Source organism: Emys orbicularis, chromosome 2 (assembly GCF_028017835.1).
Source record: "Emys orbicularis isolate rEmyOrb1 chromosome 2, rEmyOrb1.hap1, whole genome shotgun sequence".
Taxonomy (NCBI): domain Eukaryota; kingdom Metazoa; phylum Chordata; order Testudines; family Emydidae; genus Emys; species Emys orbicularis.
The window spans coordinates 58,398,035-58,542,213 of NC_088684.1; the positions used below are offsets into that span (position 1 = coordinate 58,398,035).

The 144,179-nt window shown below is 42.1% G+C and overlaps 1 protein-coding gene across 1 annotated transcript; it reads left to right on the forward strand.

Annotated features, from left to right (window-relative positions):
- Positions 1-15,487: 15,487 nt before the first annotated feature.
- Positions 15,488-85,172, forward strand: TRPA1 (transient receptor potential cation channel subfamily A member 1). The gene is made up of 27 exons (XM_065397827.1): positions 15,488-15,730; positions 17,490-17,652; positions 18,828-19,003; positions 20,848-20,955; positions 22,940-23,048; positions 24,568-24,713; positions 28,745-28,881; positions 30,979-31,027; positions 51,519-51,618; positions 52,714-52,814; positions 54,586-54,755; positions 54,843-55,007; positions 55,880-55,994; positions 57,413-57,579; positions 61,924-62,017; positions 62,397-62,456; positions 68,845-68,943; positions 69,795-69,865; positions 70,471-70,618; positions 73,001-73,090; positions 73,322-73,491; positions 76,096-76,225; positions 77,360-77,542; positions 78,836-78,904; positions 82,763-82,873; positions 83,471-83,568; positions 84,974-85,172. The coding sequence occupies exons 1-27, from the start codon at positions 15,488-15,490 to the stop codon at positions 85,170-85,172; spliced, it is 3,471 nt and encodes a 1,156-aa protein (XP_065253899.1).
- Positions 85,173-144,179: the final 59,007 nt, after the last annotated feature.

Sequence of the window (144,179 nt, forward strand, 5' to 3'; positions counted from 1 at the left end):
CCTTATGCCTGCCCTAGTCCCTTTTCATCCTCACTAAGCAATTTCTATTGCACCATCTCAAATTGGCCTGCTAGTAGCATATTATCTAGCTTCTCCCTTTCCCTATTAGCCAGCACACTGCTACTCCTTCTCCTAGTTAGTCAACACTCCTCTAGCTCATCTACCTGACTTACAGCCAGTTTGTCCCTCACTGCTTACCAGTCTCCCCCTCCTCAAAACTTCCTTTGTCCCTTTGCTCTGGCTCCTCTCTTCATGTGGCAATCTCTGTCCTTCTGCTCCTGGTCCCCCATCCCTCCCTCCAGCTATTTATTCCTCCTCCTCCCATCCTCTGAATCCTTGCTCTTCTGGCTTCCAAACCCCGGGTGCTCCTCTTCCTTCAGTACTGAGGCATATTGTGAATACTGCACACTGATAAAGAAATAAAAAGAAATATAAACTGTTTACAAAGAAAGAATCAGCCTTTAATATACCTGGAAATAGGAATCATGTCACTCAGCAATACTAATCTACCTAGCTCAATGCTATCATTTATATGTAAAACCTCCAACTCTATTGTCGCTCTGGGAGCATCAGTGGTGCACCTTTTTAATATGAGCCCACCTTCTCTGCAGCTGCTCTACTGGCACAACAATGATACAAAACATTCCTCCTTTGATTGTCTCGTTCATCTGAGGTCTCCTGGCAAAAGCCACCTTCACAGTATTCCCTCCCCCGCCAACTCCCACACACATATTCCAGGCTGCTGCAAAGGCCTGTGCCCTGACGTAACATTCTCCATTGTTTTCTCAAAGGTTGGGGAGAACACACTAGTCATTTTGCAGATATATTTAAGATCATTAGTCATAGAAATGTGGGGCTAGAAGGGACCTCGAGAGATCATTTAGTCCCTCCCCTTGCATTGAGACAGGACCAAGTATACCTAACGCTGCACATCAGTAGACATCTCCATTTCCCCTTTAGTCTGTCGGAAGCATATTTCACCAGCATCCTTCTCCTGATAAGAGGAAGGATGATCCAGTGTTCAGGGCTTGGGCGACCTGGGTACGATTCCCTGCTCCACAACAGATTTCCTGTGTGACCTTGGGCAAATCTCTAAGCTCAGTTCTACTGTTAAAACGTAGTTAACCTAGTTAGGTCGCTCAGGCGTGTGAAAAATTCACACTTCTGAGAGATGTAGTTAAGCTTTTAATTTAATAAATGGAGATATCCTATCTCCTAGAACTGGAAGGGACTAGGAAAAGTCATTGAGTCTAGCCCCCTGCCTTCACTAGCAGGACCAAGTACTGATTTTGCCCCAGACCCCTAGGTGGCCCCCTCAAGGATTGAACTCACAACCCTAGGTTTAGCAGGCTAATGCTCAAACCACTGAGCTATCCCTCCCCCTAAGCTGACATAAGCCCTGTTGTAGACACTACTAGGTCAACAGAAGAATTCTTCCATCAACCTAGTTACCACCTCTCGAGGGGTGGATTTACTACTGTGTCACTATTGTAAGGGCTGGTCTATATTGGTGACTTACATTGGCATAACTATGTCTCTTAGGGGTGTGACAAATTCACACCACAGAGACAGGGGTGGCTCTATGTTTTTTGCCATCCCAAGCATGGCAGTCAGGCGGCTTTCAGCGGCGCGCCTGTGGGCCGTCCACTTGTCATGCGGATTCGGCGGCATGCCTGCGGGAGGTCCGCCGGTGCCCCGCCTTTGGCGTCCCCGCCGCTGAATTGCTGCCGAAACCGCGGCACCGTCAGACCTCCCGCAGGCATGCCACCGAAGGCCGCCTGACTGCCACCCTCCCAGCGACTGGCAGGTCGCCCCCCGTGGCTTGCCGCCCCAGGCACGTGCTTGCTGCGCTGGTGCCTGGAGCCGCCCCAGCACAGAAAGACATAGCTACTCTGTCCTCACTCCCGGTTTAGACAGCTTCCGTTAACCTAGCTACCGCCTCTTGAGGAGGTGGATTACCTACCTAGTGGGAGAACCCCTCCTGTTGGAAGAGGTATTGTCTACACTGAAGTGTTACAGCACTGCAGCTGTGCTGCTGTAGCAGTTTAAGTGTGGAAGTACCTAAGGTCTTCTCTACACTACAAAGTTTTATCCACTTAAGTTATGCCGACATACAGCCACCACTGTAATTAAACTGCTGTTGCATGTTCACAGTATGCTCCTTGTGTCGGCAGACCACATCCACAACATCAGCTCTTGCATCAACACAGAGCAGTGCACCGTGAGCAGCTATCCCATGCTTAGGGGGGGGCACGCAGGGTCAAGTGCCCCCCCAGATTGGCCTGCCAGGGGCGGGAGGGAGAGGGGCTCTGTCCTTCTCTCCCTGCGCCTTTTTCTTCCAATACATTTGGTAGCTCTCCCTGGCAGTTGGCCAGGGAGTGGAACGGAGACGCTTCTGCTTGAGAAAGCCAGGCTGGGAGGCAGTGGTGGCCTGCTCCCTGACTGGGCTTGGCTGCTGGGGACAAGGGCTGAGCATGCCAGGAATGAGGGGGGACTCCTGCAGACCAGTTATGGCAACATAATGAATGCAGTGTCTACAGTAACGCTTTGTCAATCTAATCTTGCCGCAAAAAGCTCTATGCCTCTCAACGAGGTGGTTTTATTTTGCTGGCAAAGCAGGAGAGTTTTGTTGGTGGAAGGAGCATTGTAGTGAGTACACCTCCACTGTTTTGTCTACAAAAGCTGCCTAAGTGTTTACAGTACAGCAGCATAGATATTGCACTGCAGCTGTGCCACTGTAGTGCTTGTGGTGTAGACATACCCTTTTTTAGTCTCTCAATGCCTCAGTTCCTCATCTGTAAATTGGGGATAATACTTCCCTACCTCACAGAGGTGTTTTGAGGATAAACACAATGAAGATTGTGAGGTACTCAGGTAATGGGGAACATGTGCCTTAGATAAATGAGGTGACAGATGAAGATCACTTGTCCATATTGGAGTAGTTGTGGTTTGACTTTAATACCAGAGCAACATCAGGTAGGCTGGATTCCCCAATTTTTTCTGTCCTATGAGAAATTCTGAAATTTTGTCTTTTCATTCAAGTTTGAAATAAAATCAAATTTTGAAATGTCAGAATTCCCATGGAATGGAAATTCCATTTTCTAAGCAGCTCTAATTGACATCAGCTGCCCACACAAATACCAACATTTTCAAGAATTTCAGTGTGTTATGATGGAGGTGAATGAGATTCTTGTCCCACATTACATCAGAACATTTAATAATTTCTGACATTTCAAAATTTGATTTTGTTCCAAATTGGAATGAAAAGACAAAATTTCAGAATTTCTTCCAGAACAGAAATTCTGAAAATTTTTGATTTGGAAACACTGAAAGGAGATTCAATTAATAACCTTACTACAACTGTGAGCCCCACTCCCTCTCAAATCCCTTAATTTGTAATGTTAACCACTTTTGGTGTAAGATATTTGTGTATCACTTAGGCATCGGTTCTCAAACTGTGGGTGTGGTCCCCAAAGTGGGTCATGACCCTGTTTTAATGGGGTTGCCAGGGCTGGCATTAGACTTGTGGGACCTGCAGCTGAAGTCAAAGTCTGAGCCCCACCGCCCAGGGCTGCTTCGGCTTCAGCCCTGGGCAAACTCGAACAGCTTAATGGGACTAAATCGGGGGGCCCAGATAATCTTCATCCAAGAATATTAAAGGAACTGGCACACAAAATTGCAAGCCCATTAGCAAGAATTTGTAATGAATCTGTAAACTCGGGGTTGTACTGTATGACTGGAGAATTGCTAATGTAGTTCCTATTTTTAAGAAAGGAAAAAAAAGTGATCCGGGTAACTACAGGCCTGTTAGTTTGACATCTGTAGTATGTAAGGCCTTGGAAAAAAAATTGAAGGTGAAAGTAGTTAAGGACATTGAGGTCAATGGTAATTGGGACAAAATACAACATGGTTTTACAAAAGGTAGATCATGCCAAACCAACGTGATCTCCTTCTTTGAGAAGGTAACAGATTTTTTAGACAAAGGAAACACAGTGGATCTAATTTGCCTCGATTTCAGCAAGGCATTTGATACGGTTCCACATGGGGAATTATTAGTTAAATTGGAAAAGATGGGGATCAATATGAAAATTGAAAGGCGGATAAGGAATTGGTTAAAGGGGAGACTACAACGGGTCATACTGAAAGGTGAACTGTCAGTCTGGAGGGAGGTTACTAGTGGAGTTCCTCAGGGATCGGTTTTGGGACCAATCTTATTTAATCTTTTTATTACTGACCTTGGCACAAAAAGGGGGAGTGTGCTAATAAAGTTTGCAGATGACACAAAGCTGGGAGGTATTGCCAATACAGAGAAGGACCAGGATATCATACAGGAAGACCTTGTAAACTGGAGTAATAGTAATAGGATGAAATTTAATAATGAAAAGTCCAAGGTCATGCATTTAGGAATTAATAACAAGAATTTTTGTTATAAGCTGGGGACGCATCAGTTGGAAGTAACAGAGGTGGAGAAGGACCTTGGAGTATTGGTTGATCACAGGATGACTATGAGCTGCCAATGTGATATGGCTGTGAAAAAAGCTAATGCTGTCTTGGGATGCATCAGGCGAGATATTTCCAGTAGAGATAAGGAGGTGTTAGTACCATTATACAAGGCACTGGTGAGACCTCATCTGGAATACTGTGTGCAGTTCTGGTCTCCCATGTTTAAGAAGGATGAATTCAAACTGGAACAGGTACAGAGAAGGGCTACTAGGATGATCCGAGGAATGGAAAACCTGTCTTATGAAAGGAGACTCAAAGAGCTTGGCTTGTTTAGCTTACTCAAAAGAAGGCTGAGGGGAGATATGATTGCTCTCTATAAATATATCTGAGGTATAAATACCAGGGAGGGAGAGGAATTATTTAAGCTCAGTACCAATGTGGACACAAGAACAAATGGATATAAACTGGCCATCAGGAAGTTTAAACTTGAAATTAGACGAAGGTTTCTAACCATCAGAGGAGTGAAGTTCTGGAACAGCCTTCCAAGGAGAGCAGTGGGGGCAAAAGACATATCTGGCTTCAAGACTAAGCTTGATAAGTTTATGGAGGGGATAGCCTAATTTTGGCAATTAATTGATCTTTGACTATTAGCGGTAAATATGCCCAATGGCCTGTGATGGGATGATAGATGGGGTGGGATCTGAGTTACTACAGAGAATTCTTTCCTGGGTGTCTGGCTGGTGAGTCTTGCCCACATGCTCAGGGTTTAGCTGATTGCCATATTTGGGGTCAGGAAGGAATTTTCCTCCAGGGAAGATTGGCAGAGACCCTGGGGGTTTTTCGCCTTCCTCTGCAGCGTGAGGGGGGTGTCACTTGCTGGAGGATTCTCTGCACCTTGAAGTCTTTAAACCATGATTTGAGGACTTTGATAGCTCAGACATAGGTTAGGGGTTTATCACAGGAGTGGGTGGGTGAGATTCTGTGGCCTGCATTGTGCAGGATGTCAGGCTAGACGATCATAATGGTCCCTTCTGACGTTAAAGTCTATGAGCTAGGCTCAGGTTACAGCCCTGACTTGGGACTGAAAGCCTCAAGCTTCAGCTTCGGCCCCCACCACAGGGCGGGGGGGCTCGGGCTTCAGCTTTGATCCCCCCGCCTGGGGCAGTGAGGCTCAGGCTTTTAGTCCCCCTTCCCAGGATTATGTATTAATTTTTGTTGTCAGAAAGGGATTGCAGTGCAATGAAGTTTGAGAAACCTTGACTTAGTATATTCCATAACTATATCAATTCTCATCTCCACAGCGATGGATATTTGCCTATGGATAGAATAGTGCTATAATGTTAGGGCAAGATCCAGACACAGAAATTTTATAGTTGTTTTGATCATTTCAAAGGGGGCCAGCTATTCATTCTCAGTTCGCTTTAGTCACAACCTTATCCCACTAGTGAGTAGAGCTGGACTTGATCAACAGATCAAACACCATTTGGCACAAATCAACAGGCTCAAGAGATGAACTTTTGCATCAGGAGTTGCTTTCTTTTTAGATATTATTTTAGATTACTATGTTTTTAGATTAGATTACTGTGTTTTATACATTTCTGTTTTGTCCTCTTTCTATACAATCAAGCGTGAAAACAGCAAAGCTAGAGAATGCACTACTCTGAACCACCAAACACCCTGGTTTGAAAATGCCCTCTGGAACTGATGGACTCTGAAACCAGAAGATGAGTTAGGAGAAGGAATATTTTGAAAAACTCTCATAATCATTTGATCATTGCACCCAGTAAATTAGGCAGTATAATATACTGTTGCTAGCCAAATTTCTCCAGACTACACAAATACAAATACAGTTGTGCTGTTTGGTATGTGTGACTAGACAACTTGGTTGAAATATGATTGTGCTAGGAAATATTGTTGTGTATAGATGTGCTAAACCACACAAACTGTTCCCATATCAAAAAAGCATATCAGACAGTGGTTATGTGTAGCATGATTCTTTCTGTAGAGCAGATGAGGCCTAAGATGCATTAGAGAATTAGTTCAAATAAACCAAGCAATTTTGTGCAGTTTCAAAGTAAAATAGGGAAAATAAAGAGCAATTTATATTACAGAAAGGAAGTACATGCAATTCTTTCTACTATTCCATATTGCATTAGGTATTGATCACATTCTGCTACTTTTTATACACTAATTCTGGTTTTTTGAAACATTTATTAGTACAATGGATCTCAATAAGTAGACTACATTCTTGTCCACTGATGTTTGGATTATCCATTAAAAGCAATTAGTTCATTGCAAATAGGTAAACAAATACCCTCTAGTGACCACCTAACAAATCTAAAACTGTTCTGTGATATTGCATTAGAAAAAATTTCTGAAATGACAGGTACATTTATAGGTACATTTGCAGCCCATAATGAAAATGGATGGGTTTAGTCAGATGTTAAAAAAATGTCTTTAAGAGTCACTTCATGAATATTGATACTCCTCCCACTTTGTCCATTACAGGGACACTTTTAGTAAATAAAAGAATTCTTGCAAACAGTGCAAACCACCCTGTGACATAACTGCAGGATGCATGCCCCACTGGAACTACTGTATAAAAGTATCAGCAAATCAAGATTCAGAGAGTCTTATTTTTGATATCTTTATGTAGGTGTTACCATCATCAGCTTCTGCAAATCTCTCTGAAGGGTAAGTATAATATTGTTTTTCTGTAGATCAAATAAAATTGCAGCCTAGGCATGTTGCTCTTTTTGTTTGTTTGTTTTAAAATATGCTTCTTTATACTGTAAAATACAAGATGAATTATCTTGCAATTTATTTTAGATGTAAATTTAGCATAATTTTGAACTAAGGAAGAATCTGTACCCTAAGGGTCATAATGAACTTTAATAAAATCCACTTTCTCCTAATAGAAAAATGAGATTAATATGAAATGTCAGTTCTTTAATACATCTTTTCATCATGTAAACTTGTTCACCGAGTAGCTTTTTATTTTTACCATAAGAAATATATTGTTTCTTTCCTTAAATAGATCCTAGTAAGCATTGCTGCCATAGGAAAAAAAGTATATCTAAACAAGGCACTTCAGTTACTAGTAGATGTTACATTAATTATATTTATACTAAGTATTGTTTGAAACATAGAATTAATTATATTTGCTTCTGGAGAGATTATGCAGTTATTAGTCATTTCTACTAAACACACTATGCAGCATATATATTTCAAATAGGTCCCCAATTCAGTGTTGTTGTACTCTACTAAGCATGCAGGACTTTCCCCTGTAAGGTTTTAAGTGCTTAGGCCCTGAACTGGTGAAGCACTTATTGAACTTCAAGCAAATGAGTAGTCCCATTGACTTCAGTGAGACTCCTCATCTGCTTAGGTTGGGGGGAAAGTGCTTCAGTGCCTTGCTGCACTGAGCCCACAGGACATATTTTACAAACTGCCCCACTGCCAGAGTGCTGGATTAAATCCATTTTATGCAAATGAAGGATTTGTTTGTTTTTTAAAATGTGTTTAATTACTGATTACCTTCTTGGTTCAACTGACATGTCAGAATGAAAGCTGACACATCACTTGCAGTTTCCTGAATTCTGCTGGTTTAAACAGCATAACTAATTTTAAAAGGAAATATATATAATTTCCATTTTATATTTCCAGATTAAATCCATAGTAGAATTTCAACCATATATAATTAGGCAAGTCTAAAGCAAAACTATAACCCAATTTTAAATGTATTTTTCTTTGTATTTTTTTTTAAGAAAGCAGAGATTTCATTTGATAGATTTGCAATATTTTGCAAGAATCCTTTTGACTACATATTATACATTTTTAGCAAGTTTCTCCCATCCCACCCAGAAGAATCACTTAATGGACCAAGTTCAGCTCAGTGGGGTATCAGTGGAGTTGCATGAACATAACTGAAAGCAGAATTATTATGATTATTTGTTATTTATATTACAATAGCACCTAGGAGCCCTAGTCATGGCTTAGGACCCCATTGTGCTAAGATCAATATATACATTTTTACTGACATCTTGAATGCCAAATGATCAGATATTCTTGGGAAGTAGGTTCCGGCAGCGTAACCTGCCATAGCCAGTGTGTCCCATAATTGTACTCTGAAAAATGTATGTCCTATTTGAGCTATTCCCACCTGTGGTTTACAGACTTCTGGTGACTTATGGGTGACCTGCAGAGAGCTAGCTTCTGCTAGGATGCTGGTTCTGTTCTTTGCTTTCAGCTGCTTCTACAAGTGCCCAGGTTAATTACTGTAAAAGGACACAGAGACCTATAAAAGCTGTTAGAAACAAAGAGGAGCAGCCATTCCACCTGATGGCCATTGATACACTGGAAAGTTGAAGAAATTGGTATCTGAGGGTGGGAGTGGGTATTGTGGGGCAGAATGGGAGTGGGATTAAAAAAATAGTCCCACGCAGGGCTCTTTCTAACTCATTATACTGCTAGATAGAGTAAGATCTACTTAACCAAGGTATCTCTGTAGATGGCCTTTTCTCCAGAGCAAACAGAATTCCTGGTTAATGAAAAATATTATTGCAGTAGTGATGTTGTTGTCTGGGAAGCTAGTGAGGTTGTCACACATACAGCGTGGCTGTTGCTTCCCACAGCTCCCATTGGCTGGAAATGGTGAACCGCGGTCACTGGAAGCTGCGGGCGGCCATGCAAATATAAACAAACAGTCTGGCGCCTTGCCAGCAGCTTACCCTGATGGGCCACTGGTCTAGCATATGTAGTTGATGTGGAAGGGTCAAGCTAAGAACAGGCAGTAGCACTCAAAAAATCTGAACAGAATTGTCAGAGGAGTAAACATACAGACCCACCAGGAGACAAAACATAGCCAGAATTAAGCATCAATTTGTCACAAGAACACATATCCATTAAGCAGAATCTGTCTCCTTTAAGCAGCAACCACTGCAATTGGCTTAATTATTTGTCAGGCTTCAATTGACTCCCTGTGAGAGATCCTGATTAGGGATATATTTATTAGGTGGAGGGGCCTATATTCAATGTTAATACCTATTAACTTCAGGCACTCATGTTTCATATTTCCACCTCATCAGCTTTGGACAGTGCAAACAAAATCTCACTGTCTATTCCTATTTTTTTTCATTTCTCCACATTCATGTTACAATATTCTAGGGCAGTACTACAGTTCAAGATCTTGTTTTGTATTCCTACTGTACATTTAAAAAAGATTTTCAGGATGTAGTGGTAATATCCATTCTTGTTTTCCAGTCCCCATTTTGATTTTATGAGGCACATTACACATTTGTTACAGCAAGTTAAGCCACTTTCTTGAAAGCGATCAGTGTAGTCCTTAGTAAAATCCCATTAAGAGATAATGCAGTAAAATGATTCATGAGATTTGTGTAAAGTTTTAAATTAAATTCATAGTTAAAAGAAACAGGATTATACAAAGGAAAAGACAAGTATATAAAGACAATATTGTTGTTCTTTACGGTCAAGGAGTACCAGTGTGCTTATTAAAAACTACTATGGGACCATAATTTTGTAAATCTAGACAGTGGATCAAATTAATCTCTGGGTAACTCCATTGACTTCAGTAGAGTTATACCAGGGATTAATATGGCTTATTCAATTAAGTTAAACAATGTAAAACTCTAAATAAGATTATTTTACATATCAATATTTTACAATATTCCTATCTGACAATGCTGCCAAACGGGATCACCTTCACAGTAAAAATGATAGTGTAATCTTTCCATTTATTTATGCAGGGCTGATTTTGCAGTGACTATGCCTATGAAACTTGACTTCATTTGAAGTTTTGCCTGCCTTGGGCCCTTGTATATTTACTGTACATGCAATTCAGTTACTAAACAGTCATATTTTCAATGAAAATTCTCTCTGTGGAATTTTGCTGTACTAATGTAGCCATTGTTTTACCATTAGTGAGCTCATATCTAAAAGAAAATAGTATAAATGTGTTTTCAGTCCACTCTAGGGAAAACGATTCTAAGAAGAGTTACATTTTGACTGCTTATTTGAATTAGTTTCTTATGTCAAGTCATTATGTAGAAATCTGAATCTGTGGTCAGTAGGCTTATGATTCCATTTGATTCCTCTTGGGAACTAAAAATGTGCATATTATTTTTTCGCACTCTCAACATTTCCTCTACTCATCACTGTAAAGACTTCTGACAGTGATTGAAAAAGAAAACAGAAGCACAATCAGTCTCAAGACTATCACTAAAACCAGTGTAACAGCCTAATTATGGCACTTTATTTGGGGGCATAGCCTGCCATTGTTCCACACATTGTTCTGGCTGAAGTCCATGGGAATTGTATGTAAAAGGGGATGGCTGATATGATCCTAACAAATATTAGTTAAATACAAACTACAGATTAGTTCTTTGGTATATTATGCTCTTCATAACAAAGTAAACATCCCTGCAGAAAATGGCATTTATTTTTTTCTTAGTGTAGTTAGAATGTCAGATGTTATGTTGTATTTCTAATAAAAAATAGGAGTACATATTAAAACAAAGGGCCCCCATTGCCAAAGCCACTCTAGGTATTGAAAAGTGGTTCATAGTGGATAGATGCACCTGTGAGCGTTATTGCCTGCTCTTGATGGAATTACTGGGGAAGTGCTCAGAGATGTGGATGCAAGTATGCTGTGGGGATCATTCATCAATGGCTGTTTCTACACCTTTGCAGAATAGATCTCATGTATGGAACAAGGCCACCCCTTCAAGCTATCTGAACATGCCTATTTTGAGTTAGAGTGCTGCCAGCAGTGCTAATATCCACCCATGTCCTCTTGTCCCCTGTGCTCAGGAAAGCTAGACAGCCTTTTAGGTGGCTCCTAAACATGCAGTAAGCTCTGGTGGAAAGAGGCACCTGTTCTCCCTTATTACTCTCATCTGGGGAAGCCATTATTTGACTTAACGTGTGTATTTACATGGTATAGATCTTCTGACACTTTATTGTGAGCACTATAACAATTTTCCTATGCTCTGCTTGTCAGTTCGGTGACCCAGCTATTGAACTATTTTGTTTTTAGCAGTATATAGTTGTGCTACTGGGTACATGATTAGATGACAATGGGAAATTGTGGGTTATATACTATCCTTTATCCATACATAGAACTTCCAGTGATGTCACTTGGAGATCCATACATGAATTGAAAGCAAAATGTAACACTGTATTTCCCTTTAGTATTACATTTTTGCACTTATTTATAGTTGCTGAAGTCTCAGTGACCTCTGCGCATGCTAAAAACTGCATAAATTCTTCCATAATTCATTTCAGTATTCCACTCTTGGTATACTTAAATCCAAAGTTTAAACGTTTTAACGTAAATCCACTGGGCTAAATCCTGCTCTCGGTTATAATGCTGGAATATCAGGGTAACTCAGCTGACTCCCATTAGATTCACATTGGTGTAAATAGGAATGGAATTTGGTCCATCTATTACAAGAACTACTGTACAGTATAAGCCAAAGGTTTTCCAACCTGGATGACTTCAGTGAGGGGCTGCTGGGCTGCCAGCACATTTGAATATCACTCTACTTATTCAGGTGCCTACATATAGATTAGGAACCTAACTTTTTTTATTTTTGAAAATCCTGGCCATGTTTTCCACACTAACCCCTTTTACTAGTTGACCATAATTTTCTTAAAAAACAAACAAACCCCAAAATCCAAATTTTAGTCTGAAACGTTCCATGATTGATTTCAGCCTGAATGTGATTTTTGTGTAATGTTTAACCAAATATGATTGAAAGAAGGCTAAATCAAGTCAGTATGAAAATAAAATCACTTTTTTTCTAGTGCTGTCAAGCGATTAAAAAAACTTAATTGCAATTAATCCTGTGATATAATAATTGAAATAATAGAATACCATTTATTTAAATATTAATTTTTAAAATCACGATTTTTTTAGTTAATCGCGTGAGTTAACTGCGATTAATCAAAAGCCCTACTTTTTTCACATTCCAATAAAAATTGTGGAGTTGCATAACTTGAAGGAAGCTTAAGCAAGACACTTCTAAATTAGCATGATTATATTAGTCTTCACTGAGGAAAGAAAAACAATCCAAATCTGAAGAAGATCAGCAGTGTCACTGTGAATTCTAAGTTACCTAAGAGAACAATCAAACAAGAAAGAGTAAGGCTATGTCTACACTCCAAACTTAAATTGACCTATGTTAGGTCGATTTACAGCCACCACATTAATTACTGTGGTGGCTGATATCTACACTGAGACACTGCACCCCGTAGTCTTCATAGAGATATTATTATGATATGATTATGGCATAACTATGATGTATTTTATGCAAGGTAGGTCATAGAATCATAGAATATCAGGATTGGAAGGGACCTCAGGAGGTCATCTAGTCCAACCCCCTGCTCAAAGCAAGACCAATCCCCAACTAAATCATCACAGCCAGGGCTTTGTCAAGCTTGTCATTGATCACGTCCCTCGATCTGCTGGCAATGCTCTTACTTATACAGCCCAAAATGCCGTTATCCTAAGCACCAAAGCAATTTTAACTGAGATACTCTTAACCTTGGGGTCCTTACTGAGTTATCCTGAATTTAGGAGACCTTAACAGAGGGGTTCTTAACTCAAGTAGCCTTATCTAAGGTGGTCTTAAGAAGTATGAGAGCCTTAATGTTAAAATGGTTTAGAGCTTTATTCATGTTAACTTTCAGGCAACCTAAAAAATGGGGAGGGGGAAAGTTCTACTGCACATGCTCTAATATGTACTATATAAATCTTCAAAAATGTCATAAAGGTCACTATAAATTATTTAACTACCTGCTTATCATTACAATTAATTGTGACTGAAGCAAATAGGGTGGTCACTCATACACTGCAGTAGCTCAGAGGGAAAGTCACTAATGCTTAGAAGTATGAATTACTGGAATAGTTAATTAATTATGAAGAAGCCCTTCTCCGAAATGGTGAGTTGTAAATAATTTGTAGGTTACACTGTTTCTCAGAGCTCAGTATAGACTGCTTAGGTGCTTAGTATTTTAAAATGCTTTGTAGTACTTTTTTAATTCCCTCCCTCCCTCCCCCAAACTCTCTCCAACTCCCTGGTTAAATAAATTGCAAAAAATAATATTAATGCAATGTAAATGTTGAGAAATCAAGCATACAAAACTCAGGAAATTAATAAATTAAAGTTAAAGCAACATTTGGGGCATGGCTACCCTTGCAGAGTGCTTTGAGTTAAACCAGCCTTTGTAGAGTGCAGTAGGGAAAGCGCTGCAATGTGTCCCCACTGACAGCTGCAAGCGCACTGGTGTGGCCACATTAGTAGCTCTTGCAACAGCCACAGAGAGCAGTGCATTGTGGTAGCTATCCCAGCGTACAAATGGCTGCAACGTTAGGGTTACCATATGTCCGGTTTTTCCCAGACATGTCCGGCTTTTCGGCAATCAAACCCCTATCCGGGGGGAATTGCCAAAAAGCCGAACATGTCCGGGAAAATGCCGGCCGGGCACTTCCCCTCCCGCGGCTGCTCTGCTCCTCCCCTGACTTTTCGGCTCTGTTTAAGAGCCGAGCGCTATGGGCTTCAGGCAGCCCCCTTGCCTCCGGACCCCAGCCGCCGGCCGGGCACTTCCCCTCCTGGGCTCCGGCGGCGCAGGGTCCGGAGGCATGGGGGCTGCCCGAAGCCGGTAGCGCTCAGGCAGCTTGGCTCTTAAACAGAGCCGAAGAGTCAGGGGAGGAGCAGAGCCTCCAGCCGCGGCGGCTCTGCTCCTCCCCTGACTCTTCGGCTCTGTTTAAGAGCCGAGCGCTACGGGCTTCGGGCAGCCCCCATGCCTCCGGACCCTGTGCCGCCGGAGCCCGGGAGGGGAAGTGCCCGGCCGGGGGCGCAGGGTCCGGAGGCATGGGGGCTGCCCGAAGCCTGAGCGCTACCGGCTTCACGGTTTGCCGGGCAGCCTCCAGACCCTGCGCCCCCGGCTGGGCGCTTCCCCTCCCGGGCACCAGCTGCGCTGGGGAAGCGCCGGCCGGGGGCGCAGGGTCTGGGGGCTGCCCGGCAAACCGTGAAGCCGGTAGCGCTCGGGCAGCCCTTTTCGCGTGGCTGGGAGTGGGAGGGAGGAGGGGGCGGAGTTAGGGCGGGGTTGGGGCGGGGAAGGGGCGGAGTTGGGGCGGGGCTGGGGGTGGGAAATGGGCGGGGCCAGGGCCCCGTGGAGGGTCCTCTTTTTTTATTTGTTAAATATGGTAACCCTATGCAACGTGCTTTTCAAATGGGGGTGGAGTGTGACAGGGAGTGTGTTGTGTGTAGGTGCGGGGAGAGAGAGTGGGTTTTTGGGGGGCTGAGAGCATGTCAGCATGCTGTCTTGTAAGTTCAGACAGCAGCAGACCTCCCCTCCCCCCGCCTCTCTCTCTCACACACAGCATTTCACAGTAATGGTTGCTTTGTCTCGGAGCAGATGAGCATGCCGGATGTCAGAAACGGAGCTTTCAAAGGGCATATCCACATTCCTGCAGCGATTACAAAATAATGAGAAGAGTGGCCACTTGATTTAAGGGGATTATGGGATGTTTCCGGAGGCTAATCCGAGCACAGTAATGCAACACCTCGTTCATGCTGACGCCGGGCGTTTCAGCCAATGCGCAGCAAGCATTAAGCTTCTCGCCGAGCTGGAGTACCAGGAACCCTCTAGCCCTGGAGTTAGAGTGCTCTATGTGCCTTGCCAGTGTGGACAGGTAGTGAGTTAGGGCGACTGGGGCTGCTTTAATGTACTGTAACTCGCAAGTGTAGCCAAGCCCCTAAATCAGCCACATTCAACAAATTAATCATTTCTATTTTTGATTTTTTAAAAATGTATACCACAATATATAGGATTATAGTTTATGATGTTAAATGTATATAGAATTATAACTATTTATACAGTGCTGCAGATATGCATGTATAGCATAAAAATGCAAGACTAAATACTGACCCCAGCTGCGGGTCCCCCAGCCTCGCCGGGCTGCGGGGCTGCAGGCGGGGGCCGCCCGTGGGGAAGCGGAGGGGGAGCTGAGGTGCGTGGCATGAGGCGTGTCCCTGGCTGGCTGGCCGCGCTCCGCGCCCTGCCACAGGAGCTCCCCCGGCGCGGGACTCACTCGCTGCTCTCGCTGCCTTCCAGGTGGCTGGAGCGGGCGGCGGACAGAGCCATGAAGCGCGCCCTGCTGAAGATGTTCCAGCCGCGGGAGAAGGCGGCGTGCGGCGGCTCCTACCAGGGGGTCGTGTGCGAAGCCGATGCCGCCTCCCTCGCCTCGCAGGACGTGTTTAAGGTCGGTGGGGAGAGAAGCGGGGCAGGGAGGGCAGACGGGCTGGCGAATGGGGCAGGGGCAGGCGCTGAGGGCGCGGGGAAGGTTCTGCGGGGGGAGGTGAGTTGTCTAAGGTGGGTGCATGGGAGAGGCTGGAGACAGCAGGGGGCACAGAGGGCGTGGGGCAGGAGGAGGCTTGGAAGGGTTGGGTTTTTATTGGTCAATATCAGCAACCCTCCATTTCCCCCTACACCCACTAACATCCCTCCTCCTTCCCCCCCCCCCCACTGTATTTCCATGGATAACAGTCCAAATGTACAGCCCGGGGAAGGAAGAAAAATGCCGCTTGAGAACTTGCCTGTAGTGATGGTGCAGCCCTGTTGGTCCCCAGAAATTAGCTACTATGATACTGGATATCCCTAGATTAGTATTAGCTATTATGACATGAAGAAGAGTTCTGTGTGGCTTGAAGCCTTGTCTCTCTCACCCACAGAAGTTGGCCCAATACAAGATGTTGCCTCACCTACCTTGTGTCCCTTGAGAACTTACCAGAGTTTGATCTAAGATTACTTGGTATATTTGGGGATGGGATATTGACAAGTTAGATTTTAATGGTACTAAAGCTTGAACGGTTTGAATCTCAGTGTCTACTCTCATTAAATGATGATTGTCTGACCCCTTCTATTGTCTGACATGCAGCCGCATAATTTCCTGCAACTGTGAACATTTTAATGGATTTTTTTCTCCAGAGCAGCCCAGAATCCTGAGGGCACAAGCCCCCTATCTTTGAAGTGTGACTTGAAGGCACAGCCCAGAATCATTCTCAATCTCACTGTAAAGTTCTCTTCAGGGAAATGGACAAGATTATTTATTTTCCTTCATGGTTAAACTCTTTCCCCTGGACACAGGGGAACAGAATAGAGGCTGGTGGGTAGGAAGATCTCTGACCTTATGCAGAAGGGAAAACAGTTGAGTCTAGATTACTTTCATTTTTGTTAATTTCATTTTGCTGCTTGTTTTGGGCTTTATTCTGCACTCATTGAAGTCAATGGGAGTTTTGCCATTGGCTTCAATGGAGCAGGATTTGATTCCTTCGGCATGGAGCTGTGCAGTTGATGAGCTATAGAGGTTTCTGATTGTACCAACTGCAAAGAGCACATACTCATTTCAGTATTTGAATACAGCTACTTATATGCATTATCAGGCTGTAAGACAGGAGCAATAATATGCAAATTATACAGCAATTCATGTGGTATTTTCTGATTCTTATTCTTTGCCATTCTTTTTAGCAAAAGGGAAAATTAGAAGCTGGAGTAAGGATGTTGAATTACACTTATACTTTTAAATATTGTATTTCACGTTTGGATTGGTGTGAAAGTGCCTGTTTTTTAATTTTCTGTTACCAGCTGGTTTATATATTAGTTGGTTGATCCATTTAGTTTGTCTTTGATATATTGAAAGCTCAAATCAATTATAAGATTTATTATGATAAATCAATGAAAAAGTTGAACATTTTCAGAAATAACGTCTTTTACTTTTAGAAACTAATTGAATGGTAAGGCCAGGAACAAATCACACCTTTATATTTCACATAATGAAAAACGTGTGCAAGGTCCTTAGCAAAAGTAAAAGTAATATATGTAGTCCAACTGTTTCTGAAACTGATAGGCAAAGAAGACAGAGAGAAATTTTATTCTGATCTACTTTTTAGCATATGGTGTTACTAAAGTCTAGTTTACTAGAAAAAAAGAAAGAAATTTACAATATTTGCACCCAAAATTAGGTGATTTCAGATGGAAGTGCTTGCAGATTACGGAGTTTCATTAAGAAAAATCGTTCCGGGCTTAGCAAATTGGATGAACTGAATGCCACACCATTGCATCATGCTGCAGGAGGAGGTCAAATAGAATTAATGGAGATGATTTTAGATGATTCTTCCAATGAAGGTAATACATTATTAAATTATCTTCTGTATCATTAAATAAAAATAGTTAAATAAAAGCATTTGTTACTTCAATGGTGTAGACTGGTGTTTGGATTTATTACTGCCATTTTCACAGAGGAATCATGATTTTCTTAACATTGTTTTAGTACCTTTGCTACATGTTCATCCTTACTCTCCTCTGTTGTAGTATGTAGACATTTTTAATTAATAAATTATGTATCATTTCCTCTCAATAATAATATTGTGGATTCAGCATAGGATGTAATTAATTACCTGAAATTCATTTATAATGTAACTGGCAGCTTAGTAATAGCAGCAAGAGTCTTTCACAGTTGATGATTTATTTAAACAAACCTACAAACAAACAAACAAACAAACCCAATGACAGAGAGCCTCTACTGAAAATATGATATTTCACAGGAAAATCAGTTGTCTATTAACTACATCAGAACATTTGCCAGCTACATGTTTATTGTAGAGTATCAGAGGGGTAGCCGTGTTAGTCTGAATCTGTAAAAAGCAACAGAGGGTCCTGTGGCACCTTTAAGACTAACAGAAGTATTGGGAGCATAAGCTTTCGTGGGTAAGAACCTCACTTCTTCAGATGCAAGTCTGAAGAAGTGATGATCAGGGCCGGCTCTAACTTTTTTGCTGCCCCAAGCAGCAAAAAAAAAGCGCCGCCCCCCCGAGCCCCCCCGCCGAGCGCCGCGCCACGCCACCCCCCCCGAGCGCCACGCCCCGTGCCGCCCCCCCCGCCGAGCGCTGCGCCGCCGGAGCCCGCCCCCCGCCGCCGAGCGCCGCCGGAACACCCCCCCCCCCCGAGCGCCGCGCCCCGCGCCGCCCCCCCCGCCGAGCGCCGCGCCGCCGGAGCCTGCCCCCCCCCGCCGAGCGCCGCGCCAACGGAGCGCCCCCCCGTGCAATGCCGCGCCGCGCTCCCCCCCGCCGCCCCTTACCAGGTGCCGCCCCAAGCATGTACTTGGGTGCCTGGTGCCTGGAGCCGGCCCTGGTGATGATGATGATGATGATACATCTTCTTGCATCTGAAGAAGTGAGGTTCTTACCCACGAAAGCTTATGCTCCCAATACTTCTGTTAGTCTTAAAGGTGCCACAGGACCCTCTGTTGCTTTTTATGTTTATTGTAGTATTTACTTTGTTTTTTTTACCTTTTGACCTAGTGCTAAATGTGATGGACTCCTCTGGAAACACCCCACTGCACTGGGCCACAAAAAAAAACCAGGTTGAAAGTGTTAAATTACTTCTCAGCAGAGGCGCTAACCCAAACATTCTAAACTCCAGTATGATGGCACCTCTTCATCTAGCTGTGCAGTGCCTTCACAATGAAATAGTTAAGGTAAGATTATAGTCCAAGTAAATATACATGCATAAAGGGCTCAAGAGCCACCTGGGCACACAATTTCACTAGTTGTATGCAAAATTCCAAGTGTAGAAATTCACACACAAGAGGCTTATATCCACTGAAAATATATCCCTTTAAGTTCTTCAGATGGCAGGAATGCTGTTCAGCATGTGGCACTCACAAACGAGATAATCTGTACTCAGAAGTTGCTAAGAAAAAGTGACTTATCAACAAAGTTTTCCATTAAGATTTGTTCTGACAATGATTTTTAGTAAGAAAATTTGGTTTTTAGTAAACAAAACATTTTATAACCATGTTGAAAACAATTTCAATATACATATTGATAAAGCTGAAATTAAAATGTTGATAAAATATTATGAAAAATTTAGCAGCAAATGGGACTATTCCAAATCCTGTGAAACAGAAACAACTTTGAAATTTTTAGCAAAACTATTTCCCCATTTTTTACTAGGCATATGTTGTATGGGTAGAATTCTGGAAGTTACTAGCTTGTGCATTTGTTATAACATCAGCAGAAAAGCACTTTTCTAAATTGAATCCAAACTCTTCTAATAGTTTTCTCAAACACAAAATGGAAGAAAACACCACTGTGTTCCATAGTTTAAATAAAGTTCTGTAAGCTGTTTGGTAAACAGCTACCAAAACCTCCAGCTTCCCCCTCACAGCTTTTGCAATGCACATATGCACTGTCTGTTAAAAACAAATCTGGAACACGTTGGAATTTGAAAATTGAATTCTGGATTTAGGCCTAAATTCACCTTCAAGACTCTGCACAAGTCTGCTCATGCTTACGTATATGCTCTCATGTCTTCCCCCTCACTTTCCTCTATTCAACCTAACTCTCCCTTTGTTTCACTTTCCAAAAGCTAGTTAATATGCCAAATTCTCCAGTGCAGACAAGGCATATGGGAGCTATTAGAAAGGGAAATAAAGTAAAGTTTATTTAGCAAGAGAAAACACAGAAAGAGAAATATAGATAATATCTAGAGACATTTAATTTTTCTCAGATCTCCCAGAATCCATTGCTTCTTAGACCTGTGCTGGTAACTTTGATAGATATCCAGACAGCAGTAGAAATTCAGTGTTATATAGTTCAGTGCCAGTGTAAATACAGGGCGAAACTGAATCAGAACTTGACCCAAAACAGTATAGCTAGTGTGGAGTCACTTTACTATTGGTGCTTACAGCAGTCTTGACCCACTAGTTCAGTTACTAGTGATTCTCTACTGCAGGGCTGGTTCTAGGTTTTTTGCTGCCCCAAGCAAAAAAAAAAACAACACACTCCGAGAGCGCAACTGCCGAAGCAAAAAAAAAAAAAAAAAAAAACACCCGGAATGCCATCCCCTGGAATTGTGCCACCCCAAGCACATGCTTGGTTTGCTGGTGCCTAGAGACGGTCCTGCTCTACTGTAAACATAAGCTTTGTTTCCCTGATCTACTCTCACCTGCACCTTCTTGCACTGTGGTACATACATCTGGAACTCCTTTCCTCTCCTTCCATTACTCCTTTATTCTGCGTGCTGTTGCTCCTCAAATAGAACACTAATAATAAGAAAAGATTCATGATAAGCAATTAAATTAGTGGAAAATTTTAAAGGTTCTCTTTTGTGGCTATTAGCCAGGATGGGCAAGAATGGTGTCCCTAGCCTCTGTTTGCCAGAAGCTGGGAATGGGTGACGGGAGGATCACTTGATGATTACCTATTCTGTTCCTTCCCTCTGAAGCACCTGGTTTTGGCCACTGGCGGAAGACAGGGTAATGGGCTAGATGGGCCATTGGTCTGACCCAGTATGGCCGTTCTTATGTTTACTGTCTAGGTGTTGGTCCAACACAGCAGTACAGATGTTAATCTGGAAGGAGAAACTGGCAACACACCTATAATACTAGCATGTTACAAAGAAAACCCTGAGGCACTGACACTTCTGGTACGTAGAATTATTTGATTTTCCCTAATGTTCTTCCGCTTATCTTAATACAATGTGTTGTCTGTTTTTCTACGTTGTATATCTCTGCTTAACCAAAGAAGCGTAAACATAAATTAAAGCCCCAGTACAGGGCTGTCCCTAGACATTTTGGTGCCCTACGCAGCCCCCCCGTGGGCGGGGTGGCCCCAGGCCTCTGCGGGGGAATGGGGGGTCCCAGACCTCCATGGGGGGCAGGCAGGAGCAGCCTTGGGGGGCAAGGGGGAAACCGCCCCCCAGCATGAGCCGGTGGAGCGGGTTGGGGCTGTGTTGCTCCACTTCCTGCTGTCCGGTGATTTTAGCGAGGGCACAACCCCGCACTCATGGGGCGGCGGGAAGTGGAGTGACACGGCCCCAGCCCGCTCCGCTCTGCTCCCCTGGCTCCCAGCCCTGGGACTTGGAGGGCAGGGGGGAACTGCCCCACAGCATTCACCGGCGCTGCGGAGTGGGCTGGGGCTGGGTCGCTCCACTTCCTACCGCCTGGTGAGTGCAGGGTGCGCCCAACCCCTGTTGCAGTCCCCCAGGACGTTGCTCAGAGGAAGGGGTGTAGTGGGGGCGGGGCTGGAGCGGAGCAGAGACGGGAAGAGGCGGGGTGGGGGTGCAGCAGGGGCAGGGGCCATGGGGAAAAGGCGGAGCTGGGCAGAGGCAGCTTTCCTGGGCAGCTCAGCCAGCCAGGGGATTGGGCTGGCTGCTGGAGCAGCACGCAGCTGCATAGGGCACCAGGAAATTTGGGGCAATTTGGTGCCCCAAATTTCCTGGTGCCCTACGCAGCTGCTTACTTTGCGTATGGGTAAGGACAGCCCTACCCCAGTACTGCAAGTTGCATGTGCCTGAGTGGAGCCCCGTTCACTTCAATGGATCCCTATAATACTGCAAATAAGTGTGTCACATCCTTGTGCTCTCATATAGTTCCATTACATGTAAGGATGCATCTATTTGCAAAATTGGTGTCTTAAGCTAGAAAAAAGACATTTTAGCATCTTGCAGGAGGTACATTTTTTCCCTTTTTTCTGAAAAGCAGTGTGTTTTATCTGCCAGCATGTGCCTGGCTTTCCTTGGGAATCTTTTAAATCTGTTTGTACCTACAGCAACACTATGAAAAAAAGTGTTAACAGGATTCTTGAGTGCATTAGGTGAAAACAATGCCCATTCCTGAGAAAAATAGCTTGTCTTGGCCAAGCTGGAGGAAAGAAAAGAGGCTATGGATGTAGTTTAATTAGGCTGCAACTTTATTCTCTTAAAATATCTGGGAATACCCAGCAATAAATCATACAGTGTGGGTCATCATTATTTCCTTAATTGTTTTCTCCTATTTGGGAGAACTGCTGTCTGCCCTCCCCCTTCCCAACCTGGTCCCAGTCTGTCACTGGGACCCCAGCACTGTTGAATGAGGGTTATGGGGGGCTGAAAAAAGGGGATCAGGGGTTGTCTCCCCACTGCACTAGACATTAGGAGCCCCAGCCCCATTTCCCCAGTGTCTTCCCCTAAATTCTTTTCCAAATTGAGTTTATCAGGGAACTGTATTCCCTCTGTACCGTGTGCCTGCACTGGACAGCTGCTACACCTACTATCTACTAAGCTCCCGCACTGGGTCCGCGATCTGCTGTGAGGAAGGTGAAAAAACTCACCCCACTTTGGTCAAGTATATTTAAAAAAACCCAGAAAACCCCAAATGAAATGTGATTTTGGAAATGTGAATTTTAGAAAACGGAGGGGTAAACTTCAAGCATGCTCCTTGAGGAATGACACTTCACTGTTTATTGAATTTATATGTATAAGTCTAGCCTGCTATTCTATTTTTTTTTCCAAATAAATCATGTACTTTAAAGATCATCAAAACATAGAATAAAGACAGACATTACAAGTGAGAAAGTACATCTATGATAATGTGTTATTTGGTCATAATGTTCAGCATGCCATTTAACTATATGTGAACACTATTTTTCAGCTTGAAAATGGAGGAAAGTTATGTAAATCAAACAAAACTGGATGTATGCCTGTCCATGCAGCTGCCTTTTCAGGTGCAAAAGCATGTATGGAAATTATTTTAAAAAAAGGTAAATAAATGTTCCAAATCTCTTTTGTTTCATCCTTATTAGTTATAGGGTACTGTAAATGAGCAGCCTCCTCCCAGCTGCCCTCTCGTGGTCTCGAGGCAGCCCTTCAATTGGCCCCTCACCTCAGTTTCCCTTTTGAGTCCCCAGTATCTCTGTGGACGCTTATCTTCTAATCCACACACAGTTGATTAATAAAACATAGTGCAAATAGTCCATAGTAAAAGTTCCAAAACATAGTCCATATTACCCCAGTGCAAGTAGTCCTTAAAAACCACATATCCTTTTGGCCACTGACATAACATGGACCACATTCTGGCATCTTCTGCTACACCTGGACTCTTTGTCAGTCCTCTGTTTCTCAGCTATAACAGCTAGCCCAGGCCTTCCTTTTGGGGGGCAACCCCGCTCTCCTCATGGGAACTCCCAAAGCCTCTCTTCTGGGAGTATCCTCCTTTCATTCTTTCTCTGGATCCAGCTCTCCAGCAAGGAGACATCAGTTGGTAAGCCCCTGTGCTGCTGCCCCTTCCTTCAGCCTTTTCTGGCTGCTGGCTCTGGCTTAGAGCCAACAGGAATCCCTCTCTCTGCTACTGCTGCTGCTCCTCCTCCTATTATTATTATCTTTAGCCCTCCCCAGCCCTGGCTTTCTGACTTTAGGATGCCAGCCAGCCAGCAAGCCCTTCTTGCTGCTCTCCTGCCTTCAGACTTCTCCCAGGGACCGCCTTCTCTCTATGGCATCTTTCCTCTCCCTTCTCCTGTCTGACTCCTGACTGACTGACCCAGCTCTGACTTTTAACTGACCTTTTATAGGCCCCCAGGTGCTGCCCCATCCTCTTAATTAGCCCAACTGGGAGTACCTAGACTAGGACAGGAGAGCTGAACCCAGTTTCATTTAATGGGCCAGTTATCCTGTTACGGTACAGCTATAGTTGAGCTGGGAGGCTTGTATAGATGTACATCCATGAGTTCTGCTTGTGCTAGTGCCTAAAAAAATAGTGTGTCCGTGGTGGCACAGGCGGTGTCTCAGGCTAGCTGCCTGAGTATGTGCCCAGGGGTCAGGTGGGATTATACTTGCGCCGGCTAGCCCATGTGGCCGCCTGTGCTGCTGAGACACACTGCCATTTTTAGACACTAGCTCGAGCAGAGCTAATGCGGGTATGTCTAAGCGAGCTGGGAATCACATCTCCCAAACATACCGGTAGTAACACTTAGTGCGTATTTAGTACTTTGCTTCTCAAAGGGCTGTGCAAACAAAGGTTTTGATCCTGCAAACATTTACACACTATAACTCTCTACAAGTTCAATGAGAATGCTCCTATGAGTAAAGTTACACATATGAGTAAGTGCTTGTACAACAAGGGCCATAACTTATATGCTCCCTTCAATGAACTCCATGAATGTTAACAGGAGTTACATGTTGGTATTGTGGGGGAAAATATAGCCCTATATTTGTTTGTTTTTTAAATCTTGATTTCTTGTGTTATCTTTATTTAATATGTTTGTACTTTGTTTTCTTTCTCAGGTGAAGAGTTAGGCCATTCTACTGAAAGTCACATCAATTTTACCAATAATGGAAAGTGCAGTCCTCTTCATCTGGCAGTTCAGAGTGGAGACTTGGAAATGATTAAAATGTGCATTGAATTTGGAGCACAGATTGATCTGAAACAGGTAACTGTTAATATAATACAATACATAATCCCCTTCATTTTCCGTTTAAACTGATTTTACCGAAAAAATCCCGGGTTTTACAGAAGGTATTATTTATTTTTTTCCGATTTTGTATTATTCAAATATATAAAAATAACTTGTTTTATTAGGAAAATATAATGTATTGCATGAGATATATGTATTACAATAAAACATCAGTCTGTGTGTACATGAAAAGCTGCCTGTTAAAGTAAGGCTATGTATTAGTCTAGAAGATATGCACAATAAACGAACAGGCACACACGCAAGCTCTGAAGTGCATGCCCATCTGAACCTACTGATGAATCTCATGCCCATCACGTACACATTTCAAGCTGCTAGCAGATAATGGTTTAAAGACCTGACATACTAAAATGGGAAGAAAATAAAAATCTGTATCAGAATAAGTTTCAGAACATAAGGAAGTATATGAAAGTTTTAAAAAAACAAAAACAGGAGAAAAGGATGAAATTGAGTGTATGCGCTGGAAATGATGTGGCCCAATTATTTAATGTAAACATTTATAGGCTGATAGTTCTAAGTCTACAAGAGTAAACTGTTTATTCAAATGAAAAGTTTTATTTGGGGATTAGAGATATATTGTTTTCTTAAACTCAGAGGTGGCATTATGTTTTGAGTTCTGTTTTAATTCTGCAGCAAAGCACATTGAGTTCCATTCATCAAAGCATTAATCTATTGAATACTTTTTTCCCGTCCTTCAGTCCACCAAAATAAACCTCAATATTTACCCAGAAAAATGTTTTTTTCCACCAATGTTCACCTGTTTTTGTTGTTGTAGTAATAAACACTGATAAATTCCTGGGAAAAATTAAATACAAACAAAAAATGAAGGGCCCTAACAATATACTTGTGTCTGTTAGAAATAGTGTAAGTCGCTTTTTTCCCTTACAAACTGTATCCTGAAAAGTTTTACACAGAGAAATAATGCAATTCCACAGATAGTTAAGGGACATTAAGAGGAATAAGCAAATGAACCAAAATAAGGTTTCAGGTGAAATTTGTAAATAAATGGAGAATCAGAGATAGAGAAATACAAGAAGACTTTTCCAGATGGCAGGAACTGCAGAAGAGAAGACCCTCCCTCCACCACTGGTTAGATTGTATAGCTCAGCAGAGAGTAAACTGAGTGCTAGATAAGTGGTGTCATCCAGGAGAGTAGAATGAGAAAAGGTTCCTGAGGGAGATTGGAGCAAATCCAAAGACAAGAAAACTCCTACAAACAAAGCATGAAATCCTGGCCCCCTTGAAGTCAATGGCAAAATTCCTGTTGGCTTAAATGGAGCCAGTATTTCACCACAAAAGAAGGTAGTTGTGAACTAGATTCTGAAATAAATGTTGTAATAGCAGAGCTGTTTGAAGGTAATGTGGTTGTGAGAAGTGAGAAGATGAGGAGCAACATGCTGGAGTCAGGAGAAATCCTCAGCTGGCTAAGGCAGTTTTAAGGCCCCTTTGTACCAGATGAAGCAGTGTCAGAAGCTGCTCCTCAATTCTGAAAGCCAATTGTGAACCAGAGAAACACTGTGGAATATGAGAATAGGCTTGAAAGCGGAAATATTACTGGCATGGATTTGTGTTCTGAAGTGCACTTCCAGTTATACAGTTCTTAACAGCACTTTGCTGGAAGTTGGGACATTTAAAACAATGTATTTCTGTTAGAAAAGCTAAATGAAAAGCAGGTGGTATTTACAAATAGTTATTTCAGTGGGAAACTTTGCAGAGAAGGCCTGCAGTGACAAACGGGTTGTTGAATGTCTCAGGAGGACAAATTATTGACCAGACCCTGTTTGTCTTTCTCATGCAAGCTATCTTATTGACTTCTACAGGACTCCTTGTGTGAGTAAGGACTTCTTACATTAGTAAGGATATGCTGGATCAAGCAACATTTACTCACCTAAAGACTGTAGTACTTTTTATATCTAAAAAGTAAAATCCTGCTCACCGCGCTCTGACCACTAGTCTGATTGTAATCAGTAGGACTACTGGTGTAAGTAAAACAAGAAATCCTACTGATTACAATCAGACTAGTGGACCCGTGGAAGCTGGAGAGGAAGAGGGTGTGCTACAGAATTTCTATTAATGCAGCTAAATGTGGAACAGTCTTATGTTCTTCATTCAGTTTTCTAACAAATACATATTTCTGATGAGAGCCCAGACCTTAATCAGATTACTTGTGTGAGTAAATTCTACTCATGTGAATATGGAATACTCATGTGAGTAAGGATTTGCATGACTTGACAAAAAGGTGTGTCTTTCCTTTATGACAGATTTCAGAGTAGCAGCCATGTTAGTCTGTATTCGCAAAAAGAACAGAAGTACTTGTGGCACCTTAGAGACTAACACATTTATTTGAGCATAAGCTTTCGTGGGCTACAGCCCATTTCTTCAGATGTATAGAATGGAACATATAGTAAGGAGATATATATACATACAGAACATGAAAAGGTGGAAGTAGCCATATCAACTCTAAGAGGCTAATTAATTAAGATGAGCTATAATCAGCAGGAGAAAAAAAACATTTGTAGTGATAATCAAGATGGGCCATTGCAGACAGTTGACAAGGGGTGTGAGGATACCTAACATGGGGAAATAGTTTCTCGTTGGAGTCTGTTTTTGAAGCTTTTCTATTGCAAAATTGCCACCTTTAAGTCTGTCACTGAGTGAACAGAGAGGTTGAAGTGTTCTCCTGGTTTTGAATGTTATGATTCCTGATGTCAGATTTGTGTCCATTTATTCTTTTGCATAGAGACTGTCCGGTTTGGCCAATGTATATGGCAGAGGGGCATTGCAAGCTTCAAAAACAGACTCCAACGAGAAACTGCTGAACTTGAATTAATATGCAAACTAGATACCATTAACTTAGGTTTGAATAGAGACTGGGAATGGCTGAGTCATTACACAGATTGAATCTATTTCTCCATGTTAAATATCCTCACACCCCTTGTCAACTGTCTGCAATGGCCCATCTTGATTATCACTACAAAAGTTTTTTTCTCCTACTGATTATAGCTCATCTTAATTAATTAGCCTATTAGAGTTGATATGGCTACTTCCACCTTTTCATGTTCTGTATGTATATATATCTCCTTACTATATGTTCCATTCTATGCATCTGAAGAAGTGGGCTGTAGCCCACGAAAGCTTATGCTCAAATAAATGTGTTAGTCTCTAAGGTGCCACAAGTACTCCCATTCTTTCCTTTATGTATTTGTTGTTTGGATATGTAGTATCTAAATGAGATCATCTGGTGGTGAAACTGTTAATACAACACTTGTGCTTTTCCTTTTTGGTGAGTGGATGGTGCAGGGAGTATTTAAGCATGGATATGGCATCATGAAAAATACTATTTCAATTAAATGAGACTTTCTGGTCATTAAAAGTTATACATATGTAGCCAAAAGGAAAAACACAAGACTGCTCAGACATCTGTCAGCGGTGGATATGATTCACCCAGTCAAACAGATCACATATTAACATGGATAATAAGGGCTAACAAGCAAACAATTACTTTTTATAAAATGAAGAAATTGGAAAATATATCTCAGGAAATAAATTAAATATAATAATTAACATGACAAAAAATGACTATTTTTTCCTGTGAGAATTGTTGTACCTGCCTGCCTACCTACAGATGATTTCCTCTGCTTTAGCCTCCAACCTTCAAGGCTACTCAGTGTGGCCATTATTATTCAAGCTACAAAGGACAGCTTGGACTTTTTCACAGTCCATCTATGTCACTCAGCTCAAGGGGCTGCTGTTCAATGACTAAGAGTATTAGGTAGGCCTTAAAAATGATCTAATTAATACTGCGTTATTCCTAGACTTCTGTAGCCTAATATGTAAGAGTCGAAGTGTACGAACTGAAGTGTGGTCTCCTGCATGGCAGTTCATGTCACTGAAGTCAGGCTACCAGGCTATTGACTCATCTTTTAAGCAGACTGAATTGATTGAAAATTAATTTGATTTTAAATTGTGCCTTATAATCCTGTTTGCAGAATGAAAAATGCACAGCTCTTCATTTTGCTGCCACCCAAGGAGCAACTGAGATTGTTAAATTAATGATGTCATCCTATGCTGGTGATGAATCTATTATTGATGCACTAGATGGGAATAAGGAAACACTGCTTCACAGGTAAGAGAATCCTCTAACATCATATTCATAATCACTGTTTCAGTTCCAACAATAGCCAACAATATAACTTCAACTAATTAGAGAAAACAGGGGATGTGCATCCACATCTGGAGGGATTTCTTCCTGATATGTGGATTCAGGAGGTAGGTGATCTCAGTAGGACACAGTGTAATTGGTTGATTGATCAAGCTGCTGGATGCCTGGAGTCCTGTGCCTAGGGTCAAGACCAGAGAGAGATCGAGATTCTGGCATCTGACATGGTACATTAAGCAACTTACACTGCCTCTTTGAACTGTAAAACGACTCTAGTGTAGGATCAGGGGGCAGACCAGCTGAAAGAAATTGCAGTACTGGAAAAGGGATACTCATGGGAAGATAGAAGAAGATGATGTTTTGGAACTATCAAAAGCCTCTTGAGGCACCAGGCCCAAATAAATGCTAAACTTGTTTTAATAGGATTCAGTGGACCTTCCCAAACAAATGAATGAAGAAGGAATGTCAAAAGCGCACTGGAGTCTATTTCACTGTTCTGTAACAAAACCATTTAGTGCCTGATTTTCAAAAAAATCAGGGTACAACTGCACATCCATGTACAGTTACTATGACTGCTTATGCAAATCAAGAATTTGTAAATGGCCATTTGTACATGTAACTGCATCTCAGCCCGGAGTAAATTAAAGCAGCAGCAGTAGCAAGATCAGGATTTTGCTGGTGAAGAAAGGCAGGGAAATAGGAAAGCAGGCCATTTGCTCAACAGCAGATGATTTTTCTCACCACCCAATGAATTTTGGATGAGGAATGTGCCACCAGGCATCACAAGAAGAGTTCATTGTTAACTGGATTCCTCAGAAGACTCCATAAGGTAGATAGGGGCTCTGATCTGTTAAGGGCAGCAAGGGTGTGTGGGATGAAACCCAGTTAGAGTCCTGGTTTCAGGCTTCAGTTTGAATATTTTACAAAGCCTATGTCCTGTCATCTTGGAGTTTCTTTTGTCCATGTGCTAAATATTTGATCTTCCTGGCAGGAAATATTTCCTGTATATAGTAGAAGTCTCTCCACACACTTGAATCACTGATATTATTTTAAAAATCACCCTTTTAATATCATCACTTCTAAGTATAATGTTCCACAGTCTATAAAATAACTCCACCAATGTGTCAGGTGGTATCTCTGAGAAATTTTATCACCTTGGCGCTGGAATTGTGTATAGCTACATTACACTGAGATCACCTGTTGTAAAATTTAGTGTTAAGCCTTAATGGAACAGAGAAGATAACAATTCTTTAATGTATTTGAAATGCAGCAAAGTCCCAATTTCTCAAAACATTTTAAATTTCTAACTTCATAATTTTTCTGAAAGTGCTTGGTTCATTTTATTTTTTCCCTACAATATTACATTTTAATATCCTACTGCAGCATAAAACTTTAGATTTGTACAATATGCAAATATTTTAAAAATATCTTTTGTTAAGTTAATAACACGCCCCCCTGCCCCTCCCCCCCCCCTTGCTCTGAGGTATGTTTTAATTCGTTCTCTAGTTTTGGTATGGAATTGATTACCACAATCAGAATATTCCCTGAGCAGTGTCAATGCAATTACACGGCCTGATCTGGCATTCTGTACACATCCAAAGCTTCTAGTAAGGTCAGGGGGAGTTCCGGGTGCCATATCCCATTGAAATCATTTGGAGTTTCAGGTGTACACAGAATAAGTTGAGCCCCTGGTGCATAATACTTTGTATCAACATTTTATGGTATTATAAAAGGTACTAATTTCTGGCTGTATTGCAGTCAATAGGAGTTTTACCATTGACTTTAGCGGGGGCCAGGATTTCACTCAATGAGTTTTTAGCATATCTGTAGAATTGAACATGGTTAAAAATCCAAGGTCCACGATACAGGGAGTCCACAAGGTCCACAATAATTTATTCTATGAGCTATTATGAAGGAAGCATTTTTAGTCTCTCTTTCTCTCTGTTTATATAAAGAAAATTATTTGAAAGCACTAAAAGAAGGCAGCAGATGTAGAAAAGCATTGGCCTTTACTTTTAAAGTTCATTGACCTTTCTAAAATAACTATATGTTTTTCCCCCACAGGACTGCATTATTTGATCACTATGAACTGGCAGAGTATTTAATTTCAATGGTAAATATTTAATCAAGGAATATATTAACAAAGATTGTTGCTAGGTACTAATGCAGGTTGTATAGAAACATCTATTAAAGACTTTTACTTAAAAAATAATTTCCTGTTTAGCAAGTACAGGAAATTACAAAAGAGGGATGTTTCTTCAGGAACAGGTTTTTTTGTTTAAATATATTTCATAATACACAGCTGCAAATTACAGTACTGCTATAGTTATGATTCCACTGTAGCATTCTGTAGGGGTTCATAATGATGCTGCAAAACTGAATCTGTATTTGTATTTGAATTATTTAGACAGAGTTTTAACATTCAGAAGTGTTTATAGAATATGCCAGAATGATTCAGCTGACCTCACTTTTAAAGTAATTCACAAGGAAAGGAAATACAATTTAAATATATATTTAATTTAATTCATTTGTTTTTTTCAGAAGTGAAATCTCACACCCGTCATGTGTGTGTGTGTGTGTGTGTGTGTGTGTGTGTGTTACAGGCATCACAAAGACGTTTCTAGGTGGGGAAGAGGGTTCATGTGTGGTCCAGCAATATCTTGTACACACACACACATCCCACAGGAGATTTATTGGGTTTGTTCATGGAATAATTGGAAAGAAAAAGATTTTTATATCCACTGTATGCTCTACTATATCCTCTGTGTTAGTACAGTGCTGAGCAAATTGTCGGGAGTCCGTAGAGCTATGCCAGTTTATATTAGCTGAAGATTTTGCCTTTAATGTTGTGTCAACAGACAACAAATGTTAGAAATGTTTTAGTCCATACAAGTAGTTCTCCTCATCTTAGGAACTTTAGTAAAAGTGAGCTACGGAACCAGTTTTTTTTTTTTTTTTTTTTTTTTTTTTAACATCAGCAAATGCTGACACTTGGTATTAGACTACTTAAACTTATCCTTGGGTAGTAACAGGCACATACGTGTTTTCACCTGCGAAGGGCAGGCACTAGTTCGTGCATGTGGAAGTCCATGTGCACAAACAATTAGAGCGTAAAGGATGAAAATCCAGTATTTAACACTGTATTTGTTAAGAATGAACTTGCATTCCTATCTGATGTTCTCTATAATATTTTTGTTGCATTTTTGAGGTCTGGCAGTATAATACAGTTTAGCTTTAGCATTCCATTACATCTTCCCCTTTAAGTTCTACATTCCTACCATTTACAGTATTTACACCAGGGGTTCTCAAACTGGGGGTTGGGACTCCTCAGGGGGTCACGAGGTTATTACATGGGGGGTCATGAGCTGTCAGCCTCCACCCCAAGCCCCACTTTGCCCCCATCATTTATAATGGTGTTAAATATATTAAAAGGTGTTTTTAATTTATAAGGAGAGTCACACTCAGAGGCTTGCTATGTGAAAGGGGTCACCAGTACAAAAGTTTAAAACCACTAATTTACATTATCATGCTGATTTAGAAATTCAATATGTATCAATCTGCTAAGTGTCTCTGAATCATACTGGTTTTCTAATTACACGACCCAAATGTAACAACTTGGTCATCTGGCTGTCCATTAGTTGCAACAACTGGCTGTAGTCAGTGCAGAATCCTTGAGTTGTCTTCTTCGTATTCCACATCCGACATCCGTAGAGTTTGCTCTGTTGATTGTTCTCTGTTGAGGAACAAACTCTATATGGCAACAGTTTCTGTTGAACTCTCCACTGTCGGTCTTGATTACATATGATCTGAGTGCTGAATTCTTTTTCTTTACGACAAGTTCATCCCTTTTCTCCATCCAATTTGACATGAACATGGCCACCAAATTCTAGACCTGGCAGTTCTCTAAATGAGCGACTGTGACATTCTGGGCCGTACAAGCCAGACCACTGAGGGGCTGTATCATCCCTGCCCTGCAAACTTGGGTGCCTCACAATGCTTTGCTGCTATAACTCCCACCTGGGCTGCTCACAAACAGCCTTCTAGCGTGCCCTGAGTGTCTGTGTATAGCTGCAGCCCGCCAGCCATACATCAGTCACACTCTGGCTTCCACCAGCCTTGGTTACCACTTTCAGGGTGACCCCAAACACACTCCCAGTCCCAGATTTCCCCCCAAAACCTGTGTTCTGCACTGTCTGTCCCTCTCCTGGACAGTCCAGATATATTAGGCCCATTGCCCCTCTAAGGGGATCAATATACAAGAGTTTGCTACCATAAATGGAATTACCCCATACAGTTCAGTTTAAAGACAACACTGGATTAGTTTTAATTAAAGAACAAAACAAGTTTATTTAACTACAAAGAGATAGATTTTACATGAGTACAAGTATAAGGTATTAAAGTTAGAAATGGTTAAAAGAGAAATAAAGATAAAATGCTTTCTAGTGCTAAAACTGAACGTGGTTCAAGATAAAATTCTTACCACATACTCCCAGCAACAGGGCTGACCAAATTTCAGGTCAGGATCTCTCCCAAAGGTAAATGGGATGGTTTCTTTTGTCTTCTTAGGTGAAAGAGCAAGAGATGGATAGGGAGAGATATATTGAGGTGTTTTTGCCTCTCCTTTATTGTCCAGTCCTCCTCTGCAATGTATTTTCCTGAGGGTTACCTCTATAAGAACATAAGAACAGCCATACTGGGTCAGACCAGAGGTCCATGAAGCCCAGTATCCTGTCCTCTGACAGTGGCCAATGGCAGGTGCCCCAAAGGGAATGAACAGACAGGTTATCATCAAGTGATCCATGCCCTGTCACCCAGTCCCAGCTTCTGGCAAACAGAGGCTAGGGACACCATTCCTGCCCATCCTGGCTAATAGCCATTGATGGACCTATCTTCCATGAATCTATCTAGCTCCCTTTTGAACCCTGTTATAGTATTGGCCTTCACAACACCCTCTGGCAAGGAGTTCCAGAGGTTGACAGTGCGTTGTGTGAAAAAATACTTTCTTGTGTTTGTTTTAAACCTACTACCTATTAATTTCATTTGGTGGCTCCTCGTTCTTGTATTATGAGAAGCAGTAAATAATACTTCCTTGTTTACTTTCTCTATACCACTCATGATTTTATAGACCTCTATCATATAGCCCCTTAGTCACCTCTTTTCCAAGCTGAAAAGTTGCAGTTTTATTAATCTCTCCTCATACGGAAGCCATTCTATACCCCTAATAATTTTTGTTGCCCTTTTCTGAACCTTTTCCAATTCCAATATATCTTTTTTGAGATGGGGCGACCACATCTGCACGCAGTATTCAAGGTGTGGGCGTACCATGGATTTATATAGCGGCAATATGATATTTTCTATCTTATTATCTATCCTTTCTTGATGATTTCCAACATTCTGTTCGCATTTTTGACTGCCACTGCACATTGAGTGAATGATTTCAGAGAACTATCAACAATGACTCCAAAATCTCTTTCTTGAGTGGTAACAGCTAATTTAGACCCCATCTTTGTATAGTTAGGATTATGTTTTCCAATGTGCATTACTTTGCATTTATCAACATTAAATTTCATCTGTCATTTTGTTACCCAGTCACCCAGTTTTGTGAGATCCTTTTGTAGCTCTTCACAGTCTGCTTGGGACTTAACTATCTTGTGTAGTTTTGTATCATCTGCAAATTTTGCCACCTCACTGTTTACCCCTTTTTCCAGATCGTTTATGAACATGTTAAATAGGACTGGGCCCAGTAAAGATCCCTGGGGGGACACCACTATTTACCTCTCTCCATTCTGAAAACTGACCATTTATTCCTACTCTTTGTTTCCTATCTTTTAACCAGTTACCAATCCATGAGAGAACCTTCCCTCTCATCCCATGACTGCTTATTTTGCTTAAGAGCCTTTGGTGAGGGATCTTGTCAAAGACTTTCTGAAAATCTAAATACACTATATCCACTGGATAAAGTTTATTCCCACTCTGAGGACATTTCATGGTGAAAGAGGTTTCATGCTGTTGTTTGCTATAGTGCAGATCTGTTTGTTCCTGCCCCCCTTCCTTGCCAAAGAATGGCTACTTAATGGGTGATTGCCCATCAACTTTGATGACACCTGGTTAGTGGTGTCAGCTTGTCCTTTATCTTAGAGAAACTGATTTACCCAGACCTGTCTGGTAATCACATTTTATATGTGATTTCATCGTATGTTTATAACTTTACATATAATTTTACTACACACATTTCATCATGATATTATTGACCATGAGTTGTTTTCAAAAGATATCTTACAAGGCATATTTCATACAAAGATTATTACAGTAGTGTGTAGGGTGTGAATATAGGGGTGCATTCCATCAGAGTGATGTCCGTTGTAAAAGTGTTCATAAGATCTTTTAGCCTTTTTATCCAATTTGGCAACTCTCTTCATGTCTGGCCACTTTGGAAATAGATTCTTTCCCAAAGTTGGAAGAGTAGGTCTGTGTTGCTTTCCCATCAGGAGTTGTGCAGGACAGCATCAAGTAATTACTATTGGTGTTGATCTGTAACTCAGAAGAGCAAGGAATGGATCTTCATGCTGTCAGATTTTCCTGGCTGTCTGTATAGCTAATAATATGATCAAAATCATATTTCATTTGGAATGACTTAAATTCTGGTGCAATGAATTGTTGTCCATTGTACATCACTAATTGTTCCGGAATACCAAAGTAAGCAAAAGTGCTCTTCAGTTTCTTGATAACACTGCAACATGTTATGTCTTCCAAGTACATTATTTCTATATACCTGAAAAAATAGTCCACAATGATCAGGTAACGATATTCTCTGAATTTGCATAAATCTGCCACTAGCCTCTTCCAAGGTCTTTCTGGTACAGATGTTTGTATACTGTGGTTCAGCATTATCTCTTACATTGATTTGTGCTCAATCTCCTCTCAAAAGTTTGATATCATCAGCTTCCTCCACATTTCTCACTAGGCCCATCATGGGTGCCATACTGCTGCTGAGAAGGTTGTTGATCTTGGATCCTCTGATCACATGCACTCTGAATGCAAAGCTTTTGTCTTTGTAAGTTGTTTCTGTGGTGAACTGGCCTATTCATTTCAGAGTATCTCCAGGGCTAGTCAGAGCTGTGTCAGGTGTCTTCAGCTCTGGGAGGGGTTGAAGGTGATTGTAAGTGCTGTCTGGGGTGACTGAGACATCAGCTCCTCAGTCAATTTTTAAGTCAATAGTCATGCCATGAATATTCAGTTTCACTGTCCAGGCAGGTTCTTTATCAGGGGTCGGCAACCTATGGCACGTGAACCTATGGACCCCGGCAGGCAGCAGCGTGCCATTAAAAATCCTGCCCGACCCAGCCCGCTCTTCTCCGCCCTCCGCCTATCGCTCTCTCTGGCGGGGGTAGGGGGCAGAAGCAAGCTTGGTCCTGCCGGCTGCTGCTATACGGCAGGCTCCGCCGGCAACCAAGCTTCCCCCTCCCCCGCCTCTTCCCCCAGCATGCTGCGTCGTGCCCCGCCTCCTCTCCCTCCCTGCCGCCGATGGCCCTTGCGAGGGAGGGGAGAAGAGCAGCCCCAGCGCCCTCGCTGCTCAGACTGGTAAGGAGACGGAGAAGAGGCAGGGGAAAGGGGGGTAGGAGTGGGGCGTATCCCTCCAGCCCCCTGCCATGAGCCGCTCAGGGGGCTGGGAGCACCCCCCTGATCCCAGCCCACCCCCCCAGCCCTATGCCCTGACCCCTGCACTCCCCTTGCACCCCAGCCTCCTGCATCCTCCCCATAACCCCATCCCTGATTCCTGCACCCTCCACACATACCCAGCCCCCTCACACCCCATGCCCTGACTCCTGCACCCCCTCACATGCCCCCAGCCCTCTGCCCTGACCCCTGCACCCTCCAGACATACCCAGCCCCTCCACACACCCCTGCTCTGACTCCTGCACTCCCCACACCCCCTGCCCTGACTCCTGCACTCCCCACACATACCCAGCCCCCCACACTGCCTGCCCTGACTCCTGCACTCCCCACACATACCCAGCCCCCCCACACTCCATGCCCTGACTCTTGCACCCCCCACATCCCCACCCCCACCCTGAGCACCAGGCCAGCAGCGGGCTGAGCGGGGCCGGCGGCTGGGACCCCAGCTGGCAAGGGGCCGGCAGGCAGAACCCCAGACCGGCAGCGAGTTGAGCAGGGCCGGCAGCCAGGACCCTGGATGGCAGGAGCCAGCGGACTGAATCCCAGACCGGCAGCGGGCTGAGCCGCTCGGCCCGCTGCTGGTCTGGGGTGCTGGCCCTGCTCAGCCCGCCGCCGGTCTGGGGTTCTGCCTGCCGGCCCCTTGCCAGCTGGGGTCCCAGCCACCGGCCCCGCTCAGCCCGCTGCCAACCTGGGGTTCTGGCTGCTGGCCCCTTGCCAGCCGGGGTTCCGGCCGCAGGCCCCGCTCAGCCCGCTGCCAACCTAGGTGAACGGAACCCCAGGCTGGCAGCAGGCTGAGCAGGTCGGCGGCTTAAGATCAGCATTTTGATTTAATTTTAAATTAAGCTTCTTAAACATTTTGAAAACCTTGTTTGCTTTACATACAACAGTAGTTTAGTTATATTATATATAGACTTATAGAGAGAGACCTCTAAAAAACGTTAACATGTATTACCAGCACGCGAAACCTTAAATTAAAGTGAATAAATGAAAACTCGGCACACCACTTCTGAAAGGTTGCCGACCCCTGTTCCATATCATTGTAAGTGATAGGTCCCCAAAACAAGGGCTCTTGATTGTTTGTAATATGAGTTAACTCCCAGCTGTAAAATGTCCATATTTCATGCTTTTATTACAACCTGTGCCTCTAACTGGACATTCATCATCTCTTGGGATATGACTTTTTCCACTCCTTGTGCATGAAGGCTGGAATGTGTCCTTTTTAGCCTAGGAGTTCTCTCTTCATGCATCAGGGGTTTTATGATAGTGACTTTTAAGACTCAAGTGTCTGCAGTTGCTAAGCTAGTTTCGGGTTTTTAAGTTTGTCAAGTTTCTCTAGGTTTCCTGTTTCACCAGTTCAGACTATTTTGCTATTTGAGTAGCTATGGCTAGAATTAAATCTGTCTTCAGTTGTGGCTGCTGTGAAAGGTTTTTATCTGTTAACCCAATAACCAATGTGTCTCTGATATATTCATGTTTTGCATTCCCCAAATCAGTTTTCAGCCAATATATGTAGAACTCTTATAAAACATTCAACATTTTTCCTTGGTTCTGAGTTCTCTGGTAAAAACATGCTCTTTCATAAACCACGTTTCTCTGAGGTATAAAGTATGCATCAAACATAGCCAAAACCCTTTGATAGTCATCTTTGTGACTGTCTTCAGTAATGTCAAAGGATCGAAAGATATGACCTGCTTGCTTCCACACAGCATAAATTAAAGACGATACCTGTATATCTTCAGTTTCTTTGTGCAGCTTGGTAGCAATGCAAAATTTTGCACAATATTGTTCCAGTCTGTCCATTCTGAAGGTTTATCCAAACTGAAGTTCTCTGGAGCATTGAAGAGTGGCATGTTGATGAGATCCTGCAACCTTTGTTGCTGTGTCCCTTCTGTCTGCAACCTTTATAGCTGTTTTCCTTCTGTTTCTGTTCTTATCTTACTCCTGACACCATGTAATGTTTCTGTATCTGGTATGGACAGGGCTCAGAGCTTGCTTATACACACCAGATATGTTCGTCATAAGATCCTTCAATGGTCTTCCAGGTATGGCTGAGGGTCATTTACATAAGGTATTTATACACTCATTGCTGGCTAGTGGCTGAACAGTATAGTACAGTTTAGCATTCTATTACAGTGACTATGTGCTGTCTTTGCACTCCTTGCTCCCTGGTGCAGTTTGGAGCTGGTTTAGACCTCTACATTAATTAAGACCACCTCAAGACTGCTGTCATTTGCAGTGGCTTCTAATAAGCCCCAAAGTACCAGCTAAGATCAACAAAACACTGCACATTTCAGCTGTTACGTCTGTTTCCTCTCTCCTGGCATGCTTCTGTGGCATCTTCTACACTGGGTATGAGCAGGGTTAAGTGGGAAAGGGTGGTATAGAATTGATTGTGTCAGACAGAGATTTCACTGCTCTATGGGACTCATGAGCTCCCAGTTTAGTGCAGCTTTCCTGCCACAACATGGCTCAGGATCCTGCCTATTGTCTCCATAGTAAAAAGAGAGAAATATTGACTTTGGGTTTGGTTATCACTTGTATCCTTTAATAATCCGCATCTCATTTCAGACATGTTAGCTTGTATAAACATTTATCTTATTGTAAGTGCTTTTTCTACTTGGAAATAAAAATGGCAGCTGTCAACAACATTCTTAACAGGTATAAAGTTATATGTCATGTTTTAGACAATGAGAGCCTGATCATCCCCACAAAAGCAGAATTCTCCTGTAGCATTATACACCCACTTTGTACTCATTGTGCCCAATGTGGATGACTGCACAAGATGCAAAGCAGTGGAGAATCAAGCCCTGCAGCTAAAAATTGAACTAATGGTTTGTTTTGTCATCCTCATGTAGGCCCTGGTTCATCATAACATTTCAGCAGGTGCTTTAACTTGAGTGGGACTTAAGCATCTGATGTTATTTCTTGAACAGAAATTGATATGCTTAAGTGTTTTGCTAAATCAGGGCCTTAAGAAGCAAAACAAATTAAGCTTGAAAAAGAAAATCTAGGTCATTATTTTAAATGTTTTGAACTTTATGAATCTAATTTTAAAAAGTGTATTTGCAAATTGTGTTCAATTGTGTATCCAATGCTTGTGCAATTATATTCACAACTATAATATTTGCATATACACATAGACAGTTCTTTGTCTCTACTGTATTGGCAAGCATCTGATTTGTGCACACAAATGATGTAATTGCATACACATATTAGGTATTCAGTTGTTATGAGTAATTTAAAAAAATCAGAACAGCAAAGTCAAAATGTTCACAAATGTGCTTTAGAATTGGTTGCATCATATTTCATTAGGACTTTAGGCTATAATGATTTAGAATTCGGTGTGTATACTGGACAAGTTAGCTTTGAGATCTCTTTACATGCTCAAGACTTCCTGAGTTAAGGATGTCTCTCTTAAGGACTGCCTCAGTTAAGGCATCTTGAGTTAAGAACATTTTAATGAAAGGTTCTCTCCCTGAAGTGATTTTATATCCCTAAGGGGCTTCTAAAGCACTTTATTAGCCCTTTATTCTTTTTTTCTTCTTCTTTCCTTTTATATTTTCGTTGTCTCCTGTTTCAATTAAAAACAACTATATTAAATGCAGGAATAACATTAAAGTAACTTTCAGGATAACTAAATTACACAAGTCAGAAAATTCAAGAAGTTAAGGTTTGTAGAGCACCAATAACTTGAGCATGTTATAAATATACATTATCTTCTATTCCTGATGTCCTTGTTAAATATATATATAATATACTGGTCTTAATTTTGTTAAATACATTAAAACATATAGGATGTACAATATTGTTGAATTCATGTTCCTGAGAGGTCAACAACAGTAATGTCTGGAGTAAAGGTAACTACTCAGAATGTTTATGTAAATGACTATTTGTGACTTGCTGCAGCTGTATCGTCTGAAATTATATTTAAACTCTGATAGCCAATCAGATAGGAAAATCTCTGTTTGATTGGCTCATCAGAAATGAACACTTCCCCCCCCCCCAGTTGACCTCTTAAGTTACAGAATGAATGGTAACTGAGAGACAGGGGGCAGGGAATTATTTGTTATCCTTAAGCAATTCGTGGCCTTGCTAGATAACTTCCTGGTGTTTCTGGTGAAAACAGTCATTATGTATATAACAATCAATATAACTTATCACGTTTCTATGAACAACAAGATTTATTGTTCCTCAAATTAAATATTGATTGTGGCTTTGGTTAATAATTGTCTCATGATTTAGGGCCTGATCCAAAGACAGTTGAAATTAATGGAAAGACTCCCATTCACTTCAATTGATTTTGGGTCAGACTTGCATTAGATGTAACCTAGTCTCAATTCCATGATCTGAGTTCGTCTCTCAGCTCTAGAAATGTCCACATCACAAAATCCACCATCGAAGCTGCCACGTATTGGCCCTTTACTTGCACTCCCTGGCAGCCTGAGCAGAGAAGACAAGGATTTAATGGGCATAGAGATCAAATTACATTAATTTCTGGATGTCATTCCTCCAGAACAGGAGTAAACTGCAGTGGTATGGTAGTTTAGAAGAGGCTTGCACTGTTGCTGCCTATTATGTGGATAGGTAGGGAACCTCATTCATCAGGGCTGTAATTTTGGTACATTTCCAGACCACTAAGTCTATTGTTTTCAAACTTGGGTCCATTAAAATAGGCACCTAACTCCAGGGCTGACCCTAGAGCAAATGGCGCCCCAGGTGAGGAGTATCTTTTCTGCCCTCCCCCCCATTTGTTAAATACGTTATAAGGTTTTGAATACCTTATTTTTTATTACATTTCTAGCCCATTTCATGACTTTGATGCACAATTTGCATGCATGATTTATCCCTGTCATATAAGTTGATAAATTTGCCACACTAGGATCTGTAAATCTGTATGCCACATGTACGCAAATCAAAAAAATTGTTTTCTCTAAGCTTATAGAAACTTTTTAATTTTAAGAATAACTGAAATGTACTAACATCAAGATATTGAACTGTGCACCAACATTGGGTGAACCAGTATTCAATAGTATTACAGTAGGTGACAGCCTTAAAATGTTAACCCTAGTCCTTGAGTTCAAAATGTCACTTTTCTCGCGTTTGCCCTCATGGACTGAAGCACAGTGTCAGAGAGATCCAAAGACTGGCCAATGCCACTTTCAAACGATAAAATAACAAGTGATGTCAGACTCACGTCAGCCATTATCAGTCGAAGGTATGTTTTAACGAGCCCAAGCTTCAAAAAACTGCGCTCACCACTCGCGACTATCACCGGCAGCATGAGCAGAATCTTCCAAGCTATCCACACATTAAGAAAAGTGTCCTTCAGCTCTGCATCAGAAATGAATTGGAGAACTTGTAGTGGAGATTGAGTCTCATGTTGCAAAATATGATGGATGTTGTCCAATTCACCATAGAGGGTTTTATCATTGACGTCCGAACATTCCCCACATGTCAGTGTCCGGTGAAGGTCTGTACAATTGTTCAAGAGTGGTTTCCTGTGCACTGGTAGCTTACTAAGGTCATACAAAAAACCCCAGGTCTTTTCATGGTGTTTCATTTATCCAAACTTTTCTTCGATGGACATCCAAACAGTGTCAATGAGCGAGCAAAAAAACACTCTCTTGAATTTTTCTTCCGAGCTTTCCATCACCTCATCTCTGCCCTCAGAACCAAACTGTCTCTTCTTCCAATGAATACAAGTTTCCTTGAAGACAGGCTCAACTCCAAAGTTTTCTGCCATTTCTTTGGCAGCAGTGATGGCATTTTCAAATCCGTTGTCTCTATAGATCACAATGAAATCAAGGCAGCTTCTCATCAAAGTACTAGTGGTCGTGATGTCCATCAACTGAGTTTGTAATGCCTTGCTTACAGTGTTTACTTGGAACAGGGTATAGTGCCAAACTACAATTGAGACCAGAAATTTTAAGTCAGTGATCTGGTTTGCCAGGCTTTGAGCCTCGTGTTGCATTCCAGCCTCGGCTTTACTTGACTGCGCAAATGCCATCAGCGCATCAGTCACTTGGTACCTCACTGGCCTCACGCTGTTAATGCGGCTCTCCCAGCAAGTGTCACTTAGCGGCTTCATGGTCTGATTTGTAACATTGTCTGTGAGGATTTTCCACCTGATAGTTGATGTTGAAAATAGGACGTATATTATTTGCAGTACTCCGAAGAGAGATACTGAATCTAAAGAAGATGATGCTGCATCTGACACAACCAGGTTGAGGAAATGGCAGCCACAAGTCATGAAGAAAGCTCTTGGATTCAACGCAAAGATCCTTGCTTGGGCACCACTGTTTCTTCCCTTCATGTTCATGCTGTTGTCATAGCCTTGGCCACAGCAGTCCTGAAGCTTTATTTTATTCTCATTCAAAACGTTCATAAACAGTTCTGTTAGGCCTTTTCCAGTAAAGTCATCCACAAACTGGAAACAGATACAGTGTCCCTTTCCTTGGATACAGCCATCCTTGTCGTCAACAAATCTTACTGTAAATGACATCTTTTCACTGTGAGCGCAGTCTATTCTTAAGGCTGTGACAGACCCAGACCAGTGGGGTACAGGAGTCTGGTAGAAGGCAAATATACTGGTCACTGGATGAGTAGTTTTCTGTTTCCCTGAGTGACCAGAGCAGGGGCTGCACTAGAGTAATCAGGAACCTGCTAGAACCAGTTAAGGCAGGCAGGCTAATTAGGACACCTGGGTTTTAAAAGGAGCTCACTTCAGTTTGTGGTGCGAGTGTGAGGAGCTGGGAGCAAGAGGCACAAGGAGCTGAGAGTGAGAGGGTGTGCTGCTGGAGGACTGAGGAGCACAAGCATTATCAGACACCAGGAGGAAGGTCCTGTGGTGAGAATAAGGTCGGTGTTTGGAGGAGGCCATGGGGAAGTAGCCCAGGGAGTTGTAGCTGTCATGCAGCTGTTACAGGAGGCACTATAGACAGCTGCAGTCCACAGGGCCTTGGGCTGGAACCCAGAGTAGAGGGCGGGCCCGGGTTCCCCCCAAACCTCCCAATTGACCTGGACTGTGGGTTCTTCCAGAGGGGAAGGTCTCTGGGCTGTTCCCGAACCCACATGGTGAATCTCTGAGGCAAGAAAATCCACCAATAAGTGCAGGACCCACCAAGATAGAGGAGGAACTTTGTCACACTGGTGTCGGGGTAGGATCTTGGGGTGCACAGCGCGGCGGAAGAAGGAGGGTGATTTAAAAAAACAACAACAACAACAACAAAAACAAAACAAAAAAGGGAGAGGGTTTATTTTTTTTCACCACAATGGATGACGTAGTGCGGGCACTGATACAAGCTACGGCGGCCCAGCAGGAGGCTACCCGTGTCCAGGCAGCCGCCCAACAGGAGGCAGTGCGGCTGCAGCAAGAGACTAATCGCCTGCTGATGGACCAGGCTGCTCAAGACCGAGCTATGTTGCAGGAACTGGTAAACCAGGTAAAGTCCCTTACAGAGCTGAATCGCGGCCATGATGGGACGCGGCTCATACGGGCCAGCCATTGGCTGCAGAAAATGACGCGGGAGGATGATGTAGAGGCATACCTTCTGGCCTTTGAGAGGACAGCCCTACGGGAGGCCTGGCCTCGAGATCAGTGGTCTGGCATCCTTGCCCCATTCCTGTGTGGGGAGGCCCAGAAGGCCTACCATGAACTGCCTGAAGAGGCTGCGGCAGACTACCCCCAGCTGAAAGCAGAGATCCTGGCCAGATCTGGGGTAATGACAGCAGTGTGGGCCCAGCAGTATCACGGTTGGAGGTACCAGGAAGACAAAACCCCGCGGTCCCAATTGTATAACCTCATCCATCTCGCACGAAAGTGGTTGCAAACAGAGTCCCGGAGTCCGAAAGAGATACTAGCGGTTCTGGTCATCGACCGATACATGAGGGGACTACCACCAGACCTTCGTGCCTGGGTAAGCCAGAACGAACCCTCCACCTATGACGAGGTTGTCGCCCTGGTGGAGAGGCGAAGGACAGCGAGGGAGCTGACCCGACCAGTTAAGGAAGAGGCACCCCGGGTTAAACTAGCAGCACCAAGCCCTAAAGTTCGGGTGACTGGGCCACCAGGAGGGCCCAGGTGGAAAAAGAGAGAGGCTGAAGACCCATCAGAGGCCACAAAGAGTCGGAGCACTGAGGGAGAAGAGGATCGTGATGTTAGACTGCCCAAACCAAGAGACCGGGGAACGCCTAGGGCTCCATACAGATGTTATACCTGCGGGGAGTGGGGACACATAGCTGCACAGTGTCCCAATGCTGAGGAGCCTATGCAGTGTAACCTGGGGAACTGGGCAGATCCATGCTCCCTAATCCACCTTGTGGGGGTCTCACTAACCCCACATATGTATACCAGACCAGTGAAACTAAATGGGATAGGGACCACGGCACTGGTTGATTCGGGGAGTGCTATCATGCTTATCTCAGGGAAGCTCATGAAGCGTAGTCAGCTGCTACAGGCTAAACGTACGGGGATAACCTGTGTCCATGGGACAGTTAGTTACTACCCCACCATCCCAGTAAAAATCGAGATCCAAGGGAACACTACTGAGGTAGCAGCAGGTGTAGTCCCTAAACTCCCATACCCGTTGCTCATAGGGAGGGACTTCCCAGGGTTTGGAAACTTACTCCCAGTAGGGGGATTAGAGAAAGATGGGGACCCTAAAATTGGTGAGGCATCCACAGCAGACTGTCAACCCCCAATCTTCTCTGAAATATCCCCAGATTTGTTCTCCACTCCCAGACAGGGTAGAAAGACAAAAAGGGAAAGAAGGGCAGCTAAGGCCTTGGGAACCCGAATACTGACCCAAAGCCAGAGGGTCGCTCTCGTAGGTAGGCGGACCCGCACAGCTGAAAAGGAGGCCACGCAGGAGGGAGAAGCACCTGAGTCTGACCCCCACCCTAATGCTTCTGAACCAGTAGAGGCAACAGAGACTGGGCCCCTAGATCTTGGGCAGATTAGCCCCGGGAGAGGAAATTTTGGACGGGACCAGGCAGAAGACCCAAGGTATGACAACCTTAGGAAGGAGGTGACTGAAATAGATGGGGTCCCCGTGGAAGGGAAAACCCAGGGACCAGGACTCTACTTCATAATGAAGAAGGATATCTTATACCGGGTTGCACCAGTACAGGGGCAGAAGGTACAGCAGATCCTAGTACCTCAAAAACACCAGAACGCTGTATTAAGTCTTGCTCATAGTCATCTTTTTGGGGGGCATTTGGGGGTAGAGAAGACCCTGGCATGAGTCCTACGACGGTTCTTCTGGCCTGGAGTACATGAAGAAGTGCGGAGGTACTGTGCCTCCTGCCCGGAGTGTCAGCTGCACAGTCCCTGTCCCCACTTGAGGGCACCTTTAGTACCCCTTCCCATCGTAGAGGTCCCCTTCGAGCGAATAGCCATGGACCTAGTGGGACCCCTGGAGAAGACGGCTCGGGGCCACCAATATATACTTGTTATTTTGGACTATGCTACTCGCTACCCAGAAGCCGTCCCCCTGCGGAACACGGCCTCTAAAACTATAGCCAAAGAGCTGGTGGGGATCTTTGCCTGAATGGGGCTACCGAAGGAGATATTAACCGACCAAGGAACCCCATTTATGTCGAAGCTAATGAAGGACCTCTGTACGTTGCTCCATATACATACCCTGAGAACTTCGGTCTACCATCCGCAGACTGATGGGTTGGTAGAAAGGTTTAACCGAACCCTCAAGGCTATGATAAGGAAGGTGGTAAGTCGGGACGGGAAGGATTGGGACACCCTACTACCCTACCTTATGTTTGCTATCCGGGAGGTACCTCAGGCCTCAACTGGGTTTTCCCCCTTCGAGTTATTATACGGGCGTCATCCCTGTGGCATACTAGATATCGCCAAAGAGATCTGGGAAGAGGAACCCAATGAGGGGAGAAATATAATAGAGCATGTAATGCAGATGCGAGACCGGATAGCCCAGGTTACCCCTATTGTACGGGAACATTTGGAGAAGGCACAGGAGGCCCAGGAAACCCATTACAATCGCAAGGCAAAAGTGCGACAGTTCCAACCAGGGGATCGGGTTATGGTGTTGGTACCCACGGCAGAAAGCAAGCTTCTGGCCCAATGGCAGGGGCCTTATGAGGTGGTTGAACCCGTGGGGGAAGTAACCTACAAGGTGCGGCAGCCAGGACGCAGAAAACAAGAACAGATTTATCACGTTAACCTTCTGAAACCCTGGCATGCACAAGAGGCATGCACAACGGTCCAAAAAGACCTAACCCAGGAAAACAAGCCTTCCAAACAGTTGAGAGTGTCTCCCGATTTAACACCAGACCAGAAGAATGAGGTGTCTGAGATGATCTTCCGGAACCAAGATGTGTTCTCGACAAAACCGGGTCGAACAACAAAAGCAGAAGTAAAAAAAATGCTGGAGTTGGGGATCATCGAAGAATCCCACAGTCAGTGGTCCAGCCCAATCGTGCTGGTGCCCAAACCTGATGGCACCACAAGATTTTGCAACGACTTCCGGCGACTAAACGAAGTATCCCAGTTCGACGCGTACCCCATACCTCGCATAGATGAGCTAGTGGACCATCTGGGTAATGCCCGGTACTTGACTAACCTAGACTTGACAAAGGGGTACTGGCAGATTCCCGTTGCAGAAGACGCAAAGGAAAAGACTGCGTTCTCTACACCAGAGGGGTTTTTTCAATATACTGTCCTCCCTTTTGGACTACATGGGGCCCCAGCTACCTTCCAGCGCCTCATGGACAAGCTATTACGCCCGCATAACAGTTATGCTGCTGCCTACTTGGACGATGTGGTCATTCATACCCCAGACTGGGAAACCCACCTGGAGAAGGTGGAGGCAGTCCTCGATACCTTCAGGCGAGCTGGCCTTACAGCAAACCCTGCCAAGTGCGCTGTAGGGTTTACGGAGGCCAAATATCTTGGCTACATTGTGGGAAAAGGTTTGGTAAAACCCCAAGTGAACAAGTTAGAGGCCATCCAAAATTGGCCCCGACCAAGTCGCAAGAAACAAGTCCGGGCGTTCCTAGGTGTGGTGGGGTATTACCGACGATTTATCCCCCACTTTGCCACAAGGGCAAGCCCCCTGACAGACCTAGTGAAAACCCGTGGACCTGATCTGGTGAGATGGTCTGACGCAGCAGAGGAAGCATTCACAGACCTACGGACTGCCCTCTGCAGTAACCCCGTCCTGATAGCCCCTGATTTCACCAAGGAGTTTATCCTGCAGACGGATGCATTGGAAGTAGGGTTGGGGGCTGTTGTATCACAGATGGTCGGGGAGGAGGAACACCCAAGTCTATACCTCAGTCGGAAACTCCTTCCAAGGGAACAAAAATATGCAGTGGTGGAGAGAGAATGCCTCGCTGTAAAATGGGCCATGGAAACATTGCGCTACTACCTGCTCGGACGTAGATTTGTCCTCGTGACCGACCATGCCCCTCTTCAATGGATGCAGTGGAACAAGGAGAAGAACACAAGGGTGACCAGATGGTTCTTATCCCTCCAACCTTTCCAGTTCCGTGTGCAACACAGAGCAGGGAGCCGTCATGGCAACGCCGATGGCTTGTCACGTGTGCACTGTCTGGCGTCCCAAGCTGCCCAACCCCTTGGCGTTCAGCACGGGGGAGGGATATGTGACAGACCCAGACCAATGGGGTACAGGAGTCTGGTAGAGGGTAAATATACTGGTCACTGGATGAGTAGTTTTCTGTTCCCTGAGGGACAAGAGAAGGGGCTGCACTAGAGAAATCAGGAACCTGCTAGAACCAGTTAAGGCAGGCAGGCTAATTAGGACACCTGGAGCCAATTAAGAAGAAGCTGCTAGAATCAATTAAGGCAGGCTAATCAGGGCACCTTTAAAAGGAGCTCACTTCAGTTTGTGGTGCGAGTGTGAGGAGCTGGGAGCAAGAGGCGCAAGGAGCTGAGAGTGAGAGGATGTGCTGCTGGAGGACTGAGGAGCACAAGCATTATCAGACACCAGGAGGAAGGTCCTGTGGTGAGAATAAGGACGGTGTTTGGAGGAGGCCATGGGGAAGTAGCCCAGGGAGTTGTAGCTGTCATGCAGCTGTTACAGGAGGCACTATAGACAGCTGCAGTCCACAGGGCCCTGGGCTGGAACCCGGAGTAGAGGGCGGGCCCGGGTTCCCCCCAAACCTCCCAATTGACCTGGACTGTGGGTTCTTCCAGAGGGGAAGGTCTCTGGGCTGTTCCCCAACCCATATGGTGAATCTCTGAGGCAAGAAATTCCGCCAATAAGCGCATGACCCACCAAGATATCTGCTGGGAGAGCAATACAGCGGTGCACAGACAATCCAGGAAGTTTTTGGAAAGTGTAGGGTACAATTTCCTTGTGCAAGTGCTGGAGGAACCAACTAGGGGCAGAGCTTTTCTTGACCTGCTGCTCACAAACAGGGAAGAATTAGTAGGGGAAGCGAAAGTGGATGGGAACCTGGGAGGCAGTGACCATGAGATGGTCGAGTTCAGGATCCTGACACAAGGAGAGCAGCAGAATACGGACCCTGGACTTCAGAAAAGCAGACTTTGACTCCCTCAGGGGTCTCCAGAAGAGAAGAATGAGGGGGGATTTGATAGCTGCTTTCAACTACCTAAAGGGAGGTTCCAAAGAGGATGGAGCTCGGCTGTTCTCAGTGGTGGCAGATGACAGAACAAGGAGCAATGGTCTCAAGTTGCAGTGGGGGAGGTCTAGGTTGGATATTAGGAAACACTATTTCACTAGGAGGGTGGTGAAGCACTGGAATGCGTTACCTAGGGCGGTGGTGGAATCTCCTTCCTTGGAGGTTTTTAAGGCCCGGCTTGACAAAGCCCTGGCTGGGATGATTTAGTTGGGAATTGGTCCTGCTTTGAGCAGGGGGTTGGACTAGATGACCTCCTGAGGTCCCTTCCAACCCTGATATTCTATGATTCTATGATTCTAAGATAGAGGAGGAACTTTGTCACAAGGCATAGTACTTTGCTTTGCTGAGTTGGATCAATATGTTGTCAAGCAACTTCCTTGCCATGTCAGTCAATTCATTTTGAATTGTTTTGCTGCAGGAATGGGTCATAGATTCTTTACGAACTACTCGATGTAGGTGTTCATGCGTGACAGTGTCGTATTTCCCAAGGAGCGCTACCAAACCGAGGAAATTACCATTATGCTTAGTGAACAATGTATCCGAAGAGCCCAGGAGAGCCAAATTATTCTTCGCAAGGAAGAGGGCAATTGAGATTAGACACTTGAACACATTTCTCCAATGATGGGTTTCTACATTATTAATGCACTGGTTTTCTGCATCTATGCATTTATTCAGCTTGAGCCTGGACTCGACCTCCATCCATTTGGAGTAGGCCATAAAATGGCTGGGTTACTTTTCATGTTGCTTCAGAGCATCAGCTAAATTATGCCAGTAATTTTACAAGGAAAGTGCAAGCAATGATTTGACATTCTTGTCAAATATTTTGCAACAAAACCAGAGCACTTTGTCAGTTGATTTTGAATAAGCTAGCCAATGTCGATTCAGTTTCTCACCATTCTCGAGCACTCTTTTGCAGGGTGACTTTGAGAAGTGTCGCTTCTGCTCATTTACTGGAAACGACATATCCTCAGTTTCGCCCGGCCCGTTCAAAATTTTACGATCAATATCAGCAGAGTTTAGGATCGCCGGTCATAAAGCAGGATCCGATGTATCCATTTGTGCTGTGCAATTTTTCTCACTGCTGTTTCTGTCACCATGTGAGGTTGATTCTTCTTTATATTTTCTCTCCTTTTCATGTAAACCAGATTTTTCTTTGTCATTACTCTCCTTTTCATGTGAACCACATTCTTCTTTATCATTACTCTCCTTTAGCTTGCCAGGAAAACTGGACAATTCTCTGTAACTTTCCTTACATTTCCATTACTTATCTTCATGTAAATCTGCTAATTCCTTAGTAATAGGACTTCCATCATTTATGCTTCATTCCTCAATTTCTTCTGCACTGGCATGATCACTACTGTCTAAAGCCCAGTCTATGTTGTTCTGTTTCAGATATTTTCCCATCAAATTTGCCCCTTGCTGCAAACTAGATTGCAATTGAGCTTTTCGCTTCCTATACTGAGCTCCTGAAGGCTTCTTTGGGGGGATCGTTTATTTTCTATGGGGGGAAAAGAGACAGTATTAGGGAGAGCAAAAGTTTATGATCCACAGTCTTAGAAAGTCTTCATGTCCTTTATTAGTTGCTACTTACACTCTTCAAATCTCAAAACACAAGTACACATCCACAATTACACAATAAAACAAGGTTCACAGTATTGCAGCTGGGCTTTCACTTCACTTCACTTCATGCTTATATCTCACTAATTGACTGACTGGCGATGCCCCGCCCGTTATGTACAGCGAGGGCATGGCTGACAAGATTCTAGGAGGGTCAAGGAAAATGTAGTTCTCAGAAAGTCTGGAAGGTTCCACGAGATTCTACAAAGGTCCAGAACTTTCTAGGATGTTAATGAAAAATGAATCCAGATACAGACTACCTGAAACATTTTACTTCAAACATTCTATTTTCCCTTTTGTCACTAACAACAAAAACAGCACCCTGAGCCTGGCACCCCCGAAGCCCAGCAACCCAGGTGGTCGCCTGGCCCTAAATCCGGCCTTGCCTAACTCCACATAAAGGACCTGATGTTCCCCAGCGCAGCACCTCTTAAAATCAAGATGCTGTTATTTAGATGACTAAATATGGGTTTAGATACCTAACCTTAGGCACTCGAGTTTGAAAACTTTGACCTAAATTCATTTAAATTAAGAAAGAATTTTTTTATTGAACTTACATAATTTAAAGCATGTGAAAGTGACTAACTATGCCTGTAATTCTGCTCTGTTTACAACTCATTGCTAAATAGTATTTGTTCATGAATCCGTGATAAACCTGGGTTTTTTCATTGCAGGGAGCAAATATTGATAGACTTGACATTGAGGGTCGGTCACCACTTCTACTGGCTACTTCCTGTGCATCATGGAAAATTGTGAATTTACTACTCTCAAAAGGTACAAAGGAACAAACAAGTATTATGTGTGGTTTTTTTCTGAGAAGGGTCCATACAAGTTAAGATTCTCTCTCAAGGGACTCCTCTTCAAGCCTCCTACATAGATGGCAGGCACAAGTGAACACATGAACTGCTCCAGGCTAGCACCCTCTGGAGTGCTAAATCCTCAGGAAGGGAAAGGAGGAAGCAGAGCCATGTCCCTGCCCCTCCACATCAACCTACAGAGTGTGTGGGCTGTGGAAGGAAAGCACATGCTGCACCCTCCTAAGGGTTGGTGTGCACTCCCCTTACACTCTCCACAAGCTCAAGGCAGCTCTGCACTATTGAGTACACAGAGAGGGAATAGTATTATTGAACATGAAGATACCACTTTGACATGGTCACGTTTCTGACCATTAATGGATTTTAAGTATTAAACCTAAGCTGTAGTAAGTGGTCACAGTTTAGTGTCACCTGAAACTTTACTAACTACTAAACCCTTAATGAAGTTTCATCTTTAATTGTCAGTTGCCACATTTTTAAGAGTAAGCTACTGTAAATATTCTTGTGAGTATTTCTCTCAATATTTATAACATTAATTTTTATTAACAAACTATTCTTTTTTTTAAATAGAAAGCTTATAGTAAAACTGTTATGGACTTAGCAAGGCACTCTCTTGCTTCCAATAAGAAAGACACTCCATTTCCATGTTGCCCAACTATTATAATGTTATCATAGATTATTCATATAACAGCACTGAAGTAAACTGATATTGAAACATAGAATTCCAGTTGAAACAATATGACTACGGCAGCAGTACACCATGAGCCTGATATATTTAGAGGTGTTGATCATGCAGCCTCCATTCACACCAGCAGTTGTGGAGGCTCAACGTTTCCGAATATCACACCCCAATAAATCTGAGTGCTACAGTGGAACAAATGAAATTCATACATTACTGTAAATTGAAAGCTTAGAGTCAGTAGAAGTCTTGGTGTGATATGTGTTGTTGCATTGGCTGAAATAATTGTATTTTTAATGTCATTTTAGCTTGTGTATTTTAATCAAACATGATTAGTTATCAGAATTGCTAGTATTTATCTCCATATTTATTTAGGAGCAAATATATCTTTAAAAGATCAGCTTGGTCGGAATTTCTTGCACTTGACAGTACTGCAGCCTGGAGGATTACAACATCTAGATGAGAAATTTCTGCAGGTACAGTGAGGATCTATTTGTATCTTTCTCTGATGAATTCAATCTCTTTGTCCAACTGTTTAAGGATTTTCTTTTCTTCCAGAACATTTATGGAAATTCATTTTATTTGTAAACTCACCTCACTGTCCCCACAGGGTAATTTAAATAGATACAAATATAAAAATAAACACGATCAAGCCAATAATACAGATCTCTCTGGAAGGCAAAGGAATAAAGTTATTTGCTGCCAGGGGATTGAATGGCTCAGGAGATTAGCAATATATTATAGAACCCTTTCTTCTAGTTTGCCAGTTAATAGGCAATCAAACCCTGGGATATGCTGCACGCTGCAGCAAATTCTTTAGGAAGTCTCCATTGCCTGGGTTTCAATAAATCCCTAGCCATATTTTAAAACAGGAGTATCAAACATAATTCTGCATTTGGCCTGTTTGATGTATTTATATGGGCCACTTGAAATATTCAGATTCTCTGAATCTAAGCTTTCATTTAAAGAAAATATAGTAAGTTTCTAGCCATCGTAGCTGCAGAGATAACATTTCAGATGTGAGCCAAGTATAACGGCTGCAGTTATGTCTGCCTGAATGTGCAGACAGCTTGAAACCATGAGTCAGAGGTGTGAACTCTCCATATTAATCTGATTGGAGAATCAACTTTAAAGAACAATGATGACTCTTGCATGTCACTTTGTCAACTTTTAAAATTATTTAATCACTGATCATTTCAGTGGGTGGAATGGGCTTAGAGGCTGGGAGTGAAGTACACTGGAGTGGGAATTGGAAGTTGCTGCAGGAAGGGAAATGCAGAGAAAAGAGGAGACTCACAAAATTAGAGGAGGGAAAGAGAAAGGATGGGGAAGGAAGAGAAACACAAAACAGAAATAGTGATGCCTCGAGGGAAGCATATTCTCTCACTGAGTAGTGAATGTGACAATGAGACACTGAATAACTAAATGTTTCATTACTACCTAAAGGCTCTATTCTCCTATTGCGCTCTGTGCAAACCTGACATCAGAGGGCATTCCATTGTATACTCTGGGGAATATATACTCCTAAATTTATACCCCAGCCCATGGAACACAATTAAACATAATTCATTCCCTCCTCTGAATGAGTTTGACACTTCTGCTTTAAAGGCCTTCACTTCCATTTGAACCCCCAAGAGGAGGGTGTTGGCAAATGCTGTCTCCCACCCCCTGAGATTGAATCTCTGCTGTAGTGCAGCTGCTCCCACTTGCACAAGAGTTCAGTTTCTGCCTCTCTCTACTACTGTGGGCAAATTTAGCCTCAGGTAATTTGTGACCAAATTTTTTCACCTTCTGATGGCTTTGCAGGTGTCCACACTGTAAAATTACCGCCATCCTCACTGGCCACCTTCTGAATAGCCCCACAGAGAGACCAAATATTCAGCAGGCATGTAGGCTGACATGCCTTCATTTTCCTCCCTGATGTGGTTGAGGTGCATGGTGTGGCAGTGTAAGAGACTCTTGTACTTCCTGTATTGTACCTGTTCTGTGGATAAATAGAGAGCTTGAGGGCCCAATACTGCAAGTTGCTGAGTTCTTCTTGTGAAGTGTAAATTCACTGAAAACCATCAATCAGCGTACATATTTGTAAAAGGCTCTCTTGTTTCTGTTGCTTTTGTTTTTAATTTTACCTTTCTTAAAGTTCCATAAAGATTTATTTTTAAATGTAGCTTCAAAAATTACTGCTAACTAACTAGGACCCACAGTTGCATTGGTAATATGTATACAGCCATTTATTTTTGCCAACAGATGAAACATATTAAAGATCTTGTAGTGGAAGAAGATGACGAGGGGTGCACTCCACTACATTATGCGTGCAGACAAGGAGTGCCCTTCTCTGTAAATAGCTTGCTCGACTTGAATGTTTCTGTCTATTCTAAAAATAGAGACAAGAAGTCTCCCTTGCATTTTGCAGCCAGGTAAGTGGTGCAGTCTATACAATGTATCAATGCCATTTTATACATTCAGATTTTCTCAGTATTATCCTGTACATTAATCTTTTAAAGCTATGGGCGTATCAACACCTGTCAGCGACTTCTCAGAGGCATGAATGACACAAGACTTTTGAATGAAGGTGATAAGAAGGGAATGACTCCCCTTCACTTGGCAGCCCAAAATGGTCATGAAAAGGTCGTGCAATTTCTACTGAAGAAGGGTGCCCTCTTCCTGTGGTAAGTGTATGGGTTTCCTTTCTTTAAAATAATTAGTGTTACTGAGCTACTTTATTACTTACATTTTGTACACATCTCTAAAGTTGTGCTGGATTGTCCACACAAGTTTGCATTAAAGCTAAGGTATGAATTATCACATGTACACTAACATTGTATATAACACTTTTGTTTAAGTCATTAAGAATATTCGACAATGAACATGATTCAGGGGGCTTTTCATATAATGTGTTATTAGTCCGGTACAATTCACTAACACATAGGATGTCACAATATTAACATGAAATAATGTTACTTATTATATTATATTATATTATATTATATTATATTATATTATATTATATTATATTATTATAAATAATGTTATATTATTATTATGCAGCTTTTGTGGCCTGCATCATGCGGGAGGTCAGACTAGATGACCATATTGGTCCCTTCTGACCTTAAAGTCTATGAGTCTATTAATATAAATAAAATTGTGTGCTTTTAATGCTTGTCGGTTGCCTTAAATGTACAATTCCACAGTACTACAGTGTTGTATGCAGCATCAGCTGTTACGTGTTAATACCAGGGTCTTGTAAGTTTCTCACTTATTTCAGAGGCAAATACCGTGAAACAGGCAAGATCCCACAAGATCACATATCTGCCTTTATGAGACCCAATTACTTCTATACAGTTGAGATTACCCTTACATGGCTGAGTGTAGTACTAGTAGGAGACTATCGTACTTTACTCAGCAAAAAGACATTGACATTGATGGAGAACAACAGTGGGGAAACTATTGTGAGGGAGAGGAGAATCAGGCCCATGAGCTCAAGGTTGTAGGTTATACTTGTAAAAATATGTGAATAACATCATATCTACTGTTTCAAAAGTGATTATAAAGGCTGGACAGCCCTGCATCATGCTGCCTTCGGAGGATACACTCGCACAATGCAAATCATTTTGGATACTAATGTGAAATCTACAGACAGAGTGGATGAAGAAGGGGTACGTATATGTATAATTTTTGTTTGTTTCCACTCTGTTGTCTCATTGCAATCAAACACGTAATCCCTGTTAGCAAACTTGTTTCACTGTTGAAGATTATGAGAGACTGTGTTTATGATAATATATTTATTTTGGCAGTTATAAAACCCTTACTATTTTGTTCTTGTTAACATATATTGTTTAGGTTTATTTATAATTAGTGAAATGCCCATCCAAGTTCTAGGAGCTGTACACAACAGAAGATCAACATCATTAACACAAAATGTAAAGTAGAAAGCACTTTAGACTCTACTAACTATACCACATGACCCACATAACAGTGCAGCAGTATATAATAACATAATAAACTCACAATATGAAGAGCTCATAACAATGAAAGGAAACCCACCATAAATAATGACTCATCAACAAACCTCTTCAAACCTCTCAGTCTATTCCTCCTGGAAAAGCCTAGTAGTTATGCTTGCAGCTTGTTCTGAAGTTTGTCAAAACCAAGAACTTTTGGCCAGGAGAGGAATCCAGTTCCAGAGCTGAAGACCTCTTGTGGGAAATGATGCATCAACAGTCCCCTCTCAGAAACCAGGGGATGTTCAGATCAAGCAACTGTTGTTTTACCAAAATGGGAGAGAGACAATCTTTTAAGTAATCAGGGCTCAAAGCGTTTAGGACCTGCTAGATTAAAAACAGCACTTCAGATTCCACTAGAAGCTAATCAGAAGCCATTGTGTAGTCCCTTATTTGTACATTGCTCAGAGAAGACTGCCAAAGAGATCTAGAAGCACTTGTCTTCCTGCCCACTAACTTGCAATTGGACTTGTGCTTCTAAGGCCTTTTAGTGCTTTTGAAAATCACAACCATTTACCTCAGTTTTATGCAAGTCACTGAGGGCAAAATCCTCCTCTCAGAGAGCTGCTTGCAAATAATTCCCTGCAGGCCTATGCGTAGTACCACACTGGTGGAAACTAATTTCAGATTCTTCTCTTCCTGACCCTCAAATATAGATTCTGTGGATCTGTTGACACAGGACAGTTTTTTATTTTTAACATCTTGCTTTCATTAATTGCAAAACTATGAGATGTTAATAATTAGTATCCCTTGTATACGCTTTGCCCTTTCCTATATGCAGTTTGTTTTTTCTGTAATGGTACAAGCATATACAATTAAGCACTTGCGACAAAATTCTGTTCTTTTATACCACCACTGAAGTGATTCAGATGGTCTAGATAATACTTAGTCTTGCCATTAGTGCAGGGGACTGGCTTAGATGACCTCTCAAGGTCCCTTACAGTCCTATGGTTCTATGAATCGAGAGCAGAATCTTACCCTTGAGGAGTGGGAGGAGAGGGGGAAAGGGTTGTACATTTCTTTTAAGCATAGTGATTCCTAGTAATGTTTTGGTATGTTGTCTTTCTGAAAAGAACACAGCTCTTCATCTTGCTGCAAAAGAAGGACATGCGAAAGCGGTGAGACTTCTTCTTGATGGTGGTGCCAAAATAATCTTGAACAAAGCATCAGCCTCTTTTTTCCATGAAGCAATACACAAGAGGCGTAAAGATGTAGTGTCTGCTGTCATTCTGAATAAAAGGTGAGATGCCTATACAACACTTTTTAATAGTTTCAGGTGTTTAGTGTCCATTTTTTTCTCTTTTTTCGCTGGCAGTTAAAGTACTGAGCATGCAATATACCACGGTTGATCAGATACGTATTTTCCGTATTCAAAATATTAATACTGATATAATATGTATAATGAGAATCGGGAGGAAATGGTAAAATAAATAACAATCAGCTATTGGAAGGAAATCCTCTGCATGTCAGGGCAATTGTTCTGCAAGAAACATGGCAAGAAACCAAGAGAATGAGTAGTTCTTGCTCTAGAATATGGTACTGTAATGGTACAAATATGCAAAAATTTTATCAAAACCTGAGCACAAGTCTCATAATTCCAGGGATTTAATTTAAAATTGCTGGGTAAAACTGTTGCAAATGTTTAAGTACATGAGGAAGACGCAAGGAAGAAAAGGCGGTTGCAGTGAAGCTAAATGAATTCTTTGCATTGATCTTCACTGCAGAGGATGTGAGGGAGAATCCCACACCTGAGCCATTCTTTTTTGGTGACAAATCCGAGGAACTATCCCAGTCTGGGGTGTCATTAGAGAAGGATTTGGAACAAATTGATAAATTAAACAGTGACAAATCACCAGGACCAGATGGTATTCATCCAAGAGTTCTGAAGGAACTCAGATATGAACTTGCAGAACTACTAATTGTGGTATGTAATTTATCACTTAAATCAGCCTCTGTACCAGATGACTGGTGGATAGCTAATGTAACGCTGATTTTTAAGAAAAATACTCCAGAGACAAGCCTGGCAATTACAGGCCAATAAACCTAATCTTAGTACCAGGCACATTGGTTGAAATTATGGTAAAGAACAGAATTATCAGACACATAGATGAAAAAGGTTTGTTGGGAAAGAGTCAACATGGCTCTTCTAAAGGGAAATCATCTCTCACCAATCTATTAGAATTTTTTGAGGGAGTCAGCAAACGTGGACAAGGGTGATTCAGTGGATATAGTGTACTTGGACTTTCAGAAAGCCTTTGAGAAGGTACCTCACCAAAGGCTTAAACAAAAAAGACAACTATGGGGGGATATGATAGATTTCTAGAAAATTATGAATGGTGTGGAGAAAGTGAATAAGGAAGTGTAATTTTCCCCCTTCACATAACATGCAAACCAAGGATCACCCAATGAAATCAATAGGCAACAGGTTTAAAACAAACATAAGGACATGCTTCTTCACAAAATGCACAGTCAACCTGTGGAACTAGTTGCCAGGGATGTTGTGAAGGCCAAAAGTATAACTGGGTTCAAAACAGAATTAGATAAATTCATGGAGGACAGGTCCATCAGTGGCTATTAGCCAAGATGGTCAGGGACACAACCCCTGGGTGTCCCTAAACCTCTGACTGCCAGAAGCTAGGACTAGACAACAGGGGATGGATCAATAGATAATTTCCTTGTTCTTTTCATTCCGTCTGATGTATTTGGCACTGGCCACTTTCGGACAACAGGATACAGGGATAGATGGACTATTCCATTCAATGAATGCCATTCAAGAATTGTCTCATGTGGGTTCCAGGACTAGCTGCTCTAAGATGCAGTCATTTAAGCTGTCAAGAAACTTTATTTCTGCATCCTGTCCTGAGGTGACATTGTACCCAGTCAATACGGGGATAGCTGAAATCCCCCATTATTATTGAGGTTTTTTATTTTTATAGCCTCTCTAATCTTCCTGAGCATTTCACAGTCACTATCACCATCCTGGTCAGATGGTCTGTAATATATCCCTACTTCTATATTCTTATTATTAGAGCATGGAATTACTATCTATAGAGATTCTATGGTACAGTTTGGTTCATTTAAAATTTTGACTTCATTTGATTCTACGCTTTTTTTCACATATAGTGCCACTCCTCCACCAGCATGAGCTGTTCTGTCCTTCTGATATATTTTGTACCCTGGTATTACTGTGTGCCATTGATTATCCTCATTCCACCAAGTTTCTGTGATGCCTGTTATATCAATATCCTCATTTAATACAAGGCACTCTAGTTCACCCATCTTATTATTTAGACTTCTAGCATTTGTATTTAAGCACTTTAAAAACTTTTCACTTTTTAGCTGTCTGACATTACATAATATAGTTGAATGATACTCTTTTTCATTTGACTGTTTCTCATCAGCTCCTACCTGTATTTTATCATCTTTCATCCTCTCCTCCTTACTAGGACATAGAGAATCTCCATTAATAGATTGCACCAGGCAAGCAAATCACCATGTGGTTCTCCCGGTCATCGCAAACCCAGCTATCTATGTTTCTAATGATCGAATCCCCCATAACTATATTACCTGTCTCTTCCTAATAACTGGAGTTCCCACCCCTGGAGAGGTATCCTCAGTATGAGAGGATACCATGACATCATCTGGAAGGAGGGTCCCAAATATGGGATCATTTCCCTCTGCTCCAGTTGGATGTTCTCCTTCCCTGAGACTTTCATTCTCCTCAACAGCACAGAGGCTGTCAGACCAGGGGTAGGACTGTTCTACTATGTCCTGGAAAGTCTCATCTATGTACCTCTTTGTCTCCCTTAGCCTCTCCAGGTCAGCCACTCTGGTCTGCATGGTCTCTGAGGGCCAGGAGCTCCTTGCACCGAATGCACACATATGCCACCTGCCCATAGGGCAGGTAATCATACATGCTGCACTGGGTACAATAGACTGCATAGCCCCCACTCTGTTGCTGGACTTGTGCCTGCATTCTCTTTTTACTCCTGCAGCTCATTCCTTTGTTGATGTTTTGTTTTTATCAGGGGGTGTTTTTGGCTTTAAGTTTAAAGAATGTTAAGTTTATCTAGTCCCCACTCCCTCTCTAAACTCCCTTGCAAAACTCCCATTAGCCACTCCTGTTCACTAGCTCCTCAGGTTGCTTAGGAGCTGGCTTTTTAAAGCCGTGGTCTTCCTGAGTAACTCAACCCCCTGGTTAAGGGTTGATGGGCTAGGCTCAGAACACAGTCCCCCAGATAAACAGACCACACGGTATATTTCAGTAAAGCAGCAAGCACACCACAAACACAAACACACACAGTACAGACAACAATCTTACCCCCAGGGTCACGTAAATGCTCCTCCTTCATCCAGAGAACTCCCTCACAAAGTCCGCTGTTAACTAGCTCTAATACTGCATGCAGATGTGGTTGCCCCATCTCAAAAAAGATATATTGGAATTGGAAAAGGTTCAGAAAAGGGCAACAAAAATGATTAGGGGTATGGAACGGCTTCCATATGAGGAGAGATTAGTAAGTCTGGGACTTTTCAACTTGGAAAAAAGACGACTAAGGGGGGATATGATTGAGGTCTATAAAATCATGATTGGTGTGGAGAAAGTAAATAAGGACGTGTTATTTACTCCTCATAACACAAGAACTAGAGGACACCAAATAAAATCAATAGGGAGCAGGTTTAAAACAAACAAAGGAAGTATTTTTCAGACAACGCACAGTCAACCCGTGGAACTCCTTGCCAGAGAATGTTGTGAAGGCCAAGATTATAACAGGGTTCAAAAGAGAACTAGATAAGTTCATGGAGGATAGGTCCGTCAATAGCTATTAGCCAGGATGGGCAGGGATGGTGTCCCTAACCTGTTTGCCAGAAGCTGGGAATGGGCAATAGGAGATGGATCTCTTGATTATTACCTGTTCCATTCATTCCCTCTGTGGCATCTGGCATTGGCCACTGTCAGAAGACAGGATACTGGGCTAGATGGACCTTTGGTCTGACCCAGTATGACTGTTCTTATGTTCATTCTTATGTTCTTATGAGAGTTTGTTGACGTTTAGATGGGACATGTTATATATGCCATCAGTCTGCTAAACCTGTTGGGTCCATTTCAGGAGTGGCGGAATTGTACCATGAGTGATCACCACTCATGCTAAGAGTGGCAGGATGACACCCAGTTTTTTTTTATTACCTTCAGAATTTTGTGAGCCCAAGATACAGACTTCCAGTATCAGTTTAGGGTTCATAATGAGTCCAAGGTTTTAAGAAGAGCTCGGTATATTCTGTGATTTGCAAAACATCACTGCTTATCTGAAAACAGGATTAAACATGAATCATTCTTAGGGAAACATTCAGGGATATTATTCAATTATGGCTTCAACAGCTGATTTTCACTTCATGGCATATAAATTCGTTACACATTGTAATTTGCAGAATAATTTCTGAAATAACAGCTCATCTGGTCTAAAAATAATTAGATTTCAAAATAATATAATCCATTTTTCTTTCATTATAAAGTTGATGTTTAACTTCTTATCCTTTGCCGAGAAGCATAGAATTAATTCTCCACTATTTCAACTTATTCTTGCAGATGGGAAGAAGCTGTGACAACATTTTCTCACTCTTCTACTGCCAATAAGTGTCCTTTGTTGGAAATGATTGAATATGTTCCTGAATCTTTAAAGGTAAGATTGTTTAGTCTACACATTAAGAATTTACCTCATTCTAAAAATTCTGTGAAATTTGCAAGTAAATCTGCAACTGTGAGTATTTATAAAGACTTGGCATGTGCAAGTGCATATTGTCATATACCCATGTAAACAAGGTAAAATTTCCCGTTTGTTAACATATATGTACAAATATAGGTTGTGCACATCACGATGTATACTGTAAATGTGGATTGAATAATTATTTTTGTTAGAAGGGCTGCTGTATTGTTGAAGACCGTGGAAACATTTTTTTCTAAAGTATGGAAATCTTCCTTTTTTTCTGAACAGTGCTAATTTTCAGCAATCATGATCATTAATTTATGCAAATTAATTGTTTTTCTTTACATGCTGAAAGTTGGTTTTGGACAACTGTATGATTGAGTCTTCAGAGGAAAAGACAAGTCGAGACTTCTATGTAAGTGGAAGAAAAAAAGTAATTAAAACTAGTACCTTTTAATTATTAAAACTCTTCTTACAGTAAGATATGTCATAATGTACCTGCAATATATTAGTAGTGATAAATCATTTGCTAAAAATTTGGATTGTAGTGAATTGAGTGAACTTGGCACTTTCTGAACCTTGGCAAATCATCAGTGTAGTTTATATCTGCTTAAACTTGCTTACTCTGTAAAGTTTAATCCCTTTTTAACATGTTTTAGATAGTTTATATCTGGATCATTGTGCAACTGAAATTCACCAAAGGTAAGCTGAGTAAACTCGTGGGTCTGTGCTCCCGGTATGTGATTGGCAAGAATCCCTTTAGTTTAGAATTAATAATTTAAATCACCTCATCAGTTGGTAGCATGAATTTACCTAGTAATGCGGTTCAGTGGTACCAACTGCCTCTAATTGTCTGGCTATACCAGAAGGAGGATAGGAGACACTGGATATGGTTTAATTAGACTGCAACTGTCTGGGAGTACCTGGCAGATAAAAGTGTACAGTGCAGGTAAATCCATGGTCATTTCAATATCTACCCAGGGGGCTTCCATTAGCCCTACCCCTTTTCCATCCTGGTTCCCAGCCAATCCGCTGCTGGGTCCTTACCATCCCCCAACCCTCGAATTAGGGTTAAGGTGGGCTCCAAAGGGGGGGGTGGCTCCCTGCTGTTCTAGTCATGGCAGCCCCGAACCCCCCTATTTCCATTCGTTTAACAAACACCTCCTTTAAATCCTTTACCAATCCATTTATCTGATCACTCTATCCCTTTCCTATGGAGTACTTGCATAGGACATCTGCCCCATGCTTACATAATGAGTTGTGACATCATAGCCTAACTCCTGTTCCTGCTTGCCCTACCTATGCCCTACCCTACCTACCTGCTGTGAGGAAGACAAAAAATCCCCCACCTTGCCTTGGTCCAGGTGAGAGAGGGTTTTTCCCACCTGGCTTACTCTATATACTTTCCCCTCCCTTCTGGACTGGTCACCTGGAGGTATGATTCAGCGTTCCCACATTGAGCTGCTCTTCGGCTGCACCAACATTAGTGCTTCTCTGCCTCTTAAAGAGGTATACTCCTTCCCCCAGCAATCCAGACAACAGCCCCTCATCTTAAGATGCAGTGCGGTCATTATCAGTCCCTTTTTCATTGCAGCCTGTAATGGTGTTCCTTTTACTCCCTGCTTTTATAGGTCTGCTGAAACAGACTTTACAGAAACACTACCACGCCATAAATTGTTCCTTCATCTATTGTAAATACAAGCTGGGAGGACCCTCTTTGGCTTCAAAGCAGTAGGAGTTGAAAAATCCTTTTCCAGGAGAACTCAACTGAAAATGAGTGTCCTACAAAGCTCAGGTTAAGGCTACACTGTGGTGATCTTTTGCTACCACAGATACCTTGGCTGCTTTTGATGTCTGTTTCAAACTCCTTGAGAACTCTGATCATTCAAGTCCTCAGGGTCTTTCTTAGTACTCCAGTATCTAAACCACAGCCAGACATGTTGAATAGCCTGGTGAATACTTGTTATCACTTGACTTCACCTCTGTCAATATGTGTACGTGTATCAACTGGTTTAAGCAGTTTCCCAGTACTTCCCCCTACCAAACTGATTCAATGTCCTCCAATTAAACTTAATGGCAACTTTCATTGACTTCAAGATTTGCATGGTTAGACCTTAGATGGTTTTGGTGCTAAAATCATGATGTGTATATTTAACATCCCTGTTTGTTCTCTAACCTTTGAAGCTGTCATCACACAATTTCATAACATGCTTCAGTATCCTTGGCTCCAGCAACTTCAGCACAAGTTGTGCTGATGTCATGCCTAAAGTGTTGATGCATGTTCCTCCCCAGATGGTTCAGTAACATGAGCCAAACTGGGATAAGAAGAAAAAGAAAGAGGATTCATGAAATCAGAATTGCCATTTAAAGGCAATAGAAGAATCTCCTTAAAATCTACACATCTATCTGGAGACAAGAGGAAGAGACAGCTCCACACTTTGCTTTTTGGAGGAGAGCACTGCTAAAGCCATTCTATTTAATCAGGAACCCACAAAAGGCTACAGTCTTCATATTATGTAGTTCCTTGAACTGAAGGCCCTTTCAAATCTGATAGCAAAGTAATCTATTCAGTATATGGACCAGTTGGTGAAATATGTATGCAATTGATGCTGTCACCTTTTTATATTTACAAGGGAAGAAATATCTTGTTCCAAGGGATGCCCCTGGTATCCCCTTTCCACCTTCTGTATGAAATTAGAACATAAGAACATAATAGCTGCCATACCGAGTCAGACTATGATCCATCTGCTTAGTAGTTGTCTCTGACCATGCCAAAGCTTCAGGGGGAGTGGACAGAATAGAGTGATTATGGAGCGATCCATCCAGTCTTCTTTTCTCAGCTTCTGGTAGTCAGAGGTTTAGAGTTGCCCCAAGCATGGGGTTGCATTCCTATCCTTCATGAACTCATCCAGTTCTTTTTTGAACATAGTATGCTTTTGGCCATCACAACATCCCATGGCAATGAGTTCCACAGGTTAGTTGTGCATTGTGTGAAAAAATATTTCCTCTTGTTTGTATTAAGCCTGAGGTTTATTAAGTTCATTTGATGCCTCCTCGTTTTTGTATTGGGTAATGGGTGAATAACACTTCTCTATTCACTTTTTCCACACCATTCATGATTTTATAGACCTCTATCAGATCCCCCTTAGTCATTTCTTTTTTTTTTTAAGCTGAATAGCCTAATCTTTTTAGTCTCTCCTTGTATGGAAGATGTTCCATACCCTTGATCATTTTTGTTTATAGTAGTTGAGATTGAAATGGACACATTCACAATTGGCTTAGCAGTTCAGTAGGTGTATATAATTTTGCGTGTGTGTGTGTGTATATATATATATATATATATATATATATATATATATATATATATATACAAATACATAACATACACATAACGTAAATACATGTTTCCAGGTATGTTGTCTTATTTTGCTCTTTGTCCTGTTTTGAAGGTCAGTTGCTGTAATTTTCATGTTTAGAAATTGTTATAACTATAATTTAAACTTTAGCAATTTATAGGTCTTCAACTTTGCTAAGATACCTCTTGAAATGAATCTGGAATCAAAGGTTATAAATTTTCCAGAATATACGCTATTTTCTTAACGATGAGTACAAGCGAAATGTTCACTTTCTGAGTCAAACACACCTGGTTTAAGTGGTGCAGCTGTCTTCAGTGTTCATAGATTTGCATATAGATTCCAAGGCCTGAAGGGACCATTATGATCATCTAGTGTGACCTCCTGTGTAACACAGGCCACAGAACTTCCCCAAAATAATTCCTAGAACAGATCTTTTAGAAGAACATCCTGTCTTGATTTTAAAATTGTCAGTGATGGAAAATCCATCATGACCCTTGGTAAATTGTTCCCATGGTTAATTACTCTCACTGTTAAAAATTACACCATATTTCCAATCTGAATTTGTCTAGCTGCTACTTCCAGTCTTTGGATCATGTTGAACCTTTCTCTGCTAGATTGATGAGTCCATTTGTTCCCCATGTAGCTACTTATAGACTAAGCAAGTCACCCCTTAAACTTCTCTTTTGAACTCAATAGATTGAGCTCTTTGAGTCTCGCTATAAGGCATGTTTTCTAATCCTTTAATCATTTTGTGGCTCTTCCTGAAACCCTCTCCAATTTATCAACATCTTTCTTGAATTGTGGGCACCACAACTGGACACAGTATTCCAGCAGCAGTCGCACCAGTGCCAAATACAAAGTTAAAATAATCTCTCTACTATTACTTGAGATCCCTCTGTTTATGCATCCTAGGATCCATTAGCTCTTTTGGCCACAGAGAGCTTATGTTCAGCTGATTATCCACCATAACCCCCAAATCTTTTTCAGAATCACTGTTTCCTAGGATAGACCCCTCCATCCTATAAGCATGGCTTCCATTCTTTGTTCCGATATGTATATATTTCCATTTAGCCATATTAAAACATATTGTTTGCTTGCACTCCTTTTACCAAGGTACCCAGATCACTCTGAATCAGTGACCTGTCCTCTTCATTATTTACCACTCCCTCAATTTTTGTGTCACCAGCATACTGTATCAGTGATGATTTTATGTTTTCTTCCAGATCATTGATAAAAAAATGGTTAATAGCATAGGGCCAAGAACTGATCCCTCCAGGACACCACTGGAAAAACACCCGCTCTATGATGATTCCCCATTTACAGTTACATTTTGAGATATAGCAGTTAGCCAGTTTTTGATCCATTTAATGTGTACCATATTAATTTTATATCATTCTAGTTTTTAATCAGCATGCCATATGATACCAAGTGCAACGCCTTAGAGAAGGCTAAATTAAATAGATTACATCAACAATATTACCTTTATCAACCAAACTTGTAATCTCATCAAAAAAATATATCAAGTTAGTTTGATAGGATCTATTTTCCATAAACCCATGTTGATATGCATTAATTACTGTACCCTCCTTTAATTCTTTATTACTTGAGTCCCATATCAGCCACTCCATTATCTTGCTTGGGATTGATGTAAGACCTATAATTAACAAGGTCATCCCGTTTATCCTTTCTAAATATTGGCACAACAGCATTAGCTTTCTTCCAGTCTTCAGGAACTTTTCCAGAGCTCCCAAGACTGATTGAAAATCAGTATTAATGGTCCAGTGAGCTCCTCAGCTAACTCTTTTAAAAGTCTTGGATGCAAGTTATCTGGACCTGCTGATTTTAAAATGTCTAACCTTAATAGCTGCTGTTTAACATCCTTTAGAGATACTAGTGGAATGGAAGGAGTGTTATCATCACCATATTATGAGACTATATCATCTGTTTTTCCCTCAAAGACAGAACAGAAATATTTATTGAACACTTCTGCCTTTTCTCTGTTGTTATTGATAATTCTACCATTTCCACCTTGTAATGGACCAATGCAATTGTCAGGATTGAGAACATAAGAACATAAGAAAGGCCGTACTGGGTCAGACCAAAGGTCCATCTAGCCCAGTATCTGTCTACCGACAGTGGCCAATGCCAGGTGCCCCAGAGGGAGTGAACCTAACAGGCAATGATCAAGTGATCTCTCTCCTGCCATCCATCTCCATCCTCTGACGAACAGAGGCTAGGGACACCATTCTTACCCATCCTGGCTAATAGCCATTTATGGACTTAGCCACCATGAATTTATCCAGTCCCCTTTTAAACATTGTTATAGTCCTAGCCTTCACAACCTCCTCAGGTAAGGAGTTCCACAAGTTGACTGTGCGCTGCGTGAAGAAGAACTTCCTTTTATTTGTTTTAAACCTGCTGCCTATTAATTTCATTTGGTGACCCCTAGTTCTTGTATTATGGGAATAAGTAAATAACTTTTCCTTATCCACTTTCTCAACATCACTCATGATTTTATATACCTCTATCATGTCCCCCCTTAGTCTTCTCTTTTCCAAACTGAAGAGTCCTAGCCTCTTTAATCTTTCCTCATATGGGACCCTCTTTTTGTTCCTAGTATATTTAAAAAACTCCTTATTGTCCTTCATTCTGCTGGCCATAGCTTTCTTCTTATGTCCCTCAGCTTCCCATATCAATTTTCTACAATTCATAACATCTGATTCATATTCATTACTATCAACTTCCCCTTTCTTCCATTTGTTAGATATTAATTTTTATAACTGCCTTCACGTCCCCTCTAAACCAGGTTGTCTTTTTAACCAGGATGTGCTTATTCCAAACCTGAATATGGCTTCTGTACGTAAATTGGCACATCTTATTATCACTTCCAAAATCTAAAACGACAGTCACCTTACAGATATCCAAGGAAGCAGGATATATTTTTAAGTCTTTGTTGCTTTTACAATTGCCCTAATTTGGGATTTATATTAAAACATCTCAAGTAGATTTTCACATTGGATTGTGTCCACAACGTTAACAGATTGTTTGGAAAATTAATATAATACTATATGGTTTCTTTCTTATATTACCTATATAACGTTTACCTTGTAGTTAATGCTAAAATATTTTTAAAAAAATCTAGAACAATTATTTAAAATTATAATATTTTAGGGGAAATACTCTTTAAGAGTATTTTAAGATCCCATTTATTTTACTGATAGTGATGAAAATCCATAATAATCATAGCTGGTTATATAGATTGCATAGTTTTACAGAGTGATTGATAAGTACAGAGTGTCCATGTTGATAGTTATTCTGCCACAACAGTCATATTTTTTCTGAAGAATATTTAATTGTTTTTTGTTTTGTTTGCTTTGATGTACCAAGACTGAACTGCTACATCAATATTGTCATAAACACACACTAATATATGTATTTACTGTACAGATTGAATATAACTTCAGGTATCTTCAGTGTCCACTAATACTTAACAAAAAAGTAAAGGCAGATGAAGAAATTGTCTATGAACCGCTTACCACTCTAAATGTAAGTTCTGTTTTTTAACTATCAAAATATTGTACATTGGTATTGTTGGAGCTAAAGGTAAGTTTTTTTCATTGTAAACCCTCTTTTCCAGGGGTTGTAACTCAGCAGTTTTAAAGCACATTGGGTTGAAATTTGGGCATTAATTTGCCATCTGAAGTTCTTGTAGTTTATATAATAAATATTTTAACCAGTTATTAGGTATAGGTAGGAGTTATGAACTTATTTATACACTTCAGATACTTTGAAAGGGTACAGTGTGTGTGGATGTGCATATATCTAAGCAAACTCATCCTTCATCACTTGCGACCACATCCTGAAATGTAAACAGAATTGCAGAAAAAACATTTCTAAGGGAGGGATCTGGCCAGGGTACAAGTGGTCATGATGTATTCACTATTTCCTTTCTTCACATGCAGATTGCAAAATGTTTTATTGATCTAAAACAAATTCCAATGTTTTCACACAACATTAGCCTCAAAGAATATTCTGTCCTTTCCAATTCAATCATAATAAAATTAGATAAATAAGATCACTTCAAATGTACTGTACCTTTCAATAGGCTAGAATTCATGTAAAGTACAGTGGGATCCTGATTATCTGATCTATCTGGGACCTGAGCCAAATGGGATAATAAAAATCCGGATAAACTGGAGAATGGGCGGTGGGACTCCCCGCTGTCAGCCCCTGGCAGTTGGTGGTTTGGTTGATACGGAGAGCCAGATAATGGAGGCTCAAATAAAGGGGGTTCTAGTGTACTGAAATAGGTAGTCTAAACAATTGGTTTGTAATGGGGTCACTCAACTGAAGTGGATATACTGTATGTTTGATACATTTGCTTACACATTTTGTAGGCTATGGTACGTCATAATCGCATGGAGCTTCTCAATCATCCTGTATGTAAAGAATATTTGCTCATGAAGTGGTATGTATCTGTTAATTGGACCTCTAAAACAGAATTTAGAGTAAATTGTGTTTTTTAATCTCTTAATCAGGTTTTCAATAAAATGGAATATACAAAGAAACACATTACTATAAAAATGTTTATATGTCCTATGGAAAAGATTTGTTACAAAGAAAGATAATTTTAACTGTAGAATTTAAGTCAGTTTCACTCCCATCCAGTCACCCTGATAAGAATATTTAAATATCTCAACCATTAGCAGATAAAATAAAAAGGTTGCTTGAATGTTAGCAAAGATTCTTGCAGATTCTTTTGAACTTACAAGAGGCAGAAACTCACCCCAATCTATATTGGCACAAGTTTTATTTTCATTTCCATCACAGAAAATCTGGTGTCACTTCATTAACTTCAAAGGAAACAAGAGCAGAGTTTGGCCCAGACACCCTAAAGACAGCCATTAAGCCTTTGTTCACCTTGAACTCCCGGGGCAAGGCCAGTCACTAAGAATATTTATACAGTTGTATTTGCATGATTGCAACCTTAATGTGCATTTCTCCATTATCACAAAAGGACCATTGGAAATACAACCTTCCAAATATAACCTTTTTTCATTTTTCATCTTCCAGGATGGCCTATGGGTTCCGAGCACATATTATGAACCTTGGTGTGTATTCTCTTGGTCTCATTCCCCTGACTCTTCTGATCACCCGCATACGACCAGGAATATCTTCCAATGCAACAGAAACCCATCAAACAGGACCATTAGACTATGAGGTACTATTTTTAATTAGTTACAATATATCATTTAAAAACAAGATGATATGATAATTGAAATGGTTTTCTAGAATTATTAGTCACTTTGCAAAAATAAGGCATATAATTATAAAACATATACATCCAAACCATCTATTCTCATCCTGCTATTGTCCTGGAATGGGAAGTGGTAACTCCTGTAGTTTGAATTCCACAGTATTTTTCCCTATTTTTACTTACTTTCTGAAAATTTTACCTTTTGGGCACATTTTTTTTTCAGTTTCCGTCGCTGTCTTAAGGCACAGTGTGAACAAAATGGATTAAGCTGCTTTTTAGTATGAAGTGACTAAAAACAATACGCTTTCTCCCTTTTTCTTAAAAATAAAAAGCAGCAAAATGGGTGATGTCCAAAGTTGCAAGTTTGAAATCTGGCATGGATATATTCATGATGAAAGAGAAGTGCTTTTGAGTATTCCGGTGAACATTGGGTTTTACTTGGCCATGTTTTGTGTCTTTGACATTCACAGGCCACACAAGCACAGTACATTTTGCACTAAGCTCAAAAAATATTCAGCTAAGAAGGGTTGTACTGTGCATGGCTAACTTAGCTGTAGCTATAGTGAAAAATGTAGTGTAGGAATACTTCTAAGCTATTACCTCAGCCTGTGTTCATCTTGTAAGGGGTTAAAGAAATGCTCCTGCATATATTTCAAGGGCACTTTGTAAATTGTAAAAGTGTTGAAGAAGTGCTGCTGTGCAACAATATGTATGATATCCTACTTGGGAAATAGAATGCTGTTGCATAACAAAAGACTTAATCAAAACACATACACACAAGTAAAGGTTGTGTACGCAGCCTTAACTTTGTCATCTGCTTACTTTTGAATGCTTAACTCGGTATCCTCAATATTCTGTTGCTATAGATAGCTGGGAATTCATTATTTATACAGCACCCTCAGTCAGCATTGTGCTTTACACACAAATAAAAAGCAATAAGCTAATGGGCAGAGGAAACTAAAGAGAAGGATAGATGTTGATATACTGCAGTGAGATAAGAACCTGAAAACTAAAAGATAGAGTTGAAGGTTACAATAACAATATCAAGTATATGCAACTTTAATGTTTGGTGTGGTGGTGGTATTGATTCTTTTCCTTTTCAGGTTTCCAAGAACACTCAAACAATGATTTTAAAATACTGCATGTTTGTTTTATTTTGTGATGTCGTGATTCCAAAATGAATATTAAGGTGAATATAAATCAACTCACGGAACAGAAAAAAAGGGGAGAGGAAATCTAAATTATATTGCAATATCTCCTCCCCACAAAAAGCCCAAAACATTGAAAATAATGTTAATTATATATACACATGGTTAATATAATTATAAATGATTAAATGTGCCTAGGAGGAAAATCCACAACACGCAGTTTGCTGGCAAGATCAGTGACAAAAACATCCAGAAACAAGACATACAGTAGCTCTGTGTGTGACTTTGCAGCCAAGGTTTATGCATCTTGTGGAAGTTGCTGGAATACGTGGCCAAATTTTGCCCTTGCTTAAAACCATGCTGCAACTCTGAAGTCAAGATATGACCAGGTGTAAGCCAAGTACTTGAGGCAGCAGTGTATGTGAGGCAGAATTTGGCCCATGGTGTAGATTTAAAACTCATTTGTTCCTTTCAGGTAATTGTTGACACACTGGCAAGGAAGTGAGAGCAGCTCTGCTGCTGGCATGTGAATGTGTCTGATAAAGATATGACTAAGACACAGTCTGAATTTATTTAGTGAGTATGAAATTCACCAGTGGTGTGGGGGTGAGTGTGAGGCACTCCATGTCACTAATGTCCTTCATAGTGGCTGCATTGGGAGACATCAAGGGAGAGTAGCCAGTTAGGCGTGCCTGCACACCCTTTAAGTACCATGGAAAGGATCCCTTTGCTAGTCCTGAATACTGGCCAGCATGGGAGATCATAATGGTGCAGAGATGATGGGCCACAGGTTCAGTGATTACACACATCCAGTGGCCCCAGCACTCTGTGCAAGTGGTATAGATGGGCAGTGGCTACCATTTCAGCTCAGAGGCTTGAATAGCAGCTCTAGGGGGGGGCTGCACAGCAGTCCTGGTCACCGACTCTGAGTTGTAGGGCTGGATTTCACCTCTGCAACCCCTCCAGTATAGCGCCTCATTATCAGTATAGAGCCTCATTGTCTGAACTCAATGCAGATGGAGTGGATTTCACCATAAATGTTGTTAGAACATTTTTATTACTATTTTTAATGATATTCTTTTTTGTTCTGTGAAGAGTTAGCAGACTTGTCAATGCAACGTGAGAGTCCTAATTAGAACTTCAGCCAAAGTTTCTATTATATTTACCATTTTGTTGTCCTTTCTGGTTTCTGTTTCAGGATTCATACTTCATAAGAGTATGTATGTGTTTAGTTTTTACCATGAGTTTATTTGGAATCTGCAAAGAGATATTTCAGCTCTTTCAACAGGTATATATATATATATATATATATAATTTATCATACTCAATTTGTCTAAATAATTTGTTTGATATTAAAAACACTGCTGGATTTTTCTTTTATTATAAGGGAAATCCTAATTTAGGGTTATACTCAAGATACAATAAAACTTAAGAGGACAGAAAAATAATATATAATGTATTATTTTTAATGGTTTCATACTTGTCAGTATGCTAATTTTTTCTCTCTTTCAAATTCTAGAAATTGAAGTACCTGTTGGATTATTCTAATCTATTAGACTGGACAATTTACACTTCAAGCATAATTTTTGTGTCTTCCTTATTTGTTAATATCCCAGCTCGCCTGCAGTGGGAATGTGGAGCAATTTCTGTATATTTATCTTGGATGAACTTCTTGCTTTATCTTCAAAGGTAAAATTTAGGTCCTGATTCTCCAAACACTTAGAATACAAACATTAATTCAGTAGGAATAATTTCATGTGTAAAATTATAACACATGTATGGATTAGGCCTTTACTCTGTTTCTGTTTTCCCTAAGGAATTTTGAATTGTGATTCATTGTTTTTCATAATGAAAACTTCAAAGTACATAACACCAATTGACGAAATAATAGATAATGTGAATAACACTCTCCATATCACTTTGTAAGAAAACAAAGGATCTTTAGGTTTTTTTAGTGGCCTGAATACAAAATTTTTAAAATGTTATGTCGTATATCCTTTCAGCTTCAGAAAGCAGGATTTTTTTTTTTTTTTGCTATCATTTGAAAAATCATAAAAGAAAAAAATTCTGAAGAGAAAGATTAGTTACGCCTAATAAAAGGAAATGTTTCTTGTTTTGGGTTATATCCAGAAGAAAGCAGCCTCCACTAGCCTACGGCAGCCTGCCCTTTAGTTTTTAGCTATTGAGACTGCCCCTCACCTGAGGAAAAGGTGGGGGTTTTTTTGTTTTGTTTTTTTACTCCAGAGCAGCTGTGTAGTATCATTTTATGGATTAAATGAAATTTTTTCCCCCCACCCTCCTATTTTAACAGGGAGCTGGGGTGGGTAAGATTTTTCCATGGCTGACTGATTGTCTATCAAGTACTTATATGGTCCCCGTTACCATAGTGTCGGGACAGCTAATAATCGGTAGAATAGTTATCCTCACAACACCCCTGTGAGCTATGGAAGTAGTTATATCTATTTAACAAATTGGGAACCTAAGACACGGAGCTATTAAGGGTATGTCTACACTGCTTTGTAAACCCGGCTCTGTGGGACATTGGCTTGTGAACTCAGTGTTTCCAAGCCTGTGTTTGAACATCTACACTGCATTGTAAACCTGGGTTTACAATTGCTCAACCTGGGTCTCTCAGCTGTGCTAACATGACCATACTGCTCTGTGCAGACCTTCTGACTCAGGTCTACAGCTTGAGCTCTGTCCACACTGCAAAATGACAGAGCTTGGGGACCTGAGTCACAGGGGGACTTGGGCTCTGACCCATGCCCCCCCACCAGGATCCTAGGAGCCTGGTCATGAGTGCTTGCTGACCCAAATCAGAATGATTTGTTTGTGGACGGAAGGGGAGCTTGACAGAAGAATTCTTCTGTCAACTTAGCCGCATCTACACAGGGGTTAACTCAATCTAACTATCCTGCACAGCTTACAAAATTTTTCACAGCACTGAGCAACATAGCTAGAGCAATCTAATTTTTAAGTATGGACCAGGCCTAAATAGTTGGCCCAGAATCATACAAGAAGTCTGTGGTAAAGCAGGGACTTGAACCAGGGTCTCCTACGTTTAAGTCTAAGGCTGGTACCATAACTGCTCAACCATCCTTCTTCTCCCTGGTGAAATGCTTCCTCTCCCCAAAGCACTTTTGATTTTGTATACCAGCAGAAACTTTTAGGTACCATTTACATCAGTTGCCTAACACAATAGGCCTGACTCTTTTCTCAGTTACATCATTTTACACCGGTATGACTCCTTTGCCTTCAATGGAGTTACTCCTGATATACACAATGTAAAACAGAAAAAGATTAGGTCCACTATTCCCAAAACTGCTCCTCTGAACTAACGCATAATATATCATTGGAGAAACGCTAAGTTGGGATTTTTCCATCTGCTATGGCCCTTTTAGGCTGCTGTGGCAGTGTCAAAGAGCTCTGAAAGCCCTGAATCTGCCTGGGGGAGGGAGTGTGGGAATTCACCCAGTGCAAGCTTTCTGTAAGGCATCTCTAGTGCCCTATGCGAACCCCACTGTAAGCTCTGGTGTAGGGGCAGCTTTGGGGGTGAAGCAAAGAGTGGGAGGGGAATATCACAGTTAGGAGGGGGCGGTGACTTGGGACATAATGCTGCGGGGATTGTGGGTAGCACTTCTGTGCATAGGCCAGCTTGAAAAACTGTTACATAGGCAGCCCTCTGTAGCACAATATCAGGAGGCTACAAAGGTGTCTTAAAGCCATGGTAGCCTGCCCCTTGACCTCAACTGTGAGCTTTTTGCTGCAGCTTTTAGAGGCATAGCACATTGTACCCCTTATTGCAAAAGAAGGAAGATATTCTAAATTGGAGAGCTGGCTTATCTCATGGTACCAGCTCTCCTTGTTTCTAGTGGCTAAGTCACATTAAAAGACAGCTATAAAGATGGACTGGGTTTCTAATATCACTTTTCCATGTAATCAGTTGCTGTACATGATACAGGGGGGTTAGGCATTCTTAGATGGAAGAGGAGGTGGGATCATGAATGGGAGAGAAGCCAGCCATGAGACAATCATCTTTCAATTAAAATGTGATCCATCGTATTAAAAAATCTGAGAACCCCTCTTCTAAACTTGTGACAAACTGGACTTTTTCCACTTTTGCGTGCATGAAATTAGAAAAATGTACTGACCATTTAAAAATCTTTCCTAGAAGCAAAATGTCAACTGGGCTGCATGTATTAGGATTGTGCTCTGCTTTACAGATATGGCACGAAAAGTAACCTGTTATAGTATTTGATGGTGGTTAATTTTTACCTACAAACATTTCCTTAGATTTGAAAACTATGGAATCTACATTGTAATGTTCTGGGAAATTCTGAGGACTTTGATTCGGATTGCTGTTGTGTTCTTTTTCCTGATATTGGCCTTTGGACTCAGCTTCTTTGTCCTTCTGTGTTCACAGGTTAGATTAATGGCATAGTTATTTGTTGTCATTGTTAATAATACTGTTTGTATGTTTCCTGAATTCAGATATTTGATAGATACAATTGATGAGGTACTTTAAAATTAGGACAATTTATAATGTAGGGAAAAATAATTTCTATCTTTGAAAAAATAACATATTTATAATAATTCAGAAACCGATCCAAAAAGTGCTACTGTAGTTTTTCCCTATAAAAGAAAATATAGAAGGATAAATTGCCCCATAATAACCCCAGTGTTGTTGGAGCCCTTCTTGCACAGATCTTCCCCAAGATGAAAAAAAAAATTGGACAAGAAGTTCTCTGGACTGTTGATATTAATTTTTTAATATATCTTGGAATGCTGGGGAAGTTCCAGAGGACTGGAAGAGTACTAACAGGTGCCAGTATTAAAAAAGGGGAAAAAACCTAGATAACCTAGGTTATTGTATCTAGATAATTGTACCTTGACATTGATCTCAGGTAAAATAATGGAAAGGCTGACAGTTGACTCAGTCAATTAAGAATTGAAGAATGGTAACATGATTAATACCAGTCAACCAGGTTGTATGGAAAATACTATAGGTCTTGTTAAAGGAACTTGAAATCATTTTTGTATGAGATTGTTTGGTTGATAAAGGGGTATGTGTTGATATAATGTACTTAGACTTCTGTAAGGTATTTGAATTTAGTGCCCTGTGCAGCAGAGAAACTCTCAAGTTCAACTGTCAGAAGTCCTTTTACACTAGCACAGATGGGAGCCCAATTTGTCCCTATGTGAACATTGTAAATAAAAATAGAATAGGAGAGAATATCCTGATTCTGTGTCTCTTAATTTCTCTCTAGTCAGAAATTAATCCACTCCAGAAATGCATCGCTCCAGTTTGAATCTTTCGGTATGGTATTTAGGATAATAGTTTTTGCAAGGCTGAATAGTCAATGGAGTTGCACCAGTTTACACCAGCAGAAGATCTGACCCACTCTATCTTGTATTTGTAAATTTTACAGATCTATGTGCAAGTTTTAAATACACCACAACCAATATTCATGAATTGAGAATCTGAAAAAAAAAGAGGTGACGTTACAGATTTTAAAAATGTGCCTGTTTACATTGCCTGCATTATTTCTTTTTTCAGCAACATTACAAGACTCCGCTACTTTCTGTAATGCAGACATTTGCTATGATGCTGGGAGATATTAATTATCATGAGGCTTTCCTTGATCCACTGCTAAGTGATAATTTGCCCTATCCGTTCTTGAGTTATGCAGTTCTCATTGTCTTCACCTTGCTTATTCCAATTCTTCTTATGAACTTGCTGGTAAGTATTTCATATAGTAAAATATGGAGATTTGGGAACATAGCTGTGTATACACATCATTATTGGATAGGATAATTTGTGTATGTGCACGCTGATTTGCAGCAAACTTTGTTCATTAGTTAGTAACATGACTTTTTTTTTTAAGAACACATTGAGGTGTTTCCTTTTGCCTTTCTCTGGTTCTCTTTTCTCCAATCTTCCTTCATTTTACTACCTAAAACAAGTGTTTTTCTGTCATTGTTGCAGAACAAGTTTGAGTATTTATGTATTTAGAGCCAGATTGTGATGGGCCTTGTGCAACTGCAAAGTATAAGGTGGCCATGCAAGAAGCCAGCCCCTTATGTTGCTCTTCCTCACTACTAGCCCCTATGCTCCATGGAGTCTAGAGACTACCGGTTCCTCTCCCTTCCTTAGGAAGCAATGAACCCAAAAAGGGACAAGGAAGGAAGCAAGATCATGGCCCCACACCATCTGACAGAGGAAGGGTGGCACACCATGGAGAGCAGCCTTGTACCAGCCAGTTTGTGCCCCCTACCCATGTCCATGGACAAGCCCGAGCAGAGACTGTGCCTGTCTGAGGCATAGTTTCTCCAGTGCGCCTCCTGAACTAATGTGGCTTCACAGTGACCCCATCCAGGGCATAAAAGCCAATATCTAGTCCTAACTGTAGTAATTTACAGCTTGATGTTCTTAGAGTCATATTTAAACAAATTGCTTAAGCAAATCTCAGTGGGTTGTATTAAATAAATGAACCACTTATCCCACCGGAAGTATTGTTGAACACTAAATGGTAGGACTGATGTAAATAAAAAGAATCAGCAGACTGGAACTGTAGCAAAGAGAGCGCGCGAGAGAAAATATTTAATGTATCATCTTTGCCTATGCCCCATTAAACAACATGTTTGATAAGAAATGATACAAAGATTTTTATTTTACAGGATGTTGGCCTGATCCTGCTTCAATTTAAGTCAATGAAAGCAATAAAGGGCCTTAAAGAAAGTGTATTCGTTTTTTAACAGTTCTTAGAAGTAGTTAAAAAGAGCATCAGTGATAAGCAAATATAATTTGCTAAGAAAATGAAAATAGCATTAAACAAACAATTAACTTTCTTGATTGTGGATTTTAAGTATGGACAAATCTTCTGTGTTTAGTGGGGAAGTGTTCTGCTGATACAATATGATTTAGCAAAAGGCTTTTCAGATCATAATACCAGTGAGGAATATAATTTAAACCACCCAATGTAAAAAATCAGGTAATTAAAAATACTTGTTTGATTCTATGTTGTATTTTTAGATTGGTTTGGCTGTTGGAGACATTGCTGAGGTGCAAAAATATGCTGCACTGAAAAGGATTGCAATGCAGGTTCGTAGTGTATGTTCGGTTTGTAGGGTGTAAGTAGCAGTTATAATTGCTTCAACATCACCTTGAAAGAACTGGTTTATTTAGCATTAATATTATTGGTCTCTGGTGTCATTTTTAGTATCATTTTTATCACTATGGTAAAATTATATTTCAACATCTCTGTAAGCTAGGTAGGTTGACAAGTGCATTCCATCCTAAATCCCAGCTTTTGGTCATTTGTATAACTATACAAAAATTCCTTATAGGATGAAATTTTTTATGCTTTTAGCTAAAAATAAATTGTTCAAGTAAGTTTGAACAGTCAGTTCAGCCAATTTTAGTTATGTGAGCATAAAAGCCAAAAGTAGTATGTGTCATTTGGGGGATTTATTGCTTTCCCTTTGAAGGGGAGAATCTATTTAGCCTAAAAATAATCAAGATTCATGAAAATGTGAAGGACACCAGATCCCCTGCAATATATCAGAGGCTCACTCACTTGGGCTGAGGCTATGTATTGAGACATATTATATGGTAGCCAATGACAGTAATTAAGGGACTTAATTCAAAGGTATTTAGGTGCCTAAAGATGCAGTTGGTGGGGTTTTCAAAAGTACATGAGCACCTAATTCATTTATCAACAAAGAGTCCTGTGGCACCTTATAGACTACCAGATGTATTGGAGCATAAGCTTTCGTGGGTGAATACCCACTTTGTCAGACCCACAAAGTGGGTATTCACCCACGAAAGCTTATGCTCCAATACATCTGTTAGTCTATAAGGTGCCACAGGACTCTTTGTTGCTTTTTACAGATCCAGACTAACACGGCTACCCCTCTGATACTTAACTCATTTATGCACTTCTGGAAACCTCACTATGTACCTATCTGCATCTTTAGGTGCCTAAAATCCTTTAAAAATCTAGGACTTGGGGCTTGCTTACTGGAGTAAGGCAGCTTAGGTGACATGACTTTGTAATGTTTTCACTTAAGAAATCTGCAGGTCTGCTGCTTGGAGTTCTGTACACACATTTATTTAGAACTCAGCCCACCTACCTGTAGGTTGTATGATCACTAGACTTCCACAAGTGGAAACATGAAGAATATGCAATTGTCTTAGAATGTATTGCTTCTGCAGCCTCACACTACCTTGGAGTTCTACTTCTCTAGAGCTCCAAAGTTTGGTGGAAGGAACTGAGGTGATTGGGAGTGTACAGCTGTTTTGTAGTTTCAGCTTTGAACATTCAGGAACTCACTGTCAAGAGGGGGTGCACATGTGGCCCTGGTTTGCACTGCTTTCTAGAAAGTTCCCAGAGCTTCACAGTGCTGCAGCATATATCCCAGAAGTGTGCAGAGGCAATACACTCAAAGAACTACACTTACTGGTGAGTAACCTTTTCTTTTGATGCTCACAAAACTCACAATTAGCTGAACTGACTATGTTCAAACTTATTTTAAAAATTTGTTTTTAGCTTACGGCATGAGAAATTTCATCCCAAAAGGAATTTCTTTTGCTAGAGATACAAATGACTGAAAGCAGGGGTTTGGGATGGAATACAGAGGCAATTCTTGAAGAAGAAATGCATGTTTTGCACTTATTTATTTATTGGTTGGTGTGATGGGGTTTTCACCCCACACCAGCTCTGATAGGGATAACGAGGGTCTAAGAGGCCAATTAGTTCACTTTGCATCACCTGAAAAAAGGAGGGCCAAGGTTAATTGAGAGTGAAGCCCAGATGGGGAAGGGCAGGGCCAGCACTATAAAACCAAGAGGCTGAAAGCAGAAGAGGGCTGCAGAGGAAGGAGTCTGCAGTTGCTTCCTGGGAGGAAGGCGGCCTCCAGGAACAAAGAAGAAGTCCACTGGGAGAGCAAGCCCTGGCATCCTGTACTGGAGTAAGGAGTCTGGTAAGAGGCCAGGAGGGGTGAAGTAGCCACGGGAGTCGAGTAGGCTCCAGTGGTAAATCCAGAACCAGGAAAGAGAAGATAAGGAGTAATCTGACTCCAAAGAGATCGAGACCACAGACGAAAAACTGAAGGATGGGGCGTCAGATGGGTCGAATGCTATTCCCCAGGCGTGGTCATTAGAAGTCACCTAGTGATGTGTAGAGCACAGTTGGTTCTCAGAAAACTCAAATATCTGTGTTTTGAAACTTCAAATGACCTATGTGACCTTTTCCATGTTTGACAAAAACATGAAATACCAATGCTATGAATAACTGAAATGAGCTGATATAGTATTTCATGTTTAAAGAAATAAGTATACATGTTCAGTATTTCCTTAATAGTTTAAATGGATGGGAGGGTGTAGTAGAGTCCTCAAAGGGCCAGGACCCAGTTTCCAGTCTCTCACCTCCCAGCAGCAAGGACTTTCCATCCAGTTCCTAACTCTTGTATGTGGCTTATCCTCGCCTCAGGATTTTCAACATCTTTAGTCTCTCCTTACTTGGGGAGGTGGGGGGAGGGAATGAGGTTTATGCCCTCCTGCAACAAGAGCAGTTGGCAGGGGATCCTGGGCCCTCCCACTGCACCAGGCTCTGACCCAGGGCCCTATAAAGTGTTGGACAATTTGGAGTGCCCTAGAGCTTGCCTCCCTGGGTCACTTCCTGCCATCCGTCTTCCCCAAGGTCTCCAAGTTAAATATAAGATAGCAAAAGAAAAGACAACTAAACCTTCAGCCCTAGTTGGCCTCAGCAGGTAGTCCTCTTCCTCACAGTGAGGCTTCTTCAGTGCCCTTGTTCAGGAGTCCTCAGGGTAGGTCTGTCTTCTCCCCAGCCTCTTCCCTTCTGAGCTGAGTGGCTCCCTTTTAAGCTTCCTCTCAAGCTGGAGCATGCGCTGCAGGCAGGCTACCTGGGTCCAGTATTGTCTGTTAACCCCTGCAGGCACAGGATGGAGCTTGTACACCCCATCACAGAGGGATTCATCACACAGCAGCAACAGTATAAAAAGGCTCAGGGGAGCCCTGAATTAAGCCAGGGGAGAATTCCTACTGGTACCAGTTTTACACAAGGCAGCTTAGGCTACTCTACAGCGGCCCTACCATAGGCCCATGCCCCCTGCATGTCAGGGCATCATAATACCCACTCCGACTGCTGAATGGTCTCAGATCCTACCACCGTGTCAAGTACCCAACCACCATCCTATTGCAGAATCTCTCCTAATACCTGTTATTACTAATCCTATTAATAGTCCTGCAAACCAACCTCTTCAAGTGATGGAAATCCTCTCTGATCTAACCTTTTGACAACTGCACGATCCTCCCTGAATCCCACTAAAACCCTCAATACCAGTCTCTCTATCTTAGCTGCTTACATAGCCCTCATCAGCAGAGTATCTGAGAGCCTCTTACAATACATCAATAAAAAGCAGGGAATTACTAGTATTCCTATTCTGCTGATGGAGAGCTGAGGCACAGAAACAGTAAGTGACTGGCCAGGGTCACACATTATGTCTGTGGTAGAGCAAGAGATCCAGGTCTCTGAAGTCTGCATCCACGGCCTTAAGCACAAAGCCATCCATCCTGAGCTCTGAGACTGAGATTTACAAACTATGCTGGACTCCAGATGTTTCCCCGCCCACCCAGCATCCACTAAAGAAGTGTCTCCAGTGACTTTTTGCGTTCTTTCTCTATAAATATTTTACATTTGCATTATTTTGCTATGACTAACACATGACTTTTCCTCTTTTTGGCCATAACAACCAGCTTTACATATTATACATTGGATGAAGGTCTAAATTTCAAAACAATGAAGCAAATGTTGTTGTTTTTTTAAACCTATTACCAGAATGAGTAGGACATTTACATCATCCGAATCATGTATTTTGATCTAAAGAGAATTGTGTTATGCTATGTTAATTACTACTCTAAATGCAAAAATATGTTTAGGTTAATCTTCACACAAATTTAGAGAAGAAGCTGCCATATTGGTTCCTAAGTCGGGTGGACCAAGAATCAATCACTGTGTATCCTAATAGGCCAAGATACTGTGGATTTATGGTAAGTTGATGTATCCTAGAGTAAAATGCTGACACACACTTGGGGCTCTTTTTTCATGGACTGAAGTCAATAGGAATGTTGTCATTAATGTTGCTGTGTGCAGGATTGGGACTTTAATGTTGTCCTCATTAAAGTTAATGGCAAAATCTTCCATTGACATCACTGCGCACAGGATTAGGCCTCAAACTATCCACAACAAAAATAACATAACTTTGAAGAAACTAAGTTGTGATTAAGCAACTATAGTTGGTCATGAGTTTTCAAGGAAGTGTAACCATGTGGGAAGCTTGGCAGAGAAAGACGAAATATGAGATAAACTAATATAATTCAAACAAGGGTAATAGTTTAATGACCTGCAGCACAGAATATTTTTTTCCAACTTTGAGGGAACATGTTATTTTGCTGGCAAAGTGAACCTAGCTGTTTTCAGGCCAAATACATTTTCTAAGCCAAAGTTATAAGGGTGCTAAAATATAGCTTTATGATAGAAGCTGCAACTTTCACTCTGGGGAGGAGAAATTGCTGCATTTATCTCCCTAGGGTTTTGTGCATCACTGTAATGTCTGAACTGTAATGTCTAAACAATTTCCTGTTTAGAGCGTGTTCAACTATTGCTTTGGTTATGAAGACTCTGTCACAGATGCTCAGAGTGCTGATACAACTTTAGAACTGGAAATTTTGAAGCAGAAATACAGGTATTTATTTTTGTTATTTTATTTCTGCACTAATAAGCAGAATCAGCATTGTGAATATATTTTCAGTTAATGCCAGTGTCATAGCACTTAGATTTAATTTCACTTTATGAGTACAACACTATCTAAGGTACTCAGATGGCCCTCATCACGTAATATCTGACTATTTCACAATATTTAATGTACTAGATGCACAACAGCCTTGTGAGGTAGTGAAGTCTTATTGTCCTCATTTTACAGATGGAGAACTATGGCACAGAGACACTAAGGTCAAGATTTTAAAAGATATTTAGGCGTTGCTGCATTCAGCGTTGTAACCCCTAACTGATTTAGGAGCCTAAATCTCATTAAAAAAATGTGGGCCTAAATGACTTGCCAAAGATCACACAGGACATCTGTGACAGAGCAGGGACTTGAACGCAGGTCTTCCATGTTCTAGGCCAGTGACAGATCTCAGTGGTTCAGGAGCCAAATTCGTGATCAACATTACCCAAAAGAGTCACAGTAGTGTGAATTAATTGTTTCAATTACTATATACTTGATCAGTCATTTTGCTGTGTGTGTGTGTGTATATATATATATAATTCTCACAGCAAAATGACTGACCAAGTATTCTAGAATTGGTTAATAATTTAGTAAAAGGATCCAGATTGGTTAATAATTAAATCTCACAGTATTTTAATATCATGTGCCGCAAAGAGCCACAGGAAACACATTAAAGATCCCCTTGCAGTTCCCGAGCCTCAGTCTGAGTATCACTGTTCTACCACTGGACCACCACTGGAGTTTTCAAAACACTCATTCGGTAACCCGTGGGAGACAGTTTCTGGAGATGGATTCCATTTTTGTAATTAATTGCTTTTGTAAAATATAACAAAAAGACGTATATGTCAAATTGCATTCTATAGGGCTAATACTAAATCCTCAGTAATCCCTTTGGGCCAGATTTAGTTAGGCAGGTGCCAAAGCACTTTTGAAAATCCTCTAGACACCAATTTGCCTCTTTAGGCACCTAAATATCTTTAAAAATCTGGCCTTTTTTACCTCAGTGGGACTACACAAATGAGTAACTATTGTGGCTAGAAAGGGCTTTGCAGGATCATGCCCTGCAAGTGATCATTCTACTTCAGGATAGGACAGACCTCTGCTCTTATATTTAAAATGTACAGTTATATATCACTTTTCTCAAGGACCATGCAGCTCATTTTCCAACCCAATATTCCTGAAATGGGGGAAGCACCATGGCATGAGATACTAAATATACTCTAGGGAACTTTTTTTTCTTGGCAGAGGAGTGAACTTGATGATCTAATAGGTCTTTTGCATCTTTAATGTTTATGATTCTATGAAATCTGCTGTAAAACTACATTATAAAATTTACTCTGTGTATATACTTCTTTTGTTTTAGGCTTAAGGATATGTCAACGCTCTTGGAAAAACAGCATGAGCTCATTAAACTCATCATACAAAAAATGGAGATAGTATCAGAGGCTGATGATGAAGACAGTAATGATTTATTTCAGCATAGGTTTAGGAAACAGCAGTTAGAACACATGAACAGTAAATGGGATACTGTGTTAAAAGCTGTAAAATCAAAATGTCCCTAGCTCTAGCACAGCTGAAAACAACAACTCTTTCTGAACATGAATATCATATCATATATTACCTGTAAAATTGCTTCACTTTAGGTTCTCCTCTCCTATGCTCATTTGTAATGTTAATGGTACTCACATCATGTACACAAGTATAGAACAGGTTCCTAATTAGGGTTTACAAGAAATACAATAAACCTCTTAGCTCAGTATTTACTGACCTGTTTTGCTGTTATGAACATCTTTTTTGATGCATTCAAAGTATACTAATTCCTATAATAACCTGACTTTTTGGGACAGATGAGTAAAGGAATCACTTTATGTAAAAAATCATTTAATGTAAAACAAGAAGCTGAGCCAGACTGATTTCATTGGGAGTTTTGACTGAGTAAGGACTGCAGGATCAGGCCCTGAAAGGTACAAAATAAATGTAAGATTGTGAACCTGTTGTGCAACTGAAAGGCCAGATTCTGCCATCAGATAAGTACAGCCTAAAATACAAATAGCAGAATGCAGAATTTAATTCTGTCAGTCACTTTGAACTATTGTCCCTTGTACATAGTACGTTTAAGGTTTGTCTACACTGAAACTGGCATGGTGCTTTCCAGCACAGGTGAACAGACACACACTACTGCTGCTCCAGCTAATGTGCTAGAAATAGCAGTGTGGCCGTGGCACCATGAGTGGTGGTTCAGGATGGCCAACCGAGTCCAAACCTGCCCAACCCACTGGGTACCTAGCCAAAGCCTCACAGAGCTAGCCTGTGTGTGTTTACCTGGGCTGGGAAACATGGTCCCAGCTGCATAGTAGACATACCTTTACTCTTGGTTCTACCATAACTCATCTTGTTAGCTTAATCTGCACTTTGGGTCCTGTTATTTATTTACAGAATATAAAATGCATTATGTGGAATACAGTAATATACATGTAGGTATGCCATAAACATGAATTAAACTGTACTGTTGAAATGCTGTACTGTATTTTCAGTTTCAGAAATGGTAACAATAAACTGCTTATGTCTGTATTTGGTTGTCACCATCAGTGCTCTGCCTTTGTGTTCAGACATATTTTACTTTTAGCCTTTGCACATCATTTTACTCATTCTCTAAAGAATACCTTATAATTCAGGTAATGGTAAACTAAGCACTGGGAATGATGTCATACAATGTGGAACCTCACTAATCCACACAAAAGGCAGGGTGCCTCAATGCAAGTTAATGGCATTTGTGCTTTAAAACTGCCTAGAGTGAGGTAGCATAGATAACATCACACTATGATTTCAGTGAGGATATCACCTCACTCAACATCTCTAACTCAAAACTGGCTATAGTCCAGAGCTGGAGCTAGTTAGTATCTGCTCATCTTCATACTCCCTGACGCTGCTGTTGAATGAGAACAGGGAAAGAAACAGGTTCTCTCTGTTCTCACAGCTATTCTGCTGAGACTACCAAAGGTGAAGTGCAGTCAGCTGCTGGATTGCTGAAGATTCTTGGATTCCTATGGGAGAATAGGAAGGCTCGGGAGGGCCACTGTGCCTCTGCATCCGAAGAAGTGGGTTGTAGCCCACGAAAGCTTATGCTCTAATAAATTTGTTAGTCTCTAAGGTGCCACAAGTACTCCTGTTATTTTTGCGGATACAGACTAACACGGCTGCTACTCTGAAACCTGCCCTTCAATGGCGACTCTTACTGAGCCATTGCTGCCTCTTGAGTTCTGTAGCCTGAATCCAGCCACAGGTGCAAGTAGACACAGCTTCTATTGATCTCTTCTTTTGAAGATGGAGGACATTTCCCAGCTTTGCCCCTCCCCTTTTCCTCCTGCTTTCAAGTTCAAGTGGTGACCATTCTCCTAAGAGCTGCTTCTGTAAAGATGTCCAGGAATCTCTTCTGAGATTGCTCATCAAGTGGCTCTTCACTCCTAGAGTGAAACCCCACAGACAAACTCTGGCAGCAGTGGGTCAGATTTTGAAACTAGGGTAAAATCAGGCATCTTAATTCATATTTAGGCATCAAAATAAGTGGTCTGGTTTTCAAAGGTTTCAAGTACACACAGGTTCCACTGACTAAACAGAGCTATTACTTTAAAATAGAGCTAGTCAGAGCCAGGAGCCTGCAAGTCCTGGAAGCCCTGAGAGATCCAGCTCTAATCAAGTCTCTCCTCCCTGCTATGAAGCCAAGAAGTCCTCGGATGGGCACCCAGGGTCTGTGGCTCCAGAGCCCTGCCATGTGGCCTGCCCCAGGGACAGGGACCCTGGACTTGCAGGATGTGGGGCTCCAGGGCAGTCCTGCCATGTGGCCTGACTGAGTTGCTGAGCATCTGCAGTTCCCACTGTCAGTGAAATATGGGGATGTTCGGTACCTATGAAAATCAAGCCACTTTTTAAAAACTATGAAGTTAAGTATCTAACTTCAGCCCCCCCCCCCCCCCCATATCAAAATGTTGGCCTAAGCCAGTGGTTTTCAACCTGTGGTCTGCAGACCCCTCAGGGTCCACAGACTGTCTAAGGGGTCCGCAAAAGGTGATCATGAAAATAAAGTTTCAGATCCCAGAAAAGGCATTACGTTTTCTGATCCATCAAAAGTATGCAAATACCCCCACCTACAGGTCAAAAGCTGGAAGTTTTGTCAGTACCATAGAAGCCCACAGTTTAATGCCCTTTCTCACACTGTGTCAAATGCCAGGCTGAGCACATATATACATTTATAGTTGAATTCTGTTCAGTCAGTTTTCAATCTAAGACTTCTATGGTAGGGGTCCTCGGACCACAGGTTGAATTTCCAAAGGGGTCCAAACCTCCATTCAAAATATTTTAGGGGTCTGCAAATGAAAAACCACTACGCCTGTGTAAAGCAGAGGACAGTCATTTGCTGGTTTTGGCAGTCTCTCAGATTAACACTAGATGGCAGTGAATGACAATATTTCTGAATGCAGTGTAGTTATAGTTGTGTTGGTCCCAGGATATTAGAGAGACAAGGTGGGTGAGGTAATATCTTTTATTGGACCAATTTCTGTTGGTGAGTGAGACAAGCTTTCAAGCCACATGAAGCTATGAAGAAGAGCTCTGTATGGCTCAAAAGCGTGTCTCTCTCACCAATAGAAGTTGGTCCAATAAAAGGTATTCCCTCACCCACCTTGTCTCTCTAATATTTCTTAAGAAGTTTTGATCTTTAGAATATTCTTTTAAGTGAAGCAAGGGAAGCAACACAGTTACTTCAGAACAGAAGCAATCACCATCTGAAGTTTTACGTCCTGATTCTGTAAACCTTTCATGTGCAGAATTCAGAGGCGTTTGCACACGGGGCTTTCAGCAGGGGGGCTCTTAATCAGTTTTAACTTTTAATTTGAAATGTTTCATTTTCATTCTTTTATGTTCTTGCCTCTTGTACTCACTTAGCAGCTGTCATTATGGTTGAAAGTATGGATAACCATATCCATCCCTCCCGTACACACATGCAAGGCTAACCCCAAAGCCACTCTGAGGATTGGCTGGCAGAGAGGACCGTTTGACTGATGTTGTTAGCAACTTCCCAAATCTCCAAGTGGTTTAATTTTATTTTATTTACTGTGACCTAGACATAGCAGGTTCACAGCCAGATGAAATTTATAGCCACAGCTCTTCCACAAATCAGGGTGACAACACAGCTTGGAAATCCAGGGCGGTCCCAGATCCCACAGTTAGCTCCAGAATCCCAAGCCAATGTGCATCAGGACACCGAGAAAAGTAGTAATTTGGGGAGGGAGGGGATAAACGCTTTTATGACATTTAAAAACAGTTTGAGAAGGCAAGCATGATATATAATGTATACAGTCATTTTACACATATATGACAGGTTTTAGAGTAGCAGCCGTGTTAGTCTGTATCCGCAAAAAGAACAGGAGTACTTGTGGCACCTTAGAGACTAACAAATTTATTAGAGCATAAGCTTTCGTGGGATGCATCCGAAGAAGTGGGCTGTAGCCCACGAAAGCTTATGCTCTAATAAATTTGTTAGTCTCTAAGGTGCCACAAGTACTCCTGTTCTTTTTACACATATACACACTTACATGTTTATTTAAATTGTTTTGTACTATTTTTGGAAGCCTGACTAGTAAAAATTGTCAAATGTGTGTTGTTTACTTGGGTACCTTACACACAGCTCTGTATTTAAACAAGTATTAAGATCCAGCGATGCCAAAGGGCCAATAATCCTTGGAGGATGTTTTTTTGGTGGTGGCACCTGCCAGGGCCCCAGCATGTGGTGGCAAAAAAAAAAAATAGCAATTTCAGTTCTAAGGAAAAAGGGCCAATACTGATTGGAGGTGTCAGGAAAAGTTGTGTGGCCAGGGCATCTGGGGAGCCTGCTGATTCAGTAGTGCACCAGTTAACCTCCTGCCAGGGGAGCTCCTTTGGACCCCTGATAGGAGTAAGAGCTGTCCACATCTGGTAGAAAACCTATGGAGGTCAATGGCAGAAACACCGACCGCCCTCCACCTGAGATGTACGCAGTTCTGCTGGCAGAGACCGGTGTAGTTCCTGGTGAATTTGGGAGATGGTAGGGCTGTGATACTCCCTTCCTCCACAGAGACTGTGTGCACTGATGCACCGGTGGTGGCACAGCAGCTGTGCTGCCTGGCAGGCACAATGCCTCTGACAGTTCTCGCAGGGGTGGTGCACCTCCATGTGCTCCAGTGTGAGCTGTGGTTTTAGGCCACAATTTAGCCCCTCAAAGTGATACAGAAGGGCTCATTATTATTAGTTAGCCCTAGGAATTGGCTTGCGAAGTTTTGAAGCAGGGAAGGTGCTCTAGTGTGATCTAGCAGTTGTGGGACCACTTAGGACATCTCTCCCCAGTGTGGGGAAAGTTCTGGAAGAATCAGAGTACAGATGTCATGCTTATGCAGATTTAGAGTGAAGTCTGTAGCAGTGTGGTTGCTGAAACCAGAGACCTGGCTGCCTAGGGCATGCGCCCAGGAGAACCAGGAAGTGAAGCAGAGAGTTGCTGGGAAGTTCAGACTGATAAAGGACTCTGATCATGTGAATTAAATCAGCCAGAGCAATAAAATGCTTCCTCCTGAGAAAATCTGAAATGCCCTTATTTAGCAGTGGAATAGATTGAGACTCTTTTAGGACCAGAAAGCCTAGTAAGCAAAGAATTTCCTGCTTCAGCTCACCTACTTGGTGATGTCCATTATAAAGTGCCATCTTACACTAATGGCACTAATTACAAGCTGCACTGTAAGCAAACCACAGTGATTTTGCCTCTGTTTGAAAAGAAACATTCTGCATCATGCTCTCCCTAATCTCGTGCATAATGCCATTTATTTTAATACATCCTTCATATACAGCATCACAAAACACTTCCCAGCAACACGTAGAATGGAGAGGGAGAGCGTGTGTTACAGCACTGAGTTGAGTGCCCAGCAGAGTGTAGCAAGGGGAAAATAGCATACAGCAGGGAGAAGGGTCAGAGAAGAGGCAGCTGAATGGTATAAGCAGGTAAGGATGGAAAAACCTCTTCTTTCAGGGTACTTATCTTGAAGGGAGGATGGAAAGATGCATTCATGAAGAAATGCCAGTCATACCATACAGGGTTTTAACATGCAAATGGGAATCAGGGACCAAGTTCAAACTAATGGAGTGAGCTGTTAAGCAGGTAGCTGAATGTAGCGTCAGAGAGGCATGACAAAGCAAGTCCACGGAGAGTTTCCAAAAGCAGGAGAGTAATTTTGATCTGCATTCTGAAATGGATAAGAAGACAGTCATGGTGATGAAGGATGAGGGGAGAAACTTGACTCCTAAGCCAAACAGTTGCCTGGTTGCAGCATTTGGGATCCCCTTAATGTAGAGCAGGGGTCGGCAACGTTCGGCACGCGGCTCGCCAGGGTAAGCACCCTGGCGGGCCGGGCCAGTTTATTTACCTGCTGACGCGGCAGGTTCAGCCGATCGCGGCCCCCACTGGCCGCGGTTCACTGTCCCAGGCCAATGGGGGCGACAGAAAGCGGCGCAGGCCGAGGGATGTGCTGGCTGCGGTTTCCCGCCGCCCCCATTGGCCGGGGACGGCGAACCGCGGCCAGTGGGGGCCGCGATCGGCTGAACCTGCCGCATCAGCAGGTAAATAAACTGGCCCGGCCCGCCAGAGTGCTTACCCTGGCGAGCTGCGTGCCGAACGTTGCCGACCCCTGATGTAGAGAATAGGGAATCAGGAAGTCCAAAAAAGAAGTTGCTACAGTAACTGAGACAGGAAATGATTAAGGTGTATACTAAGGAGTTCAGTAGAGGTAGATTCAAGACAAGGATGAATTCTGGTCATGTAAACAAGGGGGCACTAAGAAGATATGAGAAGGAGGTATTAGGGATAAGGAGATATGGGAAGAGAAATTGATTCATGGTCAAGTCTGATCCCAGGAGTTTGGGAAGCAAAGTTGAAATCTGGGATAAGGAGCATGATTTGGGGAGATGAAATTGTATTGATGTACCCGAAAGGAGGATTGCATTCTCTAAAGCAGTCAGCAGTAGGAAGTTATGGTTTAGACAAGTGCTGAAAGTCAAAGCAGGTAGGTATATGGGCAGAAATGGGATGGCGAGTGAAGGGGGAGAGGGAGACTTGAGTGTAATAACCATAAAGTTGATTAAATGCCCCAAAACAGCATTAAAGTTGTGCAGCGATGTCCATGCCATTCCAGAACAATGAATTCAGCAACACTCAAACTTCTGAAAACCAGGAAATACAGAGCTGAAGTACATGCCACCACTGCAACACAGCCTTAACTCTGCCCCTCAGCTCTGGCAATAGCCACTGGGAATGGTTCAATAAGAGATGTGTGTGCCGCAACAGGTAGACATGAGGAAGTTCTAAGAGAATGTGCCATTATTTGTGTCATGTTCCACAGATTTGAATTCCAGCATTTATCAGCATGCATTCCAGCTACACTCCCTGTGTGTATTGTAGTTGTATTGAATGGTGGGGGATTAGTTGGCGAAGGGTGGCATAATTGTTCCTGTGATATGAGGAGAGGTGCATTCGTACTTCAAAGGATCATGTAAGCCTCATTTTAATGCTGGGTTCTATAGACTGTGTCAGTAGTGGTGCACCAAGGTCTTCTTGTCCTATGGGTTGTGAGCAATATTTGGATACTCTGGGGCATTGTGAGTGGTGGTAATGTCTCAGAAGGAATCTTTAGGGCCAGGGTGAAAGGGTGTATGATATCTGCTCATGGCACCTAGAACTGTGAGCTATCCTCCAGTCATTTGTAAGAGAGGCTAATTTAAGTGATAGGTTACATACCACAGTTAGTAGTTCTGCAATTTCATATTTGAGTTCCTTCGGAACTCTTGGGTGAATACCATCTGGTCCTGGGGACTTATTACTGTTTAATGGATCAGTTTGTTCCAAAACCTCTTCTGTCGACGTCTCACTCTGGGATAGTTTCTCAGATTTGTCAGCTGAAAAAAATGGCTCAGATGTGGGAATCTCCCTCATAATCCTCTGCAGTGAAGACTAATGCAACGAATTCATGTAGCTTCCTTGAAACTGTCCCCCAACTTGATCTCTAAACTGTCTTCTCTACAGCTCATTAGCTTAATGGCTTTGTTTACCTTCTATATAAATGTCCTTTCATTGTCCTTTGCCAGTAATCAGGCTGGTCAGACATGTAGATACACATTCTTTTGTCTAGGGCAGGCTGGGTGTATGACCTGTCTCCCAAACCCATTTTAAGAACGTATTTCCAGCACGCATCTATAATTCTTTGTACTCAGCTCGAACATAAGTCACACAATGATTTTTGGGACCAGTGTGTCACCGATTTACCTATGATACCTCAAATGACACCTTCTTGATACATATTATGATGACAGTGTGTTGGGGGTAATGAGTGTGTCAGGCCTGATATGCATTACAGTACAATGAGGGCCCTCTGCCAGTTGGCACTGAGGGGCACCCAGGTGACAGGGTGGTAACATTTAGCAAGTCTGGATGGATTGTATGGAATGGGCTCAATGTTTGAACATAAGTAGGTGTAAGTAGCTCCCATTTGCTACACCCAAGTTTTGCCTTAGCAAAGAGAATATGTTAGACTGTGTCCAACAGTGTTCATGGGCTCTCTTCCCAGAGTGTTCGCCAGCAGCTGTGAGGGTGGAGTGTTAGCTTGTACATTATTAGTGTGTCGGGACAGCTCCGGAAGAGGGCAGAGTTAAGGTTACATTGCAGGGGTAATGTGTACTTTAATTCTTTACTTCCTGGTTTTGAGAAGGTTAAGTTTGTGTTACCTTAACTCTTCATCTCCTGGTTTTCAGAGGTTTGAGTGTAGCTAATTCAATGTTCTGAAAGGGCATGAGGTACTGCTGGGAAACTAACTCTGTGTTAATGAAGTTTTGGGGCATTTAATTTCTTTGTTTTTTTTTAAATAAATTCTCAGCACCCCCATGTGCCACAGCCTAGCTCTCCCCATCCACTGCCTCTGGCTCCTTGGCAATGATTTCCTTGGCTGCATGTTAGTCCCTTCACTGTCCTTTCATCTTCTCCTCATCTCCCATCTCTCTGCCTGTCCAGCCTGGTTCTCCCTCTTCAGCCCCCTTCCTCATGGAGCAGCACAGGCCCCAGAGGTTGAAGAGCTGGAGAGAGGATGCAAGAGTGGCGCAGGGGCTAGCATGGAATCAGTGGGGACATTTACTGAAGAGGGAGACGGACTTGGAGGGACATGGGTGTGCAATGTCTGGGGGAAAGAGATTATGCCCAACATACCCCACTGCACAATTCTGATGCCCTCTATTCCTCTCTCTCTCACACACACACACAGCTCCTTGTTGCCACTCCATCCCCCTTGTAAGCTTGGGGAAGAGGGAATGTGGTGAGGCTGTGAGGAGTGCAAGTACCAGCTGGAGGTAGGAAGAGGCAGGAGACTGGAGATGCAGAGTCCCTGCCCCAAATCTGGGCCTAGTATATGGGAAGGGGCTCTGCACATCCATCTGTAGCACTGGAGGCTCAGAGACGTGTGAAGCAGCCCATTCATCTCAATGAGATATTGTCAGCTGAATGAAGCCTGAAACAATAGCTCTGAGACGTGTCAACTGCTCCATTCATTTTAGTGGGTAGCTCCTCCCCCTCTCATGGTGTCAGGGCTGGTGGGTCTGTGCCATGTATCAAGTATGCCTGATCTCTGCTTCTTACCCCAACCTCAGCACTATGTGCTTGGTGCATGCTCTGAGCATGCCTGTTCTCAGATCCCAACTCAGATTTCAATGCTGTGTACTGTGCCATGCAGCAAACATTTCTGGCTTCTCACCTGGTCTCTGCATTATAGCTCTGTGCCATGAATCGAGCAAGCCTGTTCTCAACTCCCCACCTCCCCTCAGCACTGTGTACCTGTGCTGTCCACTGAACAAGCCTGTTCAAGTTCCCCACCCTGGAATCAGCACTGTGGGGGCATGTTTTGGGCAAAAATGGGGAGGATCTGGGGAGATGTGAAGTCCCCCCCCCCCCGACATCCCCGATTGAACTGACTCCCTCCTTTCCTTTCTACACTCCCCTTCACTTCTCTGGCTTTCCCATTCCTCCTAGAAGGAACTGCATCGGGGGAAGGGTGAGTCTGCAGCCCCTTCTCACTGTTGGAGGCTATGTAGGGAAGACGAGTGGCTCTGATACCCCCCAGATCTTGGCTCACACTGTGGAATAGGGAGAGGGTCTTATCGACCCCCCACGTCCACCCCTCACAAGGCAGAGCCTTCCAGATCCTGGCTCATATGGGAGGGCAAAGAGCAGGGATCAGAGCCTTGAAGCTGGAAAGCAAGTGGGCGATGAGCGAGCGGCTGACAAGCAGCAAGAGAAAATGGATGAAGGAGAGGAGAAGGCCAAGAAAATCCTTGAAGCATTATAAACTGGGAAGCAGGAAGAAATTGTGTGATGACTCGATAAGCAATTTCAAATGAGTGGTTAGAAAGGAAAGGATTCAAAGTTGGAGAGGAGACTACTTCATATTCAACCAGGATAGAATAAATAATAAATAAAATAATAATAATAATAATAATGAATCATTAATAAAGCTGCACTGGCCCTGTTATATTGTCCTAGAAGCAAGATATCACAGGCTCATAGACTTTAAGGGCAGAAGGGACTATCATGATCATCTAGTCTGACCTCCTGCTCATTGCAGGCCACAGAACCTCACCCACCCACTCCTGTAATAGGCCCATAACCTCTGACTGAGTTATTGAAATCCTCAACTCATGATTTAGAGACTTCACATTACAAAGAATCCACCATTTACTCTATTCAAACCAGCCAATGATCCATGCCCCATGTTGCAGAGGAAGACAACCTCCTCCCCCAGCTAATTAATGTTCTGAAAGCGCATGAGGTACTGCTGGGAAACTAACTCAGAGTTAATTAGGAAGACAACCCCCTTCCCCTTCTGCACCTATATGATTAGATATATTAATAATACCTTGGACAAATGCTTGGAAGCAGTGGGATCTAATCAGTTAAAAGCTCCATATTTTCTATAGTAACCCAGTTTCATCCACAGAGCCAGATGATCACATGAGAGTAATATTTCAGAGATGGAAAAGTGATAGATACAGGGAGGGGCCAGGACATATAAAAGGACACGAACTTATTATGTTTGAGAAAGCTCAGTGCCTCTTCAATTCACCTCCTTCTGACCTATTTCACTACCAGTTTAAATGTGTAACACATACCAGAAGATTACACAAATAACTGATGAAAGTACTTACTTGGAAGCGTCCTCTTCGGAAAAAAATAGTTTAATGAGAAAGCTTATTCCATATTTGTATAAAGCACCGTGTAAGATGGATCTGGTAAGGAAAAATAAGATGAAGACACAATGGACTGATTATCTGGCAGTAGAATGGGCTGATTCCACCAGAGAAAACTTTTGTCTTACTCAAAAACATTGTTGCTAATCCTCCACATGGGCTCATATCAGGGCCGCCCAGAGGATTCAGGGGGCCTGGGGCAAAGCAATTTCGGGGGCCCCTTCCATAAAAAAAAGTTGCAATACTATAGTAACATGTATTTGGAAATGTAAAAAATAACCAGTGAAATACATTCAAAAATTAATTTTTAATAATTTGAAAATACACGAAATACATTATTTAAAAACATTAAATGCTTTAATGGTATGTATACATTTGCAGTTACATAATGGGCTGTCGCTGGGTGATGGTGATGGTTGGTGCCAATGGGCTGTCCCTGCCTGGGGGTGGCACTACTGTTACCCAGGGCTGGGTGGGGAGTTGGGCTCTGGGTCGGGGGGTGCCTGGCTCAGAGGGGCTGGGCTCGGAGCTGGGAGTCAAGGCTGCGGGGGGATGGGGTCAGGGGGGTGCTCGGCTCAGAGGGGCTGGGCTCGGAGCTGGGGGTCAGGGCTGTGGAGGGATGGGGTCAGGGGGTGCCCGGCTCAGAGGGGCTGGGCTCGGAGCTGGGGGTCAGGGCTGTGGGGGGCTGGGCTCGGGGGGTGCCCGACTCAGAGGGGCTGGGCTCGGAGCTGGGAGTCAGGGCTGTGGAGGGATGGGGTCGGGGGGTGCCCGGCTCAGAGGGGCTGGGCTCGGAGCTGGGGGTCAGGGCTGTGGGGGGCTGGGCTCGGGGGGTGCCCAGCTCAGAGGAGCTGGGGGTCAGGGCTGTGGGGGGATGGGGATGGGGTCGGGGGGGTATCCGGTTCAGAGGGGCTGGGCTCGGAGCTGGGAGTCAGGGCTGCGGGGCAATGGGGTCAGGGGTTGCCCAGCTCAGAGGGGCTGGGCTCGGAGCTGGGGGTCAGGGCTGTGGGGGAGATGGGGTCAGGGGGCGCCCGGCTCAGAGGGGTTTACCATGCCGCCTCCCCCCTCTCCCACAGCCTCAGCGAGCTGCGTCCAGGAGCTCCTACCGCTCAGCCTGCCGGAGCTCGCACCCCGCCCCCTTACCACGCGGCTCCGAGCGGGAGGACCTCAGGCCCCGCCCAAGCCACGCCGCTGCAGCGCTGTCCGGGGCCGGTCCTGGACGCGGCGCGCTGAGGCACCGGGGGAAGGGGGAAGGCGAAGGCGGTGGTGGGGGGGAGCCGCCGACATTCTCGTGGGGGCCCCTGAGGGGCCTGGGGCAAATTGCCCCACTTGCCCCCCCCCCAGGCGGCCCTGGCTCATATCTTATTCTTCACAACTCTCACCTTGTCATTATAGGTGCCAGGTTCATGAGGGTATCTTATTGCACAAGATCTGAGCTTGCTTGCTTGATTTTGTTTTTGGCAAGCATCTCTCTATTTGTCTAGAATGAATATGAGAAATCCTGGTCCCCGTCAATTGCAACATTCCCATTGACTTGAATAAAGCCAGGACTTCACCCCATGATTCCAGGTTTTCTATTCTAATTTTTCACTTGTTTCATGATATTACAATGAACACAATACAAACATTTCACCATACTCTTTGTTCCGTGGTGTAGATGTTCCGGGGTGGGGCTCGTCCCTCACAGGGGCGCCTGGGAGCCAGGCCGCCCCGCTACAAAGCCAATAACAGTTCAGAGCTCAGGCCCTTATGCAGGGAGTGAGCACACAAGTAACAGTTCAGAGCTCAGGCCCTTATGCAGGGAGAGAGCTAAAGTCTATAGCAGCCCAGGCCCTAGAGCAGGGCGGGGCAGCAAACAAATAGTCAATCAGAGGCCCAGGCCCTGGTAGCAGGGGCTGGGTCAGTTTGTGATAGCCCAGGCCCTAGATCAGGGCGGGGCAGCAAACAAATAGTCTGTCAGAGGCACAGGCCCTTAGGCAAGGAGGAGGAGAGACTGCCACCCTGGGGTGGCAGGGGGGAACACAGGCCCACCCACTCCACTGTGTTCCAGCCCAGGGCCCTATCCGCAGCAGTCCGTCTGCCGCGGGGTCAGTGGGGATCCTGACCGCAACACACTGACATGGGTTCGGGGTCTGCTATCCCCGGGCCACTTCCCATCTCCTCCTCCATGGGTACCTGTCCATCCTGAGTCTGGTCTGCCGTGTCCCAGACCATGGGCTCCTCCGGGCCCCGAGCGCCGGGTAGGTTTGTTGCTTCCTCCGGACCCTCGGCGGGGGGAAGCTCAGGCCGCTCCTCAGGATACCGGGCTCTCGGCAGGCTCGGCCAATCCTCCTCAGGATGCCGGGCTCTCGGCAGGCTCGGCCAGTCCTCCTCAGGATGCCGGGCTCTCGGCAGGCTTGGCCAGTCCTCCTCAGGATACCGGGCTCTCGGCAGGCTTGGCCAGTCCTCCTCAGGATACCGGGCTCTCGGCAGGCTCGGCCAGTCCTCCTCAGGATACCGGGCACTTTCTCCAGAACTTTGTTATACAAAGGGAAAATGACAATGTTGATAGTTAGACAGTGAAAAGAAATCAAGCAAGGAATTTTTCTAAAAATGGGGGTGACAGCAAGAGACCAGGAAAAGTCTAGGCAAGAGATGACAACTGAGGGTTAAAATGCATGATCCAGGAAGCAGGTTTTTGAATCAGATAGGCCCCAGTTCAGCAAAGCACTTAAGTATGTGCTTAACTCTAATCTGAACTGGATCCATAGATAATGAGAGAGCGGATAGGATGGAAGAGGGGATGAAATGCAGGTAGATCAGAGGAGAATGGAGGTACCTGGCTTTTGGGGCTGCAATGGAGCTATGTGTCTCTGTGTTCTTCAAAAAGAAACAAAGGACAAACTTCTCATAATGTTCACTGAAGAAAGATAAAAGGAGGGAGGTGCTGAGGGAGTTAAGGATGGAGTCAACAGCCCAGAACAAGCACTGTGAGTCACCCTTTAGCTCTGTTTGTTCTCCAGCAGAGTCATAAAAGCATCATCCAGTTATCTGAATAAATTCAATAATATACAAATTAGTCCTGAGCAACTCATAAACCATGTATTAATGACTCCATATATAAACAATGAAATTCTAACTGCGGCACTGAGCATTTTCTGTTTTAAAAGATTACTTTTTAATTCTTTGTCTGCAAATCTATTGTACATCAGCGACAGCACAATGGCCTTTAGATAAAGCCAAACTGATTGGTAATGGGCTGAATCTTGGATTACTACACTATGTGTAATCATGGGAAAATCTTACCTCCCGTATTTCCTTCTTAGTAATAAATATATATGTTAATCTGACTGGCCAGGGAGAGATATGAGAGACCGAAGAAAATAAAAATAAAACATCATTTAAGTGTTTATCAATCCTTGGCTGTTTGTTTTTGTTTTCTAATATATCTGACTAGCTAGGGTCATGGAAGGCAAAATACTTTGGTAAAAGCAAAGTAGCATTTTGTAATCTTATATTCAGCAAACATAAATCTTCTGTTCCATCCCGTATACCTGGCATGTCTTAATGTTGCATTTATTTGAATGATGCGTCATCAGAATCTATCTTAGGGTATGTCTACACTTGGAGCTGGGGTGTTTGATTCCCAGCTGGAGGAGACATACCTGCACTCGTGCTCATTTAGATAGCACTATTTTCAATGTAGTCTCTGTCCCAAGTATGTGCCTAGCGTCTTTACTGTGTTTATCCTCACAACACCCCTGAGAGGTAGGGCTGAATTATTATCCTCATTTTACATATGGGGAGCTGAGAGAAACGGAGGCTAATTGACTTGCCCAAGGTCACACAGGAAGTCTGTGGTGGAGCAGGGAATTCCAGGTCTCTGAAATCCTTAGCTAGTGCCCTAACCACAGGACTATCCATCCTCTCCCACAGAGCAATCCTACCAGAAAGCTGTAAGCAAGGTGAACATCTTCGTAGCAATAGCACAGATTAGATCAAGCCTGAGCTGAAATTCTGGCCCCAGTGAAGTTAGTGATAAAACTTATTTTGACTTCCATGGAGCCAAGATTTCACCCTAGAATAATGTGTGTATTTCCAGACTGTTACCTGTGACAGAGCAATTAGTTTGCTAGATGCAAATTCTTCTAAACTCTTTGCTGCTACCTTATTTCAGATGTCATCTTTCCAGCCTGAGACATTCTTTGCAAACCCTGAGAGATTCATGTGACCTCTGGCATATTAAACAAATTTTCAGATTCAGAAATGTATTCAGCATCGATGTTGCTGAACTCATCCGTAGTTGAATCATCAGCGACATCCTGCCCTATGTTACATGACTCCTCACTACCGAAATTTCCACCTAGAATAATAGCAAACCATTTGCTCTACCAAAGCATGAGAGAATACAGTATCTCACATTCCTAAGGTGTTTGCTACAGTAGCAGCTGGTGCCAAGGGCTTCTTCACCATCACAGTAATTGTTTCTTGTTTTCTAACAGTAAGATCACTAGATTTTGTTTTCCCAACATACCCATGTCCCTGCAGCCCGCGCCACTTCCCGTAGCTCCCATTGGCAGGGAACGGTGAACCGCGCCAACTGGGAGCTGCGGGCGGCCGTGCCTGCAGACAGTCAATGTAAACAAACTGTCTCGCGACCCACCAGCGGATTACCCTGATGGGCCATGTGCGGCCCACAGGCCACAGGTTGCCCACCACTGCTCTAGAGAGACAATACCCATGGTGACCCAGTGAGTCCCTCAATGCCAACTGACAGAGGGCACACCATACCATAACTCACATCTGGCCTGACACACTCATTGCCTGAATACACCGTTGTCATAATTTGTATCTAAAAGTTGTCATGAGAGTATTGTATGTGAACTGGTGACACACTGGCCGTGGCGGTGTGTAAAGCATTATAGATGTGTGATGGAAATACGTTGTTAAAAGGTGTTTTGCAAGTTGTTTATAATCCCAGCCTGTCCTAGACAAAGGAATGTAGTTTCATCTGTCTTCCTGTGTCTCCAATGTAAATTGAGGCAGGTAATGCCTCGAAGGACAATGAAAAGTACATCTACATAGAAGGCAAACAAAGCCAGCAAGTTAAATGAGGAGGGTTTGGGGGTGGGGAGACTGCTTGGTGATCACCATGAGTATGGATCCTATGCCCCCAGGAAGACTTCCTGGCTCTTGAGACAGAGACAATAGACTGTGGGAAGTATAAGCAAAGGCAGAAAACCATTTTGGCATCCATCACTGAGGGGACAATAGAGTACAGCACCCTCTGAGCCTTTGAAAACTGGATCCTCTTACCCTGGAATACAAGAGTTGCTGGAGACTTTAGGTAAGTGAGAAACCTGCATAGACAAAGAATGTGACTTGCTGAAATTAAGTTTCAGTCACTGGAAAGTGTGCGTTGTTTTGTTTTACTTGTAACCATACTTGTGTCTTCTATTCTTATCTGTTATCACTTAAATCTCTGGTCTTTGTTAATAAACTTACTCTTGTTTTATTAGAAAATTATCTCAGTGCTGTGTAATAAAGTAAAGCATGGGTCTTCGTTAAACTACTCAGCAGGTGTGTGCTCTGTCTCTCTGGAGGCAGCCAACTGAATAACTTCTGTGAGGGGCCAGTGACAGGAACAGGACACTGCAGAGGAGACGGTTTGAGGGAGACTTGGGACTGGAGGGGATGTTAGCGTCACCCTGCAAAGAGTAAGTAGGTTGGTGGAAGCCAGGGTGAGGCCATTGTGCTGTGAGCAGGTGGCTGGTGTCAGGGCTCTACACAGCACAGAAGGAGTGAAGGTTACAGGGCAGGCAGTGACAGAGCCCCTCACTAGTCTGGGCGAACCCCACAGCCTCACGCCCTCAAAAACAGCAGTGGCACAAATGAGTGCTCTTGCGAATCGAGCATCTTTGTTACTGTAGCAGTAACTACGTCACACAGCACAGCGCTCGCTGCCAGGGAGCGTACAGCTGCGGAGCACAGCTAGTGCTTGGGTGCAGTCCTGTGAGCTGTGTTACTTGCCTCAGGGGAGGTTGACTCAACTGAGCAATAAGTGGGAGGACAAAACAACAGGTGCTGTAACACGTGTTGTTTGTCTTAAAGAGGGTCAAAGAAAGACAACCCCCCAAAACAGTATTGACCCACGGGTGTGCCCTTATTAAACAAGCAAATATTTAGCTGGCTGGAGAGGTCACCTTGACAAACTGTTTTTGCTTTTGCTAAATAATGGCATACTCTGTGTCTGTGGTTTGCCCTAGGTATAAGTGCATAGCAAAATATCAGCAGTACTGCAGTACTGTTGTCTAGTTCTCAAAATGGGAATGTTTTTAAGGGCATCCAGCAGCACCATAACAGAGCAGTGAATTAACTGGCAAGAAATGCATAACAGGTGGCACTGCTACTGGAATGTGTGTGGTCTTCCACAAACTGAAGCCAGATGACCCTTCCAAAGGCTTTCAGAGTCACAGACACTTGTGGATGCCCTTGCTGTCATTTCTCATGTTGGCATTTTATAGCCACTCGCCACCCAGTTCAGCACCACCGGGAGTGGAAGGGCAGTATAAGTACTGGCAAAGCAGCTATCTACCGTAGTGCTCTCCTACATGGGTCATTATTAATTAAGCTAATTTCAACAACATAGTAGTTACAAGTTCCTGCAACAGAATATAGTAACACAAGGGCCAGATCCACAGTTTACTCAAGTCCATGGAAAGACTCCCATTGACTTCAGATCAGATCCCTGGTGTGGCTGGAGTAGGCAGCATAGGGGCAGGCAGTGACATGTCAGGAGCAGGGCCGGCTCTAGGCACCAGCAAACCAAGCACGGCACAGTTCCAGGGGTGACATTCCAGGGGCAGCACTTGCGCTCTCGGAGGCTTTTTTTGTTGTTGTTGTTGCTTGGGGCGGCAAAAAACCTAGAGCCAGCCCTGGTCAGGAGTAGGCTAGAGGAGGGGTACGTGGGATGCTGCAGGTATTAAGAGAAGCAGCTTGTTCCTTTCTATTTGGGGTATGGCCCCAGGTGCAAGCTAAGGCAATCCTGAGGAAATTGTGCCCCCTGTTACAATGGCCCCTATGGACAAGTGCAGTGACACACAATTGCCAGGGTGAAGATCCATCTTGGCCATGCCTCCTTCTTCCCACCATCTACCCATTCCCTACTCTGGCCTGTCCACTGACCTGTCCCCGACTTGGGTGAATTCCCACAGTGAGAGCTGAATCAGGCCCATTGTGAGGAAGAGCAGAGAGAACTCTGCAAAAGGAGAAAGGGAGAAAATAACTTTACTGAAACTCTCCTGACTCCAGCAGAGCTACTCCTGAATAATGACAGGTTTCAGAGTAGCAGCCGTGTTAGTCTGTATCCGCAAAAAGAACAGGAGTACTTGTGGCACCTTAGAGACTAACAAATTTATTAGAGCATAAGCTTTCGTGGGCTACAGCCCACTTCTTCGGATGCATATAGAGTGAAAAACCACTCTATATGCATCCGAAGAAGTGGGCTGTAGCCCACGAAAGCTTATGCTCTAATAAATTTGTTAGTCTCTAAGGTGCCACAAGTACTCCTGTTCTTTTTACTCCTGAATAAGCTGCTCCTGTTGTGAGTTTTTTCAGAACCAATGACTCCAGCTTTTATGGGCTCAAAATCTCACGAGACAGCAGCTCTCATCTCATTTCAAGCCCAGGAAGAAAGATGGAGCATCATTTGAACCCAGGAGGTAACTTACATTTTAAACCAGGAACTAGGTTTCAACCAGGAGCAAACAAGCATTCTGCCCAGGCAAGGCAGAGCACAAGCCCTGAAAACTCAAGTCTGTAAGCTCAGCTGTGAACTCAGATGGCCTGAATGAGTTTTAAATCAGACCAAACATGTTTGTCCAAACTTAAAAAGACAAAATCAGTATTTACATTCACTCTGAATCACAGAATGTCTACAACCTAGTAATAGCTCAGATTAACAACCCCGTAGTGCTGTGGAGCTATAGAGCGTGCTTTTGTGAGGAATGGATCAACTATCACATGGATATGTATTTGGTGTGGCTCAAGCAATGCCTTTCTCATACCCCTAAGTGTCTTGATGCAAACAAAGGGCTAAAGCTTCTTTGAACAAGCTAGGGAAGATACATCAATCCCCTTATTAACTGATCAACCTAGCAAGTGCTATAGGCTAGCTGAAGCTTGTTAGAAAGGATATGATCCCTAAATATTGACACCTGGGAGAGAGGTGGAGTTGGGCTCAATATATATTCAAAGGGAGCAGCTTTCTTTTTCTATCCCTTTCTTTTATTAGTAGAGAAGGCTGAAGGGAAGCTAGAGGACTAGAATAGTAGGGTTAAGTAACTAGTTAGCTAACTGATTATGCATATTCTATTGCTTTATGACTCACAAGATGCACTGGTATAGGTACATTGATCATTATCTTATTAGGCCCAAATTCTGCTACCTTTACTCATACTGAGTGCCACCTTAACTCTCAAGTAGTGTTGCTAATTTTAGACTCTGGGCCTTGGTTAGTCCATACTGCTTTATGGATTTAATTTGTAATTTTATTACCTAGGTAATTCATTTATTAGATGAGGAGGTTTACTGCACAAAATCTAGGATATTTATAGAACCTAAGTCTTTGTGCTGGAATAAATGGAGATACCTAAAGTTACCTGAAATATTGTTATTTGATAGTAGCTCAAGACCCATCCAATCTAAGGAAAAGCAAACCCACAAAGGAAATTCCTTAATGGCTGATTTACTTCCTTAGGAGAAATGATTTTCATAAGTATTTTTCTGAAAACCTTCTTTCAAAATGTGAAGATGCATCATTTACAACAATTCCACTAAACCTAATGCAAATTGGTGCAGGTGTCAGAGCGCTAGCTGTAGGAGATTACAGGCCTAATTGGAATCAATTAACCTGCTGTGGTGGGGACTGTTGACACTTTGGAACAATGATTGGGCTACTGAGGTAACTACTCCATAAGGAAGATCTAGAATTGGCAGGAAGAGGAAGTAAGGGGGCTGGGAGAGTGAGCTGGTTGTGGTAGAGAAAACTGGGTGAAAGGGTTCCCCTGATACAGGTCTTTGCTATATTCTGCAGTGCTTGAAATCTAATGATTAAAGGTAAACTTGGCGAAAAGGAACAGACTGTGTGAGTGATGTGAATAAGAGACCAAACAAACCGGCTAGGCCATGCAGCACCCTTGGCAGCTGAGGAAGTACTTGGGACAGCACATATCAAATAATATGACAACACAAATGACCCTAGAATGCTCTTCTTCCCATTCCCACTCCCAAAAGAGACTTTAATTTAGACATCTATAAAATTAGCATCTTCCCTTTTTTCAGTGAAGGAACTAAACTCCTCAATACCATGTATTATGTAGCCACTTCGCATTATAGTAATTGTCCAGTTAGCAGCTTGCAGAAAATTTTAGATAGAAACATGAAGTGGAGCTGTAAAAACATGTTTAAAAATTTCCCAGAAAAAAAGAGAGTTCTTTACACTCATCTTTCATCCAAGCATCTTAAAAATACTTTCCAAATACTACTGAATTACTGTACACCTCATGGCTCCACGGGGAGGTATCTGACTTTAATCTCATTTTACAGATAGGGAAGCAGAGTAAATTAAGAAGGCTGAATTCAAGCTGAAAGCCTTGATGTTTATAAACACAAAATGTTTTAATTGACCTGGTCTGATTTTTGCATTTTCAGTTTGCAAAGATTTTTGCAGTTTTGACTTTTTGTCCTGGAATAGGACAGGAAAGTCTACTGAGATCTCAAAAATTCTTGAAGGAGGGGAAAACCATTCCTCACCCAGTTCTGATTGCATGTGTACCAAAACACTCCTGGGGAGGTAGTTGGCAGAGGGAATCAAACCCAGAACCTCTGGATTTAAAGAATGAGCCTCCACTGTCTGAACTAAAAGATCCAGATCTGTTAGCTGAGGCTGGTGCAGGTTCCTCAACCTCTATGTGTGGCTCAGCCACTGCTAGAGGGGGACAGAGTGCTATGCGGAGTGGGTATGGCTTACACTTGTCTTGTCCAAGGTCACCCAAGTCAGGCACATTGCTGGGACCAAAACCCAGATCAATGTTCAGTAGTTCTGTACTTTCACCAATAGTAAATGCTCCTTCTTGGGAGAGCAAAAGTTTTGGGAGGGTGTTATAGAAATCAGAGATAGGAAAAATGTTTCTGTTCTTATTGGGAGTTCTCCACCCAAAGGGCTTACAATCTTAATTTTTGTATCTGGTACATCATTTGATGACTTTCAGGTCATGCTGTAAAGCTTCTTTCTGGGAATGTGGATGGAGTGCATTGCACTGGATAGTGGAGGAATCCTAATTTGATGGGTGTGGGAGGATTTTATGTTCAGGATAATGTTTCATTTTTCTTTTGATTACTTTTTTGTACATGGTCCCAGAGCTTCGGATGGGGTCATTTAAAAATAAATAATAATAAATAACAATAAACTGTGCACAACTGTTCTTTGGGGCTGACTAACCCATTCTCTTGTGCATTCATTTCAATAAATAAAACATGCTGACTTGTTCATTATTCAAGAATTGTTTTCGTAAACAAGACAGTGGATTTGAGATGGAATGTTCTTGCCTTTTGTCAGCTTTATGTCGTAACCTAAACATTAGTTTTAGATTTAGGGGAAAATGCAGTTATCTGTGAATCCTTCATTAGGACTTAATCAACTTCCCTCCTTTCACATGCTTCTCTAGCTTCTTTGTGTCTTCATCAGCAGTGCTCTGAGTGATGCTTATTAGCAGCTGCAAGTCTGCCAGCACCCTTAACAATGTCGGATATTAGATATCTCACTAGTGCAAGATTACTGTCCCACTTCACCCTAATGTCTCCCTTCCTTCCAGCCTCCCTTAGGGGAGGCAATCATCCTGAGGTGTGACACCCTACCGCTTACCCCTTCCTACCTTAGTTAGAAAGCCCACAGATCTATTAAAACCCTGCTATAAATCATAGTTATTAGCCCACTGACTCATCTTACAGCAGTGAGAAAGAATCTGTGATCTCCTGAGTGCTCCGCATCTCACTCAGAAAGCAATAGGGTGTTGATGAATCTTTATGGAATCCTTATCTTGTATTTCTAACAGCAAAACTCGAACTATGTTTTACTCCTGCTGTTTATATATCTAATCAAAGTAGGTCAGGAAATGTGGAAGACAGCACCAGGGCTGCTTGAGAAACATAATATTTGTCAGAGAGCATTAACTCAGCCTCTCTCTTTCAAGGAATGATAGATGAAGTGTGCCTGAAACTCTGTTTAGATTATGTGAAGTAATGCACTGGTGGTTACATTCATCCTAGGCAAATCATTTTCACTCCCTTGAGCTGCCCTACAAAGTTTTCCAATAACACTTTAGGCAGCGTAACAAAAAATGAAGTCTTCACAGCTATCTCGTGTGGGAGTTCTTTTCAGAGCACATTCACAGAGAGCGAGATTGGGACGGTTCTGTATATAAAATAGAGGTGGGCCTAAGTCACAAAGTTTGGATTTGAATCGGGATATAAGTTTGGAAGGGGTTAGGTTCCAAGGTTTTGTTTAAGGCCATATCTAATATCTAATAGCCATTTAGGCTAGTGAGAATCTTATTGATGCAGTACCAAAGAAATTAGGATAACACTTTTATTAAACAGTGGACTAGGTTAACTTTTGCTGGTATACCAGGAAGGGCTTCTGTGCCAGGGGATACCTCAGGGAAAGGGAGCCAGTGTTTCAACAGCCACCCTCCCGCTGGGGGATGCATCAGTGGAGGAGCATGTTAATATCAGGTGAGAACTCCAGAAGAGCCCTGCTATTGCAGGCTTCAATGTGGATGTGATTAATTGGTGCATCCCCCTGGGCACCCACTTTTGGAGATATGCTGGTTGGCTACAAGTCTCCCAATAGAAGGGAGGTTGTGAGTGTCTTGGGCCACCTCATTCCCCATCCAAGCATATTTACTATTGCAGGGAGACCTGTGCAAGGCTAGGCACCAACAAAAGCCTACAGACCCTCAGTGAATCAAGCCCAACATGTGGTCTTCAGAGAGAGATCTCTTTTGTTCTGCATTATGAAGTATAAATGCAAACATTTAATCTGATTGGGCCTGATTCAGCCTAGGTCTAATTCTACTGAAATTAAGGATGTTCTATCAGAGATGAATCTGGTCTAGTGTATTTAATAATTATACATGCATATGCTGCATACACATCCGTTATCAATATCAATTCCAGGCCAATTGTTAACTTATGTTTGCTTGAGTTTTACAATCTGCAGGAGAGGCTATAGTTCGATTAAGTACCCTACTTTCCTGCTGCCCCACATGTTTTAAAGAGCTTTGCCTTTATCTTTTTTAAAAGAAGCCTTTGTTGACATCAGCTCATGCTTTTTCAGCAAGTCTTTAACTTCATGTGGCTGCAGCAATTAGGAATGCTGGGGATTAAGGGAAGAGTCCCATTTAAAACTTTTCATAAAATGCTTCGAACAAGAAGGGGGAACCACTTAAGTCAGTTGCTTCCGTGCATGTCTTTTTCTGTGGTATGAAAAATGACTTCAAAGAAAACCCCTCTGTTTCCATTTCAAGGTCTTTTTGTAAGGAAAGAAAGATAGGCAACCCGCAGTGGAATGCTACCTTTCGAAGATTTATTGGGAGCCGTGAAGGGCTCACTAAACTAGGAAGGCAACTTTTGTATCCTACTGCACTCAAGACTGATTTAATTTCATGTCATTTCTGGAACTGCAACCACAATATGAGCTGTGAGTTTATAAATTGCTCCTCAGAGTGGCTGACCTTGGTGGGGAGAGGAGACTAGAAGGAGTTAGAAGATAAAGATATCTTGCACTGTTCATCAGATATATTTCATTGGGTTGGGGGCCTCTCATTTGTTCCTCATTTCACCTCTAATACCCTCTCTTTTACAGTATGTCAGTCCTATAAAATGATTCTCTCTGTGAACATCAAAGGCAGAGAGGTGGCCTGGTGTGTATTGTCTATTACATTATTTCTGAAATTTGGATCATATTGTGATGTGTTTGAGTTAAAATGGAAGACAAACTGATTGAAAAAGCTATCAGCTCTCCCAAACTAGGACCTACTTTAAAAAAGTGGACTTTTTACTGGAAACAAATATTTAAAAATATTATTGTCTAGGTACACATAATAATTACACAAAAAATTATTTTCTGTTTTGATGATAATATATGCTTTTAAAAAACTGAACTGGAAGGAAAGAACAAAGCAAATGTAAATGGAAGGCAAACTTAGTCTGAATACCATGAAAAATATCCTAACAGATTTATTAGACTGGGGTCATTTAAAAGTAGATTGGACAAAAGTCTTGGGAATATTTTGTCAAGAACAATCCTGTTTTGGTAAGAATTATAGATTAGATGAGCCAATGGTACTGAAGAATTTGTCAGTGGTCAGTTCCAGATCTAATTTCTATGATTCTATTACTGCAATGTACGCATTATATTAAATCCCAATAGAAACCAAACTTCTTTTCTGAAGAAAACTTGATAAAACAATTTGTACTTCCTACTCTTTGGCTATTAGGTCATTCATAAAATGTAAGATAAACAATACAGAGCGATCACCTTTTAAAAAGGCTTTTCATTCAGTTACCTGAGATTACTGTAAATATTACTTCAGTATTCCCTATGGTAGTTATTCTTTATACTGACTACAGGGAAGTTTAGGCAATACCATGAATAACAAAGTAATATTGTTTAATTACAAAGCAAAACTGGAATGGGTCTCAAGGGAAACAGATTCTTCACATGGTAGAGATATAATGTATGTCAGTGGCTATCAGATTGTGGCCCATGGTCTGCGGCATACTGGCGGGTCACATACTGCTGGTTCCTGTCCTTGTTTTCAGCTGATATTTGCATTTAAAGACAGCTAAAATATATCCCTAATATCAATCTTCCATGTAAGCAAATGCTGTAGCTGCCACCGCAATGTTATATGATCAAAAATGGAAAGGGATGTGATCCATGAGACACTGTTAAGATGTGGTCCACACCAGGGAAAAAATGGAGAAGCCTTGTTACAAGTCATATCAACACAGTAATATCGTGTTATAGTGTACGTAGTATACTATAGTGTACATTTATATAGGCATAGTATTTAGAGAGTATACATATTATAATATATCAGAGGTATAGTATATAAATAGTATACATGATTATTGTAGATAGAGTTGGTAAAGCAATACAAAGATTTCTGCCTTTAGGACACACCAGTTATATTTGTCCAGTTCAGCTGTGGCCCTAGACAGTATAATGCTTTCCAGGCATTCTCTGCGGGGCCAGAGTGGAGGGGAACAATGTGTATCCCCCTGCACACCCTCAGCTTTCTCAGTCACCTCTCCCAGTGCAAACCCCAGACCTGCAGAGCGGCCTCCGTGGGGATGAAGCAGCGCCATAAGGTAGTGAGATCTGCAAAGGGAATGTCCTCGTTGTGCAAGAATCTTGTCGAGGGAACAATTCAAATCAAGATCAGAAGTTGCACAGTGAATCGAAGTCTTATTCAGATCCAGGGGCTGGGGAAGAAAGCTCAGCCAGACATTTCAAAGACTTGCCCCACAGCATTTTCTCTCATATACAGATGTTGGAGAGAGAGATTTTATGAGGCTCCATTACATTCATTGTATTGCATAACTTTCCCAGAACTTTCTTGGCAATTCTGTTCTTAACAAAGCCCAGTTGATTTGAGGATTCTATATGTGGAATGACTCTTTTGAAATACAAACACATGATTTTTGCTGCAATAGTAGCTTTTATTTTAATAGCAAGTAAAATTGTCACATCTACAATAAAGCTTTTAAATCTGAGATTATGCAGCTCCATGACTCTCCTCTCTTAGAGATGGATTTTTCACAGGACCAGGTGTTAAGAATGTAACTGTAGACCTTAAGCAATATCAAGGTGGCAAATCATCTCAAATTAGCTAGCTACCTTGTTTCAGCTAGCGAATTCCAGCTCTGCCATTCATTCTTTTTATCTGGTTTACTGAAGGTCTCATTGTTCAGTATATGAACTAAGATTATTTCACCGGATGGAAATTCTTCTTCTCACCTATGAGAAACAATGGAGACTAAAAATAACACATTAAAAGAGTTTTTACAGGATCATCAAGCTTTGTACATTCCTTACTGTGTTACCCCGAGGACATGTCATCCTCAGCTTCATTTCCCCACTCTTCTTTCTGGTTTGCTTTTGACTACCATTTGTTGTTATTTGAGATTGTATGCACATCATGGCAAGGATAGAATCTATTAGTCATTTTTATGCGGTGCTTAGCTCATTCTTGGGAATTATTAGTTGTAGTAATGTGTTACGGTAACTATCACACCAATTCCTGTATTCCGCAATCCACAGCCTAGGTTTCAAAACATTGTGAAGTCCACTACAGACCTCATTATGCAAGTTGAATCTAACTGTGCAGCAAAACTCCCATTGAGGCCAGAATTTCATTGTATATGGTGAAACATTGTATGAAAAGCTCCAAAATAGATGGAGAGGTGAAATGAAGTGACTTTAGCCCCACAGCTGCAGTTCTTTCCTTATGCAGGCAGATGTTGTTAAACCAGAGTCAACCCTGGTGTAAGACAAATGAGAACAAGGGGTGCCCCCAGAAATTTTTCACATGGTATGAACAACTGAACCACTCTCACTTTAACTTAGCATAGTGTCTACACATACACTTAGCGGCAAAAGAGGCAGATAAAAAAATTAAAATGCTAATGATTACAATAATACAACTTCTAATTTAATGTCAACCATCAGGCAAATGTATTATACATTTCTATCTTGGATACTTATAAAATTAAAATACCAGTGAAACTTTAAATGTGCACTTACCATGTTAAATCCTGGGACTGTAGTGGTGGCTCATTTCTCCTGGGGCTGGCCCTGGCTCCCCACTCTGGGCACTGCGACCTGCCACGTAAGGTTGCAGCACCACTCAGGTTTGGTCCAGCAGCCCCCACCTAAGTGGTGATGCAACACTGCCTGCCAGGTCACAATACCACTTGGTTTGGGCCCCTCTGAAACGGGGGCGTATGGAAAATTATCCCTTCTCTGCCCCCGGTAGCCCTGTCCCCCAACAGTATGCATTGTGCATAGCAGGTGCATGGATATGGGCCCCGGTGAACTGCACTGAAGTCAGTGAAGTTCCATCTGCTTTATTTGGCCTCGTCTATCCATACAGGCAGATTTTCAAAGGCACAAATGTCAGTTAGGTGCCCAACTCACATTGAAAGCCAGTGGGGAGCGACGATCCTAACTGCTAATTGTGCCTTTGAACATCTCCCTCATAGTGAGTAATCTACTTTGTAGGAGGAAAAAGTAAAGTCAGCCTAAATGATATCAAACCTGAAACAAAACAAGTGGCATTGATGGAATGTGTAATGAAGTGGCATGACAGAGACTTTATTGCTGTCTGTTTGGGAACTCAGTCTGAGCCCCAGCTTTATTTTATGGAATGTGTTTTTAAAAAGGGCTTTAGACTGATCTGAAGTTATGGTAAGACATTTTGATTTGAATAATGGTTCTGTCTAATGTCTTGGTTACTGCAAACTCTTTCCATTAAAATCTCACCCATTTAATTATTAATTTATAATAGTTGAACTGATTTTCATTTTCTCTCCAGCTTTGCTTTTAGTTGGTATTGTCACTGACTACAAAGCAAGTGAAAATGGGCATTTAAAATATATGTACCTAAGAGAAAAGCTTAATTTTTAAAAAAGATGAAGGCAAGACCCTTAAAAACATATGCCATCGGGAATGTATTTACCATAACTATCAACCTGAGCACAGTAAAACTGATGTACACAAGAATTCATTGTAGCCTGCAATCAAGATGTCTGAACAGTAACTCCCTCCCCTTTCCTCCAGCTATAAATTTTGAGCTTATGCTGTAGGCTTTGACCATCTTTATTTCTATTTCATGAAACCTGCATTATTAACATGTATATAGCTACACAATACCTCTGATAGTAAAGCACAGGAAACTGTATTCAGACAACATTAAAGTTCTAAAGTAGACCCACAAAAGCTAGGAAATGTCAAAGTCTGAAACACCTTTCTTAACTCTGTGTATCGTGCCTATGAGTTGCAATACATCTAAAGGTGTATTCTAGAGTCATTCTGCATGCACAAGTAAAATGTGTGTAGATTATAGCCCATATTACTGCATGTGCCCTATAATCCCTGCTTTTAGGAGCCCCAGCAATGAATGAGCACAATGAATTGAGGATGGACTTTCATCCTTTGTGTTTACTTACAAGGCCCCTCATCACAGTAGTATGTGAGTGTCTCCCACACATTTACTCTCTTTACAATCCTCTGAGGCCGGTAGGATTATCCCCATTTTACATATGGGGAACTGAGGCACAGAGAGATTAAGCAATTTGCCCAAGGTAACCCAGTTACAGCTTTCCCCTTTTTAAGACCCCCTTAAATTACCAGAGCTATGTAAAGGGGCCCTGTGTAAATTAGAATCAGACCCACAATATGTTTAGACATTTTAAAGAATATTCATTGTTTATTTGATTAGTCATTCACTGGAGTAGGTATTGAAACAGTATTTGGGCTGTGCAGTATAATACTTAACATTTTATTTTTAAAAACCAGACACGCAATGCAACCAATTTGTGGATGGGGGGGGCACAACTTGTAATTTCTAGTTGGTTGGCTTCTCATCATAGTTGGCAATGGGAATATTTCATGAAAATCATACATCAATTTTGCATTGAGGAAAAATGGAACTGATATTTTTATTTATTCAACTGGAATACTTTCCTGTGTGTGATGGTTGTAACCCATATGCTTGAAGTGCAGAAAAGGGGGAGCAGCAGTGGTGAATAAAGATGAATATTTTAAATCATCTGTGCTTCTGCACATGTGCAGAGAACAGGGGTAGGGAAGAGCCCAGAAACACCCAGAAGACAGGTGTAGTAGTTACTGAGCATGCTCAGTAGGGGTCTTGAAGCCATATAGAAAGTCTCCATTATGGGCAGGCTGTTCTGCATATCCTATACTCAGCCTGAGAGCTGAGTGAATCAGAGCTCAAGGGGAATGTTATAAATATAGACGCTACTGAAAGCCCTAAGGGAACTTGGCTGAAGAAGATGACCCAAGGCCAGGAGCTGTGTTGGCTCATAGGGCTGGGTATCAGCATCTGTAAGATCTTTGCTATAGACAAGATCTTACTAAAACTATCTGATGCACAAACTGAAGAGAGGCCATCATCTGTTAGTGGAAGACTGAGAGCTGCCAGCTAGAAGGATGCACTGACCAGACAGACCTCTGTTTTGCTGACAAGTATTTGAGTCTGGTCTGTGAGACTTTGCACTTGCTTTTCTAGTCCCAGAGTCCAGATGACACACACTGCATGTTAGGGCCACACGATAAATGGAGAAAATCACCCTGAAAGAATATCAGGGGGAAAATGGGCTGAGTTCCTCCCCTGCACTCTGGTCCCTTTACACCAAGTAAAAGAGCTAGAGTGGTGTAAAGGGACCCTAAAAGCCCTGTATATCCATAGGGGAGGATACTCTGGTGAAGGCACCGTGGAAGAGTCATAAGGCTTCCTCCAGAGGACCCCCTAACAACTCGCAATGTGGGGGGGTAGGAATGGGGGCAGGAGGGGTGTGTTGGATGGGGTCAAAGCACACAGAGCTGTGGAAATTCTGGGCAGTGGTGTTAGGGCTGGCTCCAGCTTTTTTGCTGCCCCAAGCAGCGAAGCAAAAAAAAAAAAAGATAAAGCCCCGATCGGCGGCACTTCGGCGGCAGCTCAGCTGCACCGCTTCATTCTTCAGCAGCAATTCGGCGGCCGGTCCTTCGCTCCGAGAGGGACTGTGGGACCCGCCGCCGAATTGCTGCCGAAGACCCGGACGTGCCGCCCCTTTCCATTGGCCGCCCCAATCACCTGCTTCCTTCGCTGGTGCCTGGAGCCGGCCCTGAGTGGTGTGGCCCATAGGGCAGCCCGGCAGTAGTGCTGCAACTCTGTCCCCAGGGCTGCGTGTTCTGTGCTGAGCCTCCTAGAGGCAAAGTGCAGAATAGCATCCTGTGTTTATGCATGTGGGCTACAGCATAGATGTTACTCTAAAAGCCTACATTTTTAATGGTTACACAGAGCTTTTCTTCAGCGCTCACCCAAAGAAGAGCTCTGTTTAAGCTTGAAAGCTTGTCTCTCTCCCCAATGGAAGTTGGTCCAATAAAAGACATTACTTCACCCACCTTGTCTCTCTAGTATCCTGGGACCGACATGGCTACAACACCATTGCACACATTTTTAATAGCAGCAGAAAGAGTTTGTGAAAGTCTGTTTTGGAAAAGCACACTGGTAAACTTACTGCCTAATAGCTTTTGTTTAAGAGTTATTCAGTAGTATTTCAAATACTGTTTAATATTGTATTAAATGTAAATATTTGTTTGCTAAGCAAATTGTGTAATTCTGTCTCTCTGAGGGTGAGTGGAAGTTGTTACTAACATTTAAATTCAGGGTTTTGAAAACAACAGCCCTGGGCTTTGTCTCTGTAATGCTTTCGGGAAAGTACTGAAAGAACAAAACACTGTCCTGGGCTTTAGCAATGAGTCCAGCTGAAGTGCAGGAAAAGGGAGAGTAATGATAACTGTACATAATTTAACCCATCTCACCCAACATGATTTTTGCATGAATCCATAATAAAAATACCAACTGGATTTTGGATCTGATCCATTGTATTAGACTAGCTGCTTTGGAACCGTTATATGGATCTTTGTGATGCTTTTTTTCTGGTCATGTGTTAAGTTACCATTAATTAAAGCACCAGACATAATTCTAGCTTTCTTCTTTGTTAGGTACCCAGAATCTTAAATATTACAGACACATACTCTCTGTTCAGCAGCCAAACAAACTCTTGAGTCTTTCTCTGGCACAACTCCCTGTGCATTCCACTAAATGCACTTTTACATTCTTGCATTATATATATTTATTCAGCAAAAGAAGGATCCCCTCTACAGATGGACTATTACAACGTTGATACTTGTGAAATCAGTCCTGCAAACAAATTCCACCAGATATATTGCTTACTACCACTGACATCAATAAGAAGAGCCATGATAATGCTTGCAGTATTGGGCCCTTGATCGAGTCCATTGAAGCCATCCCATAATATTATATTATCTGGTCTGGAGGTAATATTATGATATACATTTCCATGTCAGATTCCTTAATGATGGGAAGCTGTTCCAGGATGAAGGTCTGCTGGGAAGAGATGGGATCCACCTGATCAAATACGTAAAGAGCGTCTTTGTGCACTGACTTGCCAATCTGGTCAGGAGGGCTTTACACTAATTTCAAAGTGGGCAGGTGACAAAAGCCCACCAGTAAGCATAAAAAGGTGACCTTAAAAGAGGGCTAGATGTGGGGGAAGAGTGGGGATGAAAATTACCATAGGGGCAGAGGAGCAACAAGAATGAAAACTTCTAATCGACATATTAGAAGTCTGTATACAAATGCAAGGTGCATGGGGAATAAACAGGAAGAACTGGAAGTATTAGTACATAAGCTAAATTATGACTTGGCATCACGGAGACTAGGTGGGATAAATCTCATGATTGAAATATTGGTATAGTGGGGTATAGTTTGTTCAGGAAGGACAGGCAGGGAAAAAGGGAGAAGGTGTTGCATTATACATCAAGAATAGATACATTTGTTCTGAGGGCCAGAACGAGGCATGAAGCAAAGAAGATGAAAGTCTCTGAATAAAGATAAAAGGGAGAAAATAGTGGTGACATCATGGGAAAGCTCTGCTATAGACCAACAAATCAGGAAGAAGATGTGGATGAAGCATTTCTAGAACAAATAACAGAAATATTGAAAACACAAGACCTAGTAGTAATGGAGGACTTTAAGTATAAAGATATCTTTTAAGTTATTGGAATGTACTGGGGACAACCTGTTGTTTCAGAAAGTGGAGGAGGTAACCAAGGGGCTGGCCATTTGAGACTTGATTCTGACCAAGAGGGTGGAAGTGGTTACAGATCTAAAGATGGAACACAATTTAGGTGAAAGGGATCATGAAATGATAGATTTAATGATTCTAAGGAAAGGAAGGGGTGAGAGCAGCAGAACAAGAACAATGGACTTCAAAAAAAAAAGACTTTAACAATCTGAGAGAACTGATAGGTAAGGTCCCAGGGGAAGAAAATCTAAGGAATAAAGGAGCTCAGGAAAGCTGGCAGTTTCTCAAGGAGACATTATTAAAGGCACAACTGCAAACTATCCCAGTGAGAAGGAAAGATGGGGAAAATAGTAAGAGGACAACATGGCTCCATCATGAGCTCTTTAATTATCTGAAAATCAAAAAGGAATCCAGAAAAAGTGGATGAATTGCTCAGGAGAAGTACAAAAGAATAGCACAACTATGTAGGGACAAAATCAGAAAGGCTAAGGCTCAAAATGAGTTACGCCTAGCAAGGGACATAAAGGCAATAAGAAGAGGTTCTGTAAATATATTAGGAGCATGAGAAAGGCAAAGATTCATAGATTCATAGATTCTAGGACTGGAAGGGACCTCGAGAGGTCATCGAGTCCAGTCCCCTGCCCGCATGGCAGGACCAAATACTGTCTAGACCATCCCTGATAGACATTTATCTAACCTACTCTTAAATATCTCCAGAGATGGAGATTCCACAACCTCCCTAGGCAATTTATTCCAGTGTTTAACCACCCTGACAGTTAGGAACTTTTTCCTAATGTCCAACCTAGACCTCCCTTGCTGCAGTTTAAGCCCATTGCTTCTTGTTCTATCCTCAGAGGCTAAGGTGAACAAGTTTTCTCCCTCCTCCTTATGACACCCTTTTAGATACCTGAAAACTGCTATCATGTCCCCTCTCAGTCTTCTCTTTTCCAAACTAAACAAACCCAAACCAAAGGAAAGTATAGGACCTCTGCTTAGTGGGGAAGGAGAGCTAATACCTGTTAACTTCAAGAAGCCTGGGGTGTTTAATGCCTTTTTTGTTTCAGTCTTCACAAAAAGAGTTAGTGGTGATCAGATACTTAACAAAATTAATATTAACAACAAGGGGAAAGGAATGCAAGTCAAAATAGGGAAAGAAAAGGTTAAATAATATTTAGGTAAGTTAGATGTATTAAAGTTAGCAGGGCCTGATGAAATTCATCCTCAGATACCTAAAGAATTAGCTGATGCAATCTCAGAACCATTAGGAATTATCTTCAAGAACTTGATGAGGATGGGTGAGGTCCTAGAGGACAGGAGAAGATAGTATCTATCTTTAAAAGGGGGAACAAAGAGCAGCAGTGCAAGTAGGGCGGTACGGTATGGTACGCCGTATCAGCAAGATATTTATAGCTGGTATGGTGTACCAGAAAGAAACACAAGGAGCAGCTTTACCACCCCCAGCCCTTCCATGCAGGGTTTCCTCTGTCTGTACAGCAGCCTCACCAGAGGACAGAGCTGGGGGCAGGACTGGGGGTGGTACAGCTGCCCAGTGGCCCCACATACTGCTCCTTTCCCTGCTGCAGTTCCTGGGAGAGTCCTGCAGAAGCCAGACTCAGGAGCAGAAGGTGGGCAGCTCCTCCGGCGGCTGTTCTGCCCCAAGCTCTGCCCTCCAACCCTGTCCTCTGGCGGGGCTGCTGCTGTACAGATGGGGCTGGAGGAGACGGAGTTCCATGGAAGAGCAGGAGGCAGGGCTGGAGTTCTGCTCCTTTCCCCGCCGCAGTTCCTGGGAGAGACCTGAACCGCAGGGCTCTCCCGGGAACCGCAGCAGGGAAAGGAGCAGATCATAGGGCTACCAGGTAGCTCCATGCCCGCATCTCCTCCTTCGCAGCTGTACCACCCCCAGCCCCGCCCCCAGCCCTGTCCTCCAGCGGGGCTGCTGTACAGATGGAGGAGATTCTAAGTGGAAGGGCTGGGGCAGTAGAGCCACACCGGAGGAGCTGCAGGCGTGGGGCCCATTTTCGGCACCTTTCACTGCTGCGGTTCTGAAGTCTCCAGTGCAGTGGGAGGAGGACAGAGCCTCCCCCCCCCCAAGTAAGGGGGGTAGATCATGGGGAGGAGACAGGGAGAGCATAGGGGCCCTGGGTTGGGGATTGGGGGGAGGAGTCACATGGAGGGTCACGTGAGGAGGTCACATGCCCCCCGCATTTCCCCCTACTGGTAAGAAATAGATTCCACTTGCATCACTGACAAAGAGGACCTGGGGAATTATAGACCAGTCAGCCTGACTTGATACATGGAAAGATACTCAAACAAACTATTAAACAATCAGTTTGTAAACACCTAGATGGTAATAGGTTATAAGAAATAGTCAGCATGGATATGTCAAGAACAAATCATGCCAAATCAATCTATTTCCTTCTTTGACAAGGTTACTGGCATAGTGGATAGGGGGAAACAGTAAACGTGATATATCTTGATTTTAGTAAGGCTTTTGACACATACCACATGATATTATCATAAGCAAATGAAGAAAATGTGGTCTAGATGAAATTACTGTAATGTAACGACTCGGATGAGTGTAGTCAGACCCAGGAGTGCCGCCAGCTTTTCTGCCGCCCTAGGCGGCGTAAAGTCCCACCCCGAAATGCCGCCCCCCACAGAGCCGGCAGAAGGTCCTGCTGCCGAAATACTGCCGTGGTCGCCGTCCCCCAAATTGTAGCACCCTAGGCGACCGCCTAGGTCGCATAATGGGTTGCGCCGGCCCTGGTCAGACCTAGTGGCCAGAGCAGGAGTTGTGAGTCAGGCCAAGTCAGGTGCCAGGAGGTTAGAGTCCAAAATAGGCCGGAGGGCAGACTGAAGTTCAGGCAGCCAGGGTCAGATTATCAGGAGATCATGGTCAGACACCAGGTTGCAGACAGCAATCAAAGAATAAAGCCCAGGACAAACCAGGGTTGGAAGCAAGATTTTAGTGTCATCACAGGCAGGGTCCAGAGTGAAGACAGTTAGACATACTGCATTGTTGCTCAGGCAGCTTCCCATCCTGGCTTCCTGGTTTAAGTACTGGTACCAGCTTATCAATGGGTTGTGAGGGGACGTCACTTAGGTCCTGCTGGGCAGTTCTTCCTGCCAAGCGCAGCCTCACATGGACCTCCCATTGGAGCCCAACCTAAGCCTCCAGTGATGATGCAGCAGCTGCATAGAACCCTCATAGTCCCAGATTCTAGCCCTGTAGGTGCTTACATATAAGGTGGGTGCACAACTGATTGGAAGACTGTACTGAATGAGTAGTTATCAATAGCTCGCTGTCAGACTGAGAGGGTGTATCCAGTGAGGTCCTGCAGGGGTCCCTCCTGTGTCTGATACTATTCGATATTAATGACTTGGATAATGGAGTGCTTATAAAACTTGCCAATGACACCAACCTACGAGGGGTTGTAAGTGCTTTGGAGGACAGGATTAGAATTCAAAATAACTTTTACAGATTAGAGAATTGGTCTGAAATCAACAAAATGAAACTCAAATAAGAGAAGTGCAAAGTGCTACATGTAAGAAGGAAAAATTAAATGTGCAGCTACAAAGAGGGGGTAGGTGGTAGTACTGCCGAAAAAGATCTGGGAGTTATAGTGGATCACAAATTGAATATGAATCAACAACGTGAAGCAGTTGCAAAAAAGGCTAATTATCATTCTGAGATGTATTCACAGGAGTGTTGTAGGTCAGATACGGGAGGTAATTGTTCCGCTCTATTTGGCACTGATGTAGCCTCAGCTGGAGTACTCTGTCCAATTCTGGGTGCCACATTTTAGGAAAGATGTGGAAAAATTGGAGAGAGTCCAGAGGAGAGCAACAAAATGATAAAAAGTTTAGAAAACCTGACCTCAGAGGAAAGGTTAAAAAATGGGCCCTGTTTAGGCTTGAGAAAAGAAGACGGGGGGACCTGACAAGACTTCAAATATGTTCAGGGCTGTTATAAAGAAGTTGGTGATTAATTGTTCTCCATGTCCACCGAAAGTAGGACAAGAGGTAATGCACTTAACCTGCAGCAAGAGAGAGTTAGGTTAGATATTAGGAAAAACTTTTTACCTGTAAGACAAGTTAAATTCTGGAACAGGTTTTCAAGAGAGTTTGTGGAATCCCCGTCATTGGAAATGTTCAAGAAAAAGATTAAACAAACACCTGTCAAGGATGTTCTATGTTTATTTGGTCCTGCCTCAGTGCAGGGGGCTGGACCTGATGACCTCTTGAGGTCCCTTCGAGCCACGCATGTCTATGATTCTATGCTTTAAAGTGTCTCTGTGTAAACTCAAAAGCTTGTCTCTGTCACCAACAGAAGTTAGTCCAATAAAAGATATTACTTCACCCACCTCTCTCACTAGCCAATCATAGCAGCTGAGTTGAAAGTATTAATATTTCCAACATTTTCAATGTTGTGTTCTTAATACCTACCATCTTAATACCTACCATCTTATCCGCACTAATATTTAAGCCCGCTATACTCTAGAGAATACTATTTCTGACTTAATATATGCACATTTGGTGTCCGTAAGAAACATTTATGCACAAGCTGACATATAGTTAGAAGTTGGCAAAGTATTGGCTCATATCAAATTTTTATGGCAGATTATAAACTCAGTAAACAGACTACAATGAAAATGATCCTGTAAAAAGACCCTGTACAGACCCAAAGGCTCTGATGGCTTCTAAGTTCACTAGCACTGATTTCAATTATCTCCTTTATAAGTGCACATGTGCTGTTTATGTTCAGATCGAATATTTGCAGGCAAGCCCCTTTGAGCAAGAGCAATTGCGGGCTTCCATTGGGGACTGTGCCTGGACAATCTGCTGCATATTGCAAGAAAACTGGGATTCCCTGAATAGGTTAATAATGAAGAATAAGCCTTAAAATATTTTTGAAATCACAAGTTGAGGATTTCCAGCTTCCCCCCCACAGAAATTACAGTGTTAAGTCTTATGTGTGAGTAGCTTGCAGTGAGTGATCTTGTAGCTCAGGGCTTTGTGCACAAACAAATCTGTCACTGAGCATTTTACAGTAGAACCTCAGAGTTATGAACACTAGAGTTACGAACTGACCAGTCAACCACACACCTCATTTGGAACCGGAAGTATGCAATCAGGCAGCAACAGAGACAGAGAGAGACAAATACACACTCACTCACTCACTCACAAAGGGCAGGGGAGGGATAGCTCAGTGGTTTGCACATTGGCCTGCTAAACCCAGGGTTGTTTGTTCAATTTTTGAGGGGACCATTTAGGGATCTGGGGCAAAAATCTGTCTTGGGGTGGACTAGATGACCTCCTACGGTCCTTCCAACCCTGATATTCTATTAAAGCAAATACAGTAGAGTATTGTGTTAAGTGTAAACTACTAAAAACATAAAGGGAAAGCAGCATTTTTCTTCTGCATAGTAAAGTTTCAAAGCTGTATTAACTCAATGCTCAGTTGTAAACTTTTGAAAGAACAACCATAATGTTTTATTCAGAGTTACAAGCATTTCAGAGTTATGAGCAATCTCCATTCTCAAGGTGTTCATAACTCTGAGGTTATATAGAAGAACTGCCCAAAATGACATATTCTGGTCATTTTCTTCAAATTCATCAGGTACTTGGAAAGAGTTTCCCCTTGCATCTGGTTTCTCAGGCATAACTTGTAATATTCTGCAATAAAAGTAGGTTTTTTGGCAAAATGAGAGCTTTTAAAAGCAAAATGAGAGCTTTTATGTCTTTAAACAAAATTTGGCTTCTGAGGTATCATTAAGTCAGTCAATATTCATGTGTGTGTTTTTCTTCCCACAATGGGCAAAAATACAGCATTACATTATGTACCTTTTTTCCCCTTTGGCATTATTGTTAGCTATAAAGAACTTTTCCAAATGGTTAAGATAAGCATCAAAGCTCTTAATATTTTCATCAAAAGAAATGAAAATTTGAAGTTTTTTTTTTCTAGAAATGTACTGTTCTCTTGGGATCAGAGCCAAAAATGATTTGTCTGGGAGCAAACTGGAAAACTTTTAGCTAATCTTAACAAGATCCTATCATTCTTGCCAAATATTCCCTGTAATACATTCAAAATTTATAAAATATCCCTGGATTTCTTTAACCAATGCTGTACTGGTTTTGAATCAGAGAATAAAAATTCCTAGGCATGCTAAGGATGACTATAACAATACAACCAGCTTCCAGGCACTTCTCTCCCCCATTGCTTTCAAATGCTCTCCTATAGATCTCAGTCATCAACCTAATTAATTAAACAAAGCTACTGGCTAGAGCAACCATTGCAATAATGTATAACCATTTGCATTTCCCATGCATTTCTAGCCAATAGGAACATGAGAAGTCACATAGACCTCAATCATCCCACTGCTCACTATCTGTTAGGTGCCAGGAGCCCACAATTCCTGTTGATTTAAATTAAGTGGAGGGCACGCAGCACCTCATCAGAGTACGCAGGGATAGCTCAGTGGTTTGAGCATTAGCTTGCTAAACCCAGGGTTGTGAGTTCAATCCTTGAGGGGGCCATTTAGGGATCTGGGGCAAAAATCTGTCTGGGGGTTGGACTAGATGACCTCCTGAGGTCCCTTCTAACCCTGATAGTCTATGAATCTGAGTGGTGCAGCATCCCTTTAGGTCAGTGGATTCTGATCCTTGCCATGTCACCAGAGTGTAACCTCCAGAAACCATGACCAATGTTATGTGACTGGGGCCAGTGAATACAGACAGTCTCTTTCAAAGACTCCTGTATGTCGTGTCTTGATTACCTGGTGTTAGAAACTAGGTCTTTTGGCAAAAATGGAACAAATGAAAGTGTCTGTATCCTTCAGTATGGAAGGGAAACTGAGAGAACTGGAGCAGGTGATTTTGGTGCTGCCAGTTGTTCCTGGAAGCAAGTGATATCGAAGAAAAAGTTGGAAATAATGGGGATCTACAATAAATTCCAATGTGAAAATAAAGGAGAATGCAAACTGCTAGACAAAGTCATTTAAAACTTTCAAGAATACTATGATCAATGCAAAAATGTCACTTGGGAAAGTCATGGTATAAGAACCTATATCAGCAGTAGGCAACCCATGGCACAGGTGCCGAAGGTGGCACGCGAGCTGATTTTCAGTGGCACTCACACTGCCTGGGTTCTGGCCACCAGTCCGGGGGGCTCTGCATTTTAATTTAATTTTAAATGAAGGTTCTTAAACATTTTGAAACCTTATTAACTTTACATACAACAATAGTTTAGTTATATATTATAGACTTCTAGAAAGAGACCTTCTAAAAACGTTAAAATGTATTACTGGCACGCAAAACCTTAAATTAGAGTGAATAAATGAAGACTCGGCACACCACTTCTGAAAGGTTGCCGACCCCTGACCTATATAAAATAGAATAGACATTTTCTTTACAAGAAGTCAGGTGAGACAATTGAGCACTATATTACAGATCTGTGTAATAAAGTAAACAGGTGGATTTGAACAGTTAACAGCTGGACAAGCTGAGTAATATTGGACAGTCATGTTCTTTATAATGACATGCACCAGCCCAAGAAAACACAGGCAGCACAAGGAAAGCAGATTGGCTCTTCATAGTCAATTCTGCTTTGGGCTTAAAAAACAATAGGTAAATAAATTGGTTCAGACCCAAAGAGGGAGTCATGCTGCATCTCTGTTATCACTTGGCATAGCAGCTAACTTCAGTCTCTAGAAATTGTCCCAGATCACAGAAAGTAATGCTGAATCAAAAAGATCTTTTCAGGGCGATAACTGGAGAAGTATAAGCTGTCATAGCCTTCAGTGTCTCATAGTTTTACCCAGTTTACTGCAGAATTCAAATATCATGTGGACTGTATGATTGGTTTTCCTTAAGCTGTCAGCAACATCAAAGAGAATCTGTTTTTTGCAAATGTGCAGAGAGATTCCACTTCGTAATGAACAAGAAGCATTTCAAGAGGCAGGTTGTAGTGCACGGAAGGTCATCTCTCATGTCCCATCCAGTTTTCCTGGTTCTCCTTACGACAAAAAAGCGAACATAATGTTGGGAATCATTAAGAAAGGGATAGATAATAAGACCAAAAATATCATATTGCCTCTATATAAATCCATGGTACGCCCACATCTTGAATACTGCATGCAGATGTGTGGTCACCCCATCTCAAAAAAGATATATTGGAATTGGAAAAGGTTCAGAAAAGGGCAACAAAAATGTTTAGGGGTATGGAACAGCTTTGGTATGAGGTGAGATTAATAAGATTGTAACTTTTCAGCTTGGAAAAGAGACGACTAAGGGGGGATATGATAGAGGTCAATAAAACTTACACTTAATTTCACTATAAACATATCCAAGTGCTGTGTGTTAAGCTGATCAGTGATCTGGGGAGGAAGTGGCAAGCTGGGGGGTACTGGTTCTTTGGAGACAGCAGAGCTGTGACTACTGTTAGTGTGCAGTGGGCTGGACACTCCAGGGAGATGCTCGGGGGTTGGAGTGTGCATATTGCTAGCCTCTAGAGAGACAGCAGGGCCTGCATAGACCTAGAGGGGAGTGCTTGTGTTGCCCATGGCCAGTGGAGTTGGGAAGGCCCATACAAGGTTTCCTCATGCTAAGAGCATGTGGTAGCAAAGTGCCTCACACCCTGGGTACCACTGGGAAGCATTGCAACCACAAAACTGTTGTACTAGGTTTTGTAATGAGGACCTGGTCTGAGACCATCAATACATTCCACATAGGCCAAACAACAGCCATTAGATGGTACTAGGTTTTGGTCACTACTGACCAGGACTGGATTGGAACTAGTGATCTAGAGAGGAGAGGGTCTGTATCCTATTATCAACACCCGAAGCCCCACTTCAAGTGAATTTAGAAACCAGAACAGTGTAGAAACTGTTGAAAAACATTAGTGAAGGACTATCCTTCAGAGCAGTGGTTCCCAAACTTGTTCTGCCGCTTGTGCAGGAAAAGCCCCTGGCAGGCCGGGCCGGTTTGTTTACCTGCCGCGTCCGCAGGTTCGGCCGATTGCGGCTCCCAGTGGCCGCGGTTTGCTGCTCCAGGCCAATCAGCTCAGATATGCCTATAAGAAGCTTATTTTAATTTATCCAAATCACCTGACTATAGATACCATGATGAAAATATCATGAGAATTAGCTTTGTGTTGAGATTTTGGGAATTTTCTGTTTGCGGTCAAGCTGGAAGTACCACAAGTCGATCCTGCGGCAGATCCTCATTGGGTATAAGTTGTCATAGCTGCATTATCAATGGATCTACGACAATTTACACCTTTGCCCCCGCTATCCCCATCTCAGATATTTTGGTGCATCCACTTCTTGTCCCAGCCAACATGAAGATCTGTTAGAGGCCTGTGGAAATGAGTATAACAGGTTAACCAAAATTTGACATAGCTCCAGAGGGCACATTGTAGTCCTCTTTTTATCCATATCTGTTGGCCCAGGATGAATTCTTTAAAGCATTTTTAAAATAGTTTCTCTATATATCAAACACAAAGTATTTTATTAGGTTATTTATCATTTGATTTATTGTTATGATTTGTATTATAGTAGTGCCCTGAGGCCCCAACCAAGCCTGGGGATCCATTGTGCTAGGGTACTATATAACACATAGAAAGAGACAATCCCTGACCCAGAAATCTTATAGGCTACAAGACAGACAAAGGGTGGGGGGAAAGGGAACAACTGTAAACTGAGGCACAGAACATCACCAGGAATCTGTGGCAGAGCCAGGAACTAATCCCAGATCTTCTGAATCCCAGTCTGGTGTCTTATCTACAAGACCTTTCTTACTACTGTAGGCCACACTACCTGCCCTGGCACATGATGATATAGCATGGATAGGTTTTTTGGGATGACCTTTGCCAGTCTTGAGTATTGCATGTGGCCTAGACAATGTGTTGCGCATAGCAGTGTCCTGTTCTGTAATATCTGTGCTAACAGGAAAATGATTGTCTGTATCCTTTCTCCATATATTAAAAAAAATCAATTAAAACAGGCTGTATTTCAATCAAGGGGTTGCTGCTGTTCACAAAACAGCTTAAGCTGTCTTCTCATAGTTTATGATGTCAGCAGGACCCCTTGATTGAAATACAGCCTTGAAATCCACCTCTCTCTTTCAGACTGCAGTATATATTATTCTTGTAGTTTTTAAAGACAGCTGTGTGAATTAATGAACTGATGTGAGAATCGGCGTTGGCCAAGAGCCCCATTTAAAAGTCATGTAGATGACCTCATAAAAACAGCAAAGAATGCTTACAGCTTGCTTGTAAAACAAACCTATTCCTTAATAACTCAAAATGCCCACATAATTCAGTACACATTTTAACCCAACATGATTGCTTCATAAGAGAGGACAAAAATTTCCCATGACAAAGACATTTAACCAGCACAGGCAACTATAAACTTTAATTGATATTTCACAGTATGTACAAGGTTGCTCTCCAGGGAGTGTAGAATATCATTTTTGCACCTGCACTCTAACTGCAGTCTTATAGTATTTCAGCCATTAAACATTTTTCATTAAAGCACTTCATATAGAATTAGTATAATCTGATTTTAACAAAAGTATTCTATATATAGGATTTTCGCACCATATTAATGCAGAGCTGTTAGAAGTGGAGAAGGAGCATGGTGCTATCGCATCCCAGGATTCTAGCCTCTGGCAATAATAAGGGGTGGTCTGTGTCCAGAATTTGTAAAACATATTTATGGTAATGTTCTCTTCTGTATCCCTAAAAAGGGTATTGCTAATAAATTAAGTTTCCTGCACATAAATTGCTTGTTGAGTTAGATTTCCCCAAATAAGTTGGGGGGGAAGCACAAAGGTATCACATTATTTACAACTTCCATCCTGAGCAGTCATAAAACCTAGCAGTAGAATGGGTGTTTGTGTCCTGGGCAGTGGAAGGAATATTTTTGGCTGGCTAAAATGTAGCAAATCTGCAGAAATATTTATCTTATGGCTTGTCTTTTGTAACTTCTATCTTGCTGGCAAATCTCAGGTGAACTGCAATTAGATGTGGGTAGTAGCAAACATCACAGGGCTTCTTGCCTTGCAGTTGAGAGAGAAAGATTATGCAGTAGTTAAAAATGGTCTGTAAACTCTACTAAGGCAGCATCTCCTTAGTGACATTCACCAAAAACTGCCCTCCTTGAAAATATTTTCTGGGGTTCTTTTAAGATTTGGTATTTCCCTCAATGTCACTTTCAGCCCATCAACCCAATAGCACCTTTTTCCCTTTAAAAGAGCAAAGGGCATATAAGACTTTCCCTGCACCATACAGGCCTGCAACTACAAGGGTGTATGTAGGCCTGATTCTTTTTCCATTAAAACAACCCATCCTATGCTATACAAGCTCATATAGAAGGTGTCTGGATGTATGATTGTTTGGCTTTGTGATGACTAACTTTGGACCACACATGAGCATGGTTTATGCAGGGTTGGCTGATTGTTAAACAAATATAAAAGGACAATATCTAATTCAGTGCAGCTAGTCATACAATACAAAGGCAAAGCAAAAACAGTGCAAAAAAATTCAGTGACTGGTATTACACTAACACACCTCTTAAAATCTAACCGGACATTTCCAGAAGTACCACATCATGAGTCACATTTTTGGACACACTCCTTTGCTACTGAAAGATTATCAGTACGGTACATTCTTTCCAAACATGCACTGAAAATAGCAAAGTAATTTAGGTGCTCCTGTTTCACAGACCTGCAGAAGTATGTTTTTAACTTATCAAGACAGGAAAATGGATAATTTTGCTGAGTGAATGCTGAATTTGCTCATATCATTCACTGCTTCATCAATTACAGTTGGAGCTTCCTATGCCTTGTGAGCTACGGGCTTCCCATAGTGCAGGGGTGGCCAACCTGAGCCTGAGAAGGAGCCAGAATTTACCAATGTACATTGCCAAAGAGCCACAGTAATACGTCAGCAGCCCCCCATCAACTTCCTCCCCCCCCTGCTCCCAGTGCTTCCCACCCACCAGCAGCCCTGCCGATCAGCACCTCCCCCTCCCTCCCTGCACCTTCCGATCAGCTGTTTTGTGGTGTGCAGGAGGCTGGGGGAGAGGAGGGAGGAGCGAGGGCATGGCAGGCTCAGGGAAGGGGGCGGGAAGGGGTGGAGTGGGGGCAGGGCCTGTGGCAGAGCCAGGGGTTGAGCAGTGAGCACCCCCCGGCACATTGGAAAATTGGCGCCTGTAGCTCCAGCCCCGGAGTCGGTGCCTATACAAGGAACCGCATAACAACTTCTGAAGAGCCGCATGTGGCTCCAGAGCCGCAGGTTGGCCACCCCTGATATAGTGCATTAAACAGTGCACAAATAGTGCAAGGGGCTGCGTCCTGAGAAAAATTGGTTATGCTCCATTGTTCGAAACTTTTCTTCCAAGCCCAGCCTGCTTTAAGTTTAAAGTAAGAAGGGATTCATTCATTAGACTACTGGGCAGTCAAAAAGCTACAAGAATCTCCTCCTTCCTTGTGGACATGAGATGTGGCATTTTAAATAAAAAGTGGACCCTAGCAAAAGTTCGAGGGACAAATGGTGATGCATGTCCCTCCCATCCCCTTTTCTTTCCACATTGCAGTTGCACCTATGTTTGCCCAGCAAGTAGTACCTGTCCTCCAAGCTCATTGTTTACATCAGGCCGTGTATTGCCGGAGCTCGTGTGATCATTGTAGTTTGATACCCAACCTGACAAGCCAGAAAACCTCTTCACACTAAAATTAGTTCCATGACCTTGTTGCAAATTAAAAAGTTAGGCCCTGATCCTATGAGTTACTCCATGTGGGTAGATCCCTACATTGAAGTCAATGGGGCTCTGCAGGGCCCACCTTGCACAGACAGACTTGCAGGATGGGGGTAATATAATTTGTATTATATTTTTGTATGATGCTCTAGCCTAGCACACTTGTGGCACTACCCAAGTAATCATCTTCATAAGAAGTAAATATAATATAGTCCATGACCAGAGAAGGTGGAAAGTCTTTGCCTCACATCTCTCCCCACTCAGGATCCAATACAGTGTGTTCAAAAGAAAACTTTGGTAAACTAGCAATTGCGATTACTTTCTGGTATGATGCACAGTGCAATGGTTTTGGGATGTCCTCTCTATGTTCCTGACCAGAACAACCTAACAAGAGACTTCCCCCAGAAAATCCATCCCACGTTTTACACTGTGCCAAGGGGTTGCTGGGATAGGAGGATCTTGGAAATTTTGTGAGTGTTGTGTGAATATTTGTACATTGCAGATCAGAAAAAGCTCATAGATACAGCTGAATCTCGTTGCTAGGATTTAAGGAGTTCCCAGTATCAGGGAGAACCACACACGATCCCTTTGTGGATGCTACTGATTGTGAAAGGAGAATGACATTGGTGGCTGATATTCCACGACAGAACTTTGGAACAATATAAAATACAGCTATTGTCTTTACTTTGTGCCCAAGACGTGGATTCTTTACTATCAGTGCAACCTGTGATTTTGGTAATAAATTTCAGTGAGGAATTTGGTTTTAATTTCTTTTCCAATCCATCACTGCAGATGAAAACTTGTCTCCCTGAATGTCGGAGACACACTGAAATGGCTACTGTGCAAACTGCAGATCCTATGAGAGAGAGAATGGCCTTTGAAGCTTGCTGAGATTTTTAAAGCTCTTTGTCCCCTCCACTATCTATTTACTCCAGCAACAGTTTGCATAGGTAATTCAGAATTACCCAGCCCATTGGGGTAATACTTTGTGGTTAAACACAGAGGAGAAGCAGTGTGACCCAGTAAATAGAGCACTGACTTGGGGTTCAAGCACTGGAATGGGAGCCAGGAGACCTGGGTTTTATTTATAGCTCTGTTACTAACCTGCTGTTTGCCCTTGGCCTGTCACTCTACTGCTCTGTCTCTGTGCTTCCTCTCCCACCCTTTATCTGTTTGGTCTGGTTAGGTCTTTGGGGCAGGGACGGTCTCTCACTACGTGTTTGTACAGTGCCTAGTACAATGGGGCCTTGATCTCTGTTGAAACCTCTAGACACTATTGTAATATAAATACTATTACTACTTAGGGTGACCAGATGTCCTGATTTTATAGGGATAGTCCCGATTTTGGGGGTCTTTTTCTTATATAGGTTCCTATTACCCCCCATCCATGTCCCAGTTTTTCACATTTGCTGGCTGGTCACCCTATTACTACTACTAAGCAGGGATTGCATATATAGAGGCTGCTGGGGTGAAATTCTAGTTCATGGAAGCCAAGGGCAAAATTTTCACTGACTTCAGTGGGGCCAGGATTTCATTCCTGAATTTTTAGAAAGATGGTTCAAAGGGAACATATTTTTAATATAAGTTATATTCTAGGTTACTGTCAAAACCAGATGTTACTGTATTGCTGACATTGCTGTTATAGACAACTACATTATTATACATATCCTTTATGAAGACACAAAAAAGCAGACTTTCAGCTTACTGTGTGTGAGTCATACACTCCGTCTGATATATCCTATATTTTGTATGGTGATGATAACATATACTTGCAAGATTTGACTATAAATGTAATTTAAGAAGGAAAACAAACAGCAAACAGAAACTGGACTAAGTAATGATTCTGTTAATCAAATCTGACTAGCTTTAAATATTAGACGTCAAGGTTTTTCTAAATCATGTTAGTTTCCATTTAACAAACTAATTTTAATTGCACTATTCTGCTTGGAACTGAATTGATTCTTCACTTATTCCCATATTTCAAATGTTAATTTTTCTTGATGATGTGTGAAATGAGTTTATCTATGGAGTAATCAATCAGTTCTGTCTGTTTGGGCAGTTCACATCTGGGATGGTAGCCTCTTTTATAAATAAGACACAGTAAATTCCATAATCTGTGAAATAATTTTAGCCCAAATGAGCCTTTTGTGTCCTTCTTTCATGGAGATTGTTTAAAACAAGGCACATATGTTTCAATAGTAACTGTACCCTTACTGAGAAAGGGAAGTTTTGCATAGTGTCTTAAATCAATCATTCTTGCATATTTGAAAAGGGCTGGGTACAGTGGCTTCAGTAGATAATATATTATAGTGCTTGCCTTTCTCAGGACTGGGAACTTACATTTTCCCTTTTACCTGAATGGTCATTTTTTGCCTTTGCCACCACCTACTGCAACAGTCTGTGCAGAAATGTAGCTGCAGTCCAGTCTATTGAAAAACAGGCAGGTGTTTAAGGACAACATTTATAATCCAACCCATCAATAGCTGCATAATTGTCATTGTCATGTTATGAAAACAATTAAAAATATTTCATTGCAAATAGGTACTTTCATAGCTCTCATTGAGCTTGGGATGGAAGATCTAAGTTGTATATTTAGGGCCACAAAAATTACATTTTTCATACAGTGTCTGAATTTGGCCCACAGTAATGTGACAATATAGAGAATTCTAAATGTGCTTGTTTTACAAGCGTCTAGTTTTGTTAACCTCTTTTTTTTAACACAGCTGTTTTTGTAAACATCAGCTGGTGTAAAGTGATGTAGTTCCATTGACTTCAATGGAGATATACTGATCTGGCCCCAATTTTTTTCTAATGTTACTTCAAACTATATTTGCAAAGGAAAGTAAAATATCCTTCTTAAAAAATGGGGCTGCTTCTTGTTGCCTAATTTTTGTTCCAGGCTACCTCAAAAGTCCTTCTGCTAACCATTGTTTTGCTCTTGTTTTAGAGATGCTGTGGCAGCCATGTTATATACAACTTTAAAGTTTGTTGTAGCTTTAACAGACCTTGTGGCCAGATTCTGATCTCATTTGTATCTGGAGTTTCCCAACTGTATAGTGGATAGCTTTGTTTTTGTCTCCATAAATGTAACACTCCTCCCCCCTCAAAACAAAATACTTCAGCATGATCTCTTTTTCCAAAAGGTATGGAATCGATGATCAAAAAGCCTGAAGTTCCCCCCCAAATCCACTAGAGAACATTTTTGGAATCAGTAGCTAGGCAAACTAGGTACGTGCAACATAATACCTGTAGCATGGATGAACAAAAGGTTCAGTGCTTTGACACAATCAATCCCTCTAGTCTTTGAAACTATTTTATATGACATAAGCGTGTATTACATGTAGGCTGTGAGGAGACAGTGTGGCCTCGTGAATGGAACAGCAGTCTAGGAGTCAGGAGAATTGAGATCTGTTCCTGATTCTGCTGCTGGATGTCCTTAAGCAAATCACTTCCCATCTCTGTGTTTCAGTTTCCCCATATGTAAAATGGAAATAATTATACTGACCTCCTTTGTAATGATAAATAATAGCACTGAGGAAAAGATCCATATAGGAGCTAGGATTACTATTAAGGTTGCTAGGAATCTCCTAAAACATTCTTTTGAACCGTGATGTTTATTGCAAGGATAGTTATGACATTTTCTTCTATAGGAAACAATGACAAGCTCTTTTGCCTGAAGGGCTAAGAAGAAATTATGATCTATCATGTTTAAAAAGTTCAGGGATCTTTGTTCTGACAATAAGAAGAGTGTACATTTATTCCAGGGAAATGAGAAGTAGGAACTGCCTGTGATGCTGGAGATCTTTCTAAGAAACATACAACATGGTTCCCAAAGTCCAGGTTCTCAAAAGTATTTAGGCCCCTAAATCCCATTGAAATCAATGGAAATTAGGCACCTAACTTCCTTTGAGGATCTGGGGCTAAAGGGTTTATCCTGTCACTCTTACTTACACTGTACCTGATCCAGCTCCCATTAAATTTAGTAGGAGTCATTCTACTGACATCAATAGGAGCTGGAGTTGGCCCTTAGATTAGTGCTTTATTATGTCTCTGTCTTGGTTTCAATGGGATTACTCATGTAGTGGTGCTCTACTCAATGTGAGTAAAGGTAGGAGAATTGGGACCCTTCTTCTTTCAGCTGGTTCGAAAGCAAATTCTCTAAAATAGCATTTTCAGTATTTTCTCCCTCAGTCTGCTGTGAATCACTTCAATCTTTTAAATAGAATTTATACACATTTATACCAGAAAGCAACTCTCCTATGATAAATCTGAGTGGATCATGGCTTTGCTTTTTAATGAACCTTCTATGCTTATTCTGCTCTTTCACGTTTGTGTTTCAGACCATTAATATATCATGTTGCTACCTACCCAAAGTATATGAGAACAGCTCTTTGTGGAGCCCATGTTTTGCGTTGTTCCAGAACCAATCTAGAGGGGGTTGCCAGAGACACTGTCAGAGTCCCCAAGATGATCAACATTTAAATCCTATTGGATCTTATCCTGCAAAGTGCTGCATGCCTTAGTACTGAAGCCAATGGGAGGTGAGGGCTGTCAACATCTATCAAGACTGGGCTTTTAATCTGTTCCAGTGCTGGGACTGCTTATAGGTTATGGTATGAATGGTTCATTTCCGACTTGCAGTTAATTGAGGACAAATCTATCTTCTGTTTTCTTAAACAGAAGGGAATCTGGGTGGTCTGCAGGTTAGCTGTGGTCCTCAAATTAGCCATCCATCAGAAGCAATATCTTAAGCAAGGAAATATTTCCTACTGACAACATTCAGGTAAATTAACTGACCTAGGATGCTTTTGTATGCATTGTGAGTACACGCTTCCCTTTATGACTATTGACAGTGTGGGTAAGGGTGAGAGATCAGACCCTAAGTAATTATTGTGTATGTTTTTAAGCACGCTCCCCAACATCAGAGGGAGTTCCTACTGCATATTATTCCTTGGAACAAATGTATATACTATCATCTTGGAACAGGGTCTCAATCTATACTCTTCTTATTACCAGCATAAAAAAACCCTCTGAACCCTCTAAACTTGATAGAGAAAAATTTCTCCATGGTTTACTTTGGAAAAGCTAGAGGCACATTCAGTAAAGCCGAAAAATCACTAAACTGTATCTAAGTCAAGGTTTCTATCCATGGAAGATGAAACAGAACTAAGTGCATGAAAAAACATGCTTTCAGTGTTAAAAGGCACCTTTTTAACCTGTCAGGCAGGCAAAATAAAAAATAAAATAAAATAAAATGGAATCACCATTTTCATCAGAAATGTTCTCACCATTGTACAGTTTTCGTGACAAATAACTGCATGTGCACCTGCAGAAGCACAGTAAGTTTGTAAAACTGGCTTCCCAAGCTAATGACGTAGCTTTTCATTTTTTTCCCAAAGACCAACATCTGTCAGAGATCAGTTAAGGCATCAGTGGATTACAGATCTCACTGTTCTAAGGCACAGCACTTAATTTTCCCTTGGGTAAACAAAGCCAATAATGGATAAATACTATAGGATCAAATATCTTTAAACTATCAGCAAGAGTTGTGACTGCAGACTTTAATCCACATCAGAAGTGAGAAAGACAGAAAGCTAAAAATTATGACAGCAGATCTCTAATTGTTAGCGAGTCTGCAATGATAGATTTAACGCCACTGCTGGTGTAATATCTTGGAAAGGTATGAATATTGAAACTGCAGAGTATGTCTTTAAAATATTCAAAGTCAGGTTATCCAAACAATTATTTAAGGAGTGTTTGCTTTATTTTATAATTAAATTGAAAGTATTTGGTTAGCCTCATCCAGAACTGTGAGCTAAATACTCCCTTACTCTATGTGTAACAATACACTGGGAATACATACAATAGCTTCCTGCTAAAGTTGCAGTTTAAAATCCAAGCCCAAGATAAAAATGAACTTGTGAAACTGCTGCATTTCAGCATGTGGTTGGCACTGTAACTGAGGAAGGGATTCCTCAGGGAAACAAACAGTCTTAGTTTATCTTTAAAGTTAGGGTCTTAGAACCTCTGGGGATGAATATTCTAATTTAAGACTGAGAAGACAGCAGCAGTGTTTGTACAACAGTAAATAACTTTTAAAAGACAGTACTTCCAAAGTGTAGCCAGCCAACTTTTCCTTAAAAAGGAGAGGTTTTTAAGCCAAAATGTTTGGAAATCTATTTTAAATTACTATGTGCACCCTTTAAGCAGCCATGTTGTTGTTTTTAGATTTTGAGGCAGTGGCGGGCAGGGACGACTCTGGATCTAACGCACAGCTTGTTCCATGGACTTAATACTCAGCCTCTTTCAGAAAGACAGCAACAAAAGGACTTTCAGGGATGAAACTTTTCATGCTTATTCTCAGTCCGAGAGTGAGTATTTTTAAAAGCTGAAGAAAATCTGTTCATCTCTTTTTAAGCATGAAAAAATGTGGCATTTTAAAACAAATAACATTTTTTCAGAAGTCGTTTTAAGCTCCTATGACTTTAAATGGTTGTAATGTTTAAAGGACAGCCTTAGGCTATTGGTAGTTCCCAATTAGCTCCAGGTGCTTTTGTCACATTCAGGAAAATAGGGGTGGGAAATAATAATGGGCTAGATTGTATCATGGCAAGAGGCAGCACATCGCTGCACCATCCCAGGAGTGTTTCAAAGAAGAAATTCTTACTTCTGTTGAGTAGTACAATACTCCTCAAATGGCCCAACTGGTCAATGGAAGGCTTTCTGGGGAAAGGTCCATATGGCAGGAGTGAGGGTAACCGAATCCGGCCCAATGAACCATGGGGAACATGGATTGCTGAACAGCTACCCGGCATCCCCTTAAAGCAAGACATGCAGTGTAGTGCCACACCTTCTTTAATGCAATGTTTAAAGCAGTAACAAGGTGTCACATTAGGACAGCTCTTTGAAAGGTCCTTCATCTCGGGTGTTGGCAATGCACAATGGAAAGAAAGTGCAAGTTTATTGCAGACTAGTCTTCTCCTCATCTTGAAATTTTTATGACACTTTCCTAAGTGGCTTTTTGATCCTTTTTTATGACCTTTTAACCAAATCCCTGATTTACTTCAGCCCTATGACTTCCTCACACTGCCTGCTTCAAACCACAACCAGAAGCATTCTTTGACTGGACGTAGACATTTGCTAAAATAGCAGCAACTAAAACTAAAGTTCTTCTTGTAAAAGCTTTCTTTCCTACAGACCAATGCCCACCATGCATACTGAGTGACATACACTCCTGCCGAAGAAGTCTGAGGACAAATTCCACTGAAGTACAATTTAAGCCCTATAGCAAAGGCAGAATAAGTGCTATAGTTGTCAGAAGGACATCAATTGTTCAGAGTCCTTGTGCTGGTCCTATGAATGGGGGTGAATTTCTGAGGCAGCTGATTTTCCAAACTACCCTCTTTTGCAGCAGCTTGAGGAAATCCCGGGATGGCAACAGCACAGTTAGGATGCAATTTTCAAAAACACTCAACACTGGCCTAACTTCTGCTCCCGTTGGAGTCAATGACAATTTTATCATTGACTTCAATGGGAGTGCACGCAAACCAGCACTGCGTGCTTTTGAAAACCCCATTCCTATATTATATTATATACCGCATATTTCTCATTTGCTCCATCCATGGTGAAAAAGCTGGGTTTTTGTGGAGTCTCCTGTACTAAATAGCCTTTCCCCCAGGCCTATTTAAAGAATAAAGATGTTTTCCTTGGCTGAGAAATCTTGTTTTTACTTCTGTGTTTTCATTTACACAGGGTCAGGGTCAGTTGGGGTTGGATTGTTGAGCCCGTAAGAAGTTTTTGATTAATTAGTAGAGTTTCATTTCAAGAGATTAGTAATAACTGACAAAGGAAGGATGATTTCTTTTCTTTTCTTTTAAGGAAAATTCACTGGTCTGCTAAAAATAGAGAAACATTTACCTTAATTAACTGCAAGATAAATGCTAAGCATAAACAGAGCAAAGCAAGGAGGTGTGTCATTTATTTTAGTTTATGGGTCTAAAAGATCAAAGAATTTTTAAGCTATTTAAAAAATCTCCACAGCGTTTCTTTGGTTTTATCTGATGTCTTTATTATGCCCGTATTTTAGCCTCTGTGAAATATTACAGTAACAATAATTAAGATGTCAGTTCTTATAGGGACTCTGATAAGAGAGAGGTCAACAGCTGAACTCTTTGCATCCTGGAGTGGTTTTGATTAGAATCACCAGATCCAAATCCCCTAACAGATCAGATCCATATTTCAATGCAGCTGTAATCTCTCAAGATTAGCTGTTCTTGCTAGATTTCAATCCAAGGTTTAACCAGATCTCACAATTTGGTTAGGATTTTCAAATGAATCTCAGTGATTTAGGAGCACAAGTCCCTGTGAAATTCAATGGGGCTTGTGCTCCTAACTCACTTAGGGGCTTTTGAAAACCCCAACTTAAATGTTTTCATTTATCAGGGTCATAAAAATGCAGTAAAATTTAATAACAATTTTGTAAATTTGTTGGGGTTGATATTGCTAAGGCCAATAGTGTTGACTTTACCATCTGAAAGTAATTAGTTGAGCCAGTGTCCCACTTACTTAATTTATCAGCATTTACAAGCACTGTATGTTAAATAGGAATCTGAATAATTGTTGATAGGAATAAAATGAAAATGGCCCAAAAATAGATCAATTTTCGGCATTGAAATCTGGAGACAACCTAAAGTCAAAGTATCTGTGAATCCTTCGGAGTAATGAAACATTGCACAGGGATAATATTCTTAGAAGTATTTACATCCAGACATGGTGCTTCTGGCACTTTCACACAAACTTAGAAGATGATGATTAGAAGGAATGAGGTCCAAAACCATCTGTCCCTGAAGTTTTAGGAAACTGATCTTGTGTGGTATATGCACCTGATCCTAAATGAGAGTTATTGCTCAGTACTACACAGAAAAAAATGGACAAACTCATGACTTTTCCTCCATCTTGCCTGAAGAAAGGTGGGGATTTCTTCCTGACCTTAGGTGTTGCAGTCACTCAGTCGCAGATTCTGCTGTGCTAATTCATGTTGAGTAACACTGTACTCCATGCATTGTCTCATTGGTCTCAGCAAGACTTTTCATGGAGTAAGATACTATTCAATATGATTGAGGGTTTCTGAACCCTGGTTCCCTGTGAGAAATGTGACCGTATAGCACCAATGAATCAGTACTTCCAGTACTACACTGTTATTCCCAGATGCACTTCTGGGAATGAAACTGACACCCAGATAGATAAGATAAGGCACTAACAGCAAAACTTATTCACTGTATTGTTACCTAAAAATATCTCCTTATACCAAGGGGAGTGAGATTTCTGCAAACTAGTTTAGCCTATCCATAGTGAGAAACCTTATATGAAAGGTTTATTTGAACTAAATACCTTCATTTTCTTAAAGACCTAAGGGCTAGACCCACAAAAAGCATTGCAATGCCTAACTCCTAGTCACGCTGCCACCCTGTTGAATTCACTGTTCCGAGTTTGTCTCTCGGGCTCTCCATACAGGGCCTGAGGAGAGTTAGATGCCTAAGAAGGGGATACAAAGAAGCTAAAAGGGGAGTTACCTAAGCTAGCCAATAGGAAATGGCAAGGAGAGGACTGGGTTTTAAGCCTGCCCCACAAAGTAGTTAGGTGCCTAACTCCAGGCCAGATGGACGTGCGTCCTGCCATTTGGGTTTCACAGCTGTGAATCCTCTCTTGAAATTAGGCACCTAAGTCACCTCAGCCCTTTCTTGTGACTAACAAGAGATGACACCCAATGGCCCAGTGTTAGGGCACTCAGCTGAGATGTGGGAGACCTGATTACAAAGCACTTCTCTGCTTGATTTGTGCTAGGGGATACACCAGTGAATGCCCTCACCATTGAGCTATTGGCACGGGGATACACCTGTGCATGGCAGCCAGCCATATTCCCAATCTGCTCATCTCTGACTGGCTGTGTGTGGGGGCCAATCCAGCAGCTCTGCTCTGAGCAAGTTTACCAGATCAGGTGCCACAGGTGATCTAGGAGGAAGAATGCTTGGTCTGAGAATCTTGATGGGGCAGGCATGAGCTAGATGCCTTGTCAGCACCAGGACTTAAGCAGTTCTACGCATGCCCACCTGCATTGAGTTAGGCTGCTTGGGGACTTTACCAGCAGAAACTTAGGTGCCTACAGGGTTACGTGGCAGCTGAGCGGTGGGTTTTGAGGGTCTCAGTGACACCTAAATATTGGACATAGGTACCTGAAGTGGCACTATGAAGCTTAAGTGACAATTAGGTGCCTAAATCCCTTTGTCTACCGCTAAGACCACATTCTCTGTTGGTGTAAACTAGCACTACATCACTGAAATCAAAGAACCAATTGACACCAGCAAAGAATCAGAGTTCCACATAATAATGTAATATAACTAAAGCTACTTGAAGAAAATACTCTGAACCAAATTCCATTTTACATGGTAGACAGATCACTATTAGAAAAGTCAACAGTTGTCAGCAGATTGCACTCGAGCTGAAAACCCCTCCACCCTCACAGGAGCATGTGGAGGAACCTCTTGGAAATATTTGAGTCTCCTTTCCCCCTCCCTGCTGGTTTTCCTATGAGAGGATGCAACCTGGCTTGTCGTCTTCAGGCCAAATGTAGATGGGATGAACAGAATTATCTGCCTGATAATCAGCCTGTTTTGAATTACCATCACATGTATTTTGGGTACAGAATGAAGTTTTTATTTTACAGTAAGCACCAACAGTATGCTGAGCTCCGTATAAGACAGAGGAGACAGTCCCTGCCTCAAAGATCTTATAATTAAAGACAAACAGAGAGAAGACATGATACACTGAGTAACACTGAGGAGGGAATAATTTTGCAAGGATAGCACCTTACCAATCTTTCCAGCGTGGAAAGGGTCGCGCTCTTCACTTAGTTGCCAGACCAAGATTTTATTTCTGCTTGGGGAGATTTTATTTCTTACAATTCGCAAACAATATCATAAGCATTTCATGAATGAATAAAATAGGTTCAGATCTGACAGACCTTGGCCTGACATTTTACCATAAGAATGCAATCGTTATGAAAACTCTTGCATTACACTTCTGCCCACTTCCTGCTGTGGACCAATGAGGCTTCCTAGTAACTACTAGTTTCAGTTACTTATATATGGGGGACTGGGTCACTATTGAAATACTTTGCTGTTCAGATTATGGTCTGTTTCTGTTAACTTGGGGCCAAATTCCGTTCTCATATACAATAGTGCAAGTCCAGAGAAAGGCCACTGATTTCAGTGGGGACACTCTGGATTTACACTACTGTAGCTATCGCCATTGAATTCAGTGGCGATATGCCAGATTTACACTGGTGTAACTGAGCAATATTTGGCCCTTTATGTTTGCCTGGTATGATACATTCACTGTGTCAAGTTCAGCTCTGGTATAACTCCATGAATGTCAACTGAGTTACGCAAGGGGTGTATTTGGCCCATATGAAATATGGCAAAACCATCCTAATTTAGGGCCCAACTATGCCTTGACGTTGCATGCGGGTGCATGAGGATGTTCACAAGAAAACTTTCTTCCTTTCCCACTGTCCAGTGCTTCCCCATGTGCAGGGCCAGATACAACTGTTACCCTGTAATGCTCATAGACTACTCCCTGTGAGCACTCCCTCTAGCCACACCAGAAGGGATAGGCAGGGAAGAAATGGAGCCATGACCTTATCACCACTCCCTTGTTGGTCAACAGAGCAGGACATCTGTGGAGGGGACAGCATGCACAGCTGTTACACTCCCAGAAACTCTAGTGCCTAAGAAGCACAGTGCTTCCCGGAGCTCACTCTTCACCCCCAGTTTGGACCAGTCATCTTGGAGCAACATCTAATCCCCTCTAAGGAGCTATGCTACCCTGAGGTCCCTTCAAAGGGTTTGCTGGGAAGATGTGCTGTATAGAGAGCCTCTCCTCCAGCTAACCACTTCCCACAAACTCCAAAGGCTTCCAAACACACACTGTTTCTGTTTCATGGGATCTGCAGCCATGGGTATCCATGCTGTTGATCACTTAGGCAACCCATTAGTCCTATTGATTGCAATGGGGCGGTTAGCATTAGTTCTACAGCCAAAGATAGCAGATCTGGCCCTATGCAATAATGTCTTTTCATCCTTTCTCAGTACTTTCCTTCCACATTAAACTTTAATAAACTCAGTATGGCAGGAGTTCAAGTCTGCTTGCTTTTGGCATGCCTCTGAGTATTAATGTCCATTTCTAGCTTTCTGCACAGGAAAAGGGCTGGTTAAAAATTTGCTTTTGTGTTATTCAGTGATTTATAATAAATCTAACTAAGTCATTGTTTCCTCAATAACTTTGTTTGCTCATTCTTACCATTTTCACTACGACATTTTCCCATATATTGAGTGATATTTTTTATTATGGTCACCTGAGCTACGTTTCACACATGTACAAACCTTAACGCCAAAAGGTGCCCAGAATTTTCATTCACTTGCATGTAAATACTGCAAATACATTATAAAAAGAAGGAAATGATTGGAGTTGCACATGTGTCATTTATTGGGAGGCAACAAGTAGGCAAGCCAAGAGAGGGCCACATACAGGCATGAAATCTTTTCCCTGCTGTGCTTTCCCCCTTAAATAAAATACATGCTGAGTTCCATAAATCACTTGCAGGAACTTTGTAATAACAAGTGGTGTATGTTACTGCTAAAGTTTGCTAGGCAAGTGGAGGGAAAAACAAGCAACAGCATGTTGAAATTAACAATTAAATCGAGAACTAAGCTTTTCAAAGTGTTTCTGCTTAGTCCTAGTCAGATTAACCAGTAAGGAAACTCATTACTACAAACACTTTGGTAAAAGAATTATTAAATGTGTGATTTAATTTAATCCCACAAAAGTTAGGGCAGCTAAGGCATGAGTACCAATGAATCTCAGCTGCAAATCTGGACTCTGGATCTGAGCTTCCTCAAATTTGGGAGATTTTGCCACTCAGCTGGTTTTGATTTAACCCATTACAGAGCTAGAGACTAACTGCAAAGTTCATATATATATTTGAATCAAAATGTCCCCCAAATCCAGACTGTCAAAATGTTGGACTTTTTGTTCAGGCTCATCTCTAGATATATGTCTAATAATCTTTGATGACCTTTCATGTGTAAATCATACCCATACTAATGTTCTGTTGCATCTACTGGCTCATTCTTTGGGCTTTGCATGGTTTTTGTGGCAGAAAACTGTATTTGTTATGATGGGAAGAAATAGCTTCCATTGGCATCCAGCTTCCAAATCTACTGCCATCCCCAGTAAAAGAGAAGTCTGAAGTAGAAACTCTTCCTCTTTGGGATCCACTATAATCATTTTGTTTCTGCTTCTGAATCCTTGGCAGTGTGGTGGGTTTCCAAATCCTTGGAATGATAGCGCTCTGCTGTTCTGGTCCCGAAAGTGCAAAAAAAAAAAAAGAAAAGTGCAGCAGTATATGGTAAGGGCACAGCACAATTTCAAAACTGGACACCAAAATTTTGTGTGGAAATTATTGGACCTGCAACTTCCCATTTTCACACACAAATGTAAAATTTTTGCATGCAATTTAGGTGGCCAGTTATGAACATTTGGCTCATAGTATCAAGCCCAATTTTTAACATCAGCTCTGATTTGCTTTCTTCTGTGGGTTTTAGTGAAAGCCTTCACATTACCTCCATAAAATGTTTCCTTGTTGTTTAACTTGGGTTTTATTAGGAAATTTCAGAAGGAAAAAGTTTAAAATGAAACATAGGAAGAGAAGGTAATTTGTTCTCTGAATGTACAAGAGCTGCTGTTCCAACAATTGTGACTTAAAAATGTACATTGATCCTGATCCTACATTCCTAACTCAGGCAAATCTCCCGTTTCAAATTAATGGTAAAATTCCCATTGGCTTCAATGACAACATGATCATGTTTCCTGGTGTATAGCGTATTTCAGTTCAGAAATTCATAGGCAAGTGATACTTCTCACGTTCTTACTGTTTTGTTTTCATTTCAACAGTTTTCACTATTCGCCAAGCTAACCTCTTTGTGACAGTAGATCCATTCTGATGGTTAATTAAACTACTCAGGTTTATATTTTCAGTTGTCCATTAATTTTGAGTGATTTAATTTTTGGATGTCCAGCTTGAGATGCCTCACATTGGGCACCAAGAAGCTCAGGCATCCTGCATGGACACTATGGATTATGTGGGTATTCTATTAACCCTTAGCTCTAAACTGCAGGTCAAAGATGAAGCAGCTGCAAGTAATGAAGGAAGCAGGAAACCCCTAACATGCCCAGTCTATGAGAAAAGCTTTAAATGTTATAGAAACACACACACACACACACACATCAATATGAGATTAACAAGATCATAATTTTAATTCAGTTAAATTGCAGTGCACAAGAATGTGAACCCTCTTCCAAGGAGTTGTACTGAAACACAGAAAATGCAAATGAATTTTTAACTAAATATTAATGGTAAAGGTCAAGAATCATATGATTATGTCATACTCTGAGCTGTTACGTCATACTCTGGCACAAGGGGAAGGGGCATATTGGGGGCTGAGGGTTGGCCATATA

Bases quoted from the DNA above. Each gene is read 5' to 3' on its own strand.
- TRPA1 (XM_065397827.1), top strand. From the start codon at position 15,488: ATGAGGCGTGTCCCTGGCTGGCTGGCCGCGCTCCGCGCCCTGCCACAG. The intron at 23,049-24,567 runs GTAAATAAATGT...TTTCTTTCTCAG, and splicing joins GGAAATTATTTTAAAAAAAG to GTGAAGAGTTAGGCCATTCT. The intron at 77,543-78,835 runs GTAAGTATTTCA...TTGTATTTTTAG, and splicing joins TTCTTCTTATGAACTTGCTG to ATTGGTTTGGCTGTTGGAGA.